General features: G+C 42.4%; 1 protein-coding gene, 1 long non-coding RNA gene and 1 pseudogene across 2 annotated transcripts; 2 read left to right on the top strand and 1 right to left on the bottom strand.

Annotated features, from left to right (window-relative positions):
• The first annotated feature begins 7,361 nt into the window (after positions 1 to 7,361).
• On the top strand, positions 7,362 to 7,864 carry LOC122114052 (annotated as a pseudogene).
• A 48,565-nt stretch (positions 7,865 to 56,429) lies between these two features.
• LOC122114051 lies at positions 56,430 to 59,954 on the bottom strand. The gene is made up of 3 exons (XR_006148514.1): positions 59,873 to 59,954; positions 59,496 to 59,543; positions 56,430 to 56,616 (listed from the first exon to the last, which is right to left on the bottom strand). It is a non-coding gene; the product is annotated as an uncharacterized LOC122114051 (long non-coding RNA).
• A 136-nt stretch (positions 59,955 to 60,090) lies between these two features.
• Positions 60,091 to 112,847, top strand: Ly86 (lymphocyte antigen 86). Its single transcript, XM_042687162.1, has 5 exons — positions 60,091 to 60,302; positions 86,517 to 86,603; positions 88,294 to 88,422; positions 108,714 to 108,766; positions 112,458 to 112,847. Exons 1-5 carry the CDS (start codon positions 60,167 to 60,169, stop codon positions 112,539 to 112,541), a joined length of 489 nt encoding a protein of 162 aa, XP_042543096.1. The 5' UTR covers positions 60,091 to 60,166; the 3' UTR covers positions 112,542 to 112,847.
• Positions 112,848 to 144,179: the final 31,332 nt, after the last annotated feature.

Below are 144,179 nucleotides of genomic sequence, written 5' to 3'. Positions count from 1 at the left end.
GAATTCCTCTATGCTTTTTCACTTCTGGACTTTAAGCCTGGTCATGTGACTTGTTTCATCCAATAGTGTATAAACAGTAGTAACTTGAGCAAAAGCCCGAAATATGATGGCTTGTGTTTGATCTCTTGTGCCTCTGCCTTTGCCCTGAGAAGAATGTGACCTAGAGAAGTCATCTTGAATCTAAAGAGGATGAAAGCTACATAGAGGAGACCTGATCTAAACTGAATTTGACCTATAGCCACACTTAACTGAACTTCCAACTGACTCACAGATATGAGTCTGACAATAAATCATGATGGGCTTTTTTCCCAATCCCTCAGCACTTTTGGGCTCAGGACTTCTTATTCTCCCTCGGTTTTTGCATTCAAGGCTGGTATTCTGCCATTTGAGCCACACCTCTACTTTGGCCTTTTTGCTGGAAATAAGAACCTCACAGGCTTTTCTGTCCAGGTTCGCTAAAGTTCTCAGATCTCAGCCTCCTATGTACCTAGGAATACAGATATGAGCCACCTGAGCTCAGCTAAATTATTGTGTTTTGAGTAATTTATACCTGTGAACTTTCTTTCGTGGCATTATTTTGGAAACAGTTGACTGATACACTAATATAACATTCAATCAGCACTGTACTTACATCAGGTAGTACAATAATATGTATATTATTGATAGAAAGAAAGTGTCATGCAGCTTCCTCTGCTTTTCACTTGTTAGCAGAATGTCTCCCACTTTAGGGGCTAAAATTCCAGATTTTTACTTTCCTCTCTCTCTCTTCTCTCTCTCTCTCTTCTCTCTCTCTCTCTCTCTCTCTCTCTCTCTCTCTCTCTCTCTCTCTCTGTATATATATATATATATATATATACATATATATATATATATATATATATATTCCTAGTGGTGAGGCACAAGGGGAAATCTGCTAAAAGACTTCTGGTAAAAAATTTCTGTTTGCCACAAAAAGAAATACATGAGAAACTCTAACCCTTTCTTTACTGTGACTATGTCTGCATGTGGCACCCAGAGCTGCTATAACCATCTTGAGTCCACTGAGGTAAATAATACTGACAGAGGTGATAAGACAGAAACACAGAACACATCTGAACCCTTGGCCACATCACTGCTGCTTATACATTCACTGGAAGTCTTGTTAATGACACAATTTAAGTTCTTACTCTTTTTTGTTTTTTTGTCGGTCATGGGGCTTGAAATCTGGGCCAGAGCACTATCTCTGAGCTCTTCAGCTCAAGGCTAACACTCTACCACTTGAACCCCAGAACCACTTCCGGTTTTCTAATGGTTTATTGGAGATGAGAGTCTCACGGACTTTCCTGCTGGGGCTGGCTTTGAACTGCGATCCTCAGATCTCAGCCTCCTGAGTAGCTAGGCTTACAGGCATGAGCCTGAAGAGCCTGATGCCTAGGCCTAAGTGATTCCATCTTTAAACCAGTTACTACCTTGTGAGGTATGAGTCATGGGATTGACCATGAGCCCAACCCTGGAGTAACACAAAGAGAAACAATTCTCAGGCAACTAGGGACATAAACAATCCTTGAAAAAAACCACAGGAATTTCCTCCAGATGCATCAGTCAGATACTGGGTGGCCATGCCTGACACTGTGACCCAGTAGTCAGACAATTTGCATCAATTACAGTGTTAACCAATCATGTTTGCCCAGCTGAATTTGCTTTAAATATCAACTAATCATGTAATTTCTCATGTAAACGTTCCTTAAAGTTGTTTGTTCAATACTATAAAAATTATGCTGATTCTATGCTCAGGGCCTCTTAGCATCACCAGTTACCCAGTGTGTGGAGGACCAAGCTCGAGCTTGCAAATAAACGACTCTTTTGTCACTTACATTGATCCTGGTCTCTGGTGGTCTTCAGGGGATCTGGAGTCCAGGTATAACAAACCCCAAAGCCCGGCTAAGTTCTTACTCTATAGGCTTTTCCTTTTGTGTGTGTGCCGGTGCTGGGTCTTGAACTCCGTTCCGATCACTTTCATTTGACTTTTCTACTCAAGGCAGGAGCTCTACCATTTGAGCCATATCTTTACTTTTGATGGTATATTGACAATAAGAGACTCAGAGATTTGTCTCCTGGGTTGGCTTTGAACCTCTATCCTCGGATCTCAGCCTCCTGAGTTGCTAGGATTACAGATGTGAGGCTCTGGTGCCTAGCAATGTAAGCCATGCTTAATGGGAATGCCAAAACATCTTTCATTCTTCATCAATCAACTACTGAGATTAGCAGCTCAATTCCTAGCTATAAACAGGAAGGTAGACAGGAGGACAGATGTGCTGGCATTCATCATAATTCTATTTCATGATAGCAGTATTTAGATGTGACCTAAATTTCCATCACTCGGAGCTTGGAAGAATAAAACACATCCAATAAAGTATTAGTTTGTAATCAAAAGTAGTGGATATGTTTTAATATGTTTTAATATATGTTTTAATAATATACTTTGATAATTCCAGAAACATAGAGTGAAGAAATAAAAGAAGATGTAAAACAATGACATATATAACACTGTGTCATTATGTAAGTAAAGAATACAAACACATAGCTCATAAATCTTCCCACAAGTCCCACAGATTTAAGGAAAGTATTTAAAACATTGCAGTGTGTGCTGAAGTGGCTCACACCTGTTATCCTAGCTACTCAGGATACTGAAATCTAAGGATCACAGTTCCAAGCAAGCCTGGGCAGAAAAATCCCCATGAAACTCTAACCTCCAATTAACATCAAAAAAAAAAAACAAAAACGGATCTGTGGCTCAAAGTGGTAGAGCACTACCCTTGAGCAAAAGAGCTCAGGGACAGCACCCAGGTCCTGAGTTCAAATCCCACAACAAATTATATATATACATAATAATTAATAATCTGAGCACTTGAATTAATTACTGCTCTATGACAAAGGACCCAAAAAATAGAATAGCCTTAAAACAATAAACATGGATTACCCCAAAGTTATATGGGTTAAGAATCCAGACATGGCTTTATTAGATGCTTCTGATTCCGCTACCTCCATTTCAGTTTAGAGCTGTGGTGTCATCTGCAGTCACAAGGGGAATACTTTTAAGCTCATCCATCTGGCTTTTAGTAGGATTTCATTCTTTGTTAACTGTTGAGTGTGGGCCTCAGTTCTTCACCAGCTGTTGGTCAGACACCTCCTCCAGCTCCTCGCTACCTGGTCTCTCCATAGAGCAGCTCACTCTCCAGCTGCTTGATTCCTCAGAAGGAGTGACCAAGGGGGAGAGACGGTACCCAAAATGTGAGCCACACCCACACATTTGCCACATCCAACTTACTAGAAGCAAGTCATCAGGTCCTGCCATCACTCAACAAGAGAGCCTGACACAGAGCATGAGAACGAGGAGGTGGGATCATTGGAGACTGTCTTACATGTTCCCAGCCACAGCCCTTAAAACATAAACAGGGATGGCCACTTTCCATGAGTAGAGACGTATGACCAATTCCATTCTGTGTAACTAAGGTCCTAAAGATGAATATAAAATCAGATGGCAAAATGAGGCAGTATGGCTTTGACTCCTATTGATTTGCTGATCAAGAAGCAGCTAGTATATAACATTGTACAGAATGAAAATGCTGATTTCTATATCTGAAACTATCAAGAAATACAAGGGGAATTACAGATTTATTATTAAAGATCAAAGATCAAAAAACAGGAAGAGTAAAAATTAGCAGAGTTTCTTTTGAAATCAGCAGTTCAAATGTAAATTTAAAGTGAAAAATAGTCTCTGTGTGCTAAACCTTCTAATACAGATTCAGGTAATTTTATCGTAGAGAAGATAATATAAAGTTCCATCTTTTACTGGTAAAAGAGAGAAAGAGACAGAGAGACAGAGACAGAAAGAGAGAGTGAGAGAGAGAGATCCAGGAGGCTGTTGGTTTTCAGCAGCATTTCTACTAGACCCTCACCTGCTGGATTGGAGGTGCAAGTTCTATACTCAAAATAGCTCCTGATCTGATGCTAAGTGGGCTAGAATTGGCACTGTTTTCTTTCCCCCAAGAATTTCACACCAAAGAGTTAATTGTGTCAGATTGTTCTATATCTATCTTCTGTCTCTGCTAACAAGCAAAATTTCAACAGTTTCCATTTTCTCTCTAGAACCAGAGAAAGTCTCCTCTTATTTTGCTTCAACATTATTTTCTTGAAGCTCTCTCATCCTTTTCCTGCTTCTCATCACAGTGTAAGCCCATGAAAAATTAACACTGCTGTTCAGCAGGGAAGCTAACTCTTTTTAAAAGAATGTTCTGGTGAAGCCAACACCAGCACATGAATCTCCAAGGAGAGAAAGGTACAGTGTGTTCTAGAAACTTCTCCCTTGAGGATGGGTCTCAGAATCATGTCAATTCCATCAGACACCCCGTTTTGCTTCTTTTACCATCCCTTCTTCAGTTCCTTCACACAGTAACACAGTTTGGATCTAGGAATTTGAAAAATCAAAATAATCCATTGTAATGATGTAGGAACCACGATACTTTACTGGACTCCACAGCCCATGACGGAATCCGATACATCTAATCCCAGAGTCTGCAAACAAAATCACAACAACAGTTGCTGAAAAAAAAGAATCAAATATTTTTCCATAACAAAGAGCTTAAAATATCAAAGTCTACTAGAAAAATATGCAGTGCGGCAAAGGGGAAATATACTTACAATGAGAAAATTCATCAAGCTTATGAAAATTTGTCTTCGCTCTTACCAGATTCATACCTGCTTGGCATCACCTCAAGATGCCAAAAAAGAACCTACCAGGTGATGCAACAGCTTTAAAACCAAAGTACGGTTATCCTGAGAGACAGACATTGGTTGGCTGCCAATGAAGAGCCCTGTTCAGGTGAATTTTCTTTCCCATTCCCTCACTCCCTATCACCCATCCATATAGGAGCCTCCTGAACCCAGCAAACTGTCTCCTCTTTCCTGGATTGCTTCAACTACCTTGACAGTTCTTAAGATCCTAACCCTCTGAATCCAATTGGACTCCTAGTTTCACAAAGAGCCTTCTACCGTGCTTATAGTCTCTCCCTTCCCACCCATCCGCTCTGGGTCTGGAATCCCTTATATTCCAGTAATCAGTCCCAGCAATAGTACTCAGATTCAGACATCAGTGCTTGATTCTGACTGATTCACTCTTCCTCTAAAGCCTGCCAAAGGTCAAAATAACCCCAATTCCTTCAGATCAATTGGATAAAGTACATGCAGTTTGGTAGTCATCTTCACAGAGAACCATGCACTGTTTTCCTTCTCTCTATTTATCTCACAAGCCTACCATGTTCCTAAAGTTTTTCAAGTAACAAAATATCAAATGAGCACAAAACATTTCTGTGGATTTCTATGAAGTATAGATATCTCCAGGTGTTGTGAAAGACAACAATTCCAATAATTTCCCTTTGTTGAACAAGAATAGCAATCAAAGAAGAACACTAATCAAAGAACACTAAGGTTTTCTCTCTCCCTTCTCTCTCTCTCTGTCTCTCTCTGTCTGTCTGTCTCTGTCTCTTTCTGTCTCACTCTGTCTCTGTCTCTCTCTGTCTCTCTGTCTCTCTGTCTTTGTTGTACGCTTCTTCTTTTCCTCACTCCCACCCTTCCTGCACAAAATCTCTCAGAATCAGATTTTGTCACCTTCATTCCCCTTATATCTACCTCAATTGTTCAGCATGGGAAGAATTCATTATCCCCCAGTTGTGTAAGATGCCGCTAAAATAGCTACCCTACTGTAGCCATAGAATTGGGAGCTCAAACAGTGAAAGTTCCACCACCTGTGTGATCTTAGAGCAGCATTAAACAGGTAGAGAAGAAAAAGCCATTTAAGACACAATTCTTAAAAGTAGTCCTTTTGTCAACACTTCTCACATCTAAATCCACTCTAAATCACTGCACAATTCAATAGAAACTCAAAGGGAACTGCACACTAATGGATTCTCAAAAGAAAAACACATTCTAATTGAACCATGGTATTCCTTGGCACACTTAGCAGCTGTTCTGACCACATGTGGAATATTATGTTGAGTGCTGGCGCCATATTCTTAAGAGAGAGAATGACAAACTAGAAAACATTAGGACAGGACAACCTATTGGGGGCACAGTTTGTGCGTGTGTGTGTGTGATAAATGGTAGAGAGAACTGGGGATCAATAATCCAGCAGTGAGGAAATTGAGGTAGCTGCCTGCATCACGGGAGGGGGGCTGGCAAGCAGGACCAGGATGATAGAAGAATGATCCGTAACATTAATCAAGGGAAGAGTGCCAATCAGACAAATGCAAATTTAAACAATAGTAAAACACTATTTCCACATCCTCTTACCCTAGCAAATTGGAAAGCGCACGCATGCGAGCGCATGCGCACACACGCGCGTATACACACACACACACACACACACACACACTCCCAGTTCATTTCCAACAGAAATGCCTGCTGTTTTACTGATAGGAGTGATAGCAGCTTTTCTGTTAGTTTGCTTATAAATAAGAAATAAAATTATTTATATTTTTTCAACAATTTTTTTTCTATGTAGCAATTTATCTCAAGAAAATAACCACAGCCACGTGTCAGGGCTTACACCTGTTAGATTAGCTACTCAGGAGGCTGAGATCCGAGGATCAAGATTCTAAGCTAGCCTAGACAGGAAAGTCCATGAGATTTTATCTCTAATTAATCACCAAAAAGCTGGCAATGGAGCTGTGGCTCAAGTGGTAGATTGCTAGCCTTGAGCAAAACATAATAAGGCACAGAGCCAACATCCTGATTTCAAGCTCTAGTACTGTTACCAAAAAAGAAAAGAAAAGAAGATAACTAGAGATGTGTCCAGGTGGACCCATTGCAACAATGAGATGTACAAGTTGTTATGTTGAAAATTAACTTTACAACTTTGGTTGGGGGGGCAGGGGAAGGATGGGAAGGGATGGGAAGGGGAAACAAAGGAGGAGGCTACAATGCTTGATAAGAAATGTACTCATTATCTTGCCCATCTAATTGCAACCCCTCTGTACAGTATTTTCACAATAAAAAAAAAGATTGCTGCAAATGAATTTGCATCAGAACAATGAGCAATACTAGATACTCCATAGAAATCTCTGAATGTTTAGTCATGCTTACAATGCACCAGTCACTGCTAAGTATTTTCCTCCTAACTCCCACAAACCCTTGCACAGCTCCCTGTAGTGGACAGAATAATCTCCATCTTAGAGATGAGGAAATTCAAGTGCAAAGATGTCCCATCTCAAGGCCTCCCAATGATAATGGTAGACCTAAAATTCCAACAGGAGAATCCAGACTCCACATTAGGCTGGTTAAAAAGTCATGATATGAGTGGTTGCATCATAAACTCTTTCTCTTATCTAGATCCCGGTAGCTAGCCTGAATGGTTGGGCCATGCTCTGCCAGTGATTGGCCAAAATGATGAACACAAAGGGAAAGAGGAGAGGTACCAAGGCATGTTCTCTAGACTCTTCAGGAAACATGGCCACATCCATGCGAATCTACAAGAAAGGTGTTATTGCAGACATCAAGGGAATGGTACTGTTCAAAAAGGAGTGCCCAATAAATGTCACCAGACAAAACTGGAAAGGTCTACAGTGTTACCCAGCATGCTGTTAGCATTGTTGTGGACAAGCAAGTCAAGGGTAAGATCCTTGCCAAGAGGATTAATGTGTGTATTGAGCACAGCCAAGATGGCTTCCCAAAACAAGCAAAGGAAAATGGCCAGAAGGAAGCCAAAGAGAAAGGAACTTGCATTTAACTGAAGCTTCAGCCTGCTCCATCCAGAGAAACACACTTTGTGAGAACCAATGGAAAGGAGCCTGAGCTGTTGGAAGCTATTTCTTATGAATTCATGGCCTAAGAGATGTAAAAAGTAAAATAAAATAAAACAAAAGACTACTAGACTATAAAAATGGAAAAAAAATCATGATATAACAATACATAGAATACTAGTTTTCAAAATTGCATGAAAGAGACATATGATAATTCTCGTGGGTATTAGTGAAATTTACTTGAAGTCCATTTTTAACTAATACTGTGTTGGCCTTCATTCAGTCTCTGGGCTTCTCTCCAATTCTCCAACCATTCAAAGCCCTCCTCACAATTCTCCTGCAGTCTCTTAAGGTGGGATTCTTCATCTTGTGTACAATTAGGAGCCCTGCAGCTAAGGATCTTCACACTATCTCTAGCCAATCTTTTCTTTCTCAACAGCTGTGATTCTGCAAGATCTATGGACATAAAATAGTAAGAAGATTTTTTTTGTTTTTCTTTGTTGTTGTTGGGGTTTTTTTAGGAAGAGCATTTTTATTTTTACATCCCTCACACAAAAAAGTGTTTTTAAGCAAATTAAAATATTAAAAATTAATCATAGGTTTGTTTACTTTTTTCTTTTCATCTTAGAATAATTAGAGGAAATTGGATGGTAGTTGTAATTACTAAGAAGAAATTTCAAAACAGTGTAGGTTAATTCCGTTCACCTTACCAAGTGAAGTAAATGTTTTCATCTTTTTTCTCCTTCATACTGGATAGTTCCCTGTCAACCTATAGAGCTAAACCAACAATATTCCTTGGACATCAACAACAACAAAAAAATCATGATTGTTGCTTTTTCTGTCTTGGAAAATGTCTTGTTTTAACTTTTCACTCACTTGTGAGCACAAGCCAGTGTTTTGAACTCGTTATTTTCTACAGAAAAGCAAGAATTATATATATATATATATATATATATATATATACATATATATATATATATATATATATACACACACACACACACACATACATAAATAACCAGATAAAGAGGATTTTTAGAATCTCTTTATATAAATACAAATAGGAATCTGGGTGCTGGGGACTCAAACCCTGGCAACTAAGGAGGCTGAGATCTGAGGGTTGTGGTTCAAAGCCAGCCCAGGCAGAAATGTCCATAAGACTCATTTCCATTTAATAACCAAAAAGCCAGGCTCATAGATGTGGCTCAAATGGTAGAGAGCTAGCCTTGAGCACAAAAGCTCAGGGACAGCCCACAAGTCCTGAGTTCAAGCCCCAGGACTGACGTGTAGATGTGCACATGTGCACACATGCGTGCACGCATGCACACACACACACACACACACACACACACACACACATACACACACACACACACACACACACAATACAATTAGGATGTAGAAAAAATCTGGATCCAGTGACTTACACCTATAATCATAGCTACTCAGAAGGTGGAGCTTCAGAGAATTGAGATGCAAAGCCAGCCGAGGTAGAAGAGTCTTCAAGATCTCATCTCCAAAATAACTAGCAAAAAGCTAGTTTGGAGGCATGGCTCAAGTAGAAGAGCACCAGCTGTGCAAGAAAGCTAAGCAGAAAGTCTGGATCTGAGTTCAAACTCCATTTTAAAAAGAAAGAGAAGAAATACATAGATGGAATTGCTTGAAAAAATGCAAAGAAGTTGAGTAGCAATATCGGAATGTTAACAACAGATTCTGCCAAGATCATGTTTGTTCATAAAAAGGAACACCCACAATAAAAAATGAAGGACATGTGTTACATCATGAATCATGGGTAAATTCAGAGGGGTGAAGATCCACAGGGGTCATTAACAAGAGAATGAAGAGTTCATAGAAGTTAACTTGAGACCTTGACTCTGGGGCCACAGGAGCTGAGCTTATTTCATTACTAGAGACTGTGCATCAGATGAGCATTCTTACACTCTCTTAGGGACTCAAACGGTTTGGAAGTCCTGGGCAAAAGTAAGGCAAACGTAGCCTTCAGTCTTAGCAACCATTCCTATTATAGCCATGTGGCTTGAAGACCCTAAGATTTTTGTTTGTTTTCATTTTTTCTTGCTTGTTAGGGCTTGACATTTTGATTCTGACAGTTTTCACGAGTGTTATGTGAAGAAGTGGTAGAATACTCAGAATTACTCCAAAAGATATAGATCTGAAGATCTGGTGGGAGCTAGGGGTCACCCTGATCTTCTCAGAATCTTGATTTGAACATTCTTCTCACCATCTTTAACTCTTGGTAGAACCTGATATTCTCATGGTTATCCTAAGAGCCAGCCCCAGGTCTGCCTGAGCTGGTGGTCATTGCAGTCATATGATGACCCCTCCACCCAGACAGGCCAATAATGCTTTCCTTCACTTTCACACAAGAAAGTCAGGAGAAGCCAGGCTCGCACGTCCTCTGTGTGGCAAGATTCACTGGAACACTGGAGGCAGAGGGCCACCAGAGTGAATTTCAGGTGTGCATCCTGTCACCTGCTTCCACAATGCCTGGGCATTGTCCCTGAGATTTTTGTTGTGGTTCAAAGCTAGCACTCTACACTTGAATCACAGTTCCACTTCTGGCTTTTTGATGTTTAATTGGAGATAAGAGTCTCATGGACTTTCCTGCCTAGGCTGGCTTCAGACTGCAATCCTCAGATCTCAGTCTCCTGAGTAGCTAGGATTACAGGCGTGAGCCACCAGTGTAGTGCTCGACCCACACAGTTGACCACCTCCTTCCTGCCATTGCTGTTCACTGGTTCCACCAGGGGCTGGCATCTAGTTCCTGTGCCTCTACTTTGTTCTCTTCTCCATCCTGAGTCCTGTTCATTTATAGTGTCAGACATCCAGCTCTTCTTGTTCTTTTCCTCCATCCACCTCTGTATTATTTCCTATGTTAACAAAGTCAGTTTCTGTGACAAGAATGCTATCAGGAAGATTTATTTTCCTGCCATTTCCATACCATAGAATCTTAGAAGCCATTTGTTCAGTTTCTTTACTTTGATGAGTAGGAGGGTGAAGGGAGAGAAAAAAAAAGATATTTTCTTCAAGGTCTTTTATGTTAATGTGACAGGCTAGCAGACAAACTACTTCTCCTCACTTGAATTGCTCCATTACTAAATGCAAATCCAAAACAAATAACCACTAGGCAATGTGTTCATTTTGTTTCCTTGTTTACCCCAAGAAAATAACAACAGAAACCAATCCCTGGGACCTCACACTTCTAATCCTAGCTACTCAAAAGGCTGAGGTCTGGAGGATCACAGTTCGAAGTCAGCACAGACAGAAAAGTCTATTCAACTCTGTGAACCAATAAACAAAATAGAATTGATATGGAGACAGGGTCTTACTGTGTAGCCCAAGCTTGCCTCAAACAAGAGTACTGAGACTACAGGCACGAAGCACCAAGCCTGGTCTATTTTCTGAAGAGTTCTGGCCCACACAACTCAGATCTGTTTTCTGAAAGGCAAAATCTGACCCTGGCTTTTTGCAGTAAAGTTGTGGTTATGGTAGAAGTTTTACTCTTTTATAATTCTCCTCACAAGTTTTGTTTGATTTATTACTGGATGATTTTGTACTTTTATTGTTATTGCAAATAGCATCATTTTAGTGTATTTTTGAAATATTTATGGTTGACTTTTTAATATTGATCTTATATATCTTGCTCACTTGGTTAAATATTTACAAATCTCTTACAAGCTGCCCATAGCTTCATTTGGAGTTTCTTTGTGGAACATTATTATCTGCAAATAAAAATAGTTTCATTTTTTCCCTTTAAGTTCTTCCATTCCTCTTTCATTCTTGTGCATTCTCTCTCCCTGTTTCTCCTCTTTCCTGAGCTTGCTAGAAAATATTAAATGCCCAAGCCGGCGCCAGTGGCTCATGCCTATAATCCTATCTATTCAGGAGGCTGAGATCTGAGGATTGCAGTTCAAAGCCAACCTGAGCAGAAAAGTCCATGAAACTCATCTCCAGTAAACTACTCAGAAAAAGCCAGTAGTAGTAGAGTGGTAGAGTACTAACCTTGAGCCCCAAGAGGCTCAGGGACGGCGTCCAAACCTTGAGTTCAAGCCACAGGACTGGCAAAATAAAATAAATGCCAAAAATCACATTAGTCATGTTTGGGTGTGTTCAGGGCAGTATTGCCATGGAATTCAAATAATGTTAGAATCAGTTATACCATGCAGAGCCATCTTGAATAGTTTAAGTGGAATGCTTCCCATGGCTTATTCTTATATGTAATATTTACTTAAGGTTTTGGGTTAATATACTTCATCAAGCTAATGGTTTCTAGTTTCATAGTAAGGCTAATAAATATGACAAGATATTGAATATTTTGACTACTTCTATGGAGATAGCTTATTTTTCTCTTTAAATCTGGTAAATGATAGATTATTTAAAAATGATTATTAAATCAATTTTTGCCACTGAATGTGATCATCTTTTTCACACATTTCTGGATTTATCAGTCAGCATTAGGATATTGTACCACTGTTTTTAAGTGAGCTCATGCAATATCTGTCCAGTTTTGGAATAAAGTTACACTAATCTTATAAAATAAGTGCTCTTTTTTCTACTTTTATGAAGAATTTTTATTATACTGTAATTATTTTTTTCCTTAAAAGATCAACACAATCCATCCATAAACCATCAAACCCTCCAGACTTGCTTTTCTTAGCGAAAATGTTTTAAGCTCTTGACTTTTATCTTTAGGTAATTGTTATAGGACTGTTTGTGCTATTTTTTTTCTCTTGACCTTGTTTCGGTAAAATATTCCAAGGATTTGTCTTTTTACCTAAATATTCTGGTTACTAGCAAACGCTTTTTCATAAACTTTTCTAGCCAGGCTTAGTGTCTCATACTTTGATCCTAATTCAAGGCCAACATCAGCAAAAGGTCACAAGAAACCCATCTCAACCAATAAAAAAATGGATGCACACTTGTTACTCCAGCTATAAGGAAAACTTAAATAGGGATGATCATAGTCCAGGCACTCCTAGGTAGAGTGGGATCCTATTCAAAAAAATTAATAAGAACCAAAAGGGCTATGGTCCCCACTCTGGTAGTAGAATTCCTGCTGAGCAAGCGCAAAGCCCTGAATCAATCTGCAGTCCTGAAGAAAATACATATTCTATTATGTTTTCTTTATCTGTGACCATATTCTTTCTATTTATTCCTAAGTTCTCACTTGAAGCATGTCTCAATTTTAGTAATCCAGGTTCACTGGAGATTTTTCTGTGTCCCTAGTGTATTTTAAAGAACCAGCCTATGAAGTCAGGTGCTAGTGGTTTATACCTGTAATCCTAGCTACTAAAGAGGCTGAGATCTGAGGATGGAGGTTTAAAGCCAATTGAGGAAGGAAAGTTCCTGAGACTCCTATCTCTAATTAACCGGCAAAAAGCCAGAAATAGAGGTATGGTTCAAGTAGCAGAGTGTTAGCCTGTAACAAAAAGGGCCCTCAGTTCAAGCCCCAGCACAAGAAAAAAAAGCAACAACATTGCAGACTCTCTCTAGCCTATCTTTGTTTGTTATTTCATTTATTTGCTCTCTTTCCTTTATTTTTTATTGTTTCATGCCTGCCATTTCCTGTTGTTGCCATTCCTCCCCAAACTTCAGTTGGTTCTTTACTTTGCTAATTCTTAACCTCTCTTATTTTCCCATCTAGTCACTTAGTTCTTCCTTAAATTATTTCTTAAGCTTTATCATCAGGTTTTGTAAGTTAGGATTTTCATTATAATTCTGTATTGTCTCTCTCTGCTAGCAATTCTTTGAAGATTTTTGTAGACCTAGCTTTAAGGACCACTGCATGTGCAGAACAAATGCTACATGCACAAGACAAAGTGTTCCCCAATTACTCAAAGTTTTAGGTACAGGGTTCAATATAAGTATCCATTAAATCAAACTGTGTACTATGTTTTCTAATTGTCTATATTCTAATTTGGTTCCTTAATCAATTCAATGCTAGATTGATAGTTTAATGGAGGTTTATCTGTTTCTCCTTGACCTTTGGTGAATTTTGGCTTTCTGTCTTTTATGTTTATTTTACTAGGTGCATATGCATTGAGTCTTTTAACATTTCATCTTTATCTTTATGCCTGTAATAATTTGTTTTATCTTTTTATTTAAGTTTTGTTTCAATGTATAGCATGTTTCATATAAATAACATGAGTTTGCTTGGAGTTTTTTGTTTGTTCTGTTTACTTGGATTAGCCTTTATTTTTAATCTTTACACGACTTAATTTGTAGGTGTGTTGTTTCTGAAAGCTCTTCTTGCCAACTTATAAATTTAGTACTTTTGTATTCATTGTATTGCTGACATATTAGATGATTCTAACACTTCAACCTTACCATTTTGCTTTCTAGTTCTGCACAGTACTGCTGCTGACTTCCTTGTGTGATTTTAGCTTAAGATCTTTTTAATGCAGCTTTTCTCCCCTGCTAATTGGAACTCCGCCTTTGTTCTTTCAGGATGACCCTTGAAATTTTACTATACAAACAATATCAATGTAACTTAAATCTGTAGCCTCCTTATGAGGGATAGAATTGTTTATTGCCAATCACCTTTCCTCCACTTAATAGACAATTATTGTAGTTTCATCTGGGTTTTTGAAACTCCACAAATAAGACATTTCATACATGACTGTGTTAAGTGGTTAAATATAGGTATTCTTCAGGAATCATTTTCTATCTTCCTCATGCAGATCCTTCAGAATTTCACTTAGTCTCTTGGAAGAGTGTTATGTCTTTTCCTTTTCTCTCCTGTCACTATATCCTCTTATATGCTTTCCTCTCTCTGATCTGTGTGGGTAGTATCTCCTCTCTTGTTCATGGATTCTGTTTAATTTGTATAGAACATCGTAAAACAAATAATCAATGAGGCTGGGCATGGGGGGTGCACACTTGTCCCAGTCCTTGGGAAGCTAATGCTTGAGGATGATGAGTTTGCCATCAGCCTGGGCTGCCTGGTGAGATTCTGTCTCTGTCATCACTACGCTTTGGTCTTGTTTCTGAAAGTACTCTGCTAATTTTCTCATCTCTCTCGTTATTGTTTATCATCTCTTGTTTGGTGAGTACATTTTTTTATTTCTTTTAAAAAATTTCATGTAATACTCTGTATCTATGAAGCTACTGTCTCCAGTCACCCATGGCTGGTCTGAGGCTGTTTTCTCCTGCTGATTCCCACAGGTTGCGGCTCCCTGTTCTTGAGGGCTCACGTTTTGCATGTTGCATTCGTATGGGAATGACCTTAAACCTGAGGGGCTTTGCAGTGCAGGGCTTTCCTCCTGGCTTCTACACGGTGCCTGGAGGCCCTTGGACAAGCACCACTCAGGACATTTCACCTCTGAGGTTCTGCTGTCCCAGTAAGCCATAAACACAGTTCAGAGAGTGGGCTGCTCAGTCCCTCTGAATACCTCAAATCTCTTCTCCATCCTCTTATGGGGGAAATCTGGGTATCACCCCTCTGTTCCCCACTTTCTCCCAGCAGTTTCTTCCCACCACCATATGTCAGCTGCCATCCTTGCCCTCTGCAGGATCAGGACCAGGTAAGAGGAGAGAAGGAGAAAAGTCTGTGTTGGAAACAATGTATGGCTTTTCTGTCATACATACTCCCTTGAGTACTTACTTCAGAGATTCTACAGTTTTATTCTTCTGACTCATGAGACATGGGTGATTCCTTTTCAATAAATAAATGAAGACTTTTTTATTTCATTTGTTTTCTGTACTAGGGGTTGAACTTAGGCCTCACCCTTGCTATCTGAAGGCTCTACCATTTGGCCAAGCCCCCTTAACAAGGGTTTATTGTTGGTGGTCGTGGTGGTGGTTTCTTAAGAATAGTTTTAGGCTCATAGGAAAATAGAAAGAAATACAGGCATACCTTTCTATTCATGTGGCTTCCCAAAGTGCAGCCAACTGGCCATGTCAACATCCCCACCGGTATATTTTTACATCAGTGAACCTACTGGGACACACAACTGTTGCTGTTAAACTTCCCTCTTACATTCTGTGGCATTGACAAATGTCCAGTGACACTAACCCACCGATGTAGGTATCACATAAAGTACTCTTGCTGCCCTCAGTTCTCTGTGCCCCATTCACTCATCCATCTCCCTCGCTAGCCCCTGGAAGCCTTTGATCATTCACAGTCTCCATCCTTCTACCTTTCCTGAGTACCACTGCAATGGAAGCAGGGCGTGTATACAGAAGGCCTGTTGGATTGGCTTCTCTACTTGGCAATATGTATGTAAGTTTCCTTAATATCCATGCATGCTTTGATAGTTCTTTTTTAATAGTGCTGAATAATATTCCATTATCTGGATGTACCACAGCATCCATTTGTCTCCTAAAAGAAGACATCATCGTTGCTTCAAAATCTTGGTAATTAGGAAGAAAATTGTTATAAGTATGTATAAGTTATTTTGTGGGGTGTGTGTGTGTGTGTGTGTGTGTGTGTGTGTGTGTGTGTGTGTGTGTGTGCTGGTCCCAGGGCTTGAATTCAGGGCCTACGTGCTGTCCCTCAGGGTTTTTTTCTCAAGGCTAATACTCTACTACATGAGCCAGAGCTCCATTTCTAGCTTATGGGAGATTAATTGGAGATTAACTTTCCTGTCCAGGCTGGCTTTGAACCACAATCCTCAAAGCTCAGCTTCCTGAGTAGCTAACATTACAGGCATGAGCCACTGATGCCTTTTTCTTTTTCAATGTCACACATGCTTATATCTGTCTTGAGTACCTTCCAAGGAATTCAACTTGGGGTTGGTGAGTGCATGTTTTGGTTTGTGAGAAACTGGCAAACCATATTCTAAAGTAGATGGAGCTTTGGGACTGGCCACCCAACTTAACCAGCTGCAGTCCATTTCTTCCTCCATTCTGACCTCTCTGACAAGGTCTAGAAATGGTTCAAGCCAGCTCTCCCTACCAGAGGGACCACATCTGGCCTAAAGCTCCTCAGTTCATTCCCTTTGTCCTCCCTTGCCAGCATGCATCTTCTGTTCTCCAGATGTCCTGGCTGGTACCTAGGGATGGTATACAAAACCGGGTATGACACTGAAATGTGTGATCTTTCTCCAGAAGTCTGGCTTAATTTGGGGCAGATGAAAAGAGAATTTGAGGACAGTACATGCATCACCATAGAATGGAGGCCAGTGGAGCCCATGTTGCCAGTTGTCTGAAAGCTGCTATCCTGTGCTTGCTCTTATTCCTGTAGCCCGGGCTTCCAGGATCACTGACAATTCAGTCTTTTCAAGGGCCCATCCCCCTTGGAAAGTCTGAAGTGCATGCTGGATCTACCCACCCTGAGGCACATGCCAGCATCTTGGCTTCACTTTTGAAGCCTCTTAACAGCTGCTTTTGTTTGGTTTCTTGGCATCTCACTCTTCCCGTGCTCAGCTTAGAGATTGGGAAATGGTTTGAAGAGAAATTGCACGCACACTCAATTTTCTTCAGTTCTCTTTTCTCTGTGTCTTCATGGTCCATCAAGTCCTGGCAACGTTGTATCCTGAACTCCAATTTTTCTGACGGTGGCAGGCAATGAGCTGTCACTTTCCGTTTGGATTCTCCATCCCATGACAGTACATGAGTCAGCAAGTGCTCGCAGGGGACCAGGAAGCGGTAAAGAACTCACTTCCGGGTGTCCCTTTCCTCTCCCAGCAATATCCACCTAGCAATCTTGGTTGTTCCTGGATGTTCTTAGACTTCTGTATTATATTTTGCTGTATTCGGCTTTCACCATTCTTCAGCATAAATTTTATTCTGATACAAGCTGCTCCTTCTAGCCAAATGAAAACCCTCCTCCTTTCTTTTTTCTTCTCTCTCTTTTTTTAAACAGACAGAGCAAGTTTATTTGAAAGTAAAAGGAAGCCAGGATGCAGATTCTCCACAGGAAGGAGGACCTAGACGTCATTTGTTTCCTCCAGCAAATAAACTAGTCACTTTTCTTTCTTGATGGTTTTTTGTTTGTCTTTGCTGACTCTGGGGTCTTTTGAGAGAGGATCTTGCTATGTAACTCAGGCCAGCCGGCTACTCTAGATCTTCCTGCGTCTGCCTCCCAAATACTGGAATTGCAGGCATGTGCCAGCACACCCAGGTTATATTTTCTTAGTTAATGGAAATGTCTTTCTGTTGGGTTGAAATGTGGAAGATCATTGGGCATAGAACAAAAATGCTTGGTTCACAACGCACTTTCTTTCAAATGCTGGAGATAGTGCTCCATTTTTTTTCATACTTAGTATTTCAGAGAAAAACTCTAAAGTGGGCCTGATTTTGTTTAAAATGAATTCAACTACAGTTCTAAGCTAGGAGACACCAGCTACCACCCAGTGACAGAACCATGGTCTGTGGAGTGGATTCCATGTCTGGCAAAGGAGAGTAGTGAGGAGTTGGGAGCTTGAACTCTGGGCCTGGACGCTGTCCCTCAGCTCTTCAGCTCAAGGCGAGCGTTCTACCACTTGAGCTACAGCACCACTTCCGGTTTTCTGGTGGTTTATTGGAGATAGGAGTCTCAAGGTCTCTCCTGCCCGGGCTGGCTTTGAACCATGATCCTCAGATCTCAGCCTCCTGAGTAGCTAGGATTACAGGCGTGAGCCACCAGCGCCTAGCTGGAGCAGGGAGTCTTAAGGAGGACTTTGGGGAGCAGATCTCACTGACTTCTTCACCAAGTGTTGGGGGGAGGGGGATGTAGGTGAGCTGAAGGGACCAGCCAGGTACCCTAAGACCATTTCCACCTTCACCTTCAGATAAGCAATGTTTTTTCATATTGTCTCTCCACCTCTCTCCCTCCCACCCCTAACCCCCTACCTGCAGTACTGGTGATTGAACCCAGGGCCTCACAACTGCTAGGCTAGTGCTCTACCTCTTGATCTCTGTTGTTTACATTTCACATTTGTGTTTGATGCAGTGCCTTGTCTAACTTTGTCCCAGCTGGCTGGGAAGTTCCCCATGATCCCCATGTCTGCCTCCGGAGTAGCTGGGATTACAAGTGTACACCACCACCGTAGCCCAACAATAATTTCTTCAATAACTGTATGTCAACAGACCAAAGGGATTGCAATATATTTAACATGGGTCAATTTTTTAAAAAATTGTCTTCACGTATTTCCTCCTCCCAAAATATACAAAGATGTGTACCATCTTTTATACTAAAAGATATTTCAAAATATTATTAAGATATGTCAAAAATATCTTAATAAGCAATGTCTAATGCTGCCCTACATGCATAGTCTGTATGTTTTAAACTTGTAAAAGGAATCCATAAGGTTGAAGAACAAACATCTCACCCTCCCCTGAGAAAAGCAAACCCAGTGTTTTTCTCCAGCTACATGTTATCCCTATAGATACTTATTTCCACATTTTTCGTGTGTGTGTGTGTGTGTGCGCGCGCACACGTGCCAGTCCTGGAGCTTGAACTTGGGGCCTAGGTGCTGTCCCTCAGCTTTTGTGCTCAAGGTTCTCTCTCCACCACTTGAGCCACAGCTCCAACTTTTGGGTAGTTAATTGAAGATTACAGTTTCATGGATTTTCCTGAGTACTGCGATTACAAACATGAGCCACCATTTCCCAGCTTTATGTCCACATTTTTATAGAGAAGTAAATGCTAGCCACATAGTCTGAAGGCCACACCTTCTTCCCCCTGGAACTCAAAGTTAAACCCAGCCTTCACCTGCCTCTTCTTATGGCTCTGAGGCCCAGGGCTCCCATTCCACTGCTTGGTGACACACACCCTTCACCCCACCCCCACCCCACCAGAGAGCCTTGGGGAGCATTCTCAGGCTCTGGTTCCAGGCTGAACCCAGACAGGCTTTCCTTAAACGCCACTAAACTGGACAGGCACCTTCCCTTCCTTGGCCTTTCTACTTTTGCCCCAGGTCTGGAAATCTAACAAGGCCAAAAGGGACCAAGAAGTGCCCTGGAGAGGGAAGGGGGACCCCAACTCTCTCCAACTCCCCAGAGGTCAGTAATTAGCACGGTCAAGGAGGGGAGGAGTTGCCCTGGGTACAGACACCGAGTCCTTAATGGCTCCGGCCCCAGAAATTGCCTTCAGATCGACAGCCAAGGGAATCGCCATGAAAAATTCATCAGTTTCTTCCCGCCTGCCGCCCAGCTGCGCTCAGCAGATGACCTCGGCAGGAGCAAGACGCATCCTGGGGGACAAGCTGCTGGGGAAGAAGGCCGCCAAGCTGCCGAGGGACTTGGGGCAGGGGGGATGGGGAGCTATGGGCGGAAGGAGGGGGAGGAGGAAGGGGGCTGCAGAACAAGCCATAACAATTAGGCTCAGGCTTTTTGATGCAGTTCCAGGGAACCAGCAGGTCCCTCTAGGGTCCAAATCTGCAATCCACGCCTACCTGCCAGGAGCCAGGAGCACACGCACCCCCCCCTCCCCCCCAGATCCTAGATGTGCCAGGCTTAGCCTGGCTGCTGCCTTTGCTCCCTGGATAATAGCAATGGCATGCACACTGTGGGATCCCAGGGCCCCTCTAGTGTGCAAATAGGCCAGCCTTGGTGATTGGGTCTCCTAATTTCCTTTTCACCAACTCCCTTACCTCCTTCCTCCACCCCAAGCAGCTAGAGAGCTAGCTCACCCCCTTTGGCGGTTTGGGGTAGTCAGAACCAGCAGATGCAGGAGCCCTGGTGCTAGGGTGGCTGGGAAGGCCAGAGTTGGGAAAATGCAAGGGAATCGCAGTTCTCTGGAGGCCCTCCCAGCCCCTGCCATCTGGGCATTGCGCAGACAGACGCTGCGTAGGTCCCCGGAGCTGGCCACCTCCGCGTGGCGCATGCCGGAGCGGAGAGCTCCACGTCGGGGACTGCGGGGAAGGACTTTTGTCTGCGGGCGCTGGCTCCCCCCAGTTCTTTGCATTTTGAAGCCATTTTCTTGCAATCAGATTTTCAGGGACCACCTATAACTTGCTCACACAATGGCAGTGAGCTGCCATTCCTTGCCTCTTTGGGATGCACAGCTTTTCTCTGCTGTCTTGCTTTTGAGCCAAATGTGGTGATTAAGGAAATTTTAGATTCAGGTCAGGCTTTCCCAGGACCTTCAGGCTGGGGAAAGTGCGGGATCTCGAGCCAACAGCGCCATCTGGTGGTCATCACCGGCGTGAATGCCGCCAGTCGCAGACCCGGCCGAATGGAATGATGTAATGTTCTTCTTCCCGGCCTCCCGGCGGGCTCCGCTGCAGCAGTGCTAACATCTGTTTTATAGCTCGAGGTTTGCGGGATTTTAACTTGGGGTTTTGTTTTTGTCTTTCTCTTTTTTGTAAGTGAATCACCAGGCAAGGGGTCTCTTCTTAAGACCCATGTTTTACATTGGAACAGAAATTACCCTTCTTGCCCTCTATCCTAGGCATTCTGGGTTTGAAATCGGAGATCAAAATCCAGCCTCAATTTGATTTACAGCCAGGAAGTGAGCTGGTTATCTGACTTTCCCCAGCCAGAGCTGAGACCATCTCTCTTGATTTCAGCCGTGGAGTTGTTCTTGCATTCTGGTGCTCCCCTGCATTCCTGTACGTTTCTTGTCCCTATTCCCCAGGACTAAAGTACAAGCTCCACACTGCAGGAGAACCCTTACCTTACCACTGGCTGAAGTCCTTCCTCCCCCTCCCACCAAGGCTAACTACGGAAGGTCACCAAATTCTGCTTCTGGGCCTCAGGTGAGTTCTACTGCAGCTCAAGGTTTTCAGCATATGTGGATCCCTGCATTGCAGACATTCCAAATGTTTCCTTCCCATCTGGGGCTTTCCCCTTACAAAGTCTCACAATTTTGAGCAATAAAGTCTCTTAGTTTCCAGAGATGAAGTTCACCTCATGTAAACTCTCTCCATATTATCTCTTTTGCCCTTTAAATGTTTGTATCATCACCTCTTTGTTCAGATTCTCTTACTTTGGGGAGGAAAATAAAATTCCATTGTCTTCTCCAAACCAAATGCATCTGTTGTGACTTCTAACATAAAATATGAAGTGCATACCAAACAAGGAACCCAAAAGATGAAATACAAGCGGTCAAAAGAAACTCCAAGAAACTATCATTAACATTCTCAGATGAATGAATAAAAAAAATTACATGCATAAAAAGCATGAAGCAAGTCGACGAATATTCACGCAATGGGGAAAGCCTCAAAATTTTTCAAAAAGACTGATCATAATAATGAAAGATTCAGAAAAAAGAATAAAAGTTTAAAGATGCTCCCAGGAAGCAGAACAAAACAGCAAAAAGATGGTCAACTTTTTTTAATAAATGGAGAAAGAAAGAGAGAAGGGGAAATGAAAGAAAAGTCTGTCATCTTATCTAAGAAGCAAAATCAACTACACAATATGAGGGTCTTGATGTAAAATGTAATCCTTAATGCCAGCTTAGCTATATAGCAAGATTTTTTTTACTTCTTTTAAAGAATCCCAACAGAGGACTAAACCAAATGTCACCTGATAGGTTGAGCCCAGCTCCTTGGCCTCTCCTTCCCTCACAGTTCAGGAATTTCAGCAATTCACACAGGAAGCCCCTTAACTCAGGCAGATGGCACCCCTTGGGTTTAGAACCACAAAGTTTCATCTTGTGGACTGTGTTCAGGCTAGATGGCAAACTTCCATCTCAGGGCTACGGGTTAAAAATGTGTAAACTAGGGGCTGGGAAGGTGGCTCAGTGGTAGAGCGCTTGCCTTGCATGCATGAGGCCCTGGGTTCGATTCCTCAGCACCACATAAGCAAAAAAAAAAAAAAAAAAAAGGAAAGAAAAGCCGGAAGTGGTGCTGTGGCTCAAGTGGTAGAGTGCTAGCCTCGAGCTGAAGAGCTGAGGGACAGCGCCCAGGCCCAGAGTTCAGGCCCCAAGACCGGACCAAAAAAAAAAAAAAAAAAATGTGTAAACTAATACAGTAGTCCTGTCACACATGGCTATTAACACTCAGAAGTGTGTAATATGAAAAAGGATGCCAAACGTGTCACTCATTATCATGTTACTTCAATTATATGCTAAAAGTTTAAGTGTTTTACCTATGTTGGATTAGATTAGATGTATATTAAAATTAATCATACCTGTTTCATTTGACTTCCTTTAAAATATAGCTAAGCTACGAGAATTGTTTAATGTGGCTTATGCTGTCATTGTATTGGATGACAATTGATCTTTAAAGATTTACTACTGAGCCAGTTACTAATTGATCATGGCTCAGGGCATCAGTTTCTAGAGAAGACAACAAAAATCATTTTAGGTATTTTTGACATGAGGGAGATTTAGTATGCTTACCAAATTATTATGAAGAGTAGAAGAGCAAAGAGTGAAAGGTAATGTTGCCAGAAATCCTGCTTCCCAGAGAGCTGCCACTACACGCTTCAGGAGCCAGTGTACATGGGAGGCCATCTTCCCCAGCTGCATTGTGGGTAGGGGTTCAGATTCAGTCCTGTATTTGTTATGCCAAGCAGGAGCCAGTCATTGCTGGGGTCAGTGTAGGTACTGCAGGAGTCCGGGGTTACCCTGTTCCGTCACTCAGCACTCAGCTCGAATCACTGACACTTGCTGCAAAACACTGCTTCCAGAAACATCAGAGCCCATCTTTTCACACCTTCTAATTCCTGTGAATACTTCCAACAGCCGAATGCAGCTGAGAAGGGAGCTGGCAAAATGTGGTTTGAAAGCTTTCAGGCCTGATGGTGAAACCTGAATAGCAAGGTGAGAGTAGTTTTTGATAATCGTTTGCTAAAATGAGGAAGTGTAATTAAATATACTGGGAGGTAAGTCTTAGGAAGGGTGGGAATGAATTATTGACAAAACTATTGACAAAAATCTACAAGAGCAATAAAAAGCTTAAAGTAGCTAGGCCCTGGTGACTCACACCTATAATCCTAGCTACTCAAGAGGCTGAGATCTGAGGATTGAAGTTCAAAGCCATCCCAAGCAGTAAAATCTATGAGACTCTTGTGTCCAATTAACCACCAAAAAACTGGAAGTGGCAGTATGGCTCAAAGTTGGAGAGCACTTGCCTTAAATGAAAAAGCTCAGGAATAGCACCCAGGTCCTGAGTTCAAGCCCTGGGACTAGAAAAAAATCTTAAACTAAGTCAACAATAAATTCCAGGGGAAAAAAAGACAAAAAGTTGCACTTAATAATGGAAATATACTCATAGAACACTACTTGCTTTGTCTATGAACAGGGTTCCTATGGTTGTGGTGATATAAACACAGAGTATTAACTTACCAAAATGATGCATAGTTTTTTGTGTTGATGGGACAAGTAGGAAAATGCATGCAAAGAGGTTGGTGGATTTGAGGTCAAATTTTTCATCTCTCACAATAAGAATTTAATACATAAATTTAAACATAAGGAGGAAGGGAATTGTGAAATAACAAAATAAGCAATCATCTGTTTGAAGTTATATGCTCCAGGAAACATTTGAATCGTTAAATTAGAGTAGACTCTGGAAGGAGGTAGGGCACAGGAAGTTTGGGGTTATAAGCCTTAGTAGTGTAATTTGTTTTTATGATATATGCATCCTTATATATCATCTTATATATGCAATTCAACATATAAACATTTATAATATAAATTTTATCTATAAATTCATGTGTATAAAATTCAATAAGATGTTTGTAATTTTATAAGCAAGGAAATTCTTGTCACACAAAATCCTTAATTTCTCAGAACATTTTTTATGTATACAAATTTATGGTAATGATCATAGGAAAATGTCATTACTGTCAGAGTAAAGCAATGTTTGACAGCATTGAGTGATGTGATTTACGGAAGAAGAAGTTGACTAAGCAGGAACTAATTACGGCTCTCTTTGGCCAGCAATTTTTCTTTTCTTAAGACAGGGTAGATTGGGGGGGAGGGGGGAGTCTGGGAAGGGATGTGAAGGGTAAACCAAAGGAGGAGGCTGCAATGCTTGGTAAGAAATGTACGCATTATCCTGCCCATGTAATTGTAACCCCTCTGTACAGTATGTTCACAAATAAAATTAAATTAAATTAAAAAAAAAAAAGACAGGGTGTTGTCATGTATCTCAGCCTGGTCTCAAACTCAAAAATCCTCCTGCCTCAGCCTCTTCGGTGCTGGAATTTTAGATATGTCTCACCATGCCTGGACTGGTCAGTGTTCTTTACAACAAATTCATGTAAGTGCAACTATCCTTTGAATGAGCAATTATACTTTTTTTTGAAAATGCTGCTTTGGAAGGATATATGAAATATGTTGTTCCAGACTCTCAGCCATGCTTAGATAACTTTAAAGTATGTGTTAACTCTTTGAAGCAATATTGTATCTGAACAAAGATACTACTTATGAAATAGCTAGCCTCTTAATAAGAGTTAAGCAGGACAACGTGATGTAGGTCAACCAACAGTCTATGAGTGGAATTGATTTATGTCTTTTCTGAGCCAAAACCTTTAAGAGCCAGTGTGAACTCTTCAGCTCTGTCTCCCATCCATGTTGAGAAAAGAGTCCTCCGATGGCAGCAGTATTTTGAGTTGCTCAGTTATCACATGGGGAAGAATTATCCTGAGATCAAAAATTCATAAATAGACTATTTAAGCCAGGATCCTCAAAAGAGAAACATTTTTATGTTATACTCCACATACACCATGCATTATCCTCCACATACACCATGCATTATGGCAAGATGATTGCTAAGAAAATATCTCATTTTGCACTACTGTAACAAAGTATCACAGCCTGGTTGCCTTAAACAAGAGAAATTTAACTCTCACAGTGCTGCATCTAGCAAACTAATTAAGGTACAGCATAACTGAGCTCTAGTGAAGGCCTTGCTGTGGGTTGCAGAATAACAACTTCTTGTATCTCCACATGGCAGAGAGAGATCTATAGGGCCTCTTGTATCAATACACTAATTCCATTCATGAGGCTTCTGCTCCTGTGACATTATCACCTCCTGATACTATCACTTTAGGAGGATTTCAATGCAGGAAATGGAGGAGAGGTGCAAGCCTTTAGTCTATATCAGAGAGGAAGGTACTGCAGGGAATCACATACAGGCCTTTCTCTATGTAAAGTAAACTCCCTTTTTTCACTTCTTTATTTTTTTATTGTCAAGGTGATATACAGAGGGGTTACATTACATAAGTAAGGTAATAAGCACATTTCTTGTTAAACTTGTTACTCCTTCCCTCATTTTTCTCCCACTTCCCCCAGTAAACTTGCCTTTTAGGAAACAATCCACCATCATTCCCTAACTAACTGACATAACTCACCAAGGAAGCAGTACAACAAGGTTTAAACTGTCAGACAGAGTCAAGGAATTCCATCACTCATTAATAACATTGATTTGAAGCCTGCTGAATTCAATGTATTGAGCCAAGTCTAACTTAATAAGACTGAAAATAATGGGAGGTAATTAATCTCCCCAACACCGGAAAGAAGGACAGCCCATGGGAAATCCACCACATCAAGCATGTTCATAAAATTGCATCTTCAACAAAGGTACAAGCTTCTGCACACGTAATGCTTGGACAAAGGAGTAAAGAAGACTGGAGCAGTCACTTCACTGGAGGAGTCACAGGAACGGTATTCCACGGTGGGCTTCCTTGGAGCTAAAGGACAAAGTGCAAAGGTGAGTGAAGAACACACCAGATGAAAACATAGGCAGATAGCAAAGTGGAGTAAAGAGTAAATATTAAGCAGATGGGGTAAGAGTTTCTATATAGGGAGGTGGAGATTGTAAGCATTATGCCCACTTTGGTCCTCAGCTCCACCCAAACCTGAGCTTCTCCCTGCCCTCTCTACCCAGACCCACCTGAGCTCCCATCTACCTCACTTCCTACCCCTCAGACCCTGCTGCTACCTAGATAGTGGAGGCAGCCATGTGCTCTTTCTCCAGGAGAAATATGACTCCTCTAATAAACCTTGTAATAATCTTTCTCCTGTGCCTGCCTACCTGGGATGGTTGTGCCGGATCCTTGCAGAGATTATGTTGGGATGGGGTTGGGTATAGGTCAGTGGTACCTAGCATCTGTGAGGCCCTGGGTTCAATCCCCACACCAAAATAAATACAACATTAATAAATAAAATCTGTGAGGATAGAGAGGGACATTGAGCTGGGTGCCTGTGGCTCATGTCTGTAATCCTAGCTACTCAGGAGGCTGAGATCTGAGGATTGCAGTTCAAAACCATCCCTGGCAGGAAAGTCCATGAGACTCTGATCTCCAATTAACCACCAGAAAACCAGAAGTGGCTCTGTGGCTCAAAGTGATAGAGCACTCTCCTTGAGCTGAAGAGCTCAGGGACAGCGCCCAGGCCCACAATTCAAGCCCCACAACTAACAGAGAGAGAGAGAGAGAGAGAGAGAGAGAGAGAGAGAGACAGACAGACAGACAGACAGACAGATAGACAGACAGACAGACAGAGACAGAGACAGAGAGGAACTTTGAAATCTAGTGATGAAAATCATTTAAGAATTGTTTCAGTTTTGTATCATTCCTGATTTATAAAAATACATTTACAAACTAAATCTGGGATTATAAAGGTAGACAGAAAAGACCAGTTCAGTCTTAATACAATAACTGAACTATGAAATCATACATTGGTGTCATGGTTTGTGGTTTGGATGAAAAGAGAGTCCAAAAGAAAAACTCGAAAGGATTAAGTTGAAAGAAATCTTCCTTGAATGCCTCAAGGTCAAGCGTTGGAAAATCAAAGGGATGTGCTTTGGGGTAAGTGAGCAGCTTCGAAGGATGACCTTTGTTTGTCTCTAGAATCCCGTGTATGTCACAAGTTAGACTCAAGGAGGAGACAGAGAAGATCATGTTAGCTTTTTAAAGCTTATGATCACACTCTCCTTTGTGTCCTCTTTCAGCGCTTAACTTAACTCAAATCTGGTACCCACCAAGGAATAGTTACGGAGTGAGAGAATTTAATTCAAAATTATGCCATTTTTCCATGTGATACCTGTATGATGGAAAGTGTCCTGTTACACTTAGGGGAGTTGAGGTCTAAATTCTAGAATCTCTGAGTCCATGGAAGAGTGGGCTCTTTTTCTCTGCCAACTAATGAACAGAAAGACAGGAAAGCATCTAAACAGTAAGTTTATTTAAAAGTGAAAGGAAAGGAAAAGAACCTCCAAAGAGAAGAAATTCCACAGTCTGGGTATCAACAGACACTTTGTCTAGACTGGCCAGGTATTCAGTATCCATTTCTTTATCTCTTAGGAGAAGTGCATCTTTAAGTTTGATTGGTTAAACAGTAGCCACCTGCTGCTGGAGGCCTTTCTGATTGGATCACCTCTGCCCCTAAGCCTGGGAGCCAGAGCACAGGAGCTCCCTTCTAATTGGACCCTACACATATGTCCCCTAAGTTTAAGGGTGGAAGTGCATAGGTTTGCCTTCTACTTTAGTAAAAGGCATATGTCAACTTCTTGAACATCCCTCCCTCCCACCCCCCCCACCCCAAAGAAACCTACTGGGTACTAGGAAGGTGATACATCCTGAATTCTTGTTTTCTGCCATGTTGTCCAAGGTGCCATTTTTCCCCCTAAGTGCCTAGCTGAGGTCTGCTAGCCATGCCTCTGAGCAGGGAGTTTTCAGGGGGAAAAAAAGAACAAGGGTAAGTGGGGAAAGCTTGGAGCGTCTTTCCAATCTTCCTATCAAAACTGAGCTTTATACATCACCTTGGTCATAGATGACCCAGAGAAATGGTGGCTAAGTTGTCTCTCATGCAAGTGGCAGGGCCCAGAGAGTCTGGACACGGGGCTGTCAATAAATAAAACTGTCAATAATAAAAACTGAAATTGCCACATCACCATCAGCTCTAGGAGAGGAAGTAGCCATTGTGACACTCACCAACCCTTGATGACACTATGGAGGCCCCTGGCAGAGCAGGTGGGTGACAGTGTACTGCCACGTGGAAGCGTGAAAAGGAGACCACAGCACTGTCTCGGCAGCTTGGAGAGTGTGGAGATGTGTGTATTCGCCAGTGCGTTTGAAAGGCCTTCCTCCCATCCCGGAAGACATGGAGAGACAAGAAATCCTGCAGAGACATGAGGTCTGAGCATCAATAAACCTAGACTGTGTGAGATCCAGTCAGAGCCTTTCCTCAGACAATGCAAAGGGCAGGGCCCACAGGGATGATAAAATGTAGACGTTGGAGGGTGCATTCCAGCTAAAAATATGGAAAGGACACAGTGGGGCTGTTCTCGGCTTCCTATCATGTAAATGTAGCCCCTATGTTCTGTACCAATTCCCTACCATAGTGAAATCTGCAAAGAATAAATGAACTATGAACCTGTGACCCAGACTTCTGACCCACTCAGATTGCAGCATCCCACAACGACTTGCATTGTTCCTACCTGTTTCACTCACCCTCCAACATCCATGTCTTCAATGCCAGCAGAGCCTCTGTTTTGTGTTCTTGGTGGCAATATGCTTCTACTTAGTATGAGTGGAGATAGCCACATGACATACTCCTGAGATAGAAAACTCTGAGTAGTGTTTCTACAAAGGTCTCCTCCAAGGAGGTACTTTTGTTCTGTGTCCCACTTCCTCCATGCTTAACTGGAACAACTGTCCATCTTGTGAACACAGAATAAATAGAGCCAACATCACATACTCAGGATGGACAAATGAAAAGTCTGAGAGTGAACAGGGCTCTGATGACAGCATTAAAACCATTGTGCTCATCCTGGGTGGCCTACCCCAAGATGCCAGGCTATCGCTGTGTGGTGGCGTTTGCTTGCTACCCTGGTCACTAGGGAGGTGAAAATGGGAAGCTTACAAGTACAAGACCAAGCCAGCAAAGCTGGTAAGACTCTATCTCAAAAACTTAATACAAAAACAAAAGGGGTGGGCTTGTGGCTTGAGTAATAAGAGGACCTGCCTAGCATGCATGAGGCCCTAGGTCCAATTCACACACACACACACACACACACACACACACACGCATGCATGCATGCACACATGTACACACACATACACACACACACACACACACACACACACACACACACACACACACACGCACACCAGGTTGGAAGAGAAACACAACAGCCAGGTTAATCAACCATTCCAGGTTTTTTCCACTTGTAGCAAGTGCAGTTCCTAATTGGCCAATTTTGCCTTTGCAAATTTGCTCAAATAATTGCTCATCTGGACTGCTCTATCCCCACTTCCCAACACAATAATACCTTTCTGTCACTGTGCACACGTTCCTCCCTGGCCATTCTGTATGCCCGGCCCCTCCTCCAACCCTTCATGCAATGTCCACAGTCTGTGGTCTCTAATTAGCTTTCCTTTGTGTATAATGCATCTTCTCAAGAATCTTGGAAGATGGTTGGGACAGGATCTATGGCAGATGCTTTCTTTTCGACTTCCACACAATCCTTGCACTTGATATAACATGGTATCCACTGAGTATTTCCCTTTAACTATCAAATACCATGAACTAAAGTTCATGAACGTTTTAGTCTCAGCTTCTAACATACCGTACATGAATTATGATTCATCCAGCATAATAATGTCAAACTCTAAGCCACCCCCACAGGACCAGGAACAGCCTGATACTCCCAAAGCTGTCTGAAAACACCAGCTCTGGGGGCTTCCTCTGTTGGAGCACTCTTAACTCCTCCTGAGGAAACTTCCAATGACTCACAAGCACCCTTCTAACACTACCACCTCTCTGTCCTTCAGCAGGTTGGTCCATCTGGTTTCCTATGGCCAAAATAGCATCTTGAGATGACTGTCCCGGAATGTACCAAAAAAAGATAGACAGAATGATGAAGTTTGTTCAGAAAAAACTCCAGTGGTTCTCCTAACAGAAAAATGTTAACTGCTCTCTAGACTGGGATAGTTGAGTACTCACGTAGACTAGAGCAGGCTCCTGGTCCCCCTTGCTCATCCCACCCTCCCCTCCCTACTTAGTCCTTCACAGTGCATTCATTACTCCAAGTAGCAGTAAAATCTGCCTGATGTGCAACTTGCATAATATTGCTCAATAATTTCCATTTGTCTCATCATGGAATTAGCCCTCCTCAAAGTTAGATGGAGGACCACAGAGGACCTAATGAATATATATCTTCAGTCTATGCAATAGCACAGCTCCTGGACTCTATTTGTCATTCTGTTATCTGACTGTAGAAAACTATTTTAGGACCCCACAGTCTGTGTGTGCTCAGTCAGACCACGATCACAATGGCTCACAAAACCCAACTGCTATGGAGCAACTCAGTAATGAAATTCTCCACCCTACAACATCAAACTTTAGACTCAAGCAGTACCTGTATTGAAAAGGTTAGTCTTCTCTCCCAACGTGTTGGTCCAATTCCAGAGCCTCCTGGGAAGATGCAGGCTGGCCAGATGACCACCAGGAGGCTCCCTACTAACGTCAGAAGAGCCAAGGAGCGTGCTCCCCTGAAGTTACTGGCCTGTTCTACACAATTTATTCCACAATCATATTTATGCTCATATTCCACAAAGATTTGGAAAGTGATGATAATGTAGCACATCTCAAAGGAGGAGAAACCTTGCTTTTGGAAAGAAACTGAGTTTCATATTGGCCAGCAGTGTCCAAAGGGACTGGGCTGTACAAAGCAAAGCCCTCACTGGAAACCCTCCCAAGAAAACTACCAACATGGCCTCTGGTCCAACAAATACAGGGTGCTCCAACTTTGAGAAAGTAGGAATCTCATTAGAGCTACCTGAAAACAATATTTCAGTAGGGGAGATACATTTTCATTAAGCTAAAGTTGTTACTGAGAAAAATTACAGATTCACATGCAGTCCTAAGCTGTGAGTAGTAGCAATTATTACTAATCAGTAATCATCAATTGCAATAAGTAATTGATGAATTGTTTATTAATCAATAGGCCAAAGATTCCAAGTGTAAATTACCTAGTTCTCCCTAGTACAGCATTTTACAAAACTACAGTATAATATGAAAACCACTGGCAGATTTCCTGTTTTACTTGTTTGTGTGTGCACACGTATGTGTGTTTGTGCATTTGTGTGTGTGTGTGTGTGTGTGTGTGTGTGTGTGTGTGTGTGGTTCTATACAGTTGTATTAGTCTGTAAATTCATGCATTCATACCACAGTCAAGTCAGTAAACACCCTCAGCTCCCTTTCTAACTACACCCACTTCCCACCCCCTGAAGATCCCCCCCCCCCCCCCACACACACACACAAACCTATGGCAGCAACTGCTTTCTTCTCCACTTTTAAAGGTTGGTCGTTTAAGAAACAGTGCAGCAGAAACGGTGGGACAAAGGGTGAACCAATTCAGCGGTGAAACCCACTAGACACAATGTTGGAAATGATCTATACAACTTTGTTGGGAGGAGAAAAAAAAACAGAGAGAATGAAGGAGAGAGTGACACTGTTCAAAATGAAATATACTCATTACCTGATTCCTGTAGCTGCATCCCTTCTGTACATCATATTTACAATAATTTTTTAAAGAAATAGTGCAGAAATGGAATGTGCATATACTCTATACATGTAATATAAATGCTACGTTGCTCTTTGGGATTAGATGTTTTTTGCTCATCATAATTCCCTAGAGAGTCATAAAAGTTAGGCAAGTCTTGGTACACATTAGCAGTCCACTCTGTTGTGTTGCTCAGCAGTAATTAGTCCCCATGACCATTGGAACACTTAACCATCCACAGGCTGACGTACATTCTGGCTGATTCCATGTTTGGCCATTGAACAAAGTTTCCATGAACATTTGAGTCATGCTTAACTGTCACAATGGCCAAGAATGTGGAGCGCTCTCATAAGCTAACTTTGCCACTGTAGGTACTCCTAGGTGGATTATCTTGTCCTGATTTGTATCCAACCTCTAATTGGATTGTTTCTGGATTGTTGCATTTCAAGAGGTTTTTAAAATATATATATATATATATGATTTGGATACTAATCCTTCAGATATATGGTTTGCAAATATTTGTTCAAGATTGTGTCTTGTATCCTCTCCGTGTGGGCTTTCACAGAGCAAAATTTAAATTTTTGTGAGGCCCACTGTATTGATTTTTTTCTTCCTTCATGGATTATACTTGGGATGACAATTCTATTAATTCTTTGTCTAGCCCTAAATCCCAAAAATATTACATTAAAGTTTTTCTTAAAATTTTCAAGGTTCATATTTGCCTTAACGTTCATAATCCATTTTAGTTCATTTTTGTATAATTGGTCAGATCTGTATAGTTCTTCGTGCTATTCCATTCATCTGTACGTCTGTCCTTCCACCACTACCACACAGTCTTGATTACCATAACCACATACTAAGACTTTGAATCAGGCAAATTCCCTTCTTTATTGTTCTTTGTCAAGATTGTTTTAACTATCCAAGGCCTATGCTTTTCTCATATAAATTTTAGAATAAGCTTATTTATTTATATTTTAAAATTTACCTTTGACTAGAATTAACCTCTCTGATTACTTTCAAGATTTTTTTTTCTTTGTCTTTTTTTCACCTTTGAAAGTTTTGAGTATGTCTTGGCATAGCTTTCTTATAGTTTATCCTGTTTGGACTGTCCTTGTCTTCTTACACCTAATATTTTGTGTATTTTGCCAAATTTTGTGTGCTTTTCCACTGTTATTTCTTCAAGCCCTCTTTCTGTCCCTCTGTTTCTTCTTGAAGTTAGTGATTGCAACATTGACTCTTCTTCCACGATTCCTGAAGGCTCTGAGCTCTTCTTTTCATTCCTATAGTTGGTGAGTTCCACTCAAGTTCACAACCTCTACCCTTGAAGGGAGAGAGAGAGTGCATCCTGGCTCCCACAGTAAACAGGACACCCCCCTCCCCTTCCCCCACTGCTGTGGTGGCAGAACACTAGTATAGGCAGAAGAACCCCACTCAACCCCAAGGAAGAGCAGGCTGTCTGATCTGCCTTTGGTGCTAGGCTCACGTTTAGCCAGGTTGCGGAGGGAAAGACTGACTGTTACATCTCAGCAGGACAAGCAGTTGCCCAGGTATTCTTTAGGGACATAAGTATCCTCAAAGGAAGGGAGGAGGCACTCCCAGGCTTTGGGAAACGTTGGGCCTCTCTGGGAATGGAGATCCACCAGTCTGTGACACGTTCCTCAAAACCACTCAAAGGGATGTGCAGGACTGCTCAAGTCATCCTGAAGGGCCCCTGGATCTGAAGAGTCACTACATGTGTGCCATGATAGACAGGGCTCACACTTAGAAGAAAGATGGTGAGGTAGAGAGAGGAAATGACCTCCGGGAATGACCTAAAGGCCTTAAAGCTTAGTGTGATGAAAGGGATGCCAGGGTAGGTTCGGGCAGCAATGGTAGAGAAATCTTAGCAGGATAGGAATGACATTCCATTCATACAGTTATGAATCTTAACCTCCTTCACCCTTTACAAACATGGAGACTAGACACAGCCTATGAAAGAGCCTAGAAATCCATCCCCCCACCCCTGCCAGTCTCCCCACCATTAGTAAGATTCCCACACTTTTTGTGATAGAAAATTCAGATAAATTGCATGGCTGGAATTGGGATAAACCTGGATGGAGTGAAGTCATCAGGAAAAATGGCGAGACTGATGCAAGTATGGCCTGGTAGGAGGAGGAAGCTGGAACCTCTTCTTTGTCATTTAACACAGAAACAAATTCTCCTCCTATCTCATATCCACTGAGCCCAAATTGAAACATTTATTAAATCTGAATTTAATCTTTTAAAATATCTTTCATCCTGGAGGGGAAAATCACAAGTACTGGGTGCACCCTATAATAATGGCTATAATTAATATGGAAGGTCTGTGATTTGAAATGCAGTAGAGTGGAGCCATGGCTGCTGCTCGGCTTTGCAGCCTTTGGCTTCAGAACAAAGACAGCAGGTTGAAGAGGTAATGATACGGTAGAAAACCCAAGGCTACCTTTGCTCAACTTCCTGATCACGTCTGTCTTCAAGGTCCTGAACAAATCAGGCTTAGGGGAAATTTCAAAATCAACTCTCCTGTGTTTGGCTATAAATCTTTTATGGAAATTAAAGATGAGAAATACATTCCTTTTTCATTGGTCTCATTTGTCTAATAAATACTCTAGGGACTCCCTGCTCAATCAATGCTTCCAATCTCCTGAAATTAAATTATCTTCCTTTCATGAGCTAGATAAAAATGATGTAAGTAGGTGAAATAATGTGGCTCTTATCTTAGTGTTATTGAATGAATAGCACTATCATCAATGCTTTTCCCTGCCTGTGTTATTTATTTCAATAACAATCTAGTGATTCTAGAGAGCAAAAAGAGACACAGAAAGAGAGACTATTTCAGTAAAGAATGCTTCCAAAATAATTGTAGTCTGTAACTAGAAAGTCTCCAATTTACCCTTTGAAGAAGGCCACTGGCCTCCATCAAATAAAAATGGGTCTAGTCTCCCCCAAATCAAAGCATTTGTAATACCTTTAAAGCATCCTTACATGAGATAAAATAAGCATTTTAGAATTACAAAAGAAACAGCAAAATTGTCTCCATTTTATAAGAATAGTTTATATGGGCATATTTTATTTATGCTTATTGTACACATATTTGCTAAACCACTAATGTGTTCTAAGCTCATGGCCAGACTCTGTGATTATGAAGATGGGAAATACACAGACTTAGAGCCCACAAAGCTTATTGATGGAGAGATATAAGCATACATAACGAATGACTAAAGGTATAGCTCACTGGTAGAGTACTTTCCTAGCACACACAAGGCTCTGGGTTCAATCCTTTAATCTGTAACATTGCAAAATACAAATAAATAAACAAATCCATGCAGTGTGATAAGCGTTATCGTTGAGATGTGCAATTGGGCCCTAGCAGGAACAAGTTATGGATGAGGGTCCACCTGGATGATGTACATTCTAAAACAGCACTGTCTATGCTGGCTGCTGACATATTCAGTAACTGTACACCCCACTCTGCTGGACACCAGCCACATGCAGCTACTGAGCACTACAGAGTCTTCATTTTATTTCCTTTTAATTAACTTTGCAGCCATATGGCCAGGGGTTACCATATTGGAATGTATAACTCAGCAGCAATGATTCTCAAGCCATTCTTCTTCCGCTGCTGCGGCTGCTTCTGCTTCTTCTGCTTCTTCTCCTTCTTCTTCTTCTTCTTCTTTATTGCCGGTCATGGGGCCTGAACTCTGGGCCTGGGCGCTGTCCCTCAGCTCTTCAGCTCAAGGTTAGTGTTCTACCAATTGAGCCATAGCACCACTTCTGGCTTTTTCTGCTTATGTGGTGCTGAGGAATTGAACCTCAAGCATGCAAGGCAAGCACTCTACCACTGAGCCACCTTCCTAGCCCCTCTCAAGCCATTCTTTTGTTTGTTTGTTTGTTTTTGGGTCCGTTCGTGGGGCCTGAACTCTGGGCCTGGGCGCTGTCCCTCAGCTCTTCAGCTCAAGGCTAGCACTCTACCACTTGAGCCACAACGCCACTTCCAGCTTTTTTCTTTTTGCTTATGTGGTGCTGAGGAATCGAACCCAGGGCCTCAGGCATGCAAGGCAAGCGCTCTACCACTGAGCCACCTTCCCAGCCTCTCTCAAGCCATTCTTAAGCACCAGAACCACCCAAAGCCCTCAGTTCTGATTTGGTAGGTCTGGGATGGGTCCCAATGTTTACCTTTTGCAGCTCTAGGTATCCACTGATACTGCTGGTCCATAGATCTCACAATAAAAAGCACTGTCCTAAAGGACTCCACTCCTTGCTATCAGCATGTGGCCAACACATATTTGTGCCATAGGTTGACTTACTGTGCAGCCAAAGAAGTCAGCTTCAAAGGGCTCATATCCAAGGCACCATCTAAAGCTTTCCTGGTGGGATGGGCTGGCCAATGGCTTTTAGGGATGGTACTGAGGACCCAGAGCCAAGCATACATTCTCTTGGTGAAGTGAGGGTATATTTGGGTATGCAGAGTAACTGTGTTTGTGGGGAGGGTCCCACCACCACTCTGTGAATCCATCAGAACTGAATGGAAGGTTCAGGCCCAGAGGTGCCTGTCTTACACATTTCCACAGCATCAAATCTCAGAATTGTGTGGGTACATCATGAGAAACAAGGATTGAAATGAACTTTGATGAGCAGACATTAATCATTCTAAGTGAAGGATTATTTCTTTTGTTTGTTTTTGTTTTCAGATTGGGGTTCTGTAACATTTGGGGGTTTGATTGTTTCATTCTTTGTTTTTTCTTGTCTGTGTCTGTGTCTGCGAGTGTGTGTATGTGTGTGTGTGTGTGTGTGTGTGTGTGTGTGTGAGCGCATGCGTGCACACATGCACCAGTACTGGGGCTTGAACTCAGGGCCTTGTACTCTTGCTTGGCCTTTTCCCTGAAGGCTGGAACTCTACCACTTGCATTGTAACTCTACTTTCGGCTTTTTGTTGGTTAATTAAAGATAAAAGTCTGATTGTCTGCCCAAACTCACTTCAAACTACGGTTCTCAGATCTCAGCCTTCTGAGTAGATAGGATTATAGGTGTGAGCCACCAATGCCTGGCAAGGATTCATTTTCTACAAGCATTCTGTCAAAATAGAAGTTCTCTCCTATTACAAATATATTGGATTGTTGAGTTTAATACAACTCTAAACAAATCATCCACTCACTTTTCAGTCTTGTAAGGCAAATGGAGTTTGTATTGTTATTTTGTTTTGTTTTTATACTGGCCCTGAGGCTTGGACTCAGGCCTAGCACTCAATGAGCTTCTCTTGCTCAAGACTAGCACTTACAACCTGAGCCAGAGTTGAACTTCTGGCTTTTGGGGGGGGGGGGGGGGGAGGGTGTTATTAAAGATAAAAAGTCTTACAAACTTTTCTGCTTGGGCTGGCTTCAAACCACAGTCCTTAAGTCTCAGCTGCCTGAGTAGCTAGGATTACAGGCATCAGCCACAAGCTTCAAATGGAGTTATTTTTATAAAGCTTGAAGATGTCATTTTATCTGCAATTTTGAGGGAGCTTTGAGACTATATCAATAAAATGAATAAAAAATTGTTAAATCCCATCTTGGGTTTAAAAAAGAAGCATTTACTATAATCATCCTTAAATGTATTGCCTAAGAAGCTAAGGTGAATGTCAGGTTGAAAAATAAATAAAGGAAGTGGCGCTGTGGCTCAAGTGGTAGAGCACTCTCCTTTAGCTGAAGAGCTGAGGGACAGCGCTCAGGCTCAGAGTTCAAGCCCCAAGACCGACCAAAAAAAAGAAAAGAAAAATAAATAAAATGTAAACAGAATCCATATGAAGAACAATAAAACAAGTAGGAATTATTCTGGTATTAAAGAGTAAATTGTTGCAATACTACAACTTGCTCCTTTATAGTAAAGCAAAAGTAGTAACTCGTTCCAAAGAAATGCTATGTGCTAGGTGGAAGTAAAGAACAAGTTCTTTGGGTTGTTTTGTATTCCAATTTACAGAATAAAAAGCTGAGTGTGGTAGAACATGTCTGTACTCTCAGCTATGTGGGAAGTACAGATAGGAGCATCATGATCCAAAATTGGCAAAAGTGAGACTTTATCTGAAAAGTACACTAAAGTCAAAAAAGAACACTTCTCTAACCATGATTAGCACTACCACCACCAATATTAAGGTAACGATAACAGCAATACTAGTAATGGTAGTAATAGTAGTAACAATAATTAAAAATAAGAATAAATTTTCTAAGTAAAGGAGACAAGTTGGCACAAATCACTGATACAATAAGAACTTAAACTCTTAAGAAGCCCTATGTTTCTACCTTAAAGGTGTTTTTGGTTATTTTGTGGGCTTTTTGCAATTAGTGTATGCAAACATTAGAAAAGGCCATTTAGTTTTTGTATGAAAGAAGTTCAATAGATGTTTGTTCAAATTTGAGTGAAAATATTTATCAATAACTAACTGGGAAGGAAAAAAGTCATTTTGTAAGCTATCTTTAATAATAAATTCAATCAATAATGCTAGAGGAAATATGGAATGAGCACCCTAGTCCCTAGACATGAAAATATTACAAAATGTTATCTGAAGAGGGAGAAGACAAAAATATCTAGCTGAATCAAATATTCAGCAAAAGCAGATATTTAGCTAATTAAATTATTATTTCCATGTATCTTGCAGTGATACTGGCATTTGTGTTTTAAATATAATGATTTTACAGTTGTTTTATATATTTTATTTGGATATTAATTGTATTTACATTTTAGTAATTTTTTTAATTCAAAGGCAAAAATTGAAGAACTTTCCATCCTTCCCAAAACCTAGGTTCACTTCTGACCTTTTCTGAATGATTTTAAATAAACTCAAAGTAAAACTTTGCTGAGCACCAGTGGCTCACACCTGTAATCTTAGCTACTCAGGAGGCTGAAATCTGAGGATTGTGGTTCAAAGCCAGCCTGGGAAGGAAAGTCTGTAAGACTCTTATCTCGTATGAGTCACAATAAAAGCAGGAAATGATGCTGTGGCTCAAGTGGTAGAGTGCTAGCCTTCAGCAAAAGGAGCCCTGGGACAGTGCCCAGGCCCACAGTTCAAGCCCCAGGACAAAAATGAAAGAAAGACAGAAGGAAGGAAGGAGAGAGAAAAGAGAGAGAAAGACAGGAGAAAAGGGAGAGACAGAGAGAAAGAGAGAAAGAGAAGGGAGGGAGGGTGGAAGGAAGGGAGAGAGGAAGAGACAAAGAGGAAGGAAGGAAGGAAGGAAGGAAGGAGAGAGGGGGCAGGGAAGGAATGGAAGGGAAAGGAGTGTGAAAGAAAGTTCTACCAGCAAAATTGAATTAGGCCTGGCACATAGTAGGTGCTCCATGAAAACTTATTCCAGAATAAAGGAACAGCAAATCCATATCAAATACTAAAGAGCCATTGTGAAACAGAACTCCAAGTATCAGAATCACTAGGGGGCAAGTCAGGGAAGATCTTCTTATCCACCTCATCTTGTCTCCTATTAACCCCAATGTACTGATCTTGTAAAATATTCTGCTACATTCAGAAAGCTAAAGCTATCTATGGTAGTCCCTGCTGGAGTTGTAATACAGTCAAGGGGACAGGACATATATAAAACAGAATACAACTTTGAAGTACTGAGTCATTAGGCTGGGATTGCTGAGCAGACAGACCACCCAGGTGGGTGTAGTGGGAAAGATTTTGTGGAAACCCGTCTGATATAGAAAGGAAGTACAGGAAGAATGACAAGGACAAGGAGCAGCGGCCACCAGGCCTACTTAGAAAAGTGAAGAGAACAGAAACCACCTTCTGTGAATGGGGAGACTTCAAGATGGTCTGCGTTTGGGATAATCACCTGTGGAAACTGAGAACACTAGACCAAGGAGTTGGGTGCCATCTTGGATAAAATAGAATATACAAGGAGAGAACTGAAAGACAGTATGGCTCAGAGACAGTATCCATTAGGGTTCAACTCCTTAGAAAGAGAGGTTCCAGGCAGAGAAACCAGATTGGAAGCTATTTCCTAACTCAGATGCAAGGACACAGGAGCCAGGGTGAGAAGGCAGAGGTGAAAATACATGATGGGGATGGGCTCTAAAACTCTGTGTGTGTGTGTGTGTGTGTGTGTGTGTGTGTGTGTGTGTGTGTGTGTGTGTGTGTGTGTGTGTGTGTGTGCGTTGAATGCTTTCTATGCTACAGATGCATTTGCAAGAATTATTTCACTTCATTTTCAAGCAATCCTGGGAAAACAGGTGGTTATCTTTATGGCACATGGAAGGCCACCAGGGGCTTTGAGTAGAGATGAGGCTCACCTCCAGCAGCAGGAGTGAAGCTTAGGTGCATGAGCCTATTCTTTTCATGCTCATGCCCACTGTCTGCATGAGCAAATAGAGGTGTAGCATCAAGATGGGCATCCAAGTCTGCAGTATGGAATCCAAGATTGAGGGGTCACAGAGGTCAGCCACAGAGCTGATTGGGAGTGGGAAAGGGGAAATAAACTCTGTTTCTCCTCCTATACTCTGCCAACACTTAGTTGCTCAATAAACTTATGGTGAAGCTAAGCTGAGTGTCCTCCAATTCCTCTCAACCCAGCACAGTCTACCTGGAAACAACCTCAAATCCCACAGGTCAAAGGTTCAACTCCTGAAAGTGTAGGCTTTTATGATGTCACCTGTAGCCTGTACCTCTGATACACTGGCAGTAAATTGATGTTCCCACAATCCCTCCTTGGGTTCAATTATTTCCAAAAGCAGTTTAAGGGACTCAAGAAAACAATTATGCTTATCCATTGGTTGTGGAAGATATTGGAAAGGATACTAGGGAATAGTCAGATGTAAGAGGTATGAGAGGTGTAGCCTTTCTGAGCCTTCTCTGGTACATCACCTCCAGGACTGTCCAAGTGTAGCACGTTAACCCCTGCCCTTTGGGGAACTGTTATGATTTGTAAGTCATTGACCACCCTGGAGAGGTTGTATATGAAGCTGGAGATCCTCCTCTTCCATACTTGCCTTGCTCTAGCTGATGACACTATCCTAAATCACCCAGCAGCCATCTTGAGAAAATGGAAGCTCTGCTAACCTTCAGCTATCTGCCTTTGTATCGAGTACTTGTGTTTACAAAGTCAGTTGCAACAAAGACAACTCATCATCTTGAAGAGTCCAAGGGCTTTATAATCTGTGTGTAAGGAAACAGAGCAAAAGACTAGACATGTATGTCATGGAATCACAAGAAGAGAGAAGAGGAAGGAACTGTGTTAGAGGAGAATCTTTGAGATGCAACAGTTCCTATTTGAACAGCTGGAGTACAGCTTCTTTCTCCTGTTCCCCCAGGTTTGTCAAGTATTTTGAGCCTTGGGACTTTGAGAGAATCACTCCCCAGCTGTCCTTGACATTTTAAAATCTGTTCCCACTTTGAATTAAGTGGAGTCTACAACTCTTAGACATGAAGGCTATTGCCAAGAGGTTGTAGAAAGCAATTTTCTTGTCTTTTATTTCCCCTTGTGGCAATCAACTGGTTAGACAAAAATATTAAATGCAAACAGGATTCCTCTGACTCCAGTAAGGGCAAGTCCAGAAGATAAAGTTCAGAGCCATCAAGACCATAACAGGCTCAAATGGAAACTTCCAGAAAAGGTTTATTCCAACTAGAATAGTATTTTCTCCCCAGAGGACTAACCTGTAGGCACCATTGATAGCCAGTGTATGGTATGTAAGGTCACATGCACATATATACGCAAAATAATTGACTGAAGGATAGGTCTGCAAGGGAGGATTCCAAGGGTGTAGCTTTTTTGAACAACTGACTTACAGTTAACAAAATGAAGATCAGGAAGCTGAAACATATATTGTCAGGGGGAAGGAGGGTCAAGGGCAGGGAAATAGAAGAATGGTGAGAGAAAGAATGGGCAAATACAGTTATAATATTCTATGTACATATGTGCAAATGGAACCAGGTAATTTGAGGAGACAGGCAGGGTTGTGAGAGATGGGGGATAATGATGGAAGAGGTGGTATTGACCAAGAATGTATTGTATTCATACGCTGATATGTTACATTGAAGTCCATTTTTACAGCTCCTTAAAAATAATTTTAAAACTTAAGAGAAGAATATGAAGAGAAAAAAATGAAGAAGAATTTCCCTCAGGAAAGTGTCTTCTGTTTTCTCCACTGACTCCATCCTTGGAGAAAATTCAACCACTGGAGATGCTCAGGAAAAAGGTATGAAATATGTATGAATTTCCACATTTTTCCTGTTCACAAAAGCATATTAATTTGTTTAAAGATTTCCTGACAGATGAGATGTAGCTGCTTCCATTAATCTGTCAAAGACAACTCATCGCAGCTGAGAAGCTGATTTTTCAATTTTTTTTTTACAAAATCAAAAAGTTTACTTTTTTTTCTCTTACCATCGAGAGTGTTGAAATTCAAGAAAAAGAAACCAAAACATTGATTATATGCCGCAGGAAACTGACTTTGAAGACGCTGGGGATATTTAAGGTTTGGAGAAATTGTATTAAAAGTGAAAATCCCAATCTCTGCTTGGTACCAAGTTGATTACTAGTTTTGAATTTTCTTTACAAATTGCATAAGTTCCATTATGCTTGTTGTAAAAGATGCAAGTGGTATACACAAGGAAACTTTCAGAACACTCTCTCTTCTTTGCTGTCTATTATGGACCTTCAGATCACTGGGAGAATGTCATATATGATTGTCATCATAAAATATAGAATCCGTTTTCCAGAAGACATTGTCCCCATCATTCTTAACTCTTAGCCCCCATGAAATGGCTTGAGTCATCGCTCCAGTCAATTTCTTTCTGGGAAAGGAACAGTGCTTCCACAATGTCTGCCCATAGAACACGATACCTAAAATAAGGAACAAAGTAGGCTTCTCATCACCCTGACTTTCACCTGGAGGGCTCTCTCAAAGTTCTGGCACAGGTAGGCAACACACAAAACAACATCTAACTGGTATGAGACACAGATGGACATTTAGATGGCTGAGGTAACTGGATTTTCATAGCCTCTTAACTCTTTAGCTAAATACCAAGTTAAACACATGCAGGACAAAATTCTGCAAACCTTGGCAATGCATACCCAAGGAGGGGCTAGAAACATAATAGATTCTGGAGGAAGCTGTGCTGGGAGATAGTGGAGTTTTACCAGCCTTCACTGGCCTCTAGGCCTGTTCTAACAGTGTCTAATCCAAACTCGGCCATGATCAAGCTGTGCTGCCCTGGGTTAGCTCCTCAATGGTATTTGTTAAAAGGTTCTGTTAAGAAGGCTCAATGTTTTCTGAGGGAAGTCAGCATAATTCTAACTTTCAACAGCATAATGCTTTGTCACTAAATAGAAAAATTAGTATATACTTAAAGAAGAAGAAAAGTACAATCCATGCAAACATATCAGCTGATAGAACACTTAGAAGTGTCTCACATACTGGGCTTAGTCAAAAAGAGTTGTTTTGTTTTGTTTTTTGAAGTATACAATCTAAGCTGGCTTGGAACTTTCGATCCACTTCCCACCTTAGCTTCCTGAGTGCTGGGATTACAGGAGCATGCCACTGTGTCAGGCTATGATTAAGGATTTTTAAGGAAGAAATAAAGAGAATGGGGGAGAGGTCTCATCAGAGAAATAATAAAAATCAGCTGTAAAAAATTTATTTGGGGGCTGCGAAAACTGGGTTCTTCCTATGGTTCTTGGATTTTCAGTTTGGGTGCAGTTTCTTGGCCTTTATTGTGGTCTTGTTGGTTTTCTATGTGTAGGACATCTTTAAGAATCTTTTGTAGGGCTGGTTTGGTGGAGATGTATTGTTTCAATTTTTCTTTGCTATGGAAGGTTTTTATTTGGCCTTCAGTTATGAAGGAGAGTTTAGCTGGGTACAGTATTCTTGGTTGATAGTTGTTTGTTTTTAGGGCATGGCATACATCATTCCAGGCTCTTCTTGCTTTGATTGTCTCTGCTGAGAAATCTGAGGTGATTCTAATTGGTTTCCCTTTATAGGTGATTAATCTTTTCTCCTTGACAGCTTTAAGGATCTTTTCCTTGGTCTGAGTTGATCCTGTGTGGATTATAATGTGACCGAGGGATGTCTTATTCTGGTCTGGTCTATTTGGGGCTCTAAAAGCTTCTTGTATCTGAATAGGCCTATCTTTTTGCATGTTTGGGAAGTTCTCTGCTAGGATCCTGTTAAACAAATTTCCTAGACCATTAACTTCTGTTTCTAGGTGCTCCTCTACACCCATTATCCTTAGATTAGGCCTTCTGATGGTGTCTTCCAAGTGTTGGATAGATCTATCATATTTCTTGGACTTGTCTTGGATGGTGAAAATGGCAATACTTCCAAAGGCTATCTACAAATTCAACGTGATACCTATCAAAATTCCAACCTTATTCTTCAAGGAAATAGAAGAGGCAATCCAAAAATTCATATGGAACAATAAAAGACCCCGAATAGCAAAAACGCTCCTCAACGGAAAGAACACTGCTGGAGGAATATCAATACCAAATTTCAAACTCTACTATAAAGCCATAGTAATCAAAACAGCTTGGTATTGGCATAAGAACAGACCTCAGGACCAATGGAATAGAATTGAAAACCCAGAAATGAACCTACAGACCTATAGCCATCTAATCTTCGATAAGGGAGCTAAAACAATAGAACGGAAGAAAGACAGCCTCTTCAGTAAATGGTGCTGGCAAAATTGGTTAGCTACTTGTAGAAAACTAAAGCTAGATCCTTCTATATCACCCTGCACCAGAATCAACTCCAAATGGATCAAAGACCTCGAAGTCAAAGCAGACACTCTGAAAACATTACAGGATGGAATAGGAGAAACCCTAGGTCTCCTTGGCTCAGGCTGAAATTTTCTGAATAGAGACCCAGAAACACAACAAATCAAAGAAAGGTTGGACAAATGGGATTGCATGAAGTTGCAGAGCTTCTGCATGGCAAAGGACATAGCTAGCAAGATCAATAGAAAGCCCACGGATTGGGAGAAGATCTTCACTAGCCAGACAACAGACAAGGGTCTCATATCTAAAATATACTTGGAACTCAAAAAATTAAATCCCCCAACAACAAATCCTCAAAGAAACAACTGCCCAATAAATAAGTGGGCTAAAGACTTAAAGAGAAACTTCTTTGAAGAAGAAAGAAGGATGGCCAATAGACACATGAAGAAATGCTCAACATCCCTAGCCATAAAAGAAATGCAAATCAAAACAACATTGAGATACCACCTCACTCCAGTTAGAATGGCAAAAATCAAGAATTCTAACAACAACAGATGCTGGAGGGGATGTGGACAGAAGGGAATCTTACTTCATTGTTGGTGGGAATGTAAACTTGTTCAACCACTTTGGAAAGCAGTATGGAGGTTCCTCAAAAGACTTCACATAGAGCTCCCCTATGACCCAGCAATCCCACTTTTGGGCATTTACCCAAATGTTTACAAACAAGACCACACTAAAGCTACCAGCACAACTATGTTTATTGCAGCATTATTTACCATAGCTAAGATATGGAACCAGCCCAGATGCCCCTCAGTAGATGAATGGATCAAGAAAATGTGGTATATATACACAATGGAATTCTATGCCTCCATCAGAAAGAATGACATTGCCCCATTTGTTAGGAAATGGAAAAACTTGGAAAAAATTATATTAAGTGAAGTAAGCCAGGCCCAAAGAAACATGGGTCCCATGGTTTCCCTTATTTGCAATATCTAGTATATGTATGAGTCAAGCGGAAAAGGTCAGATAATGTGATGTTAGGAAAATGAACCCTTAGATATGTATTTTAAGGTTTTTTTCTTTCATGCATTTGTTTCTAACACATTTATAAGATTATTTCTTTGTTGCTTTGTATGTCCCTCCCCCACAGTATAACCCCTGCTTTCACTATATTTGATGTCAGTATAACTTGTGGAGGAGATGGGGAAAAACAAGTCATTTAAGGATACAGGTGGACCTGTTGCAACAATGAGAAGTACAAGTTGTCATGTCGAAAACGAGCTTTACAATGTTGGTGGGGGGGGGGTTGGGTGGGGGACTGGGGGGAGGCTAGGAAGGGATGTGAAGGGTAAACAAAGGAGGAGGCTGCAATGCTTGATAAGAAATGTACGCATTATCCTGCCCATGTAATTGTAACCCCTCTGTACAGTATGTTCACAAAAAAAATAAAATAAAATAAGGATAATAAAAAAGAAAAAAGAAAATTTATTTGAAATATACTATATATCTATGAACTAAAAAGTATATTACTTAAAATAAAATATCATATTTTGAATTTTAAATAGAAATGAAAGCATTGGGGGACAAGTAATAAGTAGGATTTTTAACAGCATTAGTGATCTGTATGAGAATATCAGTCTTACATAAAAGTAATTTGAATCCAGAAAGAAAAGAGATAAAAGTTCAAGCAGAAAATATTTAAAGAAATAGTAGCCTAAATTTTTCCAAATGTAAATTCAACTTCCAGTTCCAAATAGTTCCAAGAACTCCAGACTGGAAAAGAAAAAACCACCCACACAGCTAGGACCACAGTAAGGCAACTCATCATCAAATTTTTGGAAAATAAAGATAAAAAGGAGCTGTTAAAAGCAATGAAATGATAACTTCTTTGTACAAACTACTTAATAACAAAACATTTTTAAGTAAACAAAGAAAAGCAATGACTGAGAAAGAAAACACGATCCCTAACTGGCTCTCAGATTCAACAATAATAACAAAAAATGATCCCTAATTGGTCATCAGATTCAACAAAAGCTGGAGGAGGGTAGGATGCCATCTTCAAGTCACTGTGCAAATAACTGATATACCTACAAATCTAAACACAGCAAAAATACTTCAATAAATGAAAGTGAATCCAGATATTCTCAGATAAACAGAAGCTGCGGGAATTCATTGTCATCAAACCTATACTTCAGGAAACATTCAAAATCCTTCAGTGAAAAGTAATAATAGTATTGGGAACTGGATCTCTCAAAAAAGAATGAGGCACACCAACATGCTAACTATGTGGATGATTCAAAAGAGCATTTTTCCTAATAATTTTTATTTTTATTTCTCTTGAAGACAGCTGTTAAGAGAAGCAACGCACCACAGGCTGGAAGCATATGTGCGCATTCCTGTGGAAAGGGCCTGACTGCAGGGTTTGGCTTGTCTTTCTTCTGACTGCAGGACTTGGCTTGTCTGTTTTCTGACAAGGGCCAGTTGTGGTAGCTAATCACGGAGGTGAGTGAGAGGCTGTGACTGAGAAGCAGCAAAGATGAGGTGACTGGGAGGAACTGTGGGCTTTCCACCAGGGCGTAGATAGGATGTTTTCCTTGCTGCCTTCTACCATGCTTGTGCTTTGTTCAAAAATTGTATGCTCTCAACTCTCCATTCTGGTTTCCTTGGCTGAATCACAAACTTTCTGCATGTGTAGCATCACTTGGGCCCATGGCACTGCCCATCAAGGATTTGGACTGTGCTGATATTTTTCCCTACTGGCATTCTTCTTTCAAAAGGACTGTGCTTGTCAACCAGGTGCTGGTGGCGCCCAGCTGTAATTCTAGCTATTTGGGAGGCCGAAGATATGAAGATCACAGTTCAAAAGAAGCCAGGCAGAAAAGTTTGTCAGACTCTTCAATTAACAACCAAAAAAAAATGGAAGTGGAGGTGTGGTTCAAGTGGTAGAGCAACAGCCTTGAGCACAAAAGCTGAGTGAATGTTTGAGGCCCTAAGTTCAAGCCCCAGTACTTACACACACACACACACACACACACAAGTTCTATCCCCAATGCCTGTCTACAGAGACCAAGTTGTTCTCTAATAAGAGCTAACAAGATATTAGTACCAAATACCTAAGAAGCACTTTCTATCCATATCCAGGCTTGTCTTGTTTTGGGTGCTGTCCCTGAGCTTCTTTTGCTCAAGGCTGGCATTCTACTACTTGAGCCACAATGCCACTTCTGGTTTTTTGAGAGATAAGAGTCCTGAGGACTTTTCTGCCTGGGCTGGCTTCAAACTGTGATCCTCAGATCTCAGCCTCCTGAGTAGCTAGGCATGAACCACCACCACATGTCTTTGTCTTGTTTTCAAACCTAAACCCTCTACTCTAGTCTGTATCATGTAAAGTTTACTACTTGTCAGAATCACACTGCAGTCAGGGGAAGGACCAGAATACAGACATAGGTCTTTCTGATTCTACCATATCTTATGAATGCTCTTCTAGATGCTGCTTGGGGGAAAACAATGGTCGAGCATTTCTTACGTATACAAAGGGATAAAGACCTAGTCACACAACTTCAATGCTTATCAAACACAAGAGCTTCCCGAGGAGACAAGGTACTGTGAGCTGGAGCTGTAACTGTGACCCCTGCAATGTAAACTCATGTGTGTTCATTGCCAAGAGAGACAGTTGCAGAAACATTCCTAAAGAAATCACCTTTTCCTACATGTCTTCCCAGTTAGTCATCTACAAAAATAAATAAATAAATAAAAAGAGATTACCCCAGCCAAAACAACATCTCATGTCAACAATTATTTTTGAGCTAGATATGATGCTTCATATCTATAATTCCAGCACTTGGGAGGCTGAGGCCAGAGGATCATGAGTTTGAAGCCAGCCTGGACTACACAGTGAGACAGTGCCTTAAAAAATAATAATTAGCCAGGCACTGGTGCCTCATACCTCTAATCCTAGCTACTCAGGAGGCTGAGATCTGATGATCAAGGTTCAAAGCCAGCCCGGGCAAGAAGGTCTGTGAAACTCTTATCTCCAATTAACCACCAGAAAATGGGAAGTGGTGTTGTGGTTCAAGTGGTAGAGCGCTAGCCTTGTGCTGAAGAGCTGAAGGATAGCGCCCAGGCCCAGAGTTCAAGGCCCACGACCGGCCAAAAGTAAATAACTAAATAAATAATGGTAATTAAATTTTTTTAAAGAAACAAAATGCTTTAGTTTTATTATGTATAATAGTTGTATTAATAGTCTACATCATCCTCAGAGTAAATCTGAGTCTCAAACAAAGCTGATGGCAGGATAATCTCTACCGTTACCAACTCCCAACATTTTATCTGAAGATAGAAAGGAGAAATAGTATAAAAAGGAAGAGACAGAAATGTTTCTTGAGTAGAATTTTCATGAGGGTCTGTCTAAATTTAGCAGCTTCTTATCTTTAGTTTCTTTCATTCAAATGTCATGCATAATTGAAAAGTAAGAATAATCATTCACAAGAATTTACAAAAATAATTAACCATGTCAGGCTGCAATGGATCATGCCTATAATCCTAACTTCTCAGGAGGCTGAGATATGAGGATTGTGGTTTGAAGACAGCCAAGGCAGGAAAATCCATGAGACTCCTATCTCTACAGAAAGCCAGACATGGATCTGTGATTCAAGTGGCAGAGTGCGTGAGTGAGAAAGCTACGAGTTCAAGTACCAATGCCAACACATACTAGTGACAGACACTCTCTCTCACAAACACACACATGTACTCTCACACACTTTTCCCTTTGGTTGACCATGGGGCTTGAACTCAGGGCCTAGGCACTGTCTCTGAACTTTTGCACTCAAGGCTAGCACTCTACCACTTTCAGCTACAGCTCCACTTCCAGTTTTCTAGTGATTAATTAAACGTAAGAATCGCACAGATTTTACTGCCAGGCTGAGTTTGAACCATGATCTCAGATCTCAGCTTCATGAGTAGCTAAGGTTACAGGTGTGAGCCACCAGCATCCAGTTTGGAACTTCATTTTTTTACTCACTAATGAGAATTCTCTGATCTTGAGCTTCAAACACATCATTAAGGAAACAGAAGCTTTGAGGTCTGAAAGTGACCATTCACAGCCAAGAACGTAACCTGATTAAATTCCAGGTGAGTGGAGGCAGGCCACACCCCTGGGAAGCACCATTTTAGCAGATAGATGCACAATGGGTTTTTCCCCCCACTTTATTCACTGATAACATTACAATTGGATATAGCAAATATGTTTTGCTTCAAAGGAGAGCTTTGCCTCTGACTGGTAACAACTTGTCATGAAATTAGCTGGTCTTTTGTTTTAGTCCTTTTAGCCAGGGGATGAAAAGGAGCCATTCTTTCTTTAGGAGTATCCCATATCACCAGCCCCTTTCCAGCCTCTCTTCTGCACCTCCAAAGTATGGTTTCTCAGGGTCACTGAACCTTTCTAATGGGCAGATGTCTCTGTAGCTTGTAGACCCGATCATGGAGTCATCCTCCCACACTGGCTGATGACCAGGATCTGATGACCGAGAAGTTTGAGCCTCAGGCTAGCTCCTGGGATCTGGTTTTCTGAGAAGATATGAATGTCAACAGATAACTAGGCACTGGTGACTCATGCCTGCAATTCTAGCTACAGGTCCAACTCGCTTATTAAAGCAATACTGGGCAACTCCCACTGGTTTCCAAGAGAGGGGAATAATTTGCTGATATTACAAACTGGAAGATAAGCAAGCAGATGTGCATAGCAGCCAAGAAGTCATTTTCTCCAAGGGCCAGAACTGAGGCTCTGGAATGTAACTAGCCAGTCTTCAGAGATGTCACCACATATGTGATCCAGGACAAATTATTAAAGTATGCCTTGGTTTCCTCATCTTGTAAATGAGGATCATCAGTCAATAGGTGCAGAATCCTGTTATCGAAATCCTTGGTCACAAATGTGTTTTAGAAATAGAATTTCTCCTGGAAGCCAGTGGCTCATGCCTGTAATCCTAGCTATTTAGGAAGCTAAGACTTGGAGGACTGTGGTTCAAAGCTACCCTGAGCAGAAAAGTCTGTGAGACTCCATCTTCAAAATAACCAACAAAAACAAGTGCTAGAGGTATAGCAGTAGAATAACAGCTAAGCTAGCACAATGCCCTGAGTTGGAACTCTTATACCACCAAAAAAAAAAAAAAAAGAAAACCAGAATTTCTTTAATTTTTAGAGATTCTACATTTTATCTCATCCCAGTAGAGTCTGGTACAAGAACTGTTACCAACTCATCATTCATATTAGTTTTTGGGGTTTTTTTTTTTCAACTGAAACAAAGTAAGACTCACCTAAGTGGGATCAAGGAAAACTATAAACAGTGTCTTCAACTTAGATGGCATTTTTCTATCAGAAGAATTGTCTTTATTTTTGGGTGGGGGTCTGGTCGTGGGCCTGAACTCTGGGCCTGGGTGCTGTCCCTCAGCTCTTAAGCTCAAGGCTAGTGCTCTACCACTTGAGCCACAATGCCACTTCCAGCTTTTTTTTTTCCTGCTTATGTGGTACTGAGGAATCGAACCCAGGGCCTCATGCATGCAAGGCAAGCGCTCTACCACTGAGCCACCTTCCCAGCCCCGAAGAAGAAGAATTGTCTTTAAAAGAAAGTCTTTTAGGATTTTAGAGTGGGGGAGAGGGTGGGATTGGGGGAGGGGCATATGTAGTTGTATCTACCTTGAAAGGCTGTCCTGAGGACTGAAGGAACAACAGAGTGTGTGTGTGTGTGTGTGTGTGTGTGTGTGTGTGTGTGTGTGTGTGTGTGTGTGTGTGTGTGTGATATCAAAAGAGGGCCTGACACATAGTTATTACATTTTGGCTATTCTTGATCTTTCCAAAAGTGACCAAAGTATAGACCACCTCAATGATGGTTAGTCATGATGTTAAAATCACTACTGGATAAGTGTAGTACTGTGGGTACTAGAAAGCTCTCCATTAGAATTTTTTCAAAATTCTGCATGGCTGTTCTCCTGAGGAGAGAGAAGTTTAGGGGGGAAAATCCCAGAGGTCTGCCCTAAAGAATAAGTAAGTTTTGGGATTTTTTTGCGAGTGTGTAATATCTTTATTCCTAATCACCCCCAACTGGAAATGACCCAGTTGTCTTTCATCTATGTAAAACAAACAAACAAAATATGGCAGAATAAGTTAAAATAAAAGTAAAGAATATTATTCAGCAATAAAAAAGAAACAAACTATTGATATACTTACCAACAATGGTGAAACTCAAATATACTATGCTGTGTGAAAAGCAAGCTCAAAAGATTACATTCTGTATGATTCCATTTAAATGAAATTCTGGAAAATTATCAGGGGTTACAAGTAGCTAGTGCATGACCCCAAAGGGGCAGTATGAAGAAATTTGAGGTAGGAGAATGATAGAACTGCTTTGTGGCTTGGTTGTAATGGTGACTTAACACTCCTGGAGAAACTCAATTTCATAAAGAAATGAAACATACAGTCAATTATGAGACAAGGAACTGTTTAAAGAATAGACAATAAAAACTAAAGGAGTTCCAAAAGAGAAAATAAAGAATAGAAAAACATGAAAACCATAATGTAAGGGCTGGAAGTATGACTCAAACAGTAGAACGCTGGATGAGCAAGCAAGCTAAATGAGAGAGAGGTCTTAAGTTCAAACCCTGGTACCACAGAAAGAAAGAAAGAAAGAAAGAAAGAAAGAAAGAAAGAAAGAAAGAAAGAAAGAAAGAAAGAAAGAAAGAAAGAAAGAGAGAGAGAGAGAGAGAGAGAGAGAGAGAGAGGGAGGGAGGGAGGGAGGGAGGGAGGGAGGAAGGAAGGAAGGAAGGAAGGAAGGAAGGAAGAAGAAGAAAGAAAGAAAGAAAGAAGAAAGAAAGAAAGAAGAAAGAAAGAAAGAAAGAAAGAAAGAAAGAAAGAAAGAAAGAAAGAAAGAAAGAAAGAAAGAAAGAAAGAAAGAAAGGAAGGAAGGAAGGAAGGAAGGAAGAAAGTAAGAAAGTAAGAAAGGAAGGAAGGAAGGAAGAAAGGAAGAAAGAAAGAAAGGAAGGAAGGAAGGAAGGAAGAAAGGAAGGAAGGAAGAAAGAAAGAAAGAAAGGAAGGAAGGAAGAAAGGAAGGAAAGAAGGAAAGAAAGAAAAGTATGACCTAAGATATTTTTAATGCTAAAAGCTTTCAATTTAACTGTAGGAAAATTCACATTTTTTGGTATGCAGTTCCATATATTTTGGCAAATATAAGTAAATTATTTTATTCCAAATAACATACGCTAGTGCAGCAAAATGTGTACTCAAATAATTTGAGTTAAATACAACAGGGGTAAATTCCATCATAATAGCCAGGAGTTCTAGAAGCAACCAAGGGTTCCAGCTATAATAGTATATGAGACTCCTTACATATCATGTGAGAGATTGTGTGTGTATGTGTGTGTGTATCTGTGTCTGTGATTGTGTGTATGCATATGCTCACATACCAAAACTGGACTTGAACTTAGGGACTGGGAGTTGTCCCTTGGCTTTCTGGCTCAAGGCTAGCACCCTATCATTTGAGCCACACCACTACTTCTTTACTACTACAGTTACTATAGTTCTTCCTCTTTAATGTTTTCCCCTTCAGTTATTTTTTAAATTGCTGGCAAAATCTCATCAGTAGCTTGCTCTTAAGAACATTCTCTATTTGAAGAGTGGAGTTTTTGCTACAAGTTTGTAATTTGTCCCATGCTTGGAAAATTTTTGTATACAATGAACATCGGTCCTTTTAGATGAGACCTCCCCTCCCTAAGTCTCAGAGCAATTTCTTCTGCCTTAATCAGATAGTGCAGTGAGTTGCCCATTCAATCATTGGAAAATTGATCAGGCTGGTGTATAAACTCCATCTCTCTCCTGGTGCAGCAAATGTTTCTCAAATAATAAAATTTGTTTCTGTGTATAGTCTGTCATAGGATTTATAGACCCATTTAGAAACCAAAGGCTTTGCATATTGTGTCCCTGGAATAATTAAACATTAACAACGATAATAAATCCAGAAACAGCAAGAAAATGGGAGGGGAGTGACATTTCAGATCAGCCTTCTACTGTTCGTCCATTGAAGCACACAGTTATTGAAAAACTTTAATGAGCTCCTGGTCTGGGGAAAAAATTTAACTGTTGTATGTGCAGCAGTCAGTTGAAAATACTTCAGAAAGCTCAGTCTAATTTTCTATTTAGAACCCAAAGAAGTTTCCAACAAACAAAGCCTCTTTTATGGCACTCAACAATTTCATTTATTATCTGCCGACTCACACTGCAAAGTGAGCTCTGTAAAAATAAAGACTTTGTTTTGCTGAGTTCTGTGCTTGGAAGTGGGGCTGGTGTGGTAAACATGCCTGATGAATACTTGCTGAATAAATTATTGAATGAATCTATTGAATGATAAATAGGTAGCATTTTCCGGATAGAACAGAAAACAAGTGGCTGTGTTTCGTACATTTCTATCAGGTGCATCCATGTCCTATGTGATGTCAAGAACCATACCTTCCTTAGGTGAGTCCTTCAGAAACCTGAAAGCCATAGAAAAAAATTGCCAAAAAGCTCAGTAGTACCAGGCATGATGGCTCAAGCCTGTAATCCTAGCTACTTCAGTGTCAGAGATTGAGGTGTTGAAGTTCAAGGCCAGCCCAGGAATAAGTTCTTGAGACTCCATTGTACTTAACTGTCTGATAAGGTAGTGTGTGCCTGTCATCTTCATTATGTGGGAAACACAAAGGCAGGATGAAATGTCACATAACTGTCATCCCCAGCAACACAGAGAGGCATAACTAAGAGCCCAGGCCAGCCCAGGCATAAAATGAGACCATACCTGGAAAATAACCAACACTAAAGGGGGCTAGAGATGTTCCTCAAGTAGTAGAGAACCTGCTGCTGAACAAGTGGGAAGCTCTGAGAAGAAGAAAAGGAGGAGGAGTAAAAGGAGGAAGAGAAAGAAAGCTCAATATTCAACTAGGAGGGGGCTGTTAAAGATTCTCACACAGGAGCTGGGCACTGGCAGCAGACACCTATAATCCTAGCTACGCAGGAGGCTGAGATCTAAGAATCATGGTTCAAAGTCAGCCAGGGAGGGAAAACGCATGAGAGCCTTATCTCCAATTAACCATCAAAAAGCTGAAAGTGGAGCTGTGGTTGAAGTGGTAGAGTACCAACCTTGAGTGGGGACAGTGCCTGGGCTCTGAGTTTTAGCCCTGATACCAGAACCAAAAAAACGGGGGGGTGGGGGGGGAGAATTCTCACACCGGAAGTAGCCTGGCTTCCTGACTTCTACACAATAGGGGGGCGGTTTTTAGTTTTCACTCAATCAAGAAGCAAAAGCCTCTTAAGATCAAGCCTGTCTCCTCCCACTAAAAAGTGACATGCCACTGGAAAAAGGAGCAAAGAAGCAGCTTCATTTTAGTTATATTTGTATGATCTTTAAGTAGTTGTACAAAGGGGTTACCCTTCAACAAATCAGCTTACAAGTGCAATGCTTCTTGACTGATGTCATCCCTCTCATTGTTTTCCCCTATATCTCCCAACTAAATTCCTTCCCTCAAATTTTCTAGTTTCATATGATATACATTGAATATTATGACTGTATTCTCCCCCCCTTTCTCTCTGTATTCCTCTAACCCCCTTCCCTTGACCCCATCTACCACCTTTTCAAGTATCAGTTTCCTTCTATTCATTTTATTGGACTGTGAACTTAGTTTTCAAGAATTACATCATTTGAATTCTTCCCTGCAAATACCATACCTCAGTTAATAAGTTTGTGAGCACTTGAATACACTCCCTATGTATTCACTTGTACATTTATAAATTCGTTCTACTTTCCACATATGAGAGAGAACATGCATCCTTTGTCTCTCTGGGCCTGACTTAATTCACTTAATATTTTTCAGGTCCATCCATTTCTTTACAAATGATGTAATATCATTCTTCCTAATGGATAAAATTCCATTGTCTATATGTACCACACTTTCTTGATTTATTTGTCAATTGAGGGGAATGTGGGCTATTTCTCTACATTAGCTATCATAAATAATACAGCAATGAACATGGTTGTATGTGTGCCTCACTATATCCTACTCTAATCTTTTGGATAAATGCCCTGGAGTGAAATTTCTAGATCATAAAGTAGTTCTATGTTTAGTTTTTTTGATGAATCTTCAAACTGCTTTCCAGAATGGTTGACAAAGTTTACATTCCCACCAACAGTGGGAATTAGGGTTCTTCCCACATCCATGCTAGAGCCTGTTATTGTTTATATTCTTGATGGCCATTCTAAATATAGTGAGGTATAATCTCAGTGTTGTTTTGAGTTACATTTCCTTTATGGTCAGAGATGTTGATCATTCCTCATGTATCTATTGACCATTTTTACTCTTCTTCTGAGAAGTCCCTAATTAGCTAGTTTCCTGATTTATTAATTAGGTTGTTGATTCTCTAAACTCTTTGTAGATTCTGGAAATTAAATCTTAAATTCTTCAGCTGCCTTCACAATAGCATTAGCAGATTTACAATTCACTGTGTAAAAGTTCTCCATCTGTTTAAATCACCCAGAGTTAGCAGTCAATTCAAGAATAAAGTTGGGACCAGCTTTTATTTCAACATTAAATACAAAGTTCTCAGATCTACTGTGGTCATCATGGTCTCTGGTTTTCAGTCCAGGTTATTAGAAGTTTGTCCATTTCTGATACAGGCTCTTCACAAATCCATCACCTCATTGCTTTCAGTGGAACAGGTTCTTCCACATTGCTGACACTTTGCTTTTGTTCTTCAAGATCTTCCATGGGGTGGAATGGGATGATTCTGAATGGTAAGCAATAGCAACCACTGACATTTCACCTTTGTAGTTGTTTGTCACTTTGAATTTGGTTCTGGGTCAAATACTTGATATGGTCTCTTACAAGCAATATTAGACATGGATTGTGTGTGCAAAATCCTATCTATCCATCCATCCATCCATCTATCTATCTATCTATCTATCTATCTATCTATCTATCTATCTATCTATCTTTGATGCCTAGCCTTAAACTCAGGGCCTGGCTTTTGTGCTTATGGCTACTGCTCTAACACTTGAGCCACAGCTTCACTTCCAGCTTTTTGGTAATTTATTGGAGATAAGAATATTAACATTATGCACACCTTTGGTCCTCAGCTCCACCCATACCTGAGCTTCTCCTTGCCCTGGAATTCCACCCTACAGCTGGCCATTCCTTCGCTCCACCCACCTGAGTACCCACCTACCTCACTTCCTGCCCCACAGACCTTCCAGCTACCTGGATAAGGACGGGTGCTATGTGCTTCCTCTCCTGAGAAATATGACCCCTCTAATAAACCTTATAATAATTTTTCTCGTTTGCCTCAGGGTGGTCCCCTGGGATGGATGTGAAGGATCCTTTCAAGGAGTCTCGAAGATTCCTGCCTGGGCTGGCTTTAAATCATGATCCTCACATCCCAGCCCCCTGAGTTGCTAGGATTAGAGGCATGAGCCACTTGTGCCTGGTGCAAAATCCATTTTTGATAACTAAAACAACATGAGATGAAACTAAGCACAAGGGAAAAGAGTACAAGCTGGCAATGTGATAAATATGATGTTGACCAATGCCATAAACACGGTCTATTGTTGACCAAAACATTATTATGCAATGCATGTGTATAAGAACTATCTGAGAGGAATTTGAGGAGGACAGCCACAGCCAAATACCAATAATGATGAAATCACATTTAGTATCAAAGACCAAAAAAAATGCTAGATGGAGTTGGGTTACAGATAGGAGCTGCTGTCTGCCATTTATCTGCACATGAAATGGAGAGAAATTGTCCTGAATGTCCCAGGGAAATACAGTGCCCAACCCCTTGATTGGGTCGGGTATTCCCAAGGGGGAATTGATGCAAACATGAATGTTTTCTCTTTCCATACATGTGCACACAAACAGAGAGAGAGAGAGAGAGAGAGAGAGCATTCCGAGGAGTTTAAGTCTCTACTAAATGAGGATCGCACAGTAGGGTGGCCTGTCACACAGCATGCTGTAAGAACCTTTGGCTCCTTCTACCTGTGGACAGGATGCCTCACCTCACATTCCAGCAGCCTTTGCTCATCACCTGACCTCCATTTTTCCACTTCCTCTCTGGATCATCTTATTTCCTCATATGAATCAGCTTCATCCTTACATTCTTTCATACTTGGACTCCTGGTCTCAGAATCTTTCCTCTTCCTCCTCCTCCTCCTTCCTGTTCGCTTCCTCCTTCAAGAACAATATAAATCAGACAAAATCATATAACCTAAAGCAAAGGTTCTCCAAGTGCGGCATGAACATCACCTGGGAATATGTCCCAGTGCTTGTGTGTCAGCAAGCCCCCAGTGGAAACTGTCTCTGGCTATCACACTTTGAGAACCACTGTGGAAATCTAGCATCACTGAACCTATGATCAAATGGGTATCTAAAAAAACAAACAAACAAACAAAAATAAAACCAGGCTTTTCTTTTCCCTGCATGACTACTCCCTGATATTTCCCAAGACATCTAAATTATCCACCAGTTAACTCGATGAATTTGTCCTCATCGGTAATAAAATTTCACTTCCTTCAAGAAAATGTTTTGAGATTACTTTATTTCTTCTTTAGCCACTAGAAGAAATAATCAATTTACTAAGTGCCTTTGAAGAAATGCTTGTTATCCTGGAGAAATGTCTTTGTTGCTACTCCTGAACTCTCCTGACCTTGTCCCTAACTGTGTCTCACACTAAAGTGGAACTGGGGTGGTGTGGGGTGTTGGGTTAAGAAGCCTTGGTTGTCCTAAATCAGGACAGAGAAGCAGAACAGAATCTTGGCTCTGAAAGGAAAGTGGGATGTGACATGAATCCTGCCACCAGCAACTCAGCAACTAACCTAGCCATAAAAGGGCACTAGTGGTTCAATCAAACCTGTAATCCTGCCTACTCACAAGGCTGAAATCTGAGGATTGTAATTTGAAGCTAGCCTGGGGCAGAAAAGTCCAAGAAACTTTTATTCCTAATTGACCACCAAAAAGCCAGCAATGGAAGCATGGCTCAAGTAATCGAGCACCAAAGTGAGCTGGGTGCCAGCAGCTCATGCTTGTATTCCTAGCTACTTAGGAGGGTAAGAGCTGAGGATCAAAGTTTGAAGCCAACCTAGTCAGGAAAGTCTGTGACATTCTTATCTCCAATTAACCACCAAAAAGCCAAAAGTAGGTCTGTGGCTCAAGTGGTAAAAAGCTAGCTCTGAGCAAGAAAGCTCAGGGATGAACCTAGTCCCTGAGTTCAAGCCCTAGGACTGGCAAAAAAAAAAGAGAAAGAGAGCAGGAGAGAGAGAGAGAGAGAGAGAGAGAGAGAGAGAGAGAGAGAGAGAGAGGAGAGAGAGGGAGGGAGGGGAAAAAGAAAGGAAGGAAGGAAGGAAGGAAGGAAAGAAGGAAGGAAGGAAGGAAGGAAGGAAGGAAGGAAGGAAGGAAGGAAGGAAGGAAGGAAGGAAGGAAGGAAGGAAGGAAGGAAGGAAGGAAGGAAGGTGTAAGCCACATGATAGTACAAGGCCCTGAGTTTAAGCCCTCGTACTGGCACACAATTTTTTTAAAGGGAGGCCCTGCTTCCCTTCCCTCCCCATTCCACTATCTCTTCCTACTGAGCCAAAGCCAGAAAGAAACAAGAAGGCTCACTCCTCAGGGCCATACCTGCCCCCAGCTCCAGAGACCATATCCCATCTTCTTAAAAGTAAGACTCTGAAAAAAAAAAAAAAAAAGTAAGACTCTGCTCTGTAGCTGGGAAATTCATTACTGAAATCCTCATTCTAATGGTGGAGCAAAAAATCAGAGGAGAATCAAATATCAACATGGCAAGTCTCGTTCCAGAATGCACTATCATTCCACAGCCATTGAAACACCCAATACTACCTGCTATCCCAGCTGGGGTCCTTGCCCACAGCCCATGCCAGGAGCCAGTGGAGATGTACATGGAAACACATGGTGGCTTGTCCTTCCTGAGTCTGCAACCCATATCTCCTCCCCCAGGAATGGTTGAGAAGGCTCTAACAAGGGCTTCTCTGTGGTACCTGAGGCATGAGCTCGTGCATCACTGGGCCCTCTCCCTGGGAGAGCAGACCATCAACATTCAACCTGTCCCAGACCCAGAACAGCTTCACCCTGACACTTCAAATGCCAACAGTCCTGCAGTCAGTATTCAAATATCTCTGCTCACTGCTTTCTGCCTGTCATGGTGTAGTCCCCAGGAGCCTAAAATTTGAGAAGTGAAACATGCCCTTCCCTTTCATGAGTGGGGGGAAGAAACCTAGAGGCCTTTTTATTGAGCCTGTTGTTTATCTACTGGTCACAAGAAGGCCCTCACCATGATCAGAGTCCCAGCCACCTTCCTTATCTGGACTCTGATTGCTTGCAGCAGTGGTGGCCATGGTGGGAGTGAAGAATGGCCGGTGCACAGGGCCTGCAGCAGTGACGGCTTGGAGGTTCTCTACCAGAGCTGCGGTAAGGTCTTTCACAATGTCACCTGTGTTTATGGGGCAATTAAGGCCTACAGCTATGGGCTACCTTAGTGCTAACTTGGATGAGAGAGGGAATGGGAACCAACACCTCAACCCCGTTTCTACCTGCAGGGGACTTGGAGGACTTTTGGAGTCCTTGAGAGAGGAAGGAGGGGGGTGGATGAGGAAGAACAATGGAGAGGGTAAGAAAGAGAAAGTAAGATTCTAAGCCTGTGCTGGTGGCTCACGCCTGTAATCCTAACTACTCAGGAGGCTGAGATCTGAGGATCACTGCTCAAAGCCAGCCAGGGCAGGAAAGTCTGTGAGACTCTTATCAGAAAACCAGAAATGTTGCTGTGGCTCACAGTGATAGAGCATCAACTTTGAGCACAAAAGCTCAAGGACAGTTTGCCCAGGCCCTGAGTTCAAGCCCCACAACTGACTAAAACAAGAAGACAAAAAAAAAAGTAGGTAAATATGGAGCCAAGAGAGCCAGGAAATGGTGGCTTGGATCTATAATCTAAGATACTCAGGAGACTGAGATCAAGAGGATCATGATTTGAAGCCCAGGAAGAAAAGTCCAAGAGACTCTAGGTCCATGCACGTGTAATCCTAGCAAGCATGGGAAGCCTAAAGCGGGCAGATCACAGACCAGGTGCATTGTTGCTGGGGAATCAAGACTTTATCTCAAAAAGAACCTGTGATAAAGGAGGAGGGAGGAATGGAGGTGTGGCTCATGTGGTAAAGTGCCAGCCTAGCAAGCAGAAGGCACTTAGTTCAAACCCCAGTACTGCCTAAAACAATGATCAAGGAGTATTCCAAATCATAAAAAGAATTAGGGAACCGCCATCTCCACCAAGCTTTTCACCCCAGCTGTGCCCCTGAGCTAGCTCTGCAGTGCATTTAGCTGACCTATCAAGTGAAAAAGTCACTAGCCCAATGGTTCCTGTGCTCTGTGGTGGCCATGATCTGTCATTCGCTGCAAGCACCTGGGAAGCAGCCATGGTCCCTCAGGGCTTTCTTTAGTGTAAAAACAACAAAAGGGAGGCTGTGGTTTGAAAAGGCAGGAGTTGGAAACTCAATTGCCAGTGTATCCATGTTAGGAATAGGATCTTATGAAAGGTGTGGAGTTGAGAGAGTTCCACCTTCATGAATGGGTTAGTGCCACTATGCAAAATCCAGAAGTTGCTCACCCTTCACTCCTGCTGTTATAACACAGCACAAAGGCTCCCATCATATTTCAGCTCCTAAATCTCAGACTTCTCACCCTTCCAGAATGTTGAGCTGATACATTCTGTTCTTTTTTTGGGGGGGGGTCGGTTGTGGGGCCTGAACTCTGGGCCTGGGCACTGTCCCTCAGCTCTTCAGCTCAAGGCTAGCACTCTACTACTTGAGCCACAGCACCACTTCCGGCTTCTTTCTTTTTGCTTATATGGTGCTGAGGAATCGAACCCAGGGCTTCAGGCATGCAAGGCAAGCGCTCTACCACTGAGCCACTTTCCCAGCCCCAACATTCTGTTCTTTATAACCCACCCAGTCTGAGGTATTTTGTGATTGCACAGAATGGACTAAGACAGTAAGTGGGAGATAGGGTAGTCACTCTAATGGATCAGAGCAACCTGCCTGCAGGGAAATTTCAATCCAATGAGTAGAACATCTGACCTAACCCACTGGGTACATCTTAATCTGCTAAGACTGCTGAAAAAAGTACACTCTTAGTGGCTGAAAAAAAAACAGAACTTCATCTTCTCCCATATATGGAGGCTAAAGTCTAAGATCATATAGTCAGCAGGACTAGTTTCTCCTGAAGCCTCTTCTCCTTGGCTAGCAGATGGCAATTCCCCCCTGTGTTTTCTCAGGAGAGCAAGGGAGGCTGCGGGGGGTGGAGGGGAAGAGGGAGAAAGGGGAATCTGTGTGTGTTTGTCTCTGTATGCATATGTCTGTATGTGTCTGTGTCCTGGTCTCTTCTTCTTCCAAAGACACCAGGCACATTGGGTTAGGATCTTCTGATGACTTTGTTTTACATTAATCATGGGCTGGGGATGTAGCTCAGAGTACTTGTCAACCATGTATGAGGCCTTGAGTTCAATTCCCAGCACAGAAAAAGAAAGGTAGTTAGGTCTGGGTGTGCTGACGCATGAAAGTTATCCTAGCACTCAAGAGGCTGAACCAGGCTGGAAGATGGCAAGTTTAAAGCTAGTCTGTTCTACTTAACAAGTTTGAAGACAGCCTGGCTAGAGTGAGATCCTGTCTCAATACATCAGTAACTAAATTACATTTCTGAAATGGGCCTGATCACCTTTTTAAAGACCTCATCTCCAAATGCGGCTAGTGTAAAGTATTTACAACTTTAACTCATGAATTGGGAACACAATATAAAAGAGTTCCTGAGTAGGGAGAAAACAGCCCAGCTACGGGATTACCCCTGCAATGAAGGTTAGGACTGGCTCCTGGAAAGGCACAGAATTGCAAAACTCTGCCCATCTTGAGGGAAACAGAGCAAGAAAGTGCCATTTGGGCCAAAGGAGGTGGTGAGAAGAGATGCTGTTGAAGAACAAAGTTGACCCCATCTAATGCTAGGGAGTAGTGAAGATGCAGCTCTCATGCAAACAGCTGGTCCTGATTTCTGTCACCCAAGGAGCTGGCCCTGGAACATCAGGATAATTGGGCTGCTTACCAGGACCATTTGACAGACTTGTTTTACTCCTTCCAAAAGAAGGAACGTAAGCAAGAATGAGTGGCCAGATGGGGAAAGTGCTTATGTCATCATTCTTGCTTTTCCCAGGGGGGTACTGCTGTGTAGGATGATAGGGGGGGTCTAGGAAGCATGGCAAGACCAAGATTATCTTTCCAGTTCATCACATGTGAAAGGTGTCTGTGGTCAACTGGCCTCAGATTCCAGCCAAGCCCAGCATGTCCTCAACTCACCACCAGAGGAGGCAAGAAGACTAAGGACATCCAAGAAAGAGCAAGGACCTATCATATCACATACCCATCCGGGGATAGTACATCCTTCTGGAGACAGGGCTTCTCCATGGAGTCCCTAAAACTCAGGGACAAGCCAGTTTCAAACACTGGAAACAACAGAACAGAGGAGACACAGCTTTCCTCTACATCTGTGAATGGGTTAGCATTGAAGAGTTAGCTAACATCTCTCAACCCCAGTTTCCACATCTGTAAAACAAGAGCAAAGCTTACAGAGCACTTAGCAAGGTACCTGCCACATACTAGAAAACCTGCAGCAATAGGAGGTGGCATCGTACCTATTTTAATCCTTCCTTCCTTCCTTCCTTCCTTCCTTCCTTCCTTCCTTCCTTCCTTCCTTCCTTCCTTCCTTCCTTCCTTCCCTCCTTCCCTTTTCCCTCCCCCCTTCTCTCTCTCTCTTTCTTTCTTTCTTCCTTTCTTTTTCTTCCTTCCCTCCTTCCCTTCTCCCTCCCTCCTTCCTTCCCCCCTTTCTCTTTCTGGTTCTTTCTTTGTTTCTTTCTTTGTTTTTTTTCTGCCAGTGCTTGAACTCAAGTCCTGGCAGCTTGGGCAGCTTGGGTGCTGTTCCTGAGCTTCTTTGCTCAAGGTTAATGCTCTACCACTTGAGCCACAGCTGCACATCTGGTTCTTTGGTGCTTAACTGGAGATGAGAGTCTCATGGACTTTGCTGTCTGAGCTGGCTTGCAAGCACTATCCTCAGATATCATCTTCCTGAGGAGCTAGGATTACAAGACTGAACCACAGTCTCCCAGCTATTTTAATCGTTCTTTAAGCCTGATGACTCTCTCCTGAACATATTCACACACCATCCTCATCCTCTTCTGACCGCTTTTGTTCCCTGGTACCTGACACCTGCCTCTGTGACAGCCACACGAAGTATTAGCTAACTTTTCTAAAACAGAATGGGTGGTAGAATTATGTCCCCAGAGGCACAGAGAGGCGAGGCATTCTGTATATAATTATGGAATTAAACTGATCATCAGCCTGTTTGGATCTGGACACCATGTTCCCCATGTCTGTGCTGTCTAGTGTTTTGTGTGCAGGCTGGATGGAATGGAGGAGAAAAGAAGAAGTGAGAATTTGACAAAGAGAACAACATTATGTAGACAAAGACTGAGAAAGGTCTGGTAGTACATGGGAGTGAAATTTGAGATTGGCAATGGGGGCAGAGATAAGAATGGGCTGTCTTTCTTTAGAAGGAGGGTGCCTTGTAGAAGAAGGAACATGGACAGCAGAGTAGAGGCCATCTGTGGCTGCAAACAGGCTTTATAGCCAGCAAGAGTGGAACTTCGAGCATCATTCCTCTGCCTTAAGATCAGGTGAATCTTGAACATACTTTAGTATCAGCAGAAAGGCAGGCTGACCTAGCAACTTCTGCAGAGTGGATTCCACTTCGTCTCCTGAAAGTCACTAAGCTCTTGGGGGCTGAATGGCTGCACACACTTACCAAGTGAAGATGGTCCCCCACTTTAGCTGCTGGGTTCCCAGGGAGGCAGCCCCACTGGGCCCTTCCCAAGGATTACATAGAATTTCTTGCTGCTGTATCTAGCCCAGAGTGTAGACACCCTCAGTGCATAACAGAGGAGCTTCTGGGATCCTGCTGTGTGCCCAGCTGTGAGAGACACATCTGGCAGAAATGGGCTGCTCAATTTTCCTTTTTTTTAATTTTTTTTTTATTATTTTCTAGGATTTGTGCTTCTATTGTTTCTTCTCTTTTCATTTGGTTGTATGTGTGTGTGAGAGAGAGAGGCAGGGAAGGAGACCTTAGGTTAGAAACTGTTCTGAATAATCAGAAGTACTTGAGGAGAAGGAAGGAACTTGCTAGCAGTTTCTGAGCTACCAACATCAATCAGGAAATGAGCAGATTTTTTTCTAAAGAAGAAAAAAAAAAAGCAGAAGTCTTACTCTGCTTAACGGTCAGGAAGGCAGTTAACAAGAGCCTTCCTCTTTATCAAAGCACAAGGTACAAGAAAATAATTTGGGAACTTTCCTTTATTCAACTATAAAGTCATTTTTTAAAGCCCAGAGACATGCCACAAATGCCCACCAGGGTATTTTTTTTCCATGTGGTTTCCAGTACACTAAGATGAGGTACATTATGAAATATGTATAAATGGAATCCTGTGTATCATATGTAATCAGCAAGGAGGTCTCAGGGAGAGCACACAAGTCAGAGTCAAGTGTTTATGGACTCCTTGTCACTCTCTTATTACATTTTTTAACATTTGTTACATTTTTCATTGTGCAACCAAATACCTGACAGAAGCCACTTAAGGGAGGAAAGATTTTTGTGTGTGTTTGCTGGTCCTGGGGCTGGAACTTGGGGCCTAGATGTTGTCCCTTAGCTTCTTCACTCAAGGTTAGTGCTCTACCACTTGAGCCACAGCTCTACTTCTGGCTTTTTGTGATTAATTGGAGATCAAATTTCATGGACTTTCCTGACTAGGCTGGCTTCAAACTTTGATCCTCAGATCTCAGCCTCCTGAGGAGCTAGGATTACAGATGTGAACCACCAGCAGCCAGCTATAAGATTTATTGTAACTCATATTTTCAGAGATTTTAGTCTGAAGTCCTTGGCTCAGTTGATTCTAGACCCAAAATGCGATAAAGCATTTGACACAGAAACAGAAGGCAAGGTGGTGACTAAAGGCAGATGCTACACTGTTGGCTCTGGAGAGGGAAGAAGCAGCCATGAACCAAGAAACATAGCTGTACAATAAGCTCTCCTCAGGAGCTTCTGTGGAGGCCTTTCTCGGCCAACACCTTCACCTAGGAAACAGATTTTAGGCTTCAGATCCCAAGAACTGTGGGAGTTCTTTTAAGCCAGGGAGCGGAAACTTGTTACAGCAGCAATAGAAAGGAATGTGCCCATTTCACAAAGACTTGAGACAGAAATAATATTGATTGAGTTTGAATAAATTTTGCTCCTGATCCTAAGCCCTTAATTCATCTGTAATGGGCCCTGACCTCTTCTACTCTTTTATTCTGCTTAGCTCAGGCTACCATGACATATTATCACAGATTTGGGTCTCTTCTCACAGTTCAAGAAACTGAAAGTCTGAGATCTGGGTGCCAACAAGGTTAGACTCTTGTGGGCTTTAGCCTATCTACTCATGTAGAGTGAGATGTATAAGACCTTTACTATAAAGGCACCAATCCCATTTATGTGGGTCCCACCCTTATGACATCATCACCTCTTAATAACATCACTTTGGGGTTGAGTATTTAGCATCTGTCTTTAATGACCACCTTGCCTTCTGTTTCTGTGTCAAACCTTTCTCTGTTACTCTCCCATATTGGCAGTTGTGATTTGAATAATTTCCCCCAGCCAAGATCCTTAATCACACATGAAAAGTTCTTTGGCCATCTAAGGTAACAGTCACGGCTCTGAGGGGCCAGGATGTAGATGCCTTTGGAGACCAGAACTCAGTCTTCCATAGCAATGATAATGCTTTTACCTCCCTCACAGAGCTGTGAGAGGATTAAGTTGGAAGGACTACATGAAAAGTAGTTAGCATCTACTACATGTTCAATAAATCTTTGCTGCTGATGACTTTGTAAGGTATTTTTCAGTCAATAGAAGTATATTTGATTTGCCTTGAAGGCAAATAAAATAAGGAAGTGACATTGTTACTAAAATTTAATGAGTTTTTGTTTTAGGAGATTTTCAACTTCTGACCAGAATAAGCAAAAGGAGGAGGCCAGTCAGTGGTGGCTCAAGCTGGTAATCAGGAAGGTAATTCGCTTCAGAATTACAGTCAACACCCATTCTCCTGTCCTCAAAGGCAACCAGTATTGCCCACATCTGCCTAAATAGGCTTCATAAGCTGCTAATGTTTGCTACAGGGCAGGCAATTTACCTGACCTCCAAAGGTCCCTTAATTACCAAATCTACATTGAGTCACATTGCAGCCAAATAATCAATCCATCAGAGTAGTCAAGCAAGACAATTAATCAGACTTTCAGATTCCAGAATACAAAAAGGATGCTGGCAACATATCCAGCAAAGCTTTGGGTAAACTGCAGATGACTTAGCTGCAGAGCAGAAAGAACAAGACAAATTGATAGAATGTTTCACAGGAGAAAAAAGAAATTTAAGTTGCCCTGAGAGAAAAGGGATGGGGAAAAATATAAACCTACTTTCCTCAGAACCTAATAATTCTGAAGTAAATGGAGAATACACCAAAGATACACAACACCCCTCACCCCCTAAAAAAAAAGACAACCATAAAGTCATTTAGCAATACTTCCAAATATTGCACACAGAAAGCAATTTCTCCTGGAGCTTATTTTCCCAGATTAACAGGGCTATAAAACTGTACAATTAAGGAAAAATAGACATACACCCAGAGAGACAGAGATGCAATTGTAAAATGATAACTTTGGGCATGTGAGGTTGAACAGCAGGCTGCCCAGAGTAGGGCTGGCATTTTGGATCAACTGTAAAGACAGGAAAACGATAAAGAAATACAAGTGATGACAAGGAGATGGAGATTTTAAAAAATGTTCGTAGAAAGCAAATGAGTCCTGGGAGGGGAGGAAGTCCTGCAAGATGCTCCAGAGACCCAGCCACTAGCTGCTCTTGGGTTCCATTTGGTGTTAACCCCTTTGCAGCCCAAACATCGAGGAGGCATGAAAGCAAATTGAAAGGAGATGCTAAATAACTTCGTGAATAGGGACCTAAAAAGGGAAGGAAGCCAAAAGGTTGTGGTTTTGTGAAAAGGCCTCTTGTGCAGGCAGGAAATGTCTTCTGAAGGGCTGTTCACTCCTTCCCTCTGATGAGATCCCTGTGGACAGCTGGCTCTGCTCATGTCTGAGGAGGAGAATCAGCAAAGAGACAGCAAGGGAGGTGGGCTGTGCTCTACCCCAGCAGTCAGTTTTGTAAGAGCGACAGCATAGACAGCACACTGCAAAGCAGCAGGCTTGTTGGAGTGAGGTGAATGAGCTCCAGCTTGCGTGGCTGAGTTCCTGGTATCGTTTGCCAAGCATCAGGCCCTGGTGATGAATAAGCAACCAGCTGGCAGAGGTTGCCAGTAATGATACCAGGGACACAGACTCACTTCCAGGCCCATATAATGGGATGAGGATTTGCACTGGAAGAAAAGGGTGGAATCTGCCCAGGAACTGAAGGACACCTCATTTGCCATAGTTCCTTTCCTAGGATGTCCCATAAGATAACATCACAGGTCCCTGGTAGCTTTGTTCTAGAATGCTGGAGAAACCAAGTTGTAGAAGAAGTGTATTGGAGTCTCATAAAAATAAGTATTTGCACATCTGTGTGAGGCTGGTGAGTGACATGCGCATTTCACAGCGTGCAAGGCATTCGTGACCACACCAGACCATTAGTGGCCAAACTCCTTAGGCAGCGCTGTTAGTCCTTTCTTGAAACTCCAAGCCAGTTGTCCTAATCTCTCTACCTACAGAACAGAGAGGTGTAGTAACCAGCTCCACAGCTAGGGAAACAAAGAAAAGCATCCCCACATCCCAAATCCCTGCTTGCCTTTTGCAAGCATAATTTACAGCCCTAAGATTCACATGGGGCTGTCTGTTAAACCAGAGTGCTGCCTGCAGGATCCCTTGGTTGCAACCTGACATCTCCCTCGCCTTTTGGACTAGACAGAAACCACAGCAGCCCCAGTGAGAAGCCAAGAATAGAGCAATCAAAATCCCTTTGTCTGTTAAACATTAGCACCCTTTCTCTCAGCTGAGATATTTCCTATTCAAAGAACTCTCTATGGTTTTTGGTTTGTTTGTTTTCTTGTCAGTCATGGGGCTTGAACTCAGGTCCTCTGCGCTGTCACTGAGCTTTTTCACTCAAGGCTAGCACTCTACCACTTTGAGCCACAGTGCCACTTCTGGTTTTCTGGTGGTTATTTAGAGATAAGCATTTCATGGACTTTCCTGCCCCAGCAGGCTTCAAACTTCAACCTTCTCAGATCTCAGCCTCTTGAGTAGCTAGGATTACAGGTATGGGTCACCAGTGGCAGGCCTCTGTATGCTTCACTGACCATTTTTTTCATTTCATTCTGTGTTTAAACATAATCCTAAACAATTAGAAACTACTTACACATTTGTTACATCAGAATTTTGTTAACCTTTTTTGTAGACATGCACATATTATCTACAAATTTGTTAATAGAATTGCCTTAAGCATCTAATTGAATTCAGCAAATTTTTCTTAATTGCTTAAAAAAAATCTTCAGTACCAAAGTGCACACAAATTATCACAAAATCATTCATTTGCTATTATCATTCTTAAGCTTGTGTCAAAATATTGGTACTACAGGTTTAAATTTTCCTTGTCACCTTTGTATTCATACTTATTCCTTTTTTCTTGATATGGAGGGATAAATATTATCTCCTTGGCATGGCCAGAAGTGTTTATGCCCATTATCTTTTTTATCATGCAGTTATTTTTAAATTTTTTGTTATTATAAAGGCAATGTACAGAAGGGTTACAGTTATATAGGTCAAGTAAGGAGTACATTTCTTTTTGGACAATGTCACCCCTTCCCTCACTCTCTTCCAGTTTTTCCCTCCCATCCCCATCCTCAAGTTGTATAGTTCATTTTCAACATAGTGTCCAGTGAGGACCACTGCTGCATTTGTTCACCCTTTGTCCCTCCATTTCTGCCTCCCCTTACACTCCCAAAGACATATAAATGAACAAACAGGACAAAATGAAAGGAAAATAAAAACAGCAAAAAAAAAAAGAATAAAAACTTCATCTCAATTTCCTGGAGTTCATTTTGATAAATATTATATTATATGATCAGATGCATAGATGCCTTTGTGTTCCTCTCTTAAGAATATCATCCTTTAGTCTCGCCATATAGGAATGCCTTATCATTCAGTTTCATGTACATTAATTGTACAAAGAGCTTTCTTTACTTCACACATACGTATATTGTACTTTATTCAGATTAACCCCCTCTCCATTGTTCTCTCATTCCACATTCTCCTTACTCCTGTATTATTCAATAGCTTTTGATTTCCTTTCCTTTTGCTGTTTTCATACATAAACACAATGTCTTTCAATAGTATTCACCCTCTGTCATTTTATTTCCTTCTACTTTCTCCCCTGGGGTCCTCCAAAGCAATCTCACAGGTACCATTATGTTATATAGGGGGGCGGAGAGGAAGTCTGTTTTTCAGGACTCATCCACATGGAGGGGAGGGGAATATGCCTTCTTTGTCCTTATAAAACTGGTTTACTTCACGTCACATGATGATTTCTAAGTACATCTATTTCCCAGCAAATGTCCTAATTTAATTCTTGTTTATAGCTGAATAGTATTCCATTGTGTAAAAAATATACCACATATTTTTTATTCATTCATCAGTTGTAGGGCATTTGGCTTCATAATTTAACTATTGTGAGTAGTACTACAAAACATATGAGAGTGTAAGTTTCTCTGTTGTATTCCGACTAACACTTGTTGGGATATACACCCAAGTTGGACCTCATTGGATCATATGGTCATTCTATTTTTAGTTTAATTGAGGAACCTCTATCCTATATGCCATTTTTATGATGACTGGGCATGAACAAAAGTGTTCCTGTCTACCATTTTAACCGTTCAAACATTCGCTCCATGACCTTCAGCTAAACATGTGCAACAATATATCTGTCATTTTACTTCTTTAATTTAAACAAATCATGCCAGAAATATGCCTGTCCTTAGCACTTTCCTATATAAATCTATATATCTGAATAAAATGCCCATCCTCTGTTGAGAAGGACATTATGTTTTGAATAACTCCGATGTTTTTCTTATGTGTTTCAGATGATAAACCTTTCTCTACTCTTTTTACATTTTTTTAATTGTAAAGATGCTGTACAGAGGGGTTACAGTTTCATGAGTAAGGTAATGAGCACATTTCTTGTTGAGCATTGCTACCCCTCCTTTGTGTTCTCCCACGATCCCTTCCCTCCCTCACTCCTCCCCCCACCAAAGTTGTAAAGTTCACTTCTAATATACTGTCTTGTGGGTATTATTGTTGCAACAGGTCATCCTGTGTCCTTGTGTCAGTGTTTTATTTATCCCCCCACCCCCACAAAAATATAGACACAAGAGGTCTTTCTTTTTTGTTATTGTGTTAAATGTACAATATGATGTTTTTGTTTCCTTTGTATGTTCTTCCCCCTATGGTATATCCCCTGTTTTCACTATACTTGATTTTGGTACCCTGAATCTTACATATACATTCGCCTTTCTGTGCTCTTTAGAAAAAGGTTAAAATGAGAAAGATTGTCAGGTCAGCAGAGGATACAAGCTCTGAATTACCATCTAGTTAATTCTAGTCTTGTAGTTAGTCATCAAATTGATCTCTCTGTACTTAATGGTGTCCTCTCTGACCTTAAGAAGAGGCCTCTTCTTTTCACAACATTCTCTCTACTTTGGGGCTTTCTCTTCAAATGATGTGCTCTTTCATTTTGGGGTCACTGTCTTTTAACTCATTGTCCTGCCCTTGTTATACCTTGATTCACCAACTACCTTGGGAACTTAGGCTACTCATCTCAACACACAATCAGAAAGGTTGTTTGAGAAGAAGGGGCAGATGTTGTCTGCATAGTGCAACATTTACGTAACTCCTTATCTTAGGACTTAACATTGAGCTATCTGCTTGGATGTTCCATGCCATTACTGGTGCTAAGTGCTGATCTGGGTTTCCGCTGGGTTTTTGTTTGTTTTTAATATGGGAACACTTGAGCTAATTAGTTCTCCTATTCTTTTTTTCCCCATGATTACTTGGCTCATTTTATAACTCTTTGTTTTCATTCCTACTTACTTTCAAAGATCGAGAAAAACACACAGTTCTTTCTGGTCTGTCCATATGGCTAACAGCATTCTGAATTTCCAAATAACAAAGAATGAGGTTTTGCACACATCTAGTGCTTTAGGATGTGACCCAATTTCCTTCCCAGCTCTGTTAGCACCCGATATGCCTGCTAAGAAATTCCTAGAGACACAGCCACAGAGGTGAGATCTCCAAGAACTCAAAACAGCAGACACTGCCTTTCCTCCTATCCCAGCAACTTCCTGGTATTGTTTATGCCTCTGTCTCCAATCAAAAAAGGATGAGGCACTAGAGTGCTCAATCCCAACCCACTCTCCCTCTTCTACAGATGGGCTTTACAGATCTGTTCATCATTCTGTGGTAGTGTAAATGTAGCAGGGGTTGGTTTGTTCAGTCATATTCTCATTGTCTGTGAGGGAAGGCAAACATGCCCTACCCCACACTGAGAAGTCTAAAGCAGCTCTTACATGTTCTTGTAATGTCTTGAGAAGCAGAGTCGTAGGTTTGGATGGTCTGAAACATTTGTGTTTGGGGGAAGGCGTCCTGCGCTGGCTAATTTCCCCACAAGCCTGGCATTCTGCAGGGAGAGGTCAGCATCCTGCCACCCACAAGGCAGACTTCAGGGCTTCTTGTAGAAATGGAAACTATGCAGCCAGGCTAATCCTCAGAGCTGCCATGCAAGTGCTCCCCTGTGCCAAAGAGCAGCCACTGAGCAAGAAAGACAATGCATCTAGCCTCAGTCACAAAGCTCACCTGCAGCAGAATCTGGTTGAAGCGTCCCAAGCAAGTACAAAAAGCACCATGGGAACTTGCCCAATCTTGGCCAAAGCTATCACATAAGCCAAGATCAGACAATCTCCTCACACCCATCTCTCCAAAGTGCAAAGAATCCTTTCCAGGAAGTTCTCTTGAGATGATTTGCCCACATCCCTTCTTACTGAAGACATTGTAGAATTAGACTCTTGCATAAACAAAGAATCTATGAGGTTCAGTTATAATTTGGGGAGTATCAACAAGTATAAAGCCATTAGAGACTTCACATGGAAATGACATTTAATTTTCTTCTGTTATTATTCATGGAGGATATGTACCAGGACCCCCAGTGGGTGCCTGAAATTTTGAATTGTACTACATACTATATATACTGTGTTTTGTCCTACACATATATGCCGAAGGTAAATTTAATTTATAAATAGTCACCATAAAGATGAACAGTAAAACAGTAATTATAATAATACACTGTAATAAAATTGCTAGCAACAATACTCTTACATTTGGGGACCATTAGGAAGCAAAGCAAGGGTTATGTGCCTATAAGCCCTGTGATTCTTGAGGAATCATTCCAATAACTGTGATTGTTACTGAGTGACTAACAGGCGGGTAGCGCATTGGTGTGCATACACTAGGCAAGGGGAGGATTCAGGTCCCCAGGGGGAGGGAAAGGTCCCATCTCACTTCCTGAGTAGCTGGGGTTATAGCATTCAGCTTTCCCCACCTTACTTTTCATGTCCACTTCTTACCTTCCAATGTGATTCTTTTCATATCTTTAGCAAAACCATTATTCACCCCTCTAATGAGGAAGAGAACAACAGATTTCATCATGCTCTTCAGAATGGCATGCAATTTAAAATTTAGGAATCGTTTACTTGTGGAATTTTCCACTTAATATCTCTGGGCTGCTGTGGAAACTATAAAATAAAACCATAGATGAATAGGAACTGCTGAGTTTGTGTGTGTGTGTGTGTGTGTGTGTGTGTGTGTGTGTGTGTGTGTGTGTGTGTTATTCACAACGTTGAAAGCAAAAACCTATTTAAAGATTGGGGCCTTCTGTGACATAAGCCTTCTTAAGGTCTATTATAGCTTGTAGTAAACAAATTACCATGACAGGAGAGACTTGATGAAAATATGACAGGTGACTCAGGACCCCCAGAGTCTGAAATCTTAATACCAGAGTCTGCTTCTTCTGGTCTGCAGTCTATGTGTAGAAAAGCTTGCTACAGTCTACCAAATTCAGCCTTCAGATGAATGCCCAAGCCCTTCTTCCCCCTCCCTCCCCCTCCCCTGGGGCTGTCTGTCCTAGTCTAGATCACTGGATGGAGGATGCTCCATAAGGGAAATACAAGAAACCTTGAGACTACAGAGACCAAATTCTAGTCTGACTAACCCTGAGCCTGAGTTGTGTGCAATTCTAATAGAGCGGGGAGTGGGCAGGAATTCCATTTTTCCAGAAGAAACAATAGCTTTCCACTTCACACTTGGCTTCAGCTTGACTAAATTAAAAATAAAGTTCCTGTGTAATTTATGTTCTCAAAAGATAACTAAGGAGGAAATTGATAGTGTCTCCCCTCCCCCACCAAAAAAATATCCCTGAGGTTTTAAAAGTCATATGCCAAGAAGGAACAGGAGGCCTAGAGCATATTACTTGATTGCAGGGCCCCCAGGGGGCTCCCTACCAGGAGCAGTGGATCTTCACAGTGCTAGAAAACAGTATCAAGAGAATGAGTGAGCGAGCGAGCAAGAGAGAGAGAGAGAGAGAGAGGCCCACAACTACTTTGCCACAAACCCATAAACCTTCTGTCTCACAGAAAGAGGTAGAACAAGTTCAAGAGGCTGTCTGTAGGTGTACTCTTCTCATATATTCATCCAAAATCCAGTTTCTAACTGGTGTGTGTGTGTGTGTTTGTGTGTGTGTGTGTGTGTGTGTGTGTGTGTGTGTGTGTGTGTGCACACCAATACTGGGGCTGAAACTCAGGGTCTCACATTCCTGCTTCACTTTTTCTACTCAAGGCTGGTATTCAACTATTTGAAGAGCACCTCAATTTTTGCCTTGTTGCTGGTTAACTGGAGATAAGAGTCTCTTAGATTTGTCTTCCAGGGCTGACTTCAAGCAAGAATCCTCAAATTTCAAGCTTCCTGAGTAGCAACGATTACAGACTTGAACCCCGAGCATCTAACTTTCCTACCTTATTTTTCCCCACCTTTTTTTAGTGATCACCTCTTACTTTAAAAAAATTATTATCTCTGAGTAGTTATAAGAGTTGCCATTTAACAAAGCAGTTTATGAATACAACACATCTTGGTTTTACCTTCTGGAGTGATTCTCTTCGCTTTTTAAGAAAACTTTTTTTAGCCCTCTAATAAAGAAGAGAACAGCACAAAGACGGGTTGATTTGGGAGAAAGAGAAACAAGTTATTTCCTTGGTTAAGAATTTATTTTGCAGGCCTACAGCAGTCAATTCTTCGCTTCTCCAACATTGACTTGCCAGAGCTCAGAATCCCATATTATTCATACTCATGGGATCTCATTCCCAAATTTTCTGTGTCACATCAGAGATAATATGCAAACAAGGAATGTGGAGTTTCCAATGGAAATATCTCCTCCTCTTGGCAGAGAGATCTATCTTGCTGAGCTAAGAATCCAAAAACCTTACTTAGGTTCCTTCCCAGTGAGGCACAAGATGCAAGAAATAATGGTGAACTGGTTGGGAAGGAGGAATTTCATTTGTCTGATTTCAGTCCAAGTCATCCTGGCATTGAGCATCCTCTTTGCCTTCTCTGAAGGACTCCATGTAGTCTGTAGAAGGCTTGGGATTCCATGTTTGGGAGATACTGAGCCTCGTATCCTCTGGGAAAACCTGAGTCTCTAATGTTTCTTGACTTCTGAGCCCACTGGCTTTTAAATCAGAGGCAGCCACATTCACACCCACTGAGATGCACTAATGTGGAAATGGAGGCTCGTGGCAAAGCACCTCTGTTGACAGGATTGCTTCTTAGGAAATGTGTAAATTGATTTTGTTAACTCCTACAGGCCGGCAGGGGGATTGGACACAGCAGTGAACAATTCATTACCAGGCACAGGAAGAGTAGGATGAAAAATAGAAAAACAGATAACACTGATCTCATACTAGAAAGCATTTGGGAGACAAATCTCGACAATTAACACTCTTTCTTTAGGCTTCAGAGGGGGGCCGATTACCTCAGGGGTCCTGAGTTCAGCCTTGAAATAAAGGAAGGTAGCTAAGCAAAGACGCCAGCTGTGCCAAGCCACCTTGCTGTCCCCTCCCCAACAGTGCAACATAGCTACTTTGGTACCAATTATGTCACAAAGAAGGCTTGTCAGACTCCTTAAGACTCAATGGGTATGCAAGTTATTGACCCTACATTGGATTCCAAGATACTCAGTTTTTCTCTCAGCACCTAGCTTGTCCAGCAAGAGTCCCTGTCTGTTGAATCCTTCCTTCATCGCTAGCAGAGGACATCCGTGCAGGCACAGCCATGTTGGAGAGCAGTGGGGAATTTTTGACAAAGCTAAACATATTTTTACCAACATACCATATTTTTACCCAGAAATCCCACTCGTGGGCATTATTCCAGAGAAATGAAAATGTTGTTCCTACAAAATGAATGGTCATAGCAGCTTTCCTGATACTCCATTTCCTGGCCTTCCCACAATCCTTTTGCAGGTGATTCTGGGACCTCTAGTCTGTGCATGGACAGGCAAGCACCATCCACTAGTGATTGCTCCGCAGCCAAGTGCACTTTGGTGGGCTCTGCAGGTAGCCCCAGACTCCAGAGTTCAGGAGTAGTCTGTAGCCTTGGCTCTCCAAGCTCCACGCCTCCTACGAACATCTGCCAAAATTCTGCAGTTCTCCCACATTCTCCACATTTTTTAAATGTTTGATTCTTCACTAACCTCTGCTGGTTCTCACCATTCCTCCTCTTACCTCTGTCTTCTTTATCCTTAGATCCTGATCTCAAATCTTTCCATGCCATGATCATGTTTGTTTAGGGAGCTGATGCTCAAGGGAAACAAAGCTCTTTGGAGTAGTTGCATGAACTGCACCTAAGCAAAGCCCTGCCTTTCCCGGGAGAATTCTGGTGGAGTCACTGGTGGTAGTTAGCTGAGGTCCCAGGAGAAGTCCAGTCTAGTCTAACTCCTCAGCATTGAAGGAACAGGTGCTCTTTCTCAAGAGATACACAATAGATTACAAGATGAGAAAAGGTAGGAACAGGTAATCCAGGAACAGGTAATCAATTGATACTTCTCTTGAAGCTTCCTATATCATAAATTTTATTAAAGTTAGCAGTGACTTGTAAAGAGATTCATTATGAAATCTACAGAAGGGTTAACTTTTGAGACTAGAGTGATGTGTTGTGGGTTCAGGGGCTCACCCATTAGATCACACACCTGGGAAATTGGCAGAAAAATTTGTTTAGATTTTAACAGTGTTTCCAAATAAAGTGTATAATAGAATCACTTGGAGGTGTCGAAAATTCTCAGTGCTGAGGCAGCACCCAACACCTTAAATCAGAGCACCTGGAGTGAGACTCAGGCCTGGGTATTTTACAGTACTTCTCATACAGCTGTGTTTGAGAACTGGTGAGAAATATCATCTCTAGCCACAGAATCAAGTTCAATGTAACCCTATTTCTAGTAGTCCCCTCTTGTCAGGAAATAGGTTCTCTGCCCTCCATGGATGTCTGAGCTTGCTGGGCCTGATAACATTTCATTCTTAGCACAGATCTCAGCAAGCCCTGTTTTCTTTATGAAATGAACAGGTTTTATTTTTTCACTTGGAGGAAACACTTAACAGCTTCCCTTTGGCATAATCAAAATGAGAGCATTTCCAATCTTGTGCTTAGGGACAATTATTTTTTTTTGGTTGATCAAGCTGTTTGCAAACAATAATTTATTGCTTTTCTTTCCAAAGCATTGTGAGTTTACAAAAAGTGGATCAGAGTTATAGACCACTTGATTCATACTAATGCAAGAAGTAAGGCCTGGTCCTGCATCATTTTAGGACCATTATTAAGTCAAATAAAGATTACTTGTACACAAGCACTGTGATATATTGACAATAGGTTTGCTAATCCAGACAAGTACTGGCTAATGGGTCGGTAGTACATACTGTGTAGATGATTTGGATAAAGAGATAACCTATATCCTGACAGATGGTTTGGGATTTTCTCCCAGCATCCAAAATGGCATGAATGTGAAATGTGTGTTTTGTATATTTTGAGTAGTTTCCTTCCAATGTTTTTGGACTTTAGCTGACCATGGATAATGAAAACCATATAAAGTGGAATCTCAGGTAACAGACTACTGTACCATGCATGGTCCAAACCTCCCATGCTCAAAGAAAACAAACAGTTTGTTCTAAAAGACTAGATTGAAAAGACAGAGTGAGCCATACAGATTCCTCCTCTAATTGGTCAACATAAAGGCAGAACTAATGAGTTAATGATTTCCATTTATTTCACAGTTGGAAACAAGTAAAGAACCTAGGATTTTCAATTCTGCAACCATCTTCACCCTCAAAAACACATCTAACTAGGTATCAGTGGCTCACATCTGTAATCCTTGATACTCAGGAGGCTGAGATGTGAAAATCAAGGCTGAGGGGATAGAAAAGTCCATGAGATTTTTATCTATAATTAATCACCAAAAGGCTAAAAATAATGCTGTAGCTCAAATGGTAGAATAGTAGCCTTGAGCAAAAATGCTCAAGGACCTGAGTTCAAGTCCTAGGACTGGCATCAAAAAAAAAAAAAAAGCCAAATAACTCATGTCTATAATCCTAGCTACTCAGGAGTCTGAGATCTGAGGATCATGGTTCGAAGCCAATCCCAGACATGAAACTCTTATCTCCAATTAATCACTCTCCCATTTTGTGCCCCACCACCCCCGACACCACCCCAAAGAAAAAGCTATTCACCACATTACCAGAAAGCTTACAGGGCACTAGAGTTGTTGTTGTTGTTGTTGTTGTTGTTGTTGTTTGCCAGTCATGGGACCTGAACTCTGGGCCTGGGCACTGTCCCTAGCTCTTCAGTTCAAGGCAAGAGCTCTACCATTTGAGCCACAGTGCCACTTCTTGCTTTTTCTGCTTATGTGGTGCTGAGGAATGGAACCCAGGGCCTCATGCATGCAAGGCAAGCATTCTACTACTGAGCCACCTTCCCAGCCCAGCACTAAAGCTCTTAATCTCTTATTTCACTAACAGTAGCTACTCTGTTGTAACCGTCTAAATTCTATTTGTATTGCATTTGGTATCAAGAACCATGTTTAAGCATCTAGAAATCTCAGTTAGAAACACAATATGGTATAATAAACACAACTTTGAATGTATCAGTTAACTCCTAGTAACTCTGGCAGAAGAGACTTGATTGGGAGCAAAGCTGCTATTATTTGAAACAATGATCTTGTTTTGGTTTTGTTCTGCTACTCTATAGAGATGAGATTTGACAGGTAGAAAAAAAGAAGAGATAAAGAAATAATCGAAAGCATAACTAGAATACACTTGCCACACTCTAAGTTACTCTTTTTTTTTCTTGACAATGGCAGAGAAGAAGTGGAAGTGTGGAATGGAAGAAATAGGGTAGACTCAAGTACAGAGAAGATGAAACTTTATCTTGTATTGTGCTGGTAACAAGTGTGATGGTAATGAGTTTCCAAAGCCATATGCACCATCTTCTTTTAGTTTTCCAATGACCTTTGAATTCATACAAAAGAATAATTAAAACACCCCAGTCCAAACAGAGCCAGATAAGAAGGCAAACCAGTGCACAATGAGATCTGGATCACACACAGAGTGTGAGCTTGCGGAACTGGTAGCCAGCCAGTCTAAATGACAAAGTTAAAAGCTGTGTCTGTTGGTTATTTTACTTAGAATTCTCAAAAATGAGTATCTGCTACTATTTAACCTCAGATTACTAGCTGTGTACCTACGTTCAGAAAGTCCATCCTAAGTCCCAAAGTAAATTCTCCCATTATTTTCAAAGCAAAGTGACTTTCCTAGCAGTTTTCAGACAGCATTACCAAGTGTGCAAACGAGATGGATTTCACTAGCCTCACACCCAGGTTTCCCAAGTAATTGCTGGCACCCATCAAAGTCAAGGCTGGAAATAAAAGTTCATTGTCCTCACATCTTCTGCTGCTTTCCATCTATTTATCCAACCAGTCGATATTATTGAGCAGGCCCACAAGAAACAGATATTAGTTATTTAAACACAAATAAATAAAACATGGTTCCTAGTCTCTATAGCTTACCTCTGGTAGACTCTAAGAGGAGGGCACTGATAGGAAAGGTAGAGGTATGATGTGGAGGATGGCTGAGAGGACCAGAAGAAGAACAGGTGAGAAACCTCAGGCCACCCAGAAAACTGTGGTTGAGCCAGTTGTGAAGGTGCAGAAACAGGAAGCGTGAGGTACAAGCCTTTCACAAGACTTTTCACCTTGCTGGGAACTAGCCAAGTACACACATTTTCTTGACATTGACCTTCTCCTGGGTCAGGGTTCTTTATGCTAATAGCATACACAGGAAGCAATAAAAGCTCTGAAAGTCAGGTGAGTCACAGGAAGCCATGATGGTTAGGAAATGTTAGAGGAACGCTTGTGTTCCAGGCTAAGTGCTGGAAAGGAGTTAAGAGTAAGAGGAGGGCAGAGGGAATAAGAGGGAGGAGGAGTGGGGAGGGAAGCGGAGGAGGAGAAAGAGGGAAAAAGTAGTAGTGAAGTTGGAAGGATATCAGCTAATTTCACAGTGCCTTTGCTTTGAGAATTTCATCAGCTATAGGAAAAGGTAGGCTGATTTCTGGCCTTTTTTGAAATCCAAATGATAGCTCTGGAGTTATAGATGTGCACATGTACCTACACACACACACACACACACACACACACACCTTTATTACGCTGGTAAATGTGAATGAATCTCTTGAATGGTAGCAGTGCCCATATCCTGGTTTGGTCTCTTCTATATGGAAGCTTTTACAATAAAACTTTCCTGAGTCTATCTATAATTATTATCAACCTATAATGTTAGCAAGAAAAAACTCCACAGAGCTCCAAGACATAACAACTAGGACTAATTCCATGAGATTCAGCAACCTATCTAGGTCTCAAACCACCCCACCAGCAATGCAGAGGCCAGGACTTGGTACATGAACCCATTAGGGCTCCCTGACATCAAACCATGCAGAATCCCAGCAGGGTGCTCCTGCCTTCCTGCCCTCTACCACATTCTCTGCAGAGGAACTGCATTTCCAGGAATTGCATTTTCAGAACTGCTTTCTCCCTACTGCCAGCTCCCACACCCACAGTATCTAGAAATTACCAAGGAAGCTGTGTCAGCCCCCGGACCACAGCCCAAGTACAGCCAGCCCAAGACCAGAATCCACTAATAAGGTATGAAAAAGGCTCTGGGGCTGGGATTCATTGAGGTCCTGCTGTAAGCCTAGCTTATTTCTGCAGCTCCACTCCATTAATATGCAGGAAAACCTACACAGGCAGGATTTGGTTGTGGCTGCACTCTGCACATAAGGCTGGTGCTGCTGGCTGCTTTTACCACCCCCCTCCTCCCCACAGCAGGACTGGCACTCAGCTATCTGGGAGTCCTCCTAAATACCTTCCTTCCAGGAAGGAAGCCCCGGGAGTGGGGGCAACTGGGATAATTCATGGCATTCTGGGTTCACTCACTATAATATTGTCCGCCAGTGAGCTGAAGCCATCACATCAAAAGAACAGACAGAAAGAGGGAATAGTACAGAGACCAGAAAAGAAAGATTCAAAATGAACAGATCACATATTTCATGATGAACATTGACCTCCTTCGATAGCTCATTTGCTGCTCTGTAATGGAGTTTCTGCAGGAAACATTTATCTCTGCCCTCGCAGCCCAGGAGTACCAAGTCTCATTAAGCTTTCATTTTTTTTCAGAAGATTCAGAATCAGGTGATCTGATTTACATGTATTAGAAGATACTTGAGAACAGGAGTGGTGGTTCACACCCATAATCCCAGCTTGCTGGGAAGATCCGAAGTTTTGAGCTCCAAGGCCAGCCCTGACAAGTGAGGGAGACCCCATCTCATCAAAGGCAGGCATGGTGGCACACACTCATGATCCCAGCTATGTGGTAGTTTTAAGTAGGAGAATTAAGGTCTGAGGCCAGCTCTGGACAAAAACGTAAGAGTCAACCTGAAAAATAGCTAAAGCAAAAAAAAGCCACAGAGATTCAGCTCCTTCCTATCAAGCCCAAGTCCCTGAGTTCTAACTCCAATACTGGGGCTGGGGGAGGGGGGGGGAGGGGAGGGGAGGAGGAGGAGGGCAGGGCATTTCTTAAGGCAAATTTTCAGGGTTTTCCAACCACCTTTTAAACCATATTAGAGAAACTTCCTTCACGATGTAACCCAAGCCGAGCTGCTGGTGGCTCACGCCTGCAATCCTAGCTACTCAGGAGGCTAAGATCTGAGGATCATGGTTCAAAGCCAGACTGGGCAGAAAAGTCCATGAGACTCTTATCTCCAATTAACCACAAGAAAGCCAGAAGTGGCGCTGGTTCAAAGCCAGCCTGGGTAGGAAAGTCTGTGAGACTCTTATCTTCAATGAATCAACAGAAAACAGGAAATGGTGAGGTGGCTCAAGTGGTAGAACACTAGACTTGAGCTGAAGAGCTCAGAGACAATGCCCAAGCCCAGAGTTCAAGCCCCATGACCAACCAAAACAAAACCTAACCATCGCATCTTCTTTTGGTAGGTGGTCCCAAGGCATTTGCACAGGTAAAGCATGAAAAAGTAATTCCTAAAAGCAATACTTCACTAGTGTGAGTGTGCGCTCTCTCTTTCCCAGCTCCAGGGAGGGAGACTTTGGCACTGCCTGGAAACATTCTGGTTGCTACACTGGAGGGAAAGAAAGAGGACAGGTAACCTAGTAGGTAGACCCAGGAATGCTACTGAACAGAAAAGCCTACAAGACAGTCCCACAGGAAAGATTATCTAAAGCAGGGCAGTAATGAGGAGGCTGAGAAACTCTGTTTCAAGGTTCCCACTGAACTAACTCCAAATACTATTTCATATTCATTCCACAAACAATGACTTGGGATATTAGTGTAATCTTTTTTTTTTCTGATTGTAGGATTTGAACTCATTGTCTGGGCACTGTCCCTGAGCTCTTTTGCTCAAGGCTAGTGCTCTACCACTTTGAGCCACCTCACCATTTCCAGTTTTCTGTTGACTCATTGAAGATAAGAGTCTCACAGATTTTCCTACCCAGGCTGGCTTTGAACCATGATCCTCAGATCTCAGCCTCCTGAGCAACTAGGATTACAGGCGTGAGCCATCAGTGCCCAGCACTCATATGTAATCTTACCCACGATGCCTCTGGTGCTGGGAGCCTGCCTTTGCAGCATCAGTGAAGGAAAGGCAGAGATATATAAACAAACAAATGTAACACAGAGCCTGCCAAGTGCTGGAGTGAAAACATAAGGAAGAACAGAGTATGAGTTCATGAGAGGAGATGGAGGATGGAGAGAAAATGATGGAGTTGCAAAAGACATGTGTATGCTCAAAAAGTATCACTCTCACATGAAAACTCAAAATAACTGCTAAGAAAGTGCACCAGTGCCCTCAGGACATTTTAAGCAATCTGTCTTTCTGCTTCTATGTGCCTTTCCTTAGAAAGACAGTCAACTGCTTGCTAACAATGATGTTCTTTCTGGTAACAAAGTAATGCTTTATTTCCTTTTCCTCCCTTTAGTTTATTCTTCCTATATTTTAAAATATTAACACTCATACAATAGAATTCTGTAGCTGCTAATTAACTAAGCAGTACACAGCTAGCCTCTTTCATTTTTCCTCAGAAACTTGTTTATCCATAATTGGGAAGATACAGATGAATCAGCCACTATCTAGTAACTGGCTCTATTCTTATTCTCTCTCTCTCCCTCTCTTTCTCTGTCTCTGTCTCTCTCTGTCTCTCTCTCCATCTTTCTCTCTGTCTCTGTCTGTCTCTGTCTGTCTCTGTCTGTCTCTGTCTCTGTCTCTGTCTCTCTCTCTCTCTCTCTCTCTCTCTCTCTGTAGTATTGAGGTTTGAACTCAGGGCCTTGCTTTACTACTTGAACTCTATACCCAGTGCTTGTTGCTTTCGTTATTTTTATGTGAGTGTGCACCAGTTTTGAGGCTTGATTTCGAGGTCTAGGCCCTATCCCTGAGCTTCTTTGCTCAATGCTACTACTGTGCCACTTAAGTTACAGCTCCATTTGTGACTTTTTGGTGATTAATTGGAGATAAGAGTGTCACAGACTTACCTTTCTGGGATGGCTTGCTTTATATTTTTTAATAAGGTCCCAGCTGGCCTGGACAGAGATGCTCTTATTTATACCTCCCACATATCTGGGATGAACCGTGTGCATTAACATACCCAACTTTTATTGGTTGAGTTGGAGTCTACAGAACATTTTCCTGGACTGGCCTAAAATTGCAACTTTCCTAATTTCTGCTTCCTGACTAGTTAGAATTACAGGCATGGGCCACCATGCTGGCTTTTTTTTTCAGTATTGAGTGTCAAATATGTAGTAAGAGCAATGGTCTCTATGCTCCTTAACCCCTGTTTTCTGATCTGAAAGAAGTCCTCAGACTGCATGAATGCTTAGGAAAGATCAAATGGTCATAGAGAGAAAAAGGACATTACCCATCCCCAAAACTTAGTGATTAGATCAAAGGTATTTGACAAAAAAAAAAACATGTGCCTGTGTTAGATTTGCAAGGCTGGAATTGCTATGCAATGCCATAAGCTATGTGGACAATAAAATAGTCTGGAACAGTTGTTGGCAAATGTTTCCACTCACAGCTCAGCTGAAATGGAAACCAGTATGGAACAGAACTATCCAATGGCATATGCCTGATACTCCAGAAAATCTTATGAACCCAATAATCACCAGATATATTTGGAACTCTATTTCTTGAATATTACTGAAAAGTATAAGGCATTAGAATGTTTGTGTTTGTTCATTTTTACCTCTGGGTTTAAATCTTGACTCTGGCACTTCCTAGTGCTGGGATCTGGGTAAGTTAACACAACCTTTCTGAGTCTGTTTTTCACCATCAGGAAAGTCTGTGAGACTCTTGTCACCAAAAGCCAGAAGTGGCACTGTGGCTTAAGTGGAAGACCACTAGCCTTGAACAAAAAAAGCTAAGAGACGTGCCCAGGCACCAAAAACTGAATGAATAAATAAATAGATAGATAAATAAATAATGAAAATAAATTGTTTTGGACAATCAATTTTCTGGTACCACTGCTCATTCTCCTGAGCAGCCTTTATTTTTTCTTTGTAAAATAAGCTCTATGTAACAAAGAACTTAAAATTATATATATATATATATTATACATATATATATATATATATATATATATATGTTTTTTAGTGAAGCTTTCTCAAAAGGCAGGCATGAGTAAGACCTGGATATTCTTACTATAGAGTGTAAATAAGAAGTAGGAAGAGTTGGAGATGCTGCTCAATGGTGCAGCACCTGTCTTAAATAGCAATAGGATCATTTGGCATAGAAGAAGAAACATGGTTTCCTTGGAATTGTGCTGGGTGTGTATGGCACTAGCCAGTCTCAAGGAGTAGACAATAGACTTAATGTGCAATATATTAGTGGTAATGTGCCATCTCTGGACTTCATTCTGAGGCATGGATGAGCCATAGGAGTCTCTTAAATAAGCAGGAAATTATGAGTGAAAGATAAAAAGAAGAAAATTATTACATTGAATGGGATGGACTAGAAGAGGATCAAATAGAACTACAAAGAAAGGTCTTAACTCTGAAATTTCTCCCTCTGCCTTTAGTTACAATAACAAATATTTTATAAGATGGTCTATGCAATCAATGAGTCATTTTAAGGCCAAAAGTTCAGGAACTGAAAGAACTCAAATGATAACTGAATTTTCATTGATGAAATTTGAGTAAATTTTTAAGAAATAAAACTGAAACTCAATCTTCAAGATACAGCACTTAGTTCATGAATTGGGACCCTGGGGGAGTGGGGTAAGAGTGAACACTACACTGATCAATGGCATTGGACAGCTTTGAGAGTGGACATGACCTTGACTGGACAGAGTGAGAGAGGGAGTCAGGGACAACATCACAGACATCAAAAATAGAGAGCTCCAAACAAGGGGGAAATAATGTTTGACAAGAAATGTACTTGTTTCCTCACTCATGTGACTGTAACCCCTTGTACAGCATCTTTGCAACAAAATAAAATTTAAAAAAATAGTGAGGTCTATGTTTTTAAATAAATATTAATGACTTAGGCTGCCGGTGGCTCCTGCCTATAATCCTAGCTACTCAGGAGGCTGAAAGCTGAGGATCACAGTTTGAAGCTAACTAAGGCAAGGAAATCCCTGAAACTCTTATTTCCAATTAAACACCAAAAAGCTGGAAGTGGAGGTATGGATCAAGCAGTAGACTGCCAGCCTTGAGTGAAAAAGCAGAGTCGTAGAGGCCCTGCATTCAAGCCCCAGTCTGGCATATGCAAAAAAATAACATAAAATAGTAATAGACTTGGGTAAACACAATTCATGTAATTAGTTTGAATTTTGATCATGAGTTTTCAGACCATTTAATGTACTCAAGATAATCTGTTGTTTTCTTCTTGGCAGATCCATTACAGGATTTTGGCTTGTCTATTGACCAGTGTTCCAAACAATTAAAACAAAATCTCAACATTAGAATTGGACTCATTCTAAGTAAGTAAAAAAGCAGTATCTTAGAATAATGCATGGCACAGCTTCTTCCTGCTGTATACAGCCAGCTGACTTGCATCCCCTGTTAAGAGCTGACTAAACTATACTCCCAAATGAACTGTTTCCATCTTCATTTTCAGACCTTTCCCAGAGTAAAACCTAAGTAGTATAAAACTCTCATTTAAGACTGTGCTTTTGCACTAAAAAGATTCCAGACACTTGTTTGGATTATATAAATACTTGAAATCAGTAAGGTTAGCACACACACAAAAAAAGACAGGGTTTTGTTTTTGGGGCTTTTTTCCCATGTTCTAGAACTTGAGCTGAGGGCCTAGGCTCTGTCTGAGCTTCTTTTACTCTATCACTTGAGCCACAGCGCCACTTCTGGCTTTTTCTGAGGAATTTATTGGGCATAAGAAGAGTCTCATGAACTTTTCTGCCCTGGCTGAAAGAAAGAGAACAAGTTTTGATGTTTACAGAAGACAGAGCCCTAGCCTGGCTATTTGTGCCACATGTAAATCTGTCCCCTCCTTCCAGCAATGTGGTTTATCATTTGCATTATTTTGCTTCCTGGATTGCTAATGCAAGTTCTTAAACCTTGATCCAGACAAAGATGTGTGAAATCCTTCTTCCCCACCTTAATCAACGAACTCCAGTAAAACTTTACACAGTGTCTGTACTCCAGCAGCATCTCAAAACTAAAATGCTTTGAGGAAAGAAATAAAGGGGACAGACAGACAGACAGACAGGCAGGCAGGCAGGCAGGCAAGCAGACAAAGGCAGTAATTGAGGAAAATGCAGAAAGAACCAGAAGCCACAAGAAAGCTCACCAAGGCTCCCAGTGCATCCTGTGTGCCATGGTGGTCCCCACAACCATACTAGGAATCTGTGGCTTGACCACACCCTACCCCACTGCTGCCTTGAAAGATAAATAATACTATGTCTCTTGAAAAGTTCTAGAAGGTGACCCTCTGTATAGTAGCTTTACAATAAAAAAATAAAAAAAAAAAAAAAAAAGAAAATGACTCAAGAAAGAGCAATAAAAAAAATAACCTGGAAAAAAAAAAAAAAAAAAAGAAAAGTTCTAGAAGGCAGATTGCAGACACCCTGTTCCAGAATGAGGAATATGGCCAATGAGTTACTTTGCCCCAAACAGGCAAAGGGCCATTTTACAGCCAAGGTGCTGGTTGTGATCCCCTGTAGCATAGTCCAAACGCTGTTTTGCCAAGAAAAGAAGAAAGCTGAGCCTTGAGGAAAAAAAAAAGCTCAAGGATAAGGCCCAGTCCCTGAGTTCAAGCCCAAGACAGCAGCAGGAAAAGGAGGGAGGAGGAGGAAGAGGAGGAGGAGGGGGGGGGGGGGAGGAGGAGGAGGAGGAGGAGGAGGAGGAGGAGGAGGAGGAGGAGGAGGAGGAGGAGGAGGAGGAGGAGGAGGAGGAGGAGGAGGAGGAGGAGGAGGAGGAGGAGGAGGAGGAGGAGGAGGAGGAGGAGGAGGAGGAGGAGGAGGAGGAGGAGGAGGAGGAGGAGGAGGAGGAGGAGGAGGAGGAGGAGGAGGAGGAGGAGGAGGAGGAGGAGGAGGAGGAGGAGGAAGAAGAAGCTGTTATTCACAAAGAGAAGAAGGGGAATCCACAATTGAGGAGCCTCACTGCCTTGAATATGGAGAAATATAGTAACAGCATTGTTCTTCCTTTCTTTAGGAGAGGACATCAGAGAGCTGTTCCTTGACATTGCTCTGGTCACTAAAGGCTCTCCTATTTTTAATTTTTCCTATCCTGTCTGTGAAGAGGATCTACCCAAGTTTTCTTTCTGTGGAAGAAGGAAAGGAGGTAAGCCATCCCTTGCTGACAACCTGTACCTGAGGTCAGGAGCCCGGAGCAGAGCTTTGCTCAGCCCCTTACCTATGGCAACCTTGACTTCATCTGTCAGTGCCTGATATATAAAAAGAACAGGAAAATCCATCCATGGGCTTACCTTACAAGGCTTTTATGAACACCAAACTGAAATGGTGCATGAGAGATGATTTCAGACAAAATTGTTACTGTGCGTGGCACCTTATTTTTATTTTATTTTTACAAAAAAACAAAGGCTGACAGTAGAAAGGACCCACAGTTTCAAAAAAAAATCCATGAGGATTCAACCAGTTTCCAGGTTTACTCTCAATTTTTTTTTTGGGGGGGGGGTCCAGTCGTGGGACCTGAACTCTGGGCCTGGGCACTGTCCCTCAGCTCTTCAGCTCAAGGCTAGTGCTCTACCACTTGAGCCACAGCACCACTTCCAGCTTTTTTCTTTTTGCTTATGTGGTGCTGAGGAATCGAACCCAGGGCCTCAGGCATGCAAGGCAAGCGCTCTACCACTGAGCCACCTTCCCAGCCCCCTACTCTCAATTTTTTTTAGTGGCAGGGTCTCTTCAATATCATAATGAACTCTGAAAAATGAAACAAAGTAAAGGAAACTAAACCAAAGTGCATTCTGTCATTGCCATTCCCCATTGGAGTAGAAGGCAGATAAAGATATTAGATAGCTAGACTCAAAGCAGAGAAGCTAAAGGCCTCAGGCTATTGCTTCCATTTTCTTAATGAAGAATCCTACTATACAGGGACTGGTGGTTCACACCTGCAATCCTAGCTACTCAGGAGGCTGAGAGCTAAGGATCAACGTTCAAAGCCAGCCCAAGTAGAAAAGTCTGTAAGACTCTTTTTTCCAATCAACTAGTAGAAAGCCAGAATGTTAACCGTCCTTCCTCTCCACCCCTCCTCATCCTCTCCTGAGAGTCAGGCTAAGGTTTCAAAATGTTCCTTTGTTTAATGAAAACTTATCTATTCTCTGATGACCTTCTCTATGAGCCATTCCCTCCTACTCAGGGCGTCCATTCTATTCTTACTGGTGAACAGGGAGTAGAACTCAACTTCACACTCCAGAAACATCCTCTTGCCCATTTCTCTACTCAAGGAAGCTAAGGATTTCAGCAGCAAGAGTCCTTGAAAAAAATGACCTTATCCTTTCTAAATGAAAGCTGCAGAAGACATTGGAGACTCTTTCCTAGTCCAAGAGATTCAGGTGAACGAAGTATATCTGCAAGAAAAGAAAACAAGGAACGTAAAGGAAGGTAGACCAGAAGGAAACCCAGTGCATTATGGGGGTTTGCAGATTGCTGTCTTGCAGCACTGAATGCATTGTACTACAGGCTTTGAGCCTTACTTGTCATCCACACCATCTGTGAGCTTCCTGAGAGTCACTTTTGTCTCTTTAGTCTCCATACAATCATCTAGCAGTGCCCATAGGAAGCTGGTCTCGGGATTCCCTGAAAATGTCAAAATCCATGGATGCCCAGTCCCTTTACATAAAATGAATAGTAGTGTTTAGAATCTGTGGTCACCTTAATGTATACTTGAAATCAGCTCTAGATTACTAACATGTAAATGCTTGCTGTGTAAATAGTTGCTATACTGTATTGTTTAGAAAATAATGCCAAAAAACCCAGCCTGCATGTTTAATACAGAAACAATGTTTGATAGTTGGTTGGTTGATTGGTTGGTTGGCTGATTCATTTTGGGTTGGTGAATGGGTGGGTGACTCTGTTGGTTTTCAAATATTTTTGCCCCATGACTTGTTGAATCCAAGGATGTAGAACTTGTAGATGCAGAAGGCTGACTGTTCCAGCTGTGGCTAGTATTTAGGGAGTGCTCCACACAGACACACAGAGGGAACCAGCTAACCTTATCCAGAGTTGTACCAGCTTCTGTTGTAAGACGCTTGCATCCATTAAGTCATTTACTTCCTGCCTTATAAGTAAATCCATTAATATTCTAAATGCATGGATATGAAATCCACAGAACTTTAGCAATCTCTAAACTTCAGATTACAGATCTGGTAAGGGACTAGTAGCCTAGACCTTGTCAAGGTGGCTCCCAACCCCTAATCTTACATTGGGATGAATGAAAGAACAATGAAATCTATGGAAAGAAATAAATGCATCTTTAAGTTAGGAGTTTATTTTTAAAATCACTTAAGGACTCTTGCTGTCCACTGATCTTGCTATGTTTCAAATAAAGATACATTTTTTTTTCCTTTTTGCTAACTCAATAGAATATGTCTTCCACCAGTCTTCTATCAACTTCCTGGAAAGATTCTTTATGAATTGAGTATATTCACGCATTGCTTCAGCATGGTTAACCCTTGTTAGTTTGCCTCTATTAACGTTTTTCTATCTTCCCTCAGCTATACCAACCAAAAGCCTTAGCTAAAACCTTCTACTTTCCCTTCCTGCCTCCCTTCCTCACTCCAGCCCTTCCCTCTTGTGTCTCTTCCTTTTTACTTCCTTTCTTATCTTCCCTCCTTTCTATCTCTCTGTTTACTCTTTTCTTCCTTCTCTCCCTCCCTTCTTCTATATACTTCCTCCTTTTTTCCTTCCTTTCCTTCCTATTTTACTGTCTTCCACAATGGCAAAGTCTTAGTCTGTACCAAGTGCTCTGGTAAGGCTAAGACAAAGTGTTTTCTATAATCGAGGATATCCTGATTGCCTAGAGGAAATGACAGATGCACAAGCAACAGCTTCAAGTTGTCCTTTGTGCTGTGTTCAGTGAAGAGGAACAGCCTGAAATGGAGCTGGCTCCCAATGGGTTCCACTATTGGAATACAAACAGGAAATTGAACAAAGGACTACTTTCCTATTTCCCTTAGGTTAGGTGACACATGTTGCAGGGTTTTGGCATTACATAGAAGATAGATAGATAGATAGATAGATAGATAGATAGATAGATAGATAGATAGATAGATAGATAGATAGATAGATAGATAGATAGTCTAAAGGCCAAACTGTTAAAAGACTTTGTCCTCAGGATGGTGGTATTGGGAGAGGTAGAGCCATGTGAGAGGACCTTAGGTCATTAGAGGTGTGATTTCAGAGGATTATAAAACCTTGTTCCTTCTTTTTTCTCTTGCTTCCTGTCTATGAGTTGAGCAGTTTTCTTTACTAGGAGCTCCTCCTATGATGAGCTGCCGAGTCAGAAGCCCAGAGAAGACAATGATGTCCACAAGAACTGCTGATTTATGGTGCAACCATTCCTGTAAAAGCCAGTTTTCAGCAGAAATGTAGAAGAAAGTTCTATTGCAAAACATGTACAACAAATATGGACATATCTCAGTTCTTACACTATGTACGTTATAGGACAAAAATAGGTTTGGATTTTGCATTAATTTTAAAGGCTTGTAACTGAAAGAAAATATCACGGTAAGAGCTATTTCGAGCAAAGAATTCTTCAGGGAATAATTGCTCTCTGGTTTATCTTTTGTGTAAATCTGAACTTTTCTACTTTAAGTGCTTGTCCAAAGTGGGGAATATATCATAATTAGATGAATTTCAATGTATAGCAGCATAGATCCCCTGAGAGCTATATTTAAAGCCTAGCATGATAACTGCCCATAAGGCAGATATTGTCCCTGACAGCATCTAAAGGATTGGATTATAATATTTATTGATTTTACATATGCAAATAAGTCAAGCCACCACTATGGTTACAATGAATGTTCATGCTGGCTATTAGTTTTTCTTCCTTTCTTTTATCAATGGCATTTTCCTTTTTGGTCCCAGTTCTTGCTGAACAATTTGCACATAATAATCCTGAATGTCATTAACTGCAAAGCTTTCTAAATTGAAATGTCTATATCCAATCTTAACCATTCTATCTAAATCAGCAATTCAAATTCCATTGGCTGACTTCTCTATTATTTCTGTTTCAATGTGCTCCTTTCCACAGGCTAATGAAAGGGGAGGAGGGATCTTTGGGTGAACGATAGGAATGCAATCTATGTATGGCTTAGATTTGGGGAAAAAATTCTCATAAACACTTTCTGCAAAAATTCCTTATACTTTGCACTGTTATAGGAGAAGACAAGGCAAAACCTACCTTTCAGATAAAGGCTACCTTGAAGAGCATTAATCTATGCTGACAACCTGACAACCTCTAAAAGCATGCCAGGAATGTGGCACCACTGTCAAGAGCCTCGTTATTCAATTATTTAATGTTCTCTGTATATGTTAACAAATGCAAGCCCAGGGAACTTGCTCATTGATTTCTGCCATAACAGAAAGGGATTAAGTAGCTATGTCTGAAACCTCCATTATAAAATATGTCACCTCTGTTCCACTGTTAGCACCTTTTGTTTCTGGGGCATTTTAGACCACCTGCTCCTGTGAGCTGTGTTGCTATGAGCTTTCTGCTCCAGTGGTCCCTGTACTGCATTCTGAGTCCCCTCCTAATCCCAGCTATGGGCTTTATCCTTCATCAATCACTGTAAATAGCCCACATGACAAATGTCTTGATTCTGTTTCCCATGGCTCATGGAGAGAGTGATAGGTCTCTCTACCTAGGAAATTGCACTATTTCTCCTGCCATCACATTTCCCACTATCATTTTGTAGCTGCAGGCAGGATGTTACCAAGAGTAATATTATTCTGTTAGAAATAATCCCTGGCTCCCTACCTTATCATACTGCAGTGTTTCCATTAGCCGCTAGGAGGAGAATCCCAGCCCAGCAGTTCTCAAAATTGAACATACCTCAGCAAGGCTTGGAGGATATTTTTGTTCAACAGCACATTACAGAACCCATTCCAGAGTTTCAGCATATCTGGAGACAGAAGCCTAAGAACTTGCATGTCTTACAAGTCTTCAGACAGAGTTGATGATGCTGGTCCAAGGACCACAGCATCACTATATTAGCTTTGTGAATAGACACAGGTTTTGAAGCCAGACTACAGAGAGCTGGACAGGTATGTTACCTCCATTTCCTACCTCTGTGACTCAGGCAAGTTACTTAACCTCCCTGAACTTCAGTTCCTTTATCTGTACAAATAAGGAAAATGTGAGCAACTTCATGGGGTTCTCATCAGGGTAAAATGGGATATTGTATGTGAAGCCTTATCATGGGATTAGGAGAGTAAACACCCACCAGGTGGTCAGTGACAACGACTTCATGCAGCTAAGAACACACAAGGCTCTGAGACCTTTGAGAAATTACTAGTCTCACAGTAGAAGTGTGTGTATGTGTGTGTGTGTGTGTGTGTGTGTGCGCGCGCGCGCGTACATGCATGCATGTGTGTGTGCCATTACTGGAGCTTAAACTCAGGACCTCAGTGTTGTCCCTTACCTTTTTCTCTCAAGGCAGATATTCTACCACTTGAGCTACAGTTCCACTCCTGGCTTTTTAGTGGTTAATTGGAGATATGACTCTCATGTACTTCCCTTCTTGGGCTGGCTTTGAACCACAATCCTTAGAACTCAGCTTCTTGAGTAGCCAGGATTACAGGCATGAGCCTCGGGCACCCAGCAGAAGTATGCATTTTAACAGGCACCTGGAAAAGCAATGGAGGCTCCTTTGATCCTTGGAAGTTTAAGGCCTTTTCCTTCAAAATTAGCAGGAAAGATGTCTTTGCCTCAAGCCTGCTTATTCCCTAGTTGTCAAAATATGGAATCTTCCTGGCCCTTGTGCATTTCCTATGAAACTGGAAATGTGAAGTTCCAACTCCTTTCTTATCTTCATGTTTTATTCTTTGTCAACAAACTTAAAGCAGCTGGAGATTTCCTCCTGCACAGATGTAATAGCTGAAAGTTCATGGACTTACTGAATTAGCAGAAAATGCCTACCATGAACTGTAGAGCACAGACCTAGGAAAGTGGCCACCCTAGAAAAGGTACCAGCAATGACCAGGCAAGAGAGGACTCTTCCTTCCTAGGCAACATGAAAGAATATACATTACTGATAAGGAATCCAATAGCTCTGGGCTTCTCCATCCACAAATCTGGGTGCATTCATAAATGAGCATGTTGAAATGATTCTTTGACATCAGCCAACTTATTCCGTGAGTAGTGAAACCATCTTAATAAAACTAATGATGAGGAAGTGGCACTGTGGTTCAAGCAGTAGAGCGCTTGCCTTGAACTAAAGAGCTGAGGAATAGCATCCAGGCCCAGAGTTCAAGCCCCACTACCCACACACACACACACACACACACACACACACACACACACACACACACACACACACACACACACACAAAGGCTAAAACTAATGATGACCTAGGACCAGAAACAGTTTTAAGTTCCTAAGACAATTCAACCTTCTTTATTAGTCCTTATCCTTTTATGAAATTCTATCTGTCAAATTCAGTGACTTACACACTTTCACGCAATAATCATTTAAAAAGCTAATTAAGAAGGACCACCAAAATGGAGAGAAAAATGGTAAACAAATACAGCAATAGTACTCACTGGACACTATGTTGAAAATGAACTATTCAATTTGAAAGTAGGCATGGGAGGAAAAAACTAGAGGGAGCAAGAAATAGGGGGATATTGTCTAAAAAGAAATGTACTCTTTACCTGACTGTAGCCCCTCTGTTCATCACCTTTATAATAACAATAATTTTTTTTGAAAAAAGGACAAGTCACATCTTCCAGAAAGTACCAATCTGTCCATAGTCACTAACATTTGCATTTTTTGCCAATTGAACTCAGGGCCTTACACTATTATATGGCTTCTTTGCTCAAAGCTGGTGCTCTACCAGTTGAGCCACACCCATCTTCCCGCTTTTCTTGTTGGTTTATTGGAGGTAGAAGTCTCACAGACTTTTCTGCCCAGGTTAGCCTCAAACTGTAGCTTCCTGAATAGCTAAGATTACAGGCATGAGCCACCAGTCTTAAAGGTATTTGCATTTTAAGCAAGTAAACATCCCAAAAGGTCAGCTGGGCATGGACACTGGAGCCCCCTTGTCTGAGAGATGCAGCCCTCCATCATGCTTACTGAATCAACCTCCTTAGTCAAGCAGCTCTTGCCCAGAGCTGCCTACAATTCTGCAGATCAAGCCAAGTTCTCTCCTCTTTCCTCCCATCACCAATGTCTTCATTTCCATACCAGTGAAGCCAATCAGCTCACCATTCTACAAGTTGTATATTGAGTCTGGTCATCTGCAGTAATCTACTGGGTTCGTAGGGAAATAAAGCAATTTAAATATTCTTTCCCTTGCTGCCAGAAATTATGTATTTCTCTAAGAGAACTTAAGCAGCAATAACAAATAGGCCTGGCAGGAAGAAGGACATTGAAAAGAAATTATTTCCTCCTAGCCCTCTCTTCCAGGATTTAACAATGGGCACAGCTCAGTCCAGAAGAAGCCTCATGACTCACCTGTGGCCATTTAGCCCCTGGACCGTGCTCATTTCCAAGTGAGATGTGATAAATCTATGGCATGCACTGGTTTTGAAGACTTTGTGCCAAAAATAGTATGCAGAATATAAGTATATCATAAATACAATGTGTGTCATCCTATGGATGTATGCTGAAATGCTAATATTTAATAACCAAGTTAAACAAAATATTTCATCAAATGAATCTCAGTCATTTTACTTTTCCTTGTTTAATGTGGCTATTAGAAAATTTAGAATTACATTTATGAATCACATTATATTTCTGTTAATGTTGACTCCAAACTATGCTGTCCAATATGGCAACAAGAAGTTATACGTGGCTGTTTCAATCATATCCATTTAATTAAGTTCCATGTTTAACTCATTTGTCACATTAGCTACTATGCAAGCTCTTAGAGCTCCAGGTATCCACAGCTAGCACATTTGACAGCCCACATACAGGACACTAGCACTTTTGCACATTGTTCTGGTGCATTGGGATATGACCTAGTATACTCTTCTAATTTAAGTCTGTCCCGAACTCATGGACGTTTATGCTAGAAATTTCCTCCCCACAACCAAGCTCAAACCCAAGGACTTTGTCTTCTGCTCAAATCCAACATTAAATGTATGGCATGATTCTCAAAGACCCTTTATGGGAAACCCAACTCCAAACAGATCACCATGCATGGCCTCCTCTCAAGCTGACCATCTGGGCTGTTCCCTCTTAATCCAAAAACCTCTGTATTAGTTTCTAATTGCTGCGGTCATGGTTATCACAAGCTTAGCAGTTTCCAACACTAACTTATTCTCTTCCAGTCTAGATGTCAGAAATCTAAGATCAGCATATCAACAGGGCTGTGCTCCTATGAGAACACAGGGGAAGGGTACCTGTCTTCTTTCCATGTCAGCTTTCTCCATGCTGCCTGGACTCCTCGACTCATTACAGCAGCCATCCTCTCTCTACTTCCATCCACACATAGTCTCCTTGATGTCCTATTTCCTTCTTATCCAGATTCTTGTAATTATACTTGGTCCACATGGGTAGAGCAAGATAACATCCCCATCTTAGAATTCTTTATTTACTATTCTTATATCTGCAAAGACCTTGTCGCCATGTACATTAAAAGTTCAGAGTTTCTGGGGTTTAGACTGTGGGAGACCATTGCTACCCAGAAAACTAGCATAATTTATCTGACTACTGCATGCTGGGTAAGGAAGGCAAAAAATTGTATATAATCCAAGGAAACCTCAAAGTCGACATGTTTTGATTAAAATGTCCTCAGAAAAGTCATGTAACTCTGAGAACTTCACAGATCACACAGTTGCTCATGGGCCTGAGGCAAGATATGAGTCTTTCTCTTAGAGGGTCATATCATTGCTTTCTATCAAAGCTCCATCAAAGGCTGACTACTGGGCTGTTACTGTCACCAATTCCCAGGCTCCCCAAAAACTCCCACCTGCCACATCCTTGACCCACAAAAGAAGCTATTTGTCCAAAAGCCAGTGACATGACTCATGTATTGAAACCATCTCTGTTGGAAACCAGCCTACTATTAGGGAAAAAGAGTGGAGATAGTGAGCATAAATCTGAATCATCAGAGAGGTATGAGTAGAGGGCCTCAAATGAATCAACCTAGGAGAATTCCTTTTACTAGGGTTTGACCTCAAGGCTTCACACTTGCTCAGCTTGTGCATTTTGCATGCTACCACTTGAGCCATGCCTCCAACACAGCCTTTTGCTGATTCCTTTGGAGATGGAATCCTAAGGACTTTTCTGCTTGGGCTAGCTTTGAACAGTGACTCTCCATGTCTCAGCCTCCTGAGGAGCTAGGATTACAGGTATAAACTACAGGCTCCTAGTTCTAAGAGAATTGTGTGTGTGTGTGTGTGTGTGTGTGTGTGTGTGTGTGTGTGTGTGTGTGTGTTGGTACTAGGGCTTAAACTTAGATCCTAGGCACTATCTTTGAGCTTTTTTGCTCAAGGCTAGCACTTTGCCACTTGAGTCATAGCTCCATTTCCACCTTTTTGATAGCTAATTGGAGAGAAGAGTCTCATGGACTTTCTGCCCTAGCTGGCTTTGAACCATGATCCTGAGATCTCAGCTGCCAAAGTAGCTAGGATTATAGGTGTAAGCCACTGGCACCCAGCTGAGAAGTCTTATTTAGTAATTTTGTAAGAGCTCCATTGAAAGTTCACAGTGAATGTTTTCAATTTGTCAATAACAATAAACCTCTTTATGCAGTAAAGACTTCTTCACAAGCCTGGCTGAATACACAGGGGAAGAGAGCCAAGGAGCATGGCTGAGGTCAAGCGAAGATAATCCATGCAGAAGAAAAGTAATCCAAACTCCCATTACATAGTTTTGAACTTTAAAGTATGGTGGCGATTCCAAAAATATCCCACATGAGGGGTCCCAGAGCACACTCACCCTCAGTTCAGTCAAAGGGACTGCACAAAATTCCAAGTGTTTCCAGGAAGTATTTAGAAGTAATATATTCTGTGTACGTGCTTATGGAGTTTGAATTCAGGGGCTGGGCACTGTCCCTTACCTTTTTCACGCACAGCTGGCACTCTGGCACTTTGGCACTTGAGCCACACCTCCACTTCTGGCTTTTTGATGATTAATTGGATGTCTTATGGACATCCTGACTAGACTGGCTTCAAGCCAGATCTTCAGCTGTCAACTTCCTGAGTGGCTAGGATTACAGATGTGGGCCATTGGCCCCAATTGGGGAGTTATATTGAGCAAGTTCTAATGACTGAGACTGGTCTTCACACACACACACAAAAAATAAAGTATCTGCTGATATGTCAAGGCATCCCCCAATCTTCAAATCCAGCTTGTAATAACTCATTTCTTTTCATTGAAGGTTGCACCACACTGGTCCACTATTCAAAGGCAGTAAAAGTCCATCCAAAAGACTGAAGAAAATAGGCCAGTCATGCTTTTCTCCTCCTCTAACCACACTTTCCTTATTGCTGGTTCCTTATCCCCTTCCATGCAAAGCTTTGGTTTTCTCTGCTCTGTCCCTGTTTTTCTGTCTCATTCTGCCTCTCTATTTGTCTGTCTGTCTGTTTCTCTGTGTATGCCTCTCTCTCTCTCTCTTTCTGTCTCTGTCTTCTCCCAAAGTGTGTAGTTCAGAGACAATGCAGGGCATGGAAATTCTCCTTGCTAGTTGTTGGAACAAAAATCAGGGAGCTGCATCCAGAACATTCTGATGTATGTCTAGGCTTCATGGCCCTATTGTCAGAAACAGCATACTGGTAGCCAAGCTTCTTGTACCTCAACTAGCTCAAAGATAGCGTTGATGTACATAGGAAAGCAGGCAGTGGTTTTAGTCTGTGTTTGGCAGCTGTGATAAACTACCTGAGACTGGAGAATTGACAGAGAAAAGAGATCTCCATGGATCTGGAGGCTGAGAAGTCCTAGACCCAATCACTGCACCTGAGGAGGACTTTATGCTGATTTATAATAAAGAGGACAGCACAGCCAAGCAGGAAAAAGAGGAGACATGAGGTAACACTCAGCTGAATAGTGCCCTACTCACATGATAACTAATCCAATCTCTGGAAAGCAGACCCCCACTTCCGGGAGGACTCAATCACTTCATCAGGATAGATTCCTCTTAACCCAGAGGCATTTTAAAGTCTCACTACCTCTATGACACCAGCGACCAGTATGAGATCTGGTGAAGATGACCCATACTGAAACCATAGCAGACACTTTCTACCAGGACATGCTCATTCAGTCTCTTCTCCTAGCAAAGATTTGGATAGATATAGGCATGAAGCAGAGGGAAGTCGGGAGGGAGAGGAACTGAGTGAGGAGGAAAAGCCATTGAGAAGTGTTGACAGGAAGCTGATCACCAAGGTAGGGAGCTGACGCCCCGTCCATCAGAATCCTTGAGGATCTGCAGTGGGTGGCTATAAAAACTGTCCTAAATGTCAGATGACACCCTCCCCAACACACACACACACACACACACACACACTCAGTTGAAAACATTCCCCAGGACTTCACTTCCCTGTACTTCCCTGTTCCATTGGCACCTCCAAAGCCAGATGCCCAGGCAGCTGAGAGCCCTGAGCTGGGAAAATGTCGAAGAAGCTGCCTCCCAGCACACTGGTGGGGATTTTCCAATATGGGCTGAGGGGCTGTGACCCAGACACCAAAATAATCTGTCTCTGAGACTCAGCCCAGTGCTGGCCCAATGGGTGCAAATTGGATTTGGGGTTCCACTCACCACTCACCAGGCCCACTCCCTGCAATGGACTGGGAGGCCCAGCAAGACTCTTCTGAGACATCGCAGTCAGGCAAACAAACTCTAAGACTTCGGAGGGTTGGTTGAGGGATAAAAAGAAGTCCAAGGCTCTATATGATCAAGGATAAAATGGTTCAGAAATGTGCAAAGCTCAGAATTCCCCCAAAAAAAGTTTTTAATTTTTAAAAGGCCTGGGGGGCTCCAAAAAACTCTCAAACCAGGACACCAAGTGAAATAATTAAAAATGATAATTTGACTAGGCACTGGTGGCTCCAGCCTATAATCCAGGCTACTCAGGAAGCTGTGCTCTGGAGGATGGAGGTTCAAAACCAGCCTAAGCAGAAGAGCCCATGAAACTCCATTTCTAAGTAACCAGCAAAAAGCCAGACTGAAGGCATGGCTCAAGTGGTAGAGTGCTAACTATGAGCAAGAAAGCCAAGCATGTAAGAAGCCCTGAGAACTGGAACTGAATGTACCTAGAAAATATCATTGTAAGCAAAACTAGGCTGGCACAGGAGGACAAATCTTATACAATCTCCTTCTGTGTGGAATCTTTCAAGAAGAAAAGAGACTAAATCCATCAACTCAGTAGAGAGTGGTAAGGATGAAGGAGAAGGGAGAGGGGTTGATGTTGGTCAGAGGGTACAGAGGTACAGTGGGGACACTGAATCCATTCCAGATGTCTGATTTCCATACTGCATTGTTCACTTGGAATCTTCTGAGAAAGTAGGCTCAAGTGTTCTCATCACAAAACAGTAATTTTAACAATGCTCACTAGGTGAAAGGATGCTTATGTTAGCCATATGTGTCTTAAAGATAAAGACATTCATTTGTCAATCATTCACTGGGGTGATAATTGCCTTCTTATGCCTTATCTAGAAAAGGGGCTCAGAATGAGGTCTGGGGATGTATCTTAGTGGTAACACACCTGCTTTCTACATCAACGGCCCTGGGTTCCATCCTTATCAAAAACAAAATTAATTAAAGTAAATAATCTTTTTTTTTTTTTTTTAATTTTATTTTATTTTATTTGAGAACATACTGTACAGAGGGGTTACAATTACATGGGCAGGATAATGCATACATTTCTTACCAAGCATTGCAGCCTCCTCCTTTGTTTACCCTTCACCTCCCTTCCCGGCCTCCCCCCTCCCTCCCAACCAATCGTACCCCCCCTCCCCCCCCCCCACCGACATTGTAAAGCTGGTTTTGACATGACATTTTGTACTTCTCATTGTTGCAACAGGTCCACCTGAATCCTTAAACGACTTGTTTGTCCCCATCTCCTCCACATGTTATACTGACATCAAATATAGTGAAAGCGGGGGTTACACTGTGGGGGAGGGACATACAAAGCAACAAGGAAATAATCTTATAAATGCGTTAGAAACACATGCATGAAAGAAACAAAAACATTAAAATACATATTTGAGGTTTTGTTTTCCTAACATCACATTATCTGACTTTTTCCGCTTGACTCATACCTATACTAGATATTGCAAATAAGGGAAACCATGGGACCTATGTTTCTTTGGGCCTGGCTTACTTCACTTAATATAATTTTTTCCAAGCCTTTCCATTTCCTAACAAATGGGGAAATGTCATTCTTTCTGATGGAGGCATAGAATTCCATTGTGTATATATACCACATTTTCTTGATCCATTCATCTACTGAGGGGCATCTGGGTTGGTTCCATGTCTTAGCTATGGTAAATAATGCTGCAATAAACATAGTTGTGCTGGTAGCTTTAGTGTGGCCTTGTTTGTGATCATTTGGGTAAATGCCCAAAAGTGGGATTGCTGGGTCGTTGGGGAGCTCTATGTGGAGTCTTTTGAGGAACCTCCATACTGCTTTCCAAAGTGGTTGAACAAGTTTACATTCCCACCAACAATGAAGTAAGGTTCCTTTCTGTCCACATCCCCTCCAGCATCTGTTGTTGTTAGAGTTCTTGATTTTTGCTGTTCTAACTGGAGTGAGGTGATATCTCAATGTTGTTTTGATTTGCATTTCTTTTATGGCTAGGGATGTTGAACATTTCTTCATGTGTCTATTGGCCATCCTTCTTTCTTCTTCAGAGAAGCTTCTCTTTAAGTCTTTCGCCCACTTACTTATTGGGCAGTTGTTTCTTTGAGGATTTGTTGTTGGGTGGTTTAATTTTTTGAGTTCCAAGTATATTTTAGATATGAGACCCTTGTCCGTTGTATGGCTAGTAAAGATCTTCTCCCAGTCCGTGGGCTTTCTATTGATCTTGCTAGCTATGTCATTTGCCCTGCAGAAGCTCTGCAACCTTATACAATCCCATTTGTCCAGCCTTTCTTTGATTTGTTGTGTTTCCGGGTCTCTATTCAGAAAATTTCGGCCTGAGCCAAGGAGACCCAGGGTTTCTCCTATTCCATCCTGTAATGTTTTCAGAGTGTCTGCTTTGAGTTCAAGGTCTTTGATCCATTTGGAGTTGATTCTGGTGCAGGGTGATATATAAGGATCTAGCTTTAGTTTTCTACATGTAGTTAACCAATTTTGCCAGCACCATTTACTGAAGAGGTTGTCTGTCTTCCATTCTATTGTTTTAGCTCCCTTATCGAAGATTAGATGGCTATAGGTCTGTGGGTTCATTTCTGGGTTTTCAATTCTATTCCATTGGTCCTGAGGTAAAGTAAATAATCTTTTTAACCAAAATCTTTGTTCTAGATATACCAATTGAGTTGGCATCATATATTGTTACTCTTAAGTATTTTTACATTGCTAAGCACCCTCATAATGTTCCAATGCTGATGGTATTTTTGTAGAAAGTGTCCACATTTGGAGGCAATGGCTGTGAGGAGCTAGGAAGAGCTGGGAAATGGGGAGGTTTGCCTAGCAGAGTTCATGAGCACAGCACACCCCCTACAGCACAGAATCTGTACTGCTTATTGACAGCAAAGGCAAAGCGGGACACTGGCCTTGGTTCAATCAGCATCCCACAGTTTCCATCAGTGTCCTTTTATCTCCACAATTTTATCTTCCACAATTTAAAACTTCTTAGGAGGCTGGAATCTGAGGATCACAGTTTAGAGTCAGCTTGGACAGGAAAGTCTGTGAGACTCTGATCTCCAATTAACCACCAAAAAGCTGGAAGTGGAACTGTAGCTTCAGTGGTAAAACACTAGCCTTGAGGGAAAAAAAAAAAAAAAAGCAGGGATAGTGCCCAGGCCTTGTGTTCAAGTCCCAGGACCAGCACAAATATTATTATTATTATTATTTTCCAGGGCTGTGGAATTCAGTGGTAGAGCACTTGCCTACCATGCATGAGGCTGATCCCCTGAGCAGCACAAAAAGAAATGAAATAAAATAGTAATATAATAAGAGAAATCAATTTCCTCTCCAAAAAACAAACACAAATCAGTTTTTAAAAATACCGATGTTCCCAACTAGGGATGTGAATATCTTTTAAAACAGGTGAGGATTTCAAAAGAAGGAAAAAAAGAAATGGCTGCAAATATACTGGGCTCTTTTTATAGCCCTGGAGTGTGAGGATGTTAATTAAAGGGATCTCAGAACTGGAGAGGATCTAAGAAAGGAAGTAGTAAAGGTACAATTTTAGATATTGTTTCATTAAGTTCACAACAACAACCAAAAAAGACAGTTCCATGAGTTACTTGCAACTCTTGTCAAGATCTTGATAACCCCTGTTACCGCAAAAATAAAAGCTCCCATTGAAAGTGCAAAGTGTAGCAGACCAATTTAATGAAAATCTTCCACCCCAGTAAAGGACCTGATAAGAGTGAAGAACACAACTAGCAAACCAAGGGACCAGAATGAGCACAGGAGAACCTCTTAAAGGCATTTGGTTCCTTCAAGAGCCACATTCATAAAATGGAAGTGGAGCACAGGTGGCAGAATGCCAGCCTGAGTGAAAAGACCAAGGGAGAGGACGAGGCCCTGAGCCCCAGTACCGACACTCCGTATGCACATACACACAACACACACACACACACACACACATACACACACACAGCCAGTCTAATCCAGCTTTCAAAACATAGGCAAAGGATTTAATGATTGTGCATGATGGCTCCACCAAAAGATCCCCAAAACCTAGTTTATTCGATATTTCAGCAGTGTATTCAACGGTGAATAGGAACTACTGTGTCTCCCCTTTCTGGGGACCCTGCTGTGCTTAGTATGCTTGTATATAAGTTCTCTAACCCTCCTCTGCTAGCAAGCAGCCATTCCAAGTTACATTTTGTAAGGACAGGATTGAGTGGGGTGACATTTAAGCAAATGGCCCACTATCATTTGGCCAATGAGTAGGGGCACTGGGTCGTGAACTCCTCCTAGGTCAAGTCTTTTGCATTATGCCATCCAAAGCAATGCATGGAAGCATAAACTGGACCACACGCAGCCTGGCACATCCATTCTTCATTCTCAGACTCTGAGCTGAGGCCACACTAACTCCCAAGCCATGGCAGCTGCGACTCAAGTGTTTTGTGCCCGTAGAAATCACATCCTTGAGTTGTAGATTGCAAAAACCCATTCCATGGAACAAATCAAGAGTAATTCTGAAAAGGGCATCTAGGAGTCACAGAGGCTATAAGAAAGCAGAATGCCAGACAGAAACTTGACAGCCCTAGGGATTGCAATGAAATTACCTTTGACCAGAAGGGTCCAGGCAGAGGTCTCCTTGACCTTCTGCTCTAATGTCCTGGCAGAATATATCCACTTGGAAAAAGATAATTCCTATAAGTCCTAGATTGTTAACTGGGACATTCCATTGCACATGTGCTGGGATGCCAGGAAGGGCTTTCCCTTGGGATACACAAAGCACCGGCATGAAAATGTGTTGGTCCCAGGGGGAACCACCCTCCCTGCCCCCACAAACCCTCCACACTTAGATTCAGTGCCCTCACTCCTCACAATTAGGGTTTGCTGTAGATTCTTACTGTGTCTTCCCCAGCAACACCGAAAGGTCCTTGAAGATAAGATCCAGAACTTTGACATCTCTGCCTTCAATACCACATCATCCAAACTAGTAGTTTCTAGTAAAACTCCTGCTTATCCCAAGCCAAGTAGCCATGTGTCACAAAACAATGTTTCAGCCGATCAGAAACCATATATCTGATGGTGTCCCATATGATTATACCACCTAATTGTGTATGTACCCTCCACGATGTTTGCACAATGTTTGCACAATAAATTGTGCATAGCAAAAGATGCATTTCTCAGGTCATGTCCCAAGATGTTTAGTGTGGATACAGGAATAACTGACACTGCCCAGGAATATGTATGCATGTTATGTTTGTGTATTTGCATGTTACATCTGTCTGGTACCAAGAACTGACCAAGGAAAGAAAGGATAGATATGTTAAGATCCTGGGTATTAAGAGAAGTTAAAAGCTATTCTAACAGCTAGTCTCCTGTCCTCTGTCCCGTGATTTCAATCCCTGATTGCCCTGCAGAGTTGTGTGTGTGTATGTGTGTGTGTGTGTGCGCGCGTGCGTGTGCGTACACACGTGCGCATGTGCATGCGCAGACATGCACATGAACCTGGGTGCTGTCCCTTAGCTTTTTTGCTCAAGGCTAGCACTCTACCACTTCAGCCACAGCTCTACTTCAGGCTTTTGGGTGATTAATGGATATCAGAGTGTCATGAACTTTCCTGCCATGATCCTCAGATCTCAGCCTCCTGAGTAGCTAGAATTACAGGCATGAGCCACCAAAGCCTGGTTTGTAGCAGCATTTTAAAAGGGAACTTATCCTCATGCCTTTGAGTTCACTCAATTTTGGCAACTGCTTATGTAAGAGCCATGCTGTCCCTGGTCCAAAGCCCTTTTGAATAGGGGCAGTTTGAATATTCCAAAATATTTTCTGAGCAGTTATGGAAAGACAGGTGCTAGGCAAAGCAGGAAGCCACTATATCATCAAAAGAGCTTGATGCAATACCATCAATAACCCAATGTTTATTTACTTCCCTTTTCCCACACCTGTCCATACCCCATCAGTACTCTGAACAGCTTGCTCCTTAATCCAATGTCATCCCAGGCTCCACCCATCCAGCAGGTAGAAAGGGTGAATTAGAGCATGAATGAAATGGATTAGCAAACCTGTGTGCTGACACTGGCTCTATTCATTCAATAGCCTCATTCAACAGCCCTGTTTGAGTTAGATACCACAGTTCAGTGGGAGGTATGCAAACAAGAAGACAGAATCCCATAAAATAAACAGCCCCAGAAACCAATGATTTACACTCCCAGGTGGCCAGTGACTTAAATAGCTCTTCACAAATCACTCATGTGCACTGCTGTATATAGCACCCCCACAGAGCTCCTGAGCTCTATCCACTAGTGTGGACTGCTGAGTGGGTTTGTTAATAGCAAAACATGTATTGGGTATTTAGCCTGGGCCAGGTGCTGATGCATAATGACCCAGTGAGTTGGGCATCACCGTCACTCCATTTACTGGTCAGAAAACTGGAGCCCAAGAAAGTCAGGTCACTTGCCTGAGTTAATAGGAAGAGGAGCAGCTATTCACCTCAGATGGTCTGACCCCAGAGTCTGAAGTCTTCGTCACTGTGGTGCTAAGTTCATGGTCCCAAGAATCAGAAGGCAGTAATCACCTGAGGAGCTGGTGAGGTTCTTCCCTCTTGCTGACTTCAGTATTGAAGCCTGCACATCCTTTCACCTCCTTACCTCCAACCACCACTTCCCCATCCTCACAACCTGTCATGTCAATCCTGGATGTTGTCACAGACTGTAAAAATGCACCGCTCCTCACACAAAGGCACAATGTGTATAAGCATCTGATCATAGACAGCCATATTTATTGAGATGATCTCCAGGAAATGAAAATAGGAGGGTTTTTTTCTTTGTTGCTGTTTTGGTTTTGTTTCTTGCTTTTTGTCTTGTTAGTTTGTTTTCAGTAGGGTAAGTGGGGCACAAAAATGGAGGGGCAAAGGGTGAACAAATGCAACAGTTGTATTCACACTAGACACTACTGAAAATGAGTGAATGGAGATAGGAGAGAAAAACTGGGAGAGGGTGAAGGAAAGGGTGACCTTGTCCAAAAGGAAATGTACTCATTACCTGACATATAACTGTAAACCTTCTGTATATCACCTTTATATTAACAATAAAAAGACTTAAATGACTTGAAACTGCATATATCTATATCATATAGATCCAGCTATATAGGTATAGATATATTTCACTCCTAAAATCTCACATCAAAACTTTCCTCCACCTTCTAGCTCCCCAGTAGTAGGACCTTGAAAAATTCCACTCAACTGACTCTCTTACCCAAAATTCCTTTTCCATAAATTGCCTTCAAAGACATTTCGTTAACTATTTCCCGGAAATAAAGCTCTTTAGTCATGGCTTTTTCCTCACCAGGTTCTTCCACCTGGTCCTTCCTTTAGCCAGAGGTGTGGGCTGTAGCGCTTCCTGGCCTTCACTCTCCATAGCGTTTCGGCTGAGTCCTGGCTCCTAATGCCATGCTCTCATTGGTGGTTCTCCACCTCCACCTTTACCCAGTCCATCACTTCCCCTTTCTGTTCTCCCAAGGGTTTTTACGGGAGCTTGTAACACCTTTTCCATTGCCTTCGGTACAGAAGCCCAAACTCTTGCCCTGTGATCAATGTGCTAAAATATTTGTGCCTCTCCATGTATCCATGCTTCTCCAGGATGATCCAGTTTGCTTCAGCAAACCCACCTCCCATCTGTCTTTTATCCCCATCAGGGCCTCTGTTTGTACTCTGCTGCTCTAAAACTCTCTTCTCTCGGCTGTTGAAGTAGTTGGCACATTGGCCTTCAGGACTTCACTCTTAGTTTCCTGCTTTCTTCTTACTTCTTTCCTTCCTTATTTCCATCCTTCCCTTCTTCCTTTTCTTCCTTCCTTTCTTCCCTTCCCTCTCTGTCACCTGTCCTCCCACCCTTGTTTCTTCTTTCTTTCTTTGCTTCCTTTCTTCCATCTTTTCCTTCTTCCTCTTTCCTTCTTTTGGATCAAACCCAGGACCTCACACATGCTAGGCAATCACTCCACCACCGAGCTACATCCACTGCTTAGCTCCAAAGTCTCCGTAGAGATGCCTTTCCTGCACCAGCCATTCTGTCACATATTGTGTCCCTGGGTCCCAGGGCTAGAAAATACTCATCAAATGCTTTCCAGATGCCGTTATCCATTGTCTATGTTGATGAACTCTTAAGTCCTAACAACTCTGTGAAGAGGGCATTGTGTTTACATTAGAATGACTAAAAAACAAAGAACCCCAGACTAAAGACAAAATGTGCATCTGAGTCTGAGGTCAAATAGTTATGAGAAATGGTCTCACAATTTCATCCTGTGCATCCTAGCTCCAGCCCCAATTTCACACCATATCAACCCCTCTCTCATTTCTTTTAAGCACCTTTTACAACCTAGATATTGTCATGCTTAGTTCTTTCAGTATTATCAGTCTATTTGGTAGACAGTAAACAATGTGTACCTGGCTCCCCAGTGCCTGCCATGTGGTAAAAGAACAATAAAGATGTAATCACATAAATGAGCAAATGAATGAAGAGTCTGTTGGGATCAAGAAGCTAAATAAAGCATTTCTGTTAGTGGCTATTGATTATGGCACTTTAGTATCCACAATTGTCATCCGTCAACATAGATAGTTTTTAAATGATTGAATAACATTTTCTATGCTTTATGTTTTTCAGAGCAACTTTATTACGCGGGTCCCATCAATAATCTTGGTGTAATTATTCCGACGGTAAGATTGTGGTTTTCTGTTTTGTGTTGTTATTTAGTTATTGTATTGAACAGTTTATTTCTTGAAAGAGGAGAGAAGTAAAAGGAAAAACAAAGAAAAGCAAAAGTAAGGAATGAAGCAGTTTAAAATATTCCTGAGTACAGTGCTGGTAGTTCACTTCTGTAATCCCAGCTACTTAGGAAACTAGATCTGAGGATCATGGTTTAAAGCCAGTCCAGGCAGGAGAGTCTGTCTCTGAGACTCTTATCACCAATTATCACCAAAGTGGTAGAGCACCAGCCTTGAGCAAAAGAGCTCAGGGACAGTATTTCTGAGTTCAAACCCCATGACAAAAAAAAATCTGTATTCTGTCAGTAAGAAAACAATTTCTAGCCAGGTGTAGTAGCATATGATTGTAATCTCAATTAGGTGAGGCCGAGGCAGAAAAACCTCAAGTTCAAGATTAGCCTGGACTACATAGCAAGACTGTTTAAACTGGGCCCTGGTATGACTGTAATCCTAGCTATTCAGGAGCTGAGCTCTGAGAACTGAGACTCTAAGCCATCCTGGGCAGAAAAATCCATGAGGCTCTGATCTCCAATAAACTATCAAAAAAAACAGAAGAGGAGTTGTGGCTCAAATGGTAGAGAACTAACCTTGAACAAAAGAAACTCAGTGACAGCACCCAGGCCCTGAGTTCAAGCCCCAGGACCAACACAAAACAAAACAAACAAAAAAAGCCAAAGTTGAGCTGTGCCTCAAGTGGTAGAATGCCAGCCTTGATTGAAAAAGTACCAAATGCCTGAGTTCAAGTCCTAGTACCAGCACACACACACACACACACACATACACACACACACACACACCCTTATTTAAGCAGTAGAGAGAGATATTACTATACAGTGGGCACTTACATATTTGGCACTTACATGTTTGATTTTAGCCTTTGATGTGTCATTGAACCTTCAAGAATCCTCTAGGCACAAAGCCCACTAAGAATGGGACTGCTGCTGGATGCTCATGGCTCATGCCTATGGTTCTAGCTACTCAGGAGGCTGAGATCTAAGGATCATGGTTCAAAGCCAGCCTAGCCAAGAAAGTCTGTAAGATTCTTATCTCCAATAAACTACTCAGAAGAAGCCAGAAGTAAAGCTGTGGCTCGAGAGGTAGAGCACTAGCCTTAAGCAAAAGAAGCTCAAAGCTAGGTGTTGGTGGCTTACACCTATAATTCTAGCTACTCAGGAGGCTGAGATCTGAATATCACCCCAGTTCAGTATCTGCCTGGGCAGGAAAGTTGGTGAGACTCTTATCTCCAATTAACCACCAGGAAAAGGGAAATGGAGCTGTGGCTTAAAGTGATAGAGTACTAACCTTGAGCAAAAGAGCTCAGGGATAGCATCCAGGCCCTGAGTTCAAATGCCAGGCCTACACACACACAAAAGAGAATTGAGCTGCTGGGTCTTGTCCACAGGATCTTTGATCTCTACATCTCCACATGCCCAGGGCTGCTAGCAGCGCATAAGAGGCAGTAGGCAGGCTAGGAGCTGTGCTTGGGGAGGCTGGACTTCCAATGAAGGCAAATATACAAAGCCCCAAAGGCTTTTACAGCTCCTCTGCCCCATACTGTGCCTTGGTCCGGTCTAGATTGCTCTTACTTCCTGACTAAAAATGGGTAATTCCTAAAGAATAAAGGTTTATGTGACCCACATTCTGGAGGCTGGGAGGTCCAAGGTCAAGGGGCAGCATCAGATGAGGGTCTTTCAGCTGGCATCCCCACAGATTTCTGAGGCAGCCCAAGACATCACAGGACACAGAGGCAAAATGGATTTTATAACAAACCCAGCTCTCCAGAAAAACCACTGGCCCATTAACCCATTGGTCCATGGATGAGTTAATCCATTCTGGAGGGCTCCAATTTGATGACCTAACTACTTCTTAAAGGTTCTACTTGGTCCAACCTCTTAATAAGGCCTCTGGGGATTTGACTTTCAACACAGTTTTAGCTGGCAACTTTCCAAACCCAGCAGGTTTCCACCAAGTAAACAAGAAGCTCCCATCCTGAGTATTTGCCGGTAGGACTTAGAGCTGTGACACATTCCTTTTTCACACACACACACACACACACACACACAAATGAGATTTATGAAATGTCTGGATTTGGGCCACTCTGACATGGCAATACATTTTCAGTATGCAACTACAGGAAGAATTTGATGGAATACATAAAAAGAATTGTAAAAAAGTATGCAATAATTTGCAAGGCTTTCTTTTCCAGTTCATCTTCTTGGGCATCCACAACCCGAAAGAAGTTCAGTGTCTTTCTCTCTTCAACTGACTTGCATTCCAAGGATTTGTTTCATTCCCATCCCAATCTCTGAGTTGCTAAATTGACATGATCTCAGCCGCCATCATCTCAGTGGCCATGTTGGATTTCCACTAGCTTTCTTCTCCCAGTGAGACTTTCCAGCCTCCCTGCTCTGGAATTTGCCAGAGTTTTCTCCTAGAGCTTTTAAGTATAATTTAAAAGTCTTGTAAAAGAAGAAAACCCAATCTTTCTTCACTTCTAGGCTATGGGACTTAAAACTTTTATATTGAATACTTTCTTTTTTTAGTGCTGGTACTGGGGATTGAATTCAGGGTATAGGCATTATCCCTTAGCTTTTTCACTCAAGGCTGGCAATCTACCACTTGAACCATGGCCCCATTTCTGGATTTTTGTTGGTTAATTGAAAATGAGTCTCTTGAATTGATCTTCCTGGGCTGACTTAGAACTGTGATCCTCAGATCTCAGCCTTCTGACTGACAAGCTAGAATTACAGTCATGAGCCACTATGCCTGGCTTGAGTTGGGTTTTTGGGGGTTTTTTATTTTGGTTTTAAAAGACACAGCCACCTATTCCCCTTCAACCAAACCCCAGGAATAGTCTCTGGCTATCCTAGTTGCTCAGGCCAGAGGCTTTGGAATCATCTTTAGCCCATCTATCCTTCCTCCACACAGGAAATCACATACAAACACACACACAAGCACGCACGCACACACATACACACACATTTTTAATTGTAAAAATACTGTTCAGAGGGGTTACAGTTACATGAGTAAGGCAATGAGTACATTTCTTATTGAACATTGTTGCCTCCTCCTTTGTTTTTTCCCTTACTATCCCTTCCTTCCCCACCTCCCCAACTACTCCCCTCTACCCCTTTCCACCCCTCACCACTCACCCCCTCTCACCGAAGTTGTAAAGTTTTGTTTCTTTGGTATGTTCCTCCTCCACGGTATAACCCCTGTTTTCACTGTATTTGATTCCGGTACCCTGCATCTTGTATACACACAGGGAATCTTACTAGCTCATCTTTCAAATCTACCCAGAGTCTTACTTTTCTCCCCAACCCCCCCAAGTCATTCCCATCCCTGACCTGCAGTACTCCCTACCTCCTGGCTTCACCTTCACCAGCTACAGCCTCTTTTGCAGCTAGCAGCCAGAGACATCCTATTAACACCTATTAGCATCCTATTAACGACTACCTAACTCCACTACCTAATTCCATCAGTTCCCACTCCTCCAGGAGTATATGTTCATTACAGACGCAATTGTCTTTCAATCAACTGTTGACTTCATGGATGTCATGGGTGTGGAGGGATGATTGTACTTAGTAAATGGTTGACTGGACTGTGAGTCGTTCCCCTAATACTTTACCTGTGTCCCTTTCAGGGAGAATACCAGGTCTTGCTGGAACTATACAATGAGAAACGCTCCACCGTGGCATGTGCCAATGCAACTGTTATTTGCTCCTGACTGGCCTGGAAACTGAATCTCATGGGAACTCCAGGACCCCCACACCCACCTACTCTATAAGAGATGACAGAAAATGGCTCTAAGGTGATGCTTTTTTGGAGTATAGCTGCCAAAGTCTGCTCTAGGATCACGTGACATCAGGCTCTGTGGATAGAATGAGGCCCCTGGAATGATCCACCTTCCAGGACACTCTGGGTGGCCTCACCAGACTTCAGGGTCATGCCTTCTCATCTCAGACTCACGTCCATTTCACACTTGAAGAACATTTCCCCTCAGTTTCCCAGAATAAAACCAGGTGTCCCACAACTGTGTTCATGGCTTGTACAAACAATTTTAATTCTGTGCTGTTGTTAGAGCCATTTCCTCCAGACCATTTCTTCCATTGATACAGCAATACAGCAGAGCAGTTCTAGGAAAGTCAAGAGGGTGGTGGCCTGCCAAAAATTGAGGATCAGGGATGATTCTGCCATTGCTGCTCCTGGGCAGTATCTATGCACTTGAACCGGGGTGGGTTGGGGTGATAACTGAGATCCACACTCATTTTACCTCCTTCAGCTTGCCATTACCCTAACAAATACATGGAAGTTCAAGTCCACGATTGTTGGCCCTGATACTTTAACCGATGACAAAGCACAGTAGGATTATATGGCCAAGCAAACTCACCTCACAAACAGAAGGAGTAAGAGGGATAAAAAAGATCAAGTCCGGTAATCCCCTTCAAGAACACCTCCCCCAATTACCTAAAGCCCTCCCATAGACCCACCTCTTAAAGGCTCCATCAGTTCCCAATTACCAAGCTTTTAACAATGAGTCTTTGGAGGATCATTCAAGATCTAAAGTATACCAACCCCCAAAACATAATTATGCCTGGCCTCAGCATATGATGACATTAATTCTTTCCTTCCTTTTCCTTCCTTCCAGGAATTATTATTGAACATTACATATAGGATACTATGCTTTTAGGATGCACCAGGGAGCAAAATAAACACTGTCCCTGCAAGCATACAGCTAGTGGTCTCCTGAAATATTAAGAAACCACATGTCCAGTAGTGGGTTCATTCATTCCTGTGTGGAAATCCTCCTCTAATGCCTCAATGAACAAGCAAGCTGCCTAACAAGTATAGCTGAAGCCACCTCAGAAACTCTGAGTTCTCGTATCTTGCATGTGAAGATAGCACCTAAGCTCCGCAACCCCTCCTCCACACTGTGGCTCCTCCCACCCGCTCCTTCCCGTGTGCCTAATGGTTAGCCTAATGGTTGCTTCTGCCAATGGGGTACAGTAGGGCAGACTGGTTGACTGTATCATTTACTCATTTTTGACATCCAGAAGACTACCATTGTGGTAGATTAAAGGAGGAAAAACGATTCCATAGTTCAGAAAACTATTAGGTGCTTGTAATTCCTGTATACACATAATTCAACTACCTGGAATGGCTGGCCATAAATGACTGGTAAACCAGACCTTTAAACCTTTTCTGGGTTGTGGAGAGACAAGAATGATACATAGCTGTATCTCCATCTAAGCCCATAGTGCTCAGGAGAAAAAAAATAGGCATGATGGTGCCAGGCTCAGGACAAACCTCTGGTCACAATAAGGGTTAGCACTGTTAGGCACATAAACAAGACATTTCTGACCACCTACAAGCTCGCATTTGAGACACAGATCCTTTATTGGTGCATAATCCCACAGCCAGCACAGGCTCTCCAGATATTCTGCATACTCCCATGTCCCAGAGCTCAGAGTCACAGCCTGCCAAGGACATGAATGAACCCAGCTGTTCCTTTTTCTTTGTCCTTGAACTTGAATTTGACAATGTGTCTGTGTCTGTATGTATGTGGTGGGAGGGAGTATGTTAGAGACTCAAGTAAATATAGGCTGAGTGAATACATCAGTGCTCAGCAATGTCACGAAGGACGCAACATAGGAGAAAAAGAAAATGTTTCTCTGTCCCCAAATGGGCCATGTCTGAATGTCCTGCCATGAGCATTAACTTTCCCCACCATGAGTTTTATGCAAGTTAAGAACATTTCAAGTGTTTAGGAGTCTACTATTAAAAGGAAGGAGAAAGGGCCAAAGTCATGATCAACATTTATTTATCTCAGCCAGAATACAATCACTAAGATCGGCTATGGATTGGGTAGCCCAGAAGGCAGGGTATGTTAAGGGGAGCTGGTACTACAACCAGGCTCTCTTAAGGCAGCTATCTTGGGGAAGAGAAGGGGTTGTGAGTCTCAGACAATCTATCAAATAACCCAAAGCTGCTTCTGTCCTCATAAACAGAGTTTACTACTTTTTCAAAACAAGCCATCAAAAACTCCAAAGATTTATCTACAGTAGAGTTCTGATGGGAAAGCAACAGTTTGGTTCAGAATTATTACCATTGGTACCTACTCAGCCTTCTTCATAGTTTTGAGGAAGTTCCAACATTTTGTATACAGCATTTTAAAAAAATACTTTTGAAGGAAATTCCAGTGTTGCAGGAAATCTTCGTTAGGCAAAGGTCTGGCCAGAATGGTGGTGAGCCCTCTGGGACAGGTCCCTGCCCCACTTGGAAGTTTTTGACCGTAAAAGAGAACACAGCTCTATGTGATTTAACTATATGTGGATATGTTGGCTCTTGTGAGTGCTGAATCCTGAGGAGTTCCTGTGTCTGCCAGTGATTTCTGGGAGGTTCTTGCTGTTGTCAAGCCTTTACCTTCAACTCTCTATGGTTCTTTTCCACAGTCCTTCCCTGAAAGTTGGCTTTGCCCTTAAAAAGTCTTTCCTGTAATAGCAAATCCATTCAGCAGCTAGACAGCCCACCCTTACACTGCCACGTTACAGAGATGAACTGGGCACTGGTGGCTCACACCTATAATTCTAGCTACTCAGGAGACTGAGATCCGAGGATCAAGGTTGAAACCAGCATGGGCAGGAGAGTCTATGAGACTCTTTACCCACCAAAAGCCAGAGTGGAGCTGACACTCAAGTAGTAGAGCCAGTCAGACTTGAGGACAAAGGCTCAGAGACAGCACCCAGGACCTGAGTTCAAAGCCCCAGGAATGGCATTGGAAAAAAAAAATACCATCTTTTTTCTGAAGCCCTGCCATTCATTCTGATTGGTAGAACACTAATCACCAGTCACATGACCACTTCTGATGGCCCTGGCCCTGTCCTGATGGATTTACCTAACCACCTGTCCCTGATACATCCTATTCTCATTGGAAACACACATAAATCTAAGTGGAAACAGGAAGCAGAGAAGGGGTAAAAGGAGAAGAAGGGAAAAAAAGACAGTAGAAGTTGGAAACATGATTAGAATCAGGCTACCTTTGAGATATGAAGCTCAATGTGCAAGTACCTGGTCTTTTCTAAGGTTCAGTTTCCTCATCTGTAAATGCAAGCTCTAATCATATTTACCTGGGAGCAATTGATCCTGTAAGACTAAAATGAGAGGTACACACTGTGTTCATCACCTCTCTGTCATTGAGCAAAATGCCAGCAAAAAAAAAATCAAATTAATAAAGGCACATTCGATCCTGAAAGAGGACATGGGTGAAGGAGGTTGTTTATACCATGGCTGCTGGAAGTGAAATAAAGACAGAAAGGAACTGGTCCCAATAACCGCTTCAAGGGCACGCTGCAGGGTGTCTAACTTCCTCCTACTAGGTCTGTCTCTTAAACTCTTAAAGATTTCATCACCTCTCAAGCTTTTTTTTTTTATGTTAGGTTTTTTGAAAAAAGGTAGCCAAGTAAGAACTACACCACGCACGTGGTATTCAGGTAAGGGGTAGGTTTATTCATCGTTCAGGCTGGCACCAGGCCATCTTGGTCCTCCACGCGGTGGGGAAAGGCCTGGGAAAGAGAGAAAGAGCTGGGAAAGAGAGAGAAAGACAGAGATATGAGGAAAAGAGCTAAGAGAGAGCTAGAAAAGAGAGAAAATAGCTAGACAAGAGAAGAGCTAGAGACGAGCTAGAAAAGAGCAGAGAGAGTCACCTCTCAATCTCAAAGCCAGCTAGGAACCAAGCCTTCAACTAAGCCATACCAGATCCAAATGACAGCACTCCCAAACCCCATTCCCTTTGGAAGTCTGAAATGGTTTCTGGTGTTTTGATTTCACCTAAGTGGTGGAGGCATGCCCTTGGGTTACACTCTGCAACAATGGACTCTTCACAAGATTGAGGGGAAATCTTTTTTCCCAGAAACAGGCCAAAGGGGCCTTGGAAAGAAAGTGTGTGTGTGTGTGTGTGTGTGTGTGTGTGTGTGTGTGTTTAAATTAAACTTGTTTCCTGTAAATAAAGACACATCTCCAAGACAAGAAGAACTGAATATAACAGCTGAAAATATAACAATTATATCTTTATCAGATGGAGAATTTTTAAAAATAGCCAGTAAGAGATGGAAACGGTTTACATCCTGATTGTGGCCTGGGTTGTCAGGGAGAGATCAGCATCACCAGTTAGGGCTCAGATGTGAGCGGGTTGCATGTTTCTGCATCAGCAACCCACGCGCCTCTGTCTCCTCCCTCACCACCCCTGACAAGCCAGTCCCTACAGGGGCTGACAGAGCTCTCCATTTTACCAATGCCTGTAGCAGAGTACGGTTTTAATTATTCAGTTTGGCCCTAAGCAACTTTCAAATTTATCCATCTATTTTCATTGTTTTATTATCTTTAAGTAGTTGCACATAGCAAGTGCCATAAAACAAAGCCGTTTATGACTACAATGCGAATTGATCAGTGTCACTCCCTCACCAAGTTCACCTGCCTTCCACCCACCCCTTCCTTTACTTTTCTTAGTTTTGTGGTATGTACAATGAATTTTTGACTGCCTTCTTTCCCCTTTCTCCTTCATTAGTCTAATCTTGGCCCCTTGGACCCATCCCTTTCTTGTAGGTAGCAATTTCCTGGTGTCAATATGGTTGGGCTTTGACCTAGTCTTTCTAAAAGATTGTACCATTTGACCTCTCCATAGAGTCTATTATACTTCAGTTAATTCATTTGTAACCATTTGCAAATCCCTTCTGATCCAGCTTTCCTTTGATGTATGCTGTAGTTTGGCCCGTAAATATAACCCAAGTAAACCACTGAGTCACATCTATAGCTCTTTTTTTCACTGGTTAATTTCAGGATAGATCTGAGCTGCAAGCCTACTACTTTAGTCATGCCATCCTCCTTGGGATGCACCCATGCATCCCATTTCCTTCTGTGAAGATGGGGTCTCAAGGAGTTTTCTGCCTGGACTGGCTTGGCATGGTAATCTTCCCAATCTCAGCCTTCCACCTAGTTTAAGATGACAGACACACACCACTATATGTAGCTATAAGTTGAAAATTAATCTTAAGAATTTTTCTGCCAGGGCTGGCCTCAAACCACGATCCTCCCATCTTCAGCCTCCCAAGTAGCTGGGATAACAGGCATGAGTCACTGGTACCACACTTTCCATTCTTTTTTTGCTTTACAAATAGCAAACATGTTGTTTGTTTTGAGATAGGACCTCCATTTTTGCTCAGAGTCAGTCTGTACCGTGATCCTCCTACTTATCATCCATGTAGCTGGATGGGACCACAGTTCATACTACCATGTCTGGATTATTTGTTAAAATGAGGTTTCTCTAATGTTTTACCCAAGCTGGCCTTGAGTTACAATCCCTCCAATTTCCTCCTCCCACGTAGTTGAGATTAAAGGGTTGAACAACTATGCCTGGCCCTGTGAGACAGTGAACTTCCCAGAAGTGAAGCCTCGTGGTGGCATGACTTTGAAGGGAATTGTGGGATGCCCTTCCTTTTCCTCCTGCTTCCTGGCTGGTAAAGTGAGTGGCTTGGCTGTACCGTTATGCTCCTACCATGACGGGCTTCTTCAGCACAGGCCCAAAAAAACTGAGCCACCCAGGACTGGAAAGTACAAAACTGAGACTTTCTAAGCGGGTTATCTCAGGCATTTCATTAAGGTGATAGAAAGCTGATTTACACAATGTGCAACCAAAAATAAGACTCTTTCCTTCCATCCTTTGTTCTCTTTACCCTGGAGGGAGGGACTTTATCCACCAATATTTCCTTAGCTGCAAACGATGATACTTCTCTGGCCTTTCCTGAAACCCAAGAAGGGTAGAAAGACAAAATAAATAAATAAATAAAACATTCAAGCACCCAAAGCCTCTCCCGCTTGACTGTTGCTTTTCCTCCTTCCTTCCTGCTCAGACAGAGTGGAAGTAGTTCTGGGATAGTCCATGGGATGCGTGCACCAGCAGAGGAAGAAAGATGTCAATAACTAAAGAGTGTTTTTGAAACTGATGAGAATTGGGGCATTTTCTCCATGCCAGGCCATGTGCTGGGCATCTTACTCCCACCTCAATAATCCAATTTCCATGGACAGCCTGTGGGAAGGTAATGAGGAAATTGTACTTTGGAGAAGTGGGGTAGCTGGCCCAATGTTCCCCATGTCCCTGAGCTCAGCCACTGGGACTCAGCTGGTCTGATTCTAAATCCAGACTCTTATGCCATCTAGTCCCTTAGGTAAGAGCTGATCTAATGAAGAAGTGCTTTGTGGTTTCAGTTTGGGCTGCAGAATTTGGTAACAGGAGCAGCAGATGAGCCAAACACAGAGTAAGCTAATGAACTCTGGGCTCATTCACTTGGTGAGAGGGAGGAGGAGGACAGATTTTGATGTTTATGGGTTTACTGCACTGCTGCGTTTCAGAACTTAGGGACATTGTGCTGTGTGCTCCATGAGAACCTGACTTCATGCACTGTCAACTCCAACCTAGATGAAGGGACGGACAGAGGGATGCTCCCCACTCCCTCCTGCCCTCCTTTGCTTCCTCCCATAAACCTCAGTTCAGCACCTACTGCTTGCTGAGCTCTAGAATATTAAAATATATTATTATAATTATGCAATTCTATAATAGAATAATAGTCATTAAATAATGTAATGAATTTTATAATATATTGTATATATTATATAGTATTACCTATTATAAATTATTTATTATAGTATATTGTTATATGTAATATGTTATATTATATAAATATGTTATATATAATAATGTTATTATGTTTAATAGATGTTATTATATTATCTATACTGTTATTTAATATATAACGTATATTTATTATAGTATAATGAAATCAACTATTTCATTGTAACGAAAAGCGTAATATAATAAATAGTTCATATTATTATATTAATATAATATTATATGATATATTATACATAATATATACATTATATGTAATATATCATATAATATATAACATAATAATATATTATATTTTATATATTATGTAATATATAATGTTATTACATTTCATTATAAATTGTGTAGTTTATTATATATAATAATATAATGATCATTATATTTTATATTATATATGATTATATCTCATATAGTATATGTCATATATTACGTTATAATAAAATTATAATATTTATATTTTACATATTATAATATTCATTTTATAATAACTATTATATCCCTGCTTGGAATCAGCTTATATTTTAGGCAAAGGCAGGAAGGAATGGGAAAGAGATCATGGCAAGGCAGAACAGAAATAATCCGGCCCATGGCTAGGCAGAGAGGGTACCAGACTTGGTGTCCTGGTGTAGGGCTTGGCTGCACGGGAACAATGTATGGGAATGGGAAGCATTGTAGCCTCAAGGCTTAGCCCTCAAAGAACCTCAAGATCCTGGAGATGTGTTGGTTTATTTGTTTGTTTTGGAAACAGCATCACTCTGTATATCCCAGGATGGTCCCCAACTTGTGACCTTCCCTACCTCAGCCTCCAGAGAGTGAGGATTGCAGGTACGTCCCACCGCCCTTGGCAAGAATGTCTTGAGCTGACATAACGGCCCTAGATATAAATAGGTAGCAAAGGGGGAGAGCCTGGAGAGACCCTGATGCTCACAGTGATGACTAATAGTTACTCTTGTTCAAGTATCTTCCTATGAACCCACAGATAATCGTAACATCAGAAAACCAGGTTTCCTGCTTGGCAGGACTCCCCTCTTTCCTTCTCTCACTCCTTCCTTTCCTCCCTCCCTCCCTCTCTCTCCCCCAGAACCATACCAGGATAAGGATAGCATGTTCCATCCAAGCCCGTCCCCCAGCCCTGCTGTTCCCCAACTGCCATTTGGGAGTCAGCTTGGCCTGGCTGGCTCTGTCCCTGTAGTGCTGGTTTTCCTGCTCTCAGCCAGCAAGGATGTGCTGCTCCACAAATTGTGCCTTCCTCCCTGCTCCCACTGCGGAGCCTTTGCTTGAAGTACACCTGGCCCTTTGCCATCTATTTGCCTTGCACCCAAACAAATGTGTGTGGCGCTCTGGAGAGGAGGAACAGCAAACTCAGGGAGGTTACAAAACAAAACATACGTCCTTCAAGCAAGCAACGAAAAGGTAATGTATGAGAACCATTGTCCTAACAACACAGACATACCTAGAACAAACATTTGCTGGTCAATTACTCCGAATATTATTATGTCCCTGACTTTGTAGGCTGCATAAAAATCACATATGGTCTTGACTCAAGGTGTGTGAATCAAAAGCCATACAGTAAATGAGGTGCTGGTAATTAGCTAATGAGATGAGAGTACTCATTATTGCTGATCCAGGGCAAGGCTTTCACTGTGTAACAAGGACCCCTGTGTCTTCCAATATGCATAATGGCCTTTGTCTTGATGAAACAAAGCCTTGTCATGCAGCCAGACCCCAAGACTGCATGCAGCCATCCCACCAGCACAGATGGCCCTCCAGTGGGTTAGAGAAAAGAACAGGGGGCAATGGCATCCCACTTCACAAGCAGATGGCACCTGTGGGCAAAGAAAGGAACACCCACACCCTGGATTTCAGTCTTTCCTCTCCCATTGGCCAGGGATGCCTGTGCAGTCCACAACCTGTACAGCCTTACCCAGTGGCTCAAGTCAGGTTCCAGACTCTTCTCCTGCCACATTGCACATATTGAAGAAAAAGCGTTCAATAAGAAGAATATTCTGCCTCAAGAAGATACCAGCCTGTGTCTCTTGGTTGATGCTCCCTGATATCATCTTAACCCACCCCTTCCCCAGACCCCATCCCTACCAACCAACCCCCAGCTTTAATAAGAAAACATCCCAGCTGAAAGTTATTCTGGAGGCAAAACTGAGCCTCTTAGCCTCCCTCCTAATTTCCCTCTATCATCTTGCATATGTGTTGGACCCTGGGCCTGCTCCATTAAAATAACAATGCATCATTGCATTTACTCTCTTGACATTACCACGGCCTTGCCCAGCCTCCATGCCTCCTAAAAATTTACAAAAACAAAGCAACAACAGAAAACCTCTAGAGTTACCCGCTGGTGGTTCGTGCTTATAATTCTACCCACTCAAAAGACTGAGATCGAGCCTGGGCAGAAAAGTCCATGAGATTCTTATCTCCAATTAGCCAGCCCAAAGCCGGAAATGGTAGGCCTCAGCCTTGAGTAAAAAAGCTAACCAAGAGCAGGAAGTCCTGAGTTCGATCCCCAGTACCAGCACACACAAAAAGGTCAATGTGTATTTTAGTTAGCTCAATTATGCAAAGCATTATTATTGCAACATGTCATCGCTTTTAAAAATTATTTGTGAGATCTTTCCATTGTCAGTTCTATACTAAGACTCCAATGTATTTTATATTTACAGCACATCTCAGCTGGGACTAGCTTCATCTCAAATATGCAGTGGCCACAGGCCCTGAGCCACTGTTGATGCCATACCAGATAGCATATAACTGCGGATTAGATGCTAATATAAATAGCAATGATATTTGCTGCATATCTACAACAAAGGCATACTTTATTAAGCCTCTGAGATCTCAAGCTTTATCAGACTTGATACTTCTAACAACCCTACTGGCCACATCTGCATTGACACACTGAAAGTATGAATACTGACTAACAATGTTATGAACAACACAGCCCAAAATGTTTTGCTATCATTGTTTTTGCTGTGGTTTACTTTTGTTTGTGCATATTGGGAATCATACCCAGAACCACCAAAGCAATCAAGGGCTCTCCCAATACACACCAGCCACAGTGTTGAAGGGTAAATTCATGTCTGAAAATCACCATAAAGAATCACTCTATCTGCACCAGGCGCAGGTGGCTCATGCCTGTAATTCTAGCTACTTAGGAGGCTACGAACTGAGGATTGCAGTTCAAAACTAATCAAGAAAGTCTATGAGACTCATTTCCAATTAACCATCAGAAAACAGCAAGTGGCATTGTGTGGCAAAGTGGTAGAGTGCTAGCCTTGAGTGAAAAAGCTTAGGGCAGCACCCAGGCCTTGAGTTCAAGCCCAATGAGTAATAGAAAAAAAAAGAAAAGAAAAAGAAAAAAGAAAAACCATACCCTTCCAGAAAATACCAAAGAACAGGACTAGTTTGAACAAATAACAAGCCCAATGAAGGATGATTTTATTATGTTCTCGAGCTTTGAAAACTTCAAAAAGGATAGTTTAAAGAAAAGATTTCAAGAGACTTGATGACAATTAAAAGGAAAGTGCTTTCCTCCTAGGTCTTTTTGCTCCATAATCTTCAGCCTCCAGGACCAGGGTTTTAAAGCTGCCACTCAGGGGAGAGGAGGATGCTAGTTGCTTGCTCTTGCTTGATTTTCAAAGGCTTCTCATGAGGAGCACTAGGGTTTTCTTCCTTTGTCCTTGCCAATGACGAGGACGGCCCTCCCAGCCACAGGAGGACATACCACCACCTTTACCAAGTAGAGCAAACATACCACCTGCGAAGGGCTGGCACATGGAGATTTTGTTTTGGGCATAAATTAGCCTCTAAGAAATGCTTACTCCTTTAACCTTCAGACTTTCCCAATAAAATGATGATTTTTTAAATTCATTTATTTTCAGTTAGGAGTAATTTCTGTTACAACGAGAACAGTAACAAAGTGCCTGCCCTTGGTGATCATTGGCTACTCCACCCATGGCTCCAGATCCAGCCATCCCATCCCATTCTGCCAGCCAGAGAGGAGGTGGTGCAAAGAAGTGAGACTCTTTCTCTCTCTCCCTCTGTTATATGCCTGTACTGGGGCTTGAACTCAGGGCATCCGCTCTCAATTGGCTTTTTTACTTAAGGCTGGCACTCGACCACTTGAGCCACTTCTAGCTTTTTGCTGGTTAACTGGAAATGAGTCTCATGAACTTTTCTGCCTGGCTTGGCCTTAGACTAATCCTCAGATCTCAGTTTCCTGAATAGCTTTACCAGATAACCAGATAATAGGTGCAAGCCACTAGTACCTGGCACCTTCTCGCTTTTAAGAACCCTTCCTGGAGTTGTGTATATAGTTTATACACACACCCTATTGGCCAGAAGGCCACCTGACATGATTGCGGTTCTGTGTCTTCCTTGGCTGTTGGCTGGAGTCACACACAGCTAGTTCCATTTTACAGACTACCAACGTGGTAGACTGTTTTCTAGAAACAAGATTCAGAGATAAGGAGAGAAGAAGGAGCAGAGGGAAAGGGAGAGGGAAGAGGCAAAGAGAGATAGAGGGAGAGAGAGAGACATTATTCAAGCCATCAGGGAAGATGAGAAGTATATAGTATAACATTTGCTCCAGTGTCTTTAGTGTCCATGAGATTGTGCCTCTCAGTTTCTGACTATGGGGAATATAAATCCATCCCTCCATCAGGGCACAGAGATGGGAAGGAAGCCTGTCATCCCAGCTACTAGGGAGGCTAAGACAGGAAGAGCACTTGAGGCCAGCAGTTAGAGGCAACCATGCTCTATGCTGAGGGTATAGCTGTGTTAAGTTTGGCTTTTCTTTGGTGACATCTCAGGGCAGGGAGCACCAGGCTATACTTGCTGATCAGCAGGAGGGTGGTAAACAGTCACTGGGGCAGCACAGCAAAGTTTCATCTCTTAATTAAAAACAGCAATGACAGAATGGAACGCACTACCACCTCCATTATGAGGATCCATCAAGCCACTGAGCTCCTCAGGGTGATGAGTCAGGTTTGTTTCTAGGCAGCAGAGAACTTCCCTGATGGACCAGATAGCCAAGAGAGCATCAAGCGAGGTGAACTCATGACAGTGGCATGCCTCCTGGTTTGCCACGTTGCAGTCAGAAGAAGCCAGTCGCTGAGAGGGTCATCACGTGGTCATCAGGAGACAGGGATCGTGGGAAACTTCTGTGATGTGTTCCCATCCACAAGAGTCCACACTTCTCTTAGATCTATGCTGTGGTCTACAATGTCTCCAACCTAACTACTTCGCCCCTCCTCCCCTTAGGTCAGACCTACCCACTTGTGGTCTGGCAGCCTCCTAAGCCTTCCTTTCATCCCTCCCAGCCTCTGTGGCAAATGTCCCCTCTGATAAATCCTTCACATGCTCAGTCCTTTGGTAGCATCATCCTCACAGAAGACTCAGACTAACACAGTGGCAGTGTGGCCCCCTGGAATCTGGGATAAGAGAAGGAAGAATGGGCCCTTTTCATTGTCCCTATTACAATTCTGAAGTCCACCTCTACAGATCAATCGGCACTTTCAACATTAGGGATCAAATACAACCTCTCACTGAACTGAAATGCAAGCAATGTTTCTGTCTTTCAGGGTCTGTGTATTGTATGTATGGTCCAATCATCCTTCATCTGACCCAGAATTTACATTTATACACAATAAGGGTCAATGTAGGAAACCAATATGACACAAGCAAGGGAACAGATCCCAAGTTGTTTCTGTGCCTGATTTGGAGATAATCCTTATCTACGTTTTTCTAAGATAGGGTATATTTTTGTACTAAGGCTTAAACTCAGGGCCTCACATTCTCACGTGGCATTTTTTGCTTAAGGCTGGCCCTCTACTACATGAGCCACAGCTGCACTTCTGGATTTTTTTTGGGGGGGGGGGGGTCCGGTCGTGGGCCTGAACTCTGGGCCTGGGCGCTATCCCTCAGCTCTTCAGCTCAAGGCTAGCGCTCTACCACTTGAGCCACAGCGCCACTTCCAGCTTTTTTTTTTTCTGCTTATGTGGTGCTGAGGAATTGAACCCAGGGCCTCATGCATGCAAGGCAAGCACTCTACCACTGAGCCACCTTCCCAGCCCCAGCACTTCTGGATTTTTAAAAGTTAATTGGAGATGAGAGTGTCTTAGACTTAATTTGCTCTGGCTGGCTTTGAACCTAAGTCCTCAGATCTCAGCCTCCTGAGACAGGGTTTTACTATGTTACATAGCCTAGACTGGCCTCTAATCTTAGATTTTCCTGTCCCAGCTTCCTGAGATTACAGGAAATACCACCCCATTTACTTTACAATTTTTACTTTTTAATTCCTTAATTTTTCACTAATTTTCAAAACTGATTAGTAGATTTCTCTAAATCTGTAATTCAGATTAAACTCAATACTTACTTTGAACAAAGCTAACCAACTCAAGAGAATATAATTAACTGTCCTGTGAATTCTTTATCCAAGTGCCTCAGATGAGGTTCTTCTGTGACTTTTTTTCTCATTCTTGTGTTTGCTTTGTCACCACAGCTTAATGAAATACCCCGATGAACGCTCCTGTCTCTTTGCTTTTACTCCAGGAGGGCTGGAGGGAGACAGTTCACTAAGAAGCCCATGTAGTTCACCAGTAAAGCCAGCAGATGGCAGTAGTGACTAATGACAAAAAACCTGAATACTCTGCCTCTTTCTCAATATCTCATTGTCCTAAGGATACTTCCTGGATATGATTTGATGCTTTTGAAAATGATTTCCTTCTTTCAAAAACACACAATCCAAACAGAGAGTAACCTCATCCTGCAGATAAAGGATGTTTGTGCTTTTCGAAGATGTCAAACTCTCCCAGCTATCTCTAAAAAACCTTCAACAAACATTTTTTTCCAGCAACCAAATGCAGCTGTGCCTTCTAGACAGCAGGAGAAAGTGTTCCTACTGACAGCCTTGCCCAGAAATCATCCCTTGAATAGGAGGAGGTGTGTAAAAGAGGGAGCACCCAGCCAAGTCACCAGACTGATCCAGCACCACTGGGGAAGGCCGCGCCTGCAGGAAGTTCTGCAACTGGCAACAAGAAGCTGAGCCATGTGTGGTGGGAGCTGAGAACCTCAGTTCTCAAGTCCTGAGTCACTCCAGCATTTACTGGCCCAGAAGCTCCAGTCTGAGACGTCAGTGGCAATGGCAAGATTGCCAGCTTTTAAACCGTTGTGTGTCTGCTTAGTCCATGAAAAGGTTCTGAGGGAAACAAAGAGGAACTGTTAGGTAGAAAGCAATAAAAAGTGACGAATCTAACAGGTGGCAGACAACATGTGGCCCATCATGGTGCTTCCTGTTCCCATAGTGCCTCAGGCCTCTGCTCAAATGATTCTTCCCATAATCTCATTGGTTGGTACCAGCCCAACCAATGAAAAGAACCAGGATAGAACATGCATCAGCCTTCAAGCAATCCGGGCAAAGCCCCAGAAGAGATGTGGGAAGGGCCCTATAGAACAAAAACCTCCCTCCAAAGGAAGGACTCGCTTGGACTCACCTTCAGGGCCTCTCTCCCTAGAGTGTCTCCCTACTTTCACACCTTTCCTTTCGGGTTCAAATAAACTTGCTCTGTCTGCTTTAAACACATTTCCTACCTTTTAATTCTTTAATGGATGAGAAAATGAGCTCATAGATGTCATCTGAAGATTTGGAAAGCCACAATGAGGTGTCACCTAACTCAGGGATAACAGCACCAATGACAGGTTTGAAAGCAGGGAGTTCTCTATCTCTACATGAACTTGGGGGACCATGGAAGAAGGTGGGAAAGGGGCATGTTAAGCAGCTTTCTTGTCCTTAATTTTAGTACCAAGACACATTTTCTCAACAATCCTGAGGACATCTAGAATATTCCTTTCTGCTGCAAAAAAGAAGTCATTTCTATTGCTCTGATTTTCACTTTTTCTTGTTTGAGGCAGGGTTTTGCCACATAGGAGACAGGACACTCCACCGTGAGCTCTAGGCCAGCCCTGAATCCTCCTCATGCCACAAGGAGAGAATGATGGTGGCCTGGTTCTATGAATGTAGCGTCCCAGGAGACTGGCTTCCAGACTCGGAAGCTCTAGAACCTCTTCCATGAATGTTAATTAGGGAAACAGTTCCTACCTCAAGGTTATTGTGACAGCCAAATGAGTGTTATGTGTTAGTAAGTCACTAATCTTAATTTAAGCCTATAAACAGTAGTGATCACAGGCAGGGTCCTGCCCTGGGAAGCGATCAGAAGACAGTGCACAGTTGCCAGCCACGCTGAGAGAGCCCTGAGGTTCCATTCCCAACTGATCTACACACACACACTTCATACACACACATACACATACCACATATACATACCATATACTATATACAAATACCACACACATAGCATGCACATATGCACATACACATGCCATATACATACCCATCCCACACACCAGCCTACATATACATGTACACACTGAGGGACACACACACACACACACACACACACACACACACACACACACACACCCCAAATGGATCCCTCCTCCATTTCATACCCACCAGCCAGGTCTGCTACCCTCCTTCTCTTAATATGTTGTCCTAGAGACTGTTCTCATTGCCTAAACATACTTGAGCAGGCCCCTGGGGCTCAGCCCCTCACACTCCACACCCCAGATGGCCTAGCTCTGGGCCCCCATGCCAAGACTCCCCTGAGCAGGCCTCTGCTTTCCTCATAACTAGAGAAAAGTCACTCTTTGGTGTTGACAGTCTTCACTGAGAATGTTGGTCCTAAAATCCTGAGAGTAAGCCGAGCTGTAGCATGGGCCTGCACACAAGGGAAGGAAGGTGGCCATCTTGCTTGGAAGGAAGGCAGGAACTCACAGAGCCACGCAGTGAGAAACTTCTACTGAGAAATGCTGATTTCATACCAAGTAAGCACAGAGAATAAGCCTGCCCCAGGCGTGGGCCCTTAGCTGGGGAAGTAGGTGTGTCAGCCATTTACCCATTGTTGGGAGCCCTGGGGGAACTGCACCATTTTCCAGGGCCAAGTCAGTAGTTCATCACCGGTCACCTAGACCTCTTACAAATGATGCACAGTCCTTCCTCACAAGGCTGGGATGAACAGGTTCAGCCATCTCTATGGAAGCATCCAGCATTCTAAAAGGTCAACTGCCAGGCACAAATGAGATTAGTACATTTGCAGCACCTGGAGCTCTGGGAACAGCGTGTGAGGTGGAAAGGATATGTTCCTAGGACTTCCTCAAAAGCCAGTGGCACCACATGAATCCTGCAATGAGCTTGGAAAGGCCAGGAAAGACGGGCACATTTGAGGAACTGGGTCATGGCCAACATGGTCAAAGTGACTGCAGAGTTGATGAGGCCCCAGAGAACAGAGGCAGAAGAGCAGAAGACACACAGAAGCTCACTCCAGTGCCGAAGGACTGGGGGAGTCAGGTGTTACACAAAGCATCATGGGTTACCATTTAAAGCTTGTTACAGAAAGATTAACACCCCCCCCCCACACACACACACACTGAGGAATGGGCCAAGGAAGGAAAAAGAGCCTAGCAGGGAGACACCCTCATCCTCTTGGCTTTAGCATTGGGAATGGGGCCCTGCAGGGAGCAGGAGATGGGTTATTGGTACAAGATACCTATAGGAGACTTAATTCTATTCAGGGAGCCTCTTTTAGGTGGGAATTACATTCAAACGAATTCATTGGAGTTCTTGAGAATATAACTTCCTCCAAGCATACACTTCTGTCTGCCTCCATCCCCTGCTACATAGATTTGGCCATAAGTGAAGGAAGCATAGAAATGTACCTGTAGCACCAGTGATAAAGTTAAAAGTGTACAATATGTTTAAATATATTCATTATTAATACTATGGGGCAAATCAAGAGAGCTATAGTAAGTTCCTTCCTAATTAGAAGTCAGCTAATATGGCAGAGCTTGTTTATCTTTGGGGTTTGGGATTTATTTTTTATTGTTGTTTTTATGACAGTATTGGGGCTTGAACTCAGGGCCTAGGCACTGTTCCTTAGTTGTTTTTTTGGTTGTTTGTTGTTCAAGGCTGGAGCTCTACCACCTGAACCATAGCTCCCCTTTGGCTTTTTGGTAAATAATTGGAGATAAGAGTCTCACAGACTTTCCTTCCCAGGCTGGCTTTGAACCTTTATCCTCAGATCTCAGCCTCTTGAGTAGCTAGGATTACAGGCTTGTCCTGTCACTCTTGAAGTCAGGATCTTTCATATGGTCTTCCTCAGATTGCCATCCCAGAAGCCATCAAGAACGTTTGAGAAGGTTCTATGTGGTGGTATAAGCTTATCATCTCAGCCTTCTAGAAGGCAGAGGCAAGAGGATCGAAAGTCCAAGGCCAGCCCGGGCTCTGTAGTGAGCCTATCTCCATAAAGGTCCTCAGCTGCTGACCTCAGGGTTTTCCTCCATATCTCAGAAGCTCATTCTCTGAGCTTCACTGCTCCCAAAGAGGCCATGACAGCTGTGTAACACAGTTGCCTGGTGTGCAGCAAATGCAAGGCAGGGAGGTTTCAGAGTGGCAAGAGGAGCAAGTGTTCCTCTTAGAATCAGTGAAATATGGCCTCCAAGTTTAATATTTCATTGCCTTCTACCTCAGTTTCTCCACTCTGTCCCTCTAGCCAGATACAGTTTCATTTTCAGTCATGGGGCTTAAACTCAGGGCCTGGAACAGTCCCTGAGTTCTTTTGCTCAAGGCTTCAAGGCTGGCAGTCTACCACTTTGAGCCACAGCTCCACTTCCGATTTTCTAGTGGCTAATTGGAGATAAGAGTCTCACAGGGACTTTTCTACCCAGAGTGGCTTTGAACTGCAGTCCTCAGACCTCAACCTCCTGAGTAGCTGGGATTACAGGCATGAGCCACTGGCATGCCCGGCGAGATTTTTTTTTTAAGTTACCCTAAAAGAACTCTTAGGAAAGAAGGAAACTCTGGCATCTGTAATAATACATAGGAAACAAACAGATTGAAAAAAATGGCAAGCCCAAGATTTTGGATCCTGGTGAACTCTCCGGCATGGGCAGCGTGAGACAGCTGGACGGAGGCTGTGCAGGTTTCAGAAGCCTGGGCCCCCCCCCCACAGAAACAGCACAGGCCTTGGGGCTGAGGCGGGTGGAGCTGGGTCTGGAGACTGGTTTTCTCATTTAACTTGCCCAGTGATGCTCATGTTACCTCATCTCTCTACACTCCAAGCTGCTCGTCTGTAAAAAGGATGATTCCAGCACGTTCCCCCACGCTTGCCAGAGTGGAAGGAAAGCGATGCATGTAAATGCCATGAATGCATGCCAAGTACATTGTGATCTCTGTGTCTTCCCCCACTCCCCGCACTTGGTATGCAGCCCCAGGCATCTCCCCAAAGGCTGAAAAGTAAAGCAGAACTGCCCTGAAAAGGGGGAGGGGGGTAAGGAAAGAGAGATAAATGAGGAGGGGAAAGAGCAAGGGCAGGAAACAAAGAGAAGGAAGGGAAGGAAGGAAAAAGGGAGGAGGATGAAAGCAAGGAAGGGAAGAAGGGAAGAAGGGAGGGAGAACAGCATGCTTCTGATTTCTCTGGATTCATAGGTGGGCACAGATTGTCTTGAGATTGCATTTTTTTCGTTAACTCATACAAAAACAGCAATTTAACATTGGAAGCAATTCAATCGTCGTCAGGATCATCACCTTATCGTTCCTTTGCATTCCACAACAAACAGTGATCTTCCTCTGCAACAGGACTCACGTCGACAGAGCAGCGAGTTCCATCCTGCCCGTTGGTGTTCATGGATGGAGCAGAAGGCTCTCCTACATCCTGTTGAGACAAGTCCAGTCAAGGGAAGATGTCAGGGGATGACACAGCCCGTCCCAGGCCTAGCTTGCTCTCCCCGCCCTGTCTTAGGCACACCTGCAGTAGTGTTCTGCCCATGTGCAGTGCCTTAAGCACGCACATGCAAATATCTGCCTTCCAGGAACCCAGCAAACCTTCTTCCCTAGACTTGGTTCCAGGAAAGGTGGGGCCTGACCCCAGCAGGCAGGAAGCCCAACGCACAATCCCAGACTCAGCAGGACTGGCTTTCATGGCTTTCCAATCTCCATGATGGAGTCATGGGCTTACCTTCTCTAGAAGTGAGTGGTGAAAACTAAGGATTAGAGGAAGGCAGCTGTTTTATATGTATCGATGACTGGATAGAACATGAAGGGAACACTAAATACCAGGGCGTAATTGTGGGTAAACTTCCAGCACACCCTTAGTAAGCCATGTCCTAGTTTTGTTTCTACCATTCCAGAAGCCCTTCTTACATAGAGTGGGTAATTCTTTCTCACTGCTCCCTTGGTTTTGGTTCATGTAGGGCTATTTCCATCTGTGGTGGCAGTAGGACCCCTTTGCTTTGTTGAGCTGAACCTTCTTTGCTTTCTCCACCAAACCCTATGCCACCTTGCTCTTGTTGAGGTGATCCCGGACTCAATCTGGCCAGTTACAATATTCCATTAGCCTTAGATGGTGTCGACCCAAAAGCTGAGCAGTCGTTTGTTTGGAAAGGCAATGCAGGGAAGCAAAGAAAGAGAAAAAGGAAAGGTCACTCTACAAATGGGTTATCAAGTTGTCCACCAATACTATTTCCATAGAAAGTCTATGCCAAGGACTTCAGACAACCTGCAGAGCACACTTTACGATCAGCTGCCCGAGGGATGATATCAGCAGCATATATCCACCATATATAGCAGCATACATAGCAACATATACAGCCCCATGGCTTCATACTTCCAGGGTGAGCATTAGTAAGTGGTGGGCTCAGTCCATGGATTTTCCTCACCAGGATTAGAGGAATGTCAGTAGGAAGTAAGGGAAAGCCCAAGCAAAGGGTAAGAACTCTCAGCTCCAAACTAAGAAGAATTGTAAGAAAATGCAAGACTGATGCCATAGTTTGGATGGGGGAGGGCAGGGTGTCTGTGTGTGCATGTGTGTGCACACATGTATATGTGTATACATATGATCTGTTTGTGGTATGTGTGCATATTCTACTTTGAAGAAAACCCATTTCCCTTCTACCCAAAACTTCCTAAGAGTGTCTGGTTAATGAGGAGAGGAAAAGAGAAAGGAACTGATAGAACGATGTTTCCTCTTTCCTTTCACTCCTAAAAACAGAAGAGTTTGGCGTGGAATACTGGGACACAATATTTCTTGATTCTGTTCAGTTGACACTGACTTCTGACCCTGTGGGAACCCTCAGAAAGTACACGCCTTGTCCCTCACCCCGTAGAGCAACAGACTCATCCCTACCCACCACCCCACCCATGGATTCTACACATCTAGGCAACTCCCTCCCCTCCTTGCCATGACTACCAAAACCTCCACCCTTTATTTCCCTAAATCAAAAACTGGCAGAGAACCCCAGGAAATGAGTGTTCTTCCAATAAGCCCAAGCTCTGCTAGGCACTGTTTGGATAATGGTGTCCTAACAAAATACCTGGAAGTCACGGAATTCAGTCATTAAACATAGCTGCCTGCCTGTCAGTAAGCCCTGGAAATGCTTTGGGACTGCACAGCAGAGACTTTTCTAGAGATACAGGAGCAGGCAGATATCCAAGTTCTACTTGAGAATGGCATTTCAGTTCAGAGAGCACTTGCTAAACTGCGCAGAGGTTTTAGGGCTGAATCAGAGCCCCTGGGCAAGCAGGCTCTGGTGCATTGGTGCCTTGGGCCTAGAAAGGAGGGAGAAAGGTATGTACCATCCTTGTTAGGTAAGTCCTTAGGCATTGACTGTGCAAAATGCTTCACTTTCTGCACAGTGTCCATCCAAATTCCATTTTTTTTTTCAGTCAGGGCACTGTCCCTGAGTTCTTTTGCTCAGGGCTAGTGTTCTACCACTTTGGATCACTTTGCTCTACCACTTCCAGTTTTCTGGTCATTCATTAAAGATAAGAGTGTCACAGACCTCCCTGCCCATGCTGGCTTTGAACCACCACAATCCTTAGATCCTAGCCTTCTGAGTAGCTAGGATTACAGGCCTGAGCCACCAGTGCCCAGCTCAAACTCCATATTCTCAGGGCTCCAGTCATATTAGAGTAGGGTTCAACCTAACAGCCTTCCCTACTGTTGACACAATCTACAAGGAGTATTTTTAAATAATGTCACATTCTCTGATACAGGACAGCACAATGGAAAGAGGAGAGAAGGAAAGACTTCAACAGATGATCTTTTGGAGAACACAATTCAACTTGTCACCATCATCTTGACCCTTGCTCCGATCCATTTTATAGCCAGAGGATGCACTATGGTTCATGTCTTTCCACATGCTCTACTAACACTTGTAATTGTGGTGTAGAGCTGCAGAAAATTATATCCTAAACTCAAGGCCTCAGAAACGGACCCAGAAACAAATCTCTCCAACCTTCTTCCATCCTCCTGTCTCTCATCCCTCATTCCAGTCTCCTCCAGAGGCAAGCCATAAAAACTCAAATTCTAACCGCAGCACTCAGGAAGCTGAGACAAGATGTTTGTGAGTTCAAGACCAACCTGGACTACATAGCAAGGCTTTGTCTCAAAAAAATCAAAACAAAACAAAAACTAGAATTATACTTCCCCAAGATGGAATATGGAAGCCACAGTCCTTTTCCCCCAAAGCCAGCCATAAAGCTTAAAATTTTCAGCTAGGTGCTAGTGCCTTCAACCTGTAATCTTAACTATCTAGGAAGCCAAGAATCAGAGATCTCTCTGTGTGAGACTAGCCCAGAAAGAAAAGTTCATGAGACCCCTTCTCAACTCATAGCTAGGTACAATGGTGTACATCTGTCATCTTAGCTTCATGGTAGGATTGTCTTTCTAGGCCAGTCTAGGGCATAAAAGCCCACAAGAATGCAATTTGACAGAAGAAAGCTGGGCACAGTGTACATCTGTCAGCCCAACCATGACATGAAGCTACAAATAGACAGACCACAGTCCATACACACATCTGGGCAGGAAGCAAGATCCTGTCTCAACAATAACCAGTGTAAAACAGGACTGAAGAGAAGGCTCAGTGGTAGAGCACCTGCTTAGCAAGCATGAAGGCCTGAGTTCAAAACTTGAGTACTAACAAAAAACAATTTTAACTCTTAACAATATGATCTAAGTACCCTCACATTTCTGTGTAAAAGCTGGCCATTAGAGACACTTTCTGATGCACCTTGTTTTGACTATAGGTCTTAAGACTCCCACTCTCAGAAAGGGTCTTATCCCATAACCAGACACCAAGAACAATCCCAAGTATTATTATGAAGCTACATCATTTTTTTCCAATCATGGGTTGTCCATCACTTATGAAACCCATGAAAATGGGTTATTCACTCTGGGCCTTTGAGTCTTCAATATGAAGGCTCTGTGTCTTGTAAAATAATTATTATAGACTTTTTATTCTGCCAGTCCTGGGGTTTGAACTCTGGGCCTGGGTGCTGTTCCTGAGCTCTTTTTGCTCAAGGCTAGTGCTCTACCACTTGAGCCACCAGCACCACTTCCAGCTTTTTTCTGTTCTTAATTGGAGATAAGATTCTCTCAGGGATTTTCCTGCCCCCAACTGGCTTCAAACCCAAATCCTCAGACGTCAGCTTCCTGAATAGCTAGGATTACAGGCATGAGCCACTGGCACCCAGCTAGTGTTATAGTTTTTCTTATTGACTTATCTTTTGTTGTTAGGGTAAGAACTACAACCCTTTAAGAAGGTGATTAGCCTCTTCTCCACCTCCATCATGACCATTACCAATAAAGCACAGGGACAACTCTGAGTTAACCAAAGCCCCTATGCATAGACACACCTTGAATGAGGTAGCCACCTGCACGGTGATGCCATCAACATTGAGCAATGACATCACCAGCATTGACTGAGCAATGACATCACCAGCATCGACTGAGCAATGACATCACCAGCATTGAGTGGCATCACCAACATTACATTTACGGTTTGTGGTATAAGGAAGCTACAAAGGCAAGATCAGGATGGTGCAATACAAACATATCCAGAAGGTTCTTGACTCTGAGTGATAGCTACATTGAACAACAGATGCACAATGGTCCAGGATTGCTGATACTGAAGAACAGGAAGGGATGGTTCTATATGTGAGCAGAAAGATGGCCCCCAGCATGATGAAGAATCCTCACACTGAAAGGACCCTTACAAATACCCAGCGGGTCTGTCTACTCATAACTCCAAATCAGTCCATCAACCAACAACTCGTTATGCTTCTCATAGGCATGAATATTGCCATGCATACTTATTTATTCTTTGAGACAAGGTCTATGTGGTCCAAGCTGTAGCTCAAATGCATCATGATTCCCTAACTTCCCAGATGCAGGGATTATAGAAATGTACCACCACCCCTAGTTTTGTCATACACTTTTAAATAAGATGGGGGGGGGGTAATTAGATAAAGAGCCACAAAAATCCATGAAATATTTCCTGGATTCATCACTAGTTGAACTTACCACACTGATCCAAGCAAGCATAGTTCTAGATACTATAAATGCATAAAGAATCGTGTACAAAATGCCCTCAATACAGCTCATGATTTAAACTTGTAATGAAGCATGTAGAGCTAGACAAGAAATTCTGTTGTAGGAACCCAAAATGGGCCAACTGTGGAAGACTCAGCTTGGTTCTGAGCTGACTTTGATGGAGCCATAAAAGTGACCACAATTAATACAACTCCTCTGAGGACCTTGTTTGGTGAGACTTCTCAGCCAGCCTCCAAACCCAACTTCCCTTTTCTTTTTATTAAACTTATTTTATTCATTATTTTATTTTATTATTTTTATTTTAGTGGTGCTAGTGATCAAACCCAGCACCTTGAAGCATGCTAGACAAGTGCTCTACCACTGAACTAGACGCCCAGCCTTTAAACTTCTTGGCTTCAGCTCTTCCTTGAGCAAAGATACCACAAGATGCCTATCAAAAGATGAAAGAGACTTCTAGAACTGTCTGTCCAGCATCTTGCTCTGAAGTCACCATAATGAAAGAACTCAATAGCCAGGCAACGTCCTTTCTTCATGCCTACTCTAATTTCAGAATCTGGGTTCAATAATAAGGTCTTTATCAAAGAATTCTCTTAGCCACACCCCCACAGATCACATGTGAACAACCACCAACTGTCTTTCAGCAGACGATGTGAAAGGGAAGACTAAACTTGGTCTTTGTGGCTTTTATTTTGGTCCTGCTCAGAATAAGTCAGGAGTCTTCACTAACACAGGGTTTCCAGTTCATCTGTCACCCTGCATCATACCAGCCCCAAAGCTTGTCATCATCAGGTAAAATGTGGAAACACCGAGCGAGTTACAGGGTTGATGAGCAGAACTGCCAGCCCTCTTTTATTTCCATCCTCGCCTCTCTGCATGGTCAGTGTTGTGCTGTTCAGCACTAGATCTAGTCTGGAGGTGGAACTTTCCTTAGATACCCATTCGCTCTTGGTGTTTTTGTTTTTGCTTTTGTTTTCTGCGATCTCCACCAACTTCTGTGCAAAGAACTATACTCATAGGCCTCAGCAGCCTTCTGCCCTCCATGCCCGCCAGGAGCACACCAATGCTGGGCATTGGTCCCTTGCTGATGGCTCTACTCTTTTAAGAGAAGTGAGGGGGAGGCTACTGAGACACAGTTAGGTCTGTGGGTGTGTGTCCTTGAAGAGGAGATTGGTATCCCAGTCCACTCCTCTCTCTCGTTTGCTTTCTTTCCACTTCACCCTGAGAGGGGTACTTGCTCCACCATGTGGTCCCATCATGATGTGTTCATCACCACAGGCCCAAGGATCACAGAGCCACATTACCATGGATTGAAACCATGAGCCAAAAGAAAACTTTCCTCTTTCAAAGTTGCCGATGTTGGGCATTTTGTTACTGTAACCAAAGCTAACTTGCTCACAAAGATAGACCCTGTGAATTTGGAAGGAAGAACCAAAGTATAGACTTGGATCACAATAGTGTCAGAGAAAACAAAACCTAGGCAGCTGCCTAGTCTAAAATGTCCTCGGCCTTCTAACCATGATCTCTACCTTGTGCTGCTGCAGCAGTGGACACTGCACTACCTAAGCTTATTCAAAGGTCTTACAAAGAATTGTGCAGGCCACCAAGTGATCCCAGAGGGAGAAAAGAGGGAAAACAAGACAGAAGGAGAACCAGAGAAGAGAGGTGAAGCAGAGAGGTGAGCCAGTAGCTTAAAGGAGAAGTCAAGTTATTGTGAGATGCTTGTGTTTTAGGAAGATGATAAAAATCAGTCAGGGCTGGGAAGGTGGTTCAGTGGTAGAGTGCTTGCCTTACATGCACGAGGCCCTGGGTTCAATTCCTCAGCACCACATAAGCAGAAAAAAATGCCAGAAGTGGCGCTGTGGCTCAAGTGGTAGAGCGCTAGCCTTGAGCTGAAGAGCTGAGGGACAGCGCCCAGGCCCAGAGTTCAGGCCCATGACTGGACCCAAAAAAAGAAAAAGAAAAAGAAAAAAAAAAAAGTCAGTTGAGGTGGGAGACTCATTGATGAGGAAAAAATGTGCAAAGATTGAAGATCAAAAAAATCCTCATGCCAGAAAAGATGGGCAGGGTGGGGTAGAAATCCAGAGAGAGAGAGAGAGAGAGAGAGAGAGAGAGAGAGAGAGAGAGAGGTCAGCAGTGGGAAGATGTTTATTTTCTAACAAAAGGAGCCAAGGGGGGAAAGTGGAAAATGTGGAAATTTTCTAGGGGCGGGGACATAGAAGCTCATAGCAGATGGCCTTAATCTTCCAAGTGAGAAAGGAGACAACAGTGTTTGGCTGGGTAATGATGGGAGACAGGGCTGGCAAAGTCTCTAATGGCTCCCGTGGTTTGGATAGGGAGTCCTGGGGGAGCCACAGCTGCACTCCTCAAGCTTGCCTGGGAGAAGAACGATCAGCAGCCAGTGTGGAAGTACAGATTCTCAGACTCCTCTCCTGAGACTGCGCTGATAGGATGGGCCAAAAGTCTATGTTGCAGAATATTCTTGTCACCAGGAATTTTGAAAAAATCATGAACGGAAGAGTCTTTAAGCTACAAGGAGAGGCTATGAGAGGCTGGAAAGTGTACACTGAAGGGAAATATTATCTTCAAGTATATTGTCAGGGAAGAAAAACTTGTGATGGGAGGTCTAGCTAGGGCAGTAGGATAAACCAGGGATGGGACATAACCAGAAGGTGGAGCATATCAAGAAGAAGGGCTTATTCAAGGGTGTGGCATACATGGAGGTGGGCTTGTCTAGAGGTGTGGTATGCCAGGGGGTGGGGTTTATCTAGGGAACCTGGTATGTCCAGAGGTGGAGTTTATTTGGAGGTCAAATTATACCCAGGAGGACAGACTTGAACCCAGAGAGCTGGATCTCTCAACTAGAGGGTGAGATTGTGAGGGAGGGTGGAGTCTCTCCAGGGTGGCACAGTTGGAGGTCGGAGATATGGCCAGTAACTGTTAACTTTCTGCTATGTGCTTGACCTTGGACCCACCCTTGGCAGAGAGCCAAGCAAAGGCCAGAGAAGATGGCTGGCAAGCAAGGACAGGAAGAAGTGTTCAAGATGGGGGAGATGAGGAAGCTGAGAGGTCTGGGAGGAAGAGACTCTCCTAGTCAGATGTGCAGAGCTGGAGGTGGGCGGAGCTGCCCAAACCAGGAGGGGCACTGTCCCAGGAACACATCCCTTAGACCAGAGACATCTTCCCAGGGCAGACATGTTGTGCATATATCTGGGGAGGAAATTGTGTTCCTATTATAGTAAACACAGTCTCTTTTCATCCACATGAAATAGGAGATTATTTTTAAAAAACTTTTGAGGATTTTCTGCTGTTGTGTCTCAGGATCCCAGTTCTTAGGGAGAAGGCAACTTGGGTGAAAGAGTTGAAGAAAAAGAACTGCTAGGGAATCTTCTTTTAGAAATACAAATTAAAATGGAAGCTCCAAAAGTGGTTCTGAAAAAGAACCAGAGCTAGCCTAGAACTGGAGCTAGACTTTGATCCCTTAACGACTGGAATCTTAAAAGGCTACCAATCTTGGACCATGTTTCACTTAAACGCTTCTATCATGTGATTCCTCTAGCTTTTCCACCATGTAGCCACAAGGGAGCACTGCCCTACCTTCTAAACTCCCACAGGATGAAAGGCACCTTCTTGCACCACTGCCTTGCAACTGGGTAGGACTATTTAAAAGTAAGTACCCATAGAGAGAAACACAAATTCAAACAATGTAGCTCCGTTTTTGCTAATATGGGGATCCAGGACCAACAGCATAACACATCTGGAGTTTGTGGAATCACACACACATACACACACACACACACACACACACACACTCACACACACCTCCTCCTACTGAAACATAGTGAAACGAATTCTTCATCTTCACAAGATACACCCCCACCCCCACCCCCATGCTTGTACACTGGCCCACATTTGAAAAGCATTAGTCTGACCAGCAAGATACTGCTTATTGAACACCTGCCTTCCACTGAGGCCATCTGGGCCCTACCTATTCAAGAAAAACTCCGCAACCCCCTCACATATATGTCCACTTCTCGAAAATAACATTAAAGCCTGTCTCATCCAACAATGCACTTCTGTTTAAAGGACCCAGCTCTTCCCTTAGAGGTATATTAGTTAACTTCTCTATGTAACAAATGAGCACAAAATTGAATAGCTTAAGATAAGAAACAAACCAGGAGCCGTGGCTCACACCTATAATTCTAGCTACTTGGGAGGCTGAGATCTGAGGATCATTATATAAAACCATCCCAGGCAGGAAAGTTTGTGAGACTCTAATCTTCAATTAACTACCAAAAAGCCAAAGGGGAGCTGTGGCTCACGTGGTAGAGCACTAGCCTTGCATAAGAAACAGAAAGAAAGAAAGAAAGAAAGAAAGAAAGAAAGAAAGAAAGAAAGAAAGAAAGAAAGAAAGAAAGAAAGAAAGAAAGAAAGAAAGAAAGAAAGAAAGAAAGAAAGAAAGAAGAAAGAAAAGAGAGAGGGGGAGGGAGGGAGAGAGGGAGGAAAAGTGAAAGAAAGGAAAAAGAAAGAGAGAAGGAGGTAAGGAAGCAAGGAAGAGAGGGATGAAAGGAGGGAGGGAAAGAAACATTTATCATCTCATGGCTTCTATAGTCAGAAATCTGTGAGTCTTAGCTGGGTAACAGACAAAGGCTGGGATTGGGTCAGCTAGGCTGTGATTACCACAAACTTAATGGGGGAGTGTTTCATGTTCACTCACCAGGGTGTAGCAGGCCTAGGGCCTTGTGGGTTACTTCAGGGCTACTCACAGCCCTCAGCTTACTTCCTCAGAGCAAGAACTCTGGACCAAGAGGGAGGGAACAGAGATAGCTAAGCTGGTTGAACAAGACAGAAGGCACAGAGTTTCTATATCAAAATCGTGGAAGTGGCATCCTGTCACTTACGTCATATGTTACTACTAGCTACAAATAAGCGACTAGGAGATGTCACACAGGCTTAAAGGGAGGAGCTTACCCAAGGCCCCAAATGCCAAGGACAGGGAAATCACAGAAACATCCTTGAGGCTACCTACCTCAAGGATGCAGAGTGATCTCGCTAAAGGCTGTGCTTGGACACAGTAGCCACATCAAAATATCAAAGCAGGCCCTCCATTGGCATAGGGTAAGTATGCCAGACATTTAATAATGTGGCTTCCATAATAGCATCACTTGGGAAAGAACGTGCCCAGAACTTATCCAAGATGAGTAGAAGTAGCATCTCCGGGTACGAATTGTTAACTTGCTTAAAAAAAATAATTCCTTGTCTGATTCTATTACACAGCTGAAGTTGAGATGAAAATTGTCCAGTGCTCAATACCGGGGCTCTGGCAATGGTGCCTGGGAAGACCTGGTTAGAGTGGGGTCCAGCAACTTGGACTTCTCTGGCGGGGCAGGACAGAAAAATGGGCTAAATAGGATCTGGGCATTAGGAATTGCTGAACCATTCTGGAAGTAAGCAGAAAAAGCCCATAGGAGATGACTTAAGACAATCATCTACCTTCACCAAACATCCCAAGTTGTGATGACAGGTGACACTTGTAAGAGTCAGAAAAGAAAAACAGGCTAGGTGCTGGTGGCTCAGGCTTACGGTCCATGCTGCTTGCTGCTCAAGAGGATAAGCTCTGAGGATCTTGGTTTGGAACTGGCCCAGACAGACTCCAAGAGACTCTTAACTCTAATTAACCAGCAAAAAGTCATAAATGGAGGCATGGTTCAAGTGGTAGAACACCAGCCATTGGTTAAAAAAAAATCAGAGCAAGAGTAAAAGACCCTGAGTTTGGTAGTGGCACAAAAGGAGAAGGTGGTGAAGGTAGAAGTAGAAAAGGAAAAGAAGAAGGAGGAGGAGAAAGGGAGGAAGAAAAGGAAGACACATAGCATGTCAATGTGGAGAGATTAGACTACAGCATCAATACCTTCTAGAAATGCCTAATTATGGATACAGGAAAGATCTGGGATTACTGGGCTGAGACAGAGGAGGATCACAGCAGGTCTCCCAGGTATCGGAAGTCCTCTGTGAAAACTTGAATGGTGGATACATAACACTACATATTTTTCCAAACCCACTGAATGTACGTCAGCATGAATGAGCTGTAACATCAGCAATGGTCTTTGTGTGATCATGATAAACCGACTCCAGTTTAGCAGTCATGACAAATAGACCAGTGTAACTGCAGTGCTGATTGGAAAGCTATCCATGTTGGGGAGGAGGGAGTTATATAGGAACTTCCCATACCTTCCACTTCTAATTTTGCTGTGAACCTAAAACTTCTCTTAAAAAATAAAATAAAACAGTCTTAGCCATGCACTGGTGGCTCATGCCTATAAGCCCAGCTGTTCAGAAGGCTGAGATGTGAGGATTGTAGTTCAAAGCCAGCCTGAGCAGCAAAGTCCATGAAAATCGTATATCCAGTTAACCCCCAGATCCCTAATACCACTCACAACAACAAAAAGCCAGAACTGAAGGGGTAGGTCAAGTGGTACAATACCAGCCTTGAGAAAGAAAAAAAAAAATCCAAGCAAGATCAAGAGGCTCTGAGTTCAAGCCCTAGTACTGACACTAATGCTAACTAGCTAAAGTCTTTATTTAAAACAAAACAAAACAAAAAACGTTAGGGGAAAGTAGTCATTTTTTTCCGGTCCTCAACTCCCTTTGATGGTTTCAAAAATAAATAGAGAAGGAAGACTAAGCCAATAAAAGTGCCTCATAATCTTTTATTCATGGTCCCATAGACGCCAAAGGTCAGGCGTGGAGCTGAGCGCCCACGACCTCACCAATGCCCCCATTTTACAATGAGGAAATTGAGACTGGAAAGATGACATGCAAGTTGGGGGAGGGGAGAATAAAGGCACCGCTGGAATTAGAACTCACCTCCTCCAATCAGAGCCCTGAGCTCTAATCACAGAGAGATTAGTGCTGCTCTTAGATGGGTTGGGTTTCACCCTTTTCCTGGAAGAGTTAGTCTAGAGAGATCACAGACATCCTTCTACAGTCCACCAGGCCTTTTACTTCAAGGTAGCTGTGTGGCACACTAAGTTAATGGAACAGAACCACAGCATTGAGGTTCATTGATTCTGTCTGCTAGGAACAAGCTTCACAGATCAGGAGATTATATTCTCCGAGCCTAACAAGCTGCTGGTTGAAGCTCCATCTCTTGCTGAGAAGGGACCAGTTGAGATGGGCTGTCATCCATTCCTGACTGCAGCAGCTCTCCCACAGCCAAAACGTGCTGGATTCCTCCAGCAGGGCCAGCCGTGGCCTCTCCTCCCAAGCCCTCGCCTGCCTGCTCTGCATCTTGGCTATGGTCCTCATTCCCAGGACTGGGACTCTCCCATCCTATCCTGTTGCTATGGCCACAAGCCTCACCCAAAGCATACCAACCCTGCAGTGCTCACAGCCTGTTGGCGCCCAGCCAGGCAGATGTAGAACAGTTGGAGAAATAAGGCAAGATTTCCTCCTAAGGTTGGCTAAAGACTGTTAGATCAACTTCTTTCTCTGCCATCAGCTTGAGACTTTCAGAGCTGGGCTGTCCATTTGGCTGCCCACTTCTGAACGAGCTGTGGTTGTTAATTGGTCTCCCCTGCACCAAACTTCTTGGGGGTTTTTTAACCCCAAACTTAAAACAAAGAGCTAAGTAAAGCTATTCCCAGAGCTCCGGATACTGGCTGTTTCCCAAACACTGCAAACTGTACCAATTGTCACCAGGGCCAAATCCCTGAAGCTCTGAGGAGAGTGTGAGGAACATTGCCCTAGAGCTCCAGGCAGACCCACTGGCAACACTCTGGGGTGTCCTTTGCCACAGTTCTGGTCCTGGGACCTAAAAGGATTTTTCCAGACAGACAGAAGGAGGGAAGAAGCCCACAGCCAGAGAAGAGATGCAATCTCTTAAAACAAAGACACCTCTCTGCTGTGTGTGTATGTGTGTGTGTGTACAAGCATGCGTGTGCACGTGCACATGAGAGCTGGTACATCACAATGCATGATGTGTGACTGGATCGTTTATTTTGGACTATTCTTTAATTCACTGTGGTTTATTCTTTAAAGCAGAGGGGGGTGGGGGATAGCAGATGGAATCTGAGTCCTCTGGTGAGGAAATACACTGATGAACAGGCTGTAGGGTTCACTGAGCCCAACGAAGTGCCATGTTCCCTCCTCTGCTGCCCCCAGGGGAGACTGGCCTGCAGGTCCTCTGTTCTGGAGATGCACCCTGTTGTTTCGGAGTTTATCTGCGGGAGGCATCCAT

This window comes from Dipodomys spectabilis, unplaced genomic scaffold (assembly GCF_019054845.1).
Source record: "Dipodomys spectabilis isolate Male_0828 unplaced genomic scaffold, ASM1905484v1 ptg000104l, whole genome shotgun sequence".
Lineage (NCBI taxonomy): Eukaryota > Metazoa > Chordata > Mammalia > Rodentia > Heteromyidae > Dipodomys > Dipodomys spectabilis.
The sequence above is the reverse complement of the archived record's forward strand: the minus strand, read 5'-3'. Positions and strand labels throughout refer to the sequence as shown.

Bases quoted from the DNA above. Each gene is read 5' to 3' on its own strand.
- Ly86 (XM_042687162.1), top strand. From the start codon at position 60,167: ATGATCAGAGTCCCAGCCACCTTCCTTATCTGGACTCTGATTGCTTGC. The intron at 86,604-88,293 runs GTAAGTAAAAAA...TCCTTTCTTTAG, and splicing joins TAGAATTGGACTCATTCTAA to GAGAGGACATCAGAGAGCTG. The intron at 88,423-108,713 runs GTAAGCCATCCC...TATGTTTTTCAG, and splicing joins CTGTGGAAGAAGGAAAGGAG to AGCAACTTTATTACGCGGGT.